General features: G+C 27.7%; 4 protein-coding genes across 5 annotated transcripts in view; 2 read left to right on the top strand and 2 right to left on the bottom strand.

The window, feature by feature from the left end:
* Positions 1-850, top strand: part of LOC129971595 (transmembrane emp24 domain-containing protein eca-like) — a 12,339-nt gene extending 11,489 nt beyond the window's left edge. The window contains exon 4 of the mRNA XM_056085509.1: positions 598-850. Coding sequence (XP_055941484.1) covers positions 598-747 — 150 coding nt within the window. The 3' untranslated portion in view covers positions 748-850. The remainder of the gene's footprint in view (positions 1-597) is intronic.
* A 12,650-nt stretch (positions 851-13,500) lies between these two features.
* Positions 13,501-35,685, top strand: LOC129972495 (splicing factor 1-like). The gene is made up of 11 exons (XM_056086640.1): positions 13,501-13,849; positions 14,835-15,050; positions 20,312-20,387; positions 21,993-22,145; positions 22,591-22,711; positions 23,923-24,075; positions 24,715-25,011; positions 25,542-25,712; positions 26,065-26,298; positions 26,936-27,047; positions 34,241-35,685. Exons 1-11 carry the CDS (start codon positions 13,693-13,695, stop codon positions 34,582-34,584), a joined length of 2,034 nt encoding a protein of 677 aa, XP_055942615.1. The 5' UTR covers positions 13,501-13,692; the 3' UTR covers positions 34,585-35,685.
* Positions 35,686-35,751: 66 nt separating this feature from the next.
* LOC129972494 (microsomal triglyceride transfer protein large subunit-like) lies at positions 35,752-93,587 on the bottom strand. Of its 2 annotated transcripts, XM_056086638.1 has the most exons (20): positions 93,246-93,587; positions 73,904-73,930; positions 65,612-65,811; positions 63,373-63,597; positions 62,740-62,856; positions 60,732-60,877; positions 58,540-58,628; positions 58,382-58,455; positions 56,539-56,696; positions 55,127-55,292; positions 54,758-54,871; positions 54,314-54,523; positions 52,358-52,572; positions 49,927-50,024; positions 45,976-46,097; positions 44,381-44,572; positions 40,322-40,476; positions 38,467-38,637; positions 37,204-37,365; positions 35,752-36,347 (listed from the first exon to the last, which is right to left on the bottom strand). In XM_056086638.1, the coding sequence occupies exons 1-20, from the start codon at positions 93,280-93,282 to the stop codon at positions 36,344-36,346; spliced, it is 2,682 nt and encodes an 893-aa protein (XP_055942613.1). In that variant the 5' UTR covers positions 93,283-93,587; the 3' UTR covers positions 35,752-36,343. The 2 variants fall into 2 exon arrangements, with proteins under 2 accessions (XP_055942613.1, XP_055942614.1); XM_056086639.1 differs by lacking the exon at positions 73,904-73,930.
* LOC129972496 (transmembrane protein 179-like) lies at positions 66,869-69,185 on the bottom strand. Its single transcript, XM_056086641.1, has one exon. The coding sequence runs from the start codon at positions 68,930-68,932 to the stop codon at positions 68,264-68,266; it is 669 nt and encodes a 222-aa protein (XP_055942616.1). The 5' UTR covers positions 68,933-69,185; the 3' UTR covers positions 66,869-68,263.
* Positions 93,588-127,164: the final 33,577 nt, after the last annotated feature.

Raw genomic sequence — 127,164 nt, forward strand, 5'->3', positions numbered from 1 at the left:
GAAAAACCCATGCATGGATTCAAGTCCCAATGGCATTGCTCATCATGGAGCTCAACAAGAGGCAGCAATGCGTTGGCTCTGGGAAATCCCAGCCTTGGCATCCACCTTAGTGCTAGCTGAGGTCTGTACACTAAGAGCCACTTCCCAGTCCCAGAAGTTGATGACTTTTATGTGATCTCCTTAAGCAGATGAACCAAGTGGCTAGGACATGACCGATTGCTACATCAGACTACACCTCCTTTCCAAAAGGTCACCACTCATAACCAACACAGGGGGGTATTTGCCGTCCATGAGGAGCAAGAGTCAAACAGAACAGTGACAGCTTCTCTTGGAGAGCTTCATCAGCTACCCTCGAGGAAAAGAAATAACAAAAGCCTAAAGCATAAGACAGGGAGGTTAAACAGAAAGGAGGCCAGATATATAGGGTACCTTGGGGTTGTATAGTCCATAACTTGTACGTGCCTTTTATTTAAAAAATTTGCCATTATGGGTGTACATTTTTCTGCTAATGAATAAATATCAGTGAAATGAAAGCAACAAAAAATATGTAATTTTGTAATGTACCAAATAGAATATAATCATTGTTATTCATTTCAGTATCGTGAGGAGCGTTTCAGACAAACCAGTGAAAGTACCAACCAACGAGTACTTTGGTGGTCCATTTCTCAAACAGCTATTCTTCTTCTCATGGGATTCTGGCAGATGAGACATTTGAAGAGTTTCTTCCAAGCCAAAAAATTAGTGTAAAGGACAGAATATTTTTAATTATTATATTAACATCAAACATTTTTGTATCATGATTGAGTGAGACAGTTTCATCATCATGTTCAGTAAAAAACAAAAAGTCCTAGATCTTTGTTTGTTTACTTAATTGGTTGTTGCAAAGTTTTATTGAGCATATTTTGCTTTTATTAAATAAAATACTCTTTTTACACATACAAAAAAAAAACTATTTTTTAAGAAAGTATTATTGATTCATTTTGTAACAATTGTTGATTAAGTGTAGCTTTCTCTAATAAATTTGGCTTTTTTGTTACAAATTTTTTCTGTATTAATTCATTATTTTGGACTTAAATTGCATTTAGGATAAGCTTATTAATATAACTTATAATTGGTTAACAAAAATTTATTTCTATTCTTATTATTTAAATGCAATAATATTTGTAATCATATTCACTATTCTTTTTCAATGAAATAACTATGTTCTTTAACGTTAGAAATTCACATGCTGATTAATGTTGTTAAATTATAATAAATATTAAAAAATATTCTTATGAGTTACAATTTGCTTTTTCAAAAATGTGCAAATATAAATAATTAATACTTAAATAAAATCTTCTTTCATACATTAGGTATATTGAGGTTGAACTTCTGTTTTCATTTAATTGGAGATACATTCTTTTGCATTCAAAATTTTGATTCAACTTAACTGTAACACTTCTATTCTATTTATTTTTTAACTGTGACACTTTTATTTTATTTTTGAGTATTTTGTGTCCATAAATTATTAAGGAATTGCATAATATTGTGATTGTTTTTAATTTTAAAAGAGTGTTACTGTTTTTGTTAAATTTTTTTGTTTATTTAATTTGAAAGACAGTTTAATTAAAAATATCTTTTGATAAGGACCAGTTTATAACTTTTTAAACTTGCTGTGAATACATCAATGAATTAGCAAATGTTACCTCATTGTTGTATTAAACAGATTTATTTTATAGGTCGTAGTAATTATCTAACTAATTAAAATATTAGAATGGAGCTGGCTGACATGAAATTAAAAAAATTTTATGTAAATATTTCGAATAATTTCAGTTTGTATTGTACATTTAAGCTGTAATTAATAAATTATTAATCTTTATATATAATTCCAATTTTACATTTCTAAAAGTAGTTACCAATCACTTAAACTCTGTGTTCACTTTAAGTTATACCGACTATTATTTTCCCACAGAACCAAAACACTATCTTTGCAAATTCCTTTCTGAAACTATAATCTGAAAATGTTTTCTTGCTCTCTGTATTTCTATTGGCTTCATTATGTGCATTATGACTGTAATGTAGAAATTTTAACAAAAGATAAAAAAATACATGCCCCTTCAAGGAATGTTTTACAAACATATATTTTGTTTTTCTAAAATGATATTCTCCTAAAAAAACTCATAATTTATATAAAAAAAAATTGTATTAATAAATTAATTTTTTTACCAAGCACAGAAATGAAATTTTTGTATGCTAAAGTTATATTTGTAAATAGAATTTCTAATGTGTGTAGTTAAATTGCATTTCTGATTAAGTGCAAGCCACTGAATGATAATACAGATGCAGTGATTCTGTTTACCTGCTAATGCCAAATTTATTTTAAGGCTTAAATTTTTCTCAAATTATTTTAATATAAATTAAAAACACCAAGATTCAAATAACTATGAAGTTAAATTAAGTGACAAAAAATAAAATGGTAAAGAATCATTTTGGAAAGCTTTTCCTCTAATTTTTAAAAGAATTTTGATGTGTATTAAAATAGCATAAAAAAATTAATTACCTCAAAAACAAATCAAAATTTTTAAAAAATCAATATGCTATTTGTTTTTTAAGATATGTTAAATGGATATTTATGCCAGTTGAAAATTGTCATAAATAAAATGTATCCATCCTGTAAATCGAACTTTAAACATCAATAGGTTAAGTAGAATGTGGTAGATGTATTATATTATTATTAAGTGGAATGTTTTTATCAAAAATAATAGAGAATGTATCTTAGATAAAAGTTCAATATGAATTTAAAATGTACTCCATTAACTCTGTAAATGATTTGATCAAACTACCCAGATTAGAAATCATCTTTCATAGTATGTTCAGATATTCTAAAAGCATCTTCAAAGAAATGCATGTTTTACATGTAAATGTAAACCAAATTTTACAGATTAGTTCTTAACACTATACCATCCGGTGACACTAAGTTGGTTACCCGCGAAAACCTTTGGACAAATGCCAGCAACACTTTATTGGTATCCCGCAAAACTATTTAAAACTATCTGCAGGCTAAATGATGTGAACTAGTCCTCCTGACACCAAGCAAAATTCCTTATGCTTCCAGACGCCATTATGTTAAAATTCAATTGAATGTTTCTCTTTTAGTAATGTATGAATCCATTACCCTGGAAATCTGAATAATTATTTACCTCAGTATTCAGATTTCTAACATATATGACACTGCAACTTTTTTCAAAAATAATTTTGCTTGAAATATTTTCACAGATTTGATTAAAAATTGAGTTTTAGAACAACTACTTTTTAGGAAGAATTGCTATAAAAATATGATCTTCCTTCATTACTTTTGTGCATTATCTTTCAGTAAGAATTGTAACAAAATTTTCTATTCAAATGCTGTTTGTACTTTTCAGTCTTAGTAAAAAAAAAAAAAAAACTAAGTTTGATGACAGTAAAACATATCCTCTCCCCCAACCAAAGTACCAGAAACTACTATTTATGTTTGAATTTGTTTTGTTTTAATCAAGGTCGTTTTCCCCTCTTATTGTTTAATTTCAGAAATGGGGGAGAAGGAGATGGTTAATGAACGTTTTAGATTTGTACATTTTTATTCAGAATGTTCTAAAAATAAATACTGGGTGGTTATAATTAAGTACAAGTGTTTGAAAGACTTTAAAAGAAAAACTATTTAGAGTATGTTGAGGAAACTTGGTATTTGCTATATTTAGAGCCGGGGGAAATTACACAATGAAAAAAGTTTCAATTCTTTTGGTAAGTGGCGTTGTGGGTTATTATTTTTCTTTCTTTACTTTGTCAGAATGCCTGTCACTTTAATTAAAAAAAATTTTGCTGATAAAAGTAATGTCTTTAAAATATAGCCATGATTTTGTCGAAGGTGGAATATGGTCTGTTAGTAAAATGGTAGCACCTATACTGCTGCTTTGAAAGAATATCGTCGTCTTAAAGATTTGAAAAAATCACGAGTGTCTGTGAAGGGCCTGAAGAAAATAATTAGTAAATTTGAAGCAGATTTTGGAGTGCTCCTTGGAACTTAAGGACGATGCCCTGTGAATCAGGAAATCGTCAAAGAAATTAGGAAAATATTAATTCAGGTTTAGTGGATCAGCGACATGTAAGCGCTAGAAGTGTAGCAAATACTTTATCAGTACCATTACTGACTGTGCAAAAAGTTGGGCTACATTTTCAGCACTTACAACTTAGAAATTCACAACAAGGAATTGGTTTTGTCAACTTCGTTCTTTCCAAAATCGAGCGTGGATTCGAAAGATTTTGTGGATTGTTAAGCACTTTCATTTTATCAGGACAAATCAGCACTTAGAATTGTAGGATGTAGGACTCATCCACCCCGCATGCTGTTTTTTGGATAACCCTTGCATTCAACGTTTGTTACAGTTTCGTATGCTTTATGTGCCTGCTGACTTTATTATTGGTACTTTTTTTTTTCTTTTGAAAATATTACATGAGCAGAACTCGTTTGCTGTATTGTAACGGGCATTAATTACAGTAACATTCTAGAAAATAATATAATCCGTTTGGCTAGGAAGAAACTGCCTGAATTCAGCAATATGTATGCAAGATGGGGCCTCACCTCATATTGCTCATTATCTTAAACAACTGATTCACCTTTTATGAGGATCGTGTAATTATCAGCTGTTTCCGAAATGCTTGTTCATCTGATTGAAATCTTTGCGAGTTTTAGCTGTGGAGATATTTAAAAGAAGCGTTTATAGGTTCAAACTTAACTCTTGTTGATTTAAAAAGCAGCATTACTTGATATGTCCTAGGAATTCATCAGGAAACATTAAGTGCTACTGTGAATCACGCTTTCTTGTGTCTGCAGCATTTAATTGGACTAGAAGGCTCAAATATTGTAAAAATTCATTCCATAGCTCGCAAGAAAAAAAGTAAATATTTCAATGTATGAAGTAATTTCCATAAGAAGCGCCACCAATCGACAAATGTTCTTTTTTTTTTTATCGTGTAATTCATTTTCCTATGCTATAAATATGATAAATACTAAATTTCGTTAACATACTCCAGATAGTATTTCTTCTACAGTCTTAAACGCATACACTTTTACTATAATAGCCCTATACATGTTTTCAGGAACTAAAAAAAAAAAAAATCTTTTTATTTATAATGTGTGCCAGAAGTGTATACTATATTTTTGTTCATACAAAGTATTCAACATTTTTATGCTCTAGAATTTATTACTTGTTTTGATAGATTAAAAAAAAAGCAACTGTTTTAAATTTATTTTTTTAGTTCAGTTATAAAAGCATTTATCAATAATATATATCAGTTTTATCAAAAAACTTCCAATATGTTTTATCCATTTTCTGGCAGATTCCAGCCTTCCAAGGGCTTATTTTCTTTAGATGAGTATGGGTCTCTCAATCCTGAGGCTCCCAGGATTATCTTCTTCTAAGTTATCTTCTACTAAGACTACTGCCTTATGCTTTCACTTCCTTACCTCGAAGGCTAGCTAGTGACTCACTATTAAAAGCATTAGATTGGTGGTGCCTTGTGTATCAATTCAGCAGATAGCTAGCTTAGTGATTAGTCTGCTAAGGATCAATTGAATGGGCACTTCTTATACTTACAGTTAAAGGTGTGATCACTGCTCCGGGTGTGTGATTTTGAGCGTATAGGTTCTGTCTAGAAATACATATTCCTCGTTTTTTTTAATAACAAATATTTTTGCTGTTATTTTCGAATATTTGTTCCAAATAATTGTTATTTTAATCACATTTTTAAAAAATTATTAATTAATATGAATAATAAAATTTATTAATTATAATTAATATTTAATTTATTAATTTAAGTAATGAGGAATTGACTTAATTTATATACATGAGCTAAAGTTTTAATTTTGATTTTTTTCAAAACCATTTATTTATTGAAGTAAAGTATTTTCTTAAAAAATTGAAATAAAAAAGTGTCATTTCTCAAAAATTTTCACTTTATTTTTACATTCTACTAATAGAACGCGCCTACAGAAGGAATGCCAATAGAAGGTCACGTCGCAGGCAAATAGAAATTATCTTCATGACATACTGGTATTTTCAAGTGCGAAGTCACTGAAATCAAGACATCACTGATATCACTAAGCAAGCAACGACTTTATACTTACAAATACTTCCTGTGAATGGCCCAATTACAGTGATATGTGGTTTCGAATAATTCAGTGATTCTGTAATTCTAAGAATAACTGGTCGTTCACTTTTCAACCCATTCACCGATCTCTTTCCTCCTTAAGGGGATAGGAGATTGGCTATTCTGAGGCTGAAAGTTTTCACCTTTTCTATTCTCCCACGGAGGGTACCCTTTCTTTTTCTTTTTTACTCCCCTTCTTTAGGAGGTGTCGATTGAGGCGGTTTCGGACATTTAATGCGTGCTCGGTAGATGTTCGCTGTGCGAATCTGAAATCCCTGACAGTGGCTGATACGTGTTTTCGTCAACTAATTCTTTGGGAACTCAGAAGGATTGAACTTTTGTTAGGAAAAAAAAAAAAATGCCGTTCAATAACACAATATTTTAGTGCGTCTTATTAAATTTGACGTCAGTTTGAGTGCGAAAGAAATTTGGTTTATGTATAATGAAATAAGCAGCTTATTGCTTCTAGCAATATCATTATCAGAACGGTCTCAGGAGAACTTCGGTCTAAAGATCAGAGGCGGCGGCAGAGATTTACCGACTGGGGGGAGGGGAGAAAGATATCCGACAGGGGGCAAACACAATATCTCTAATTAGGCTTCAAAATAACCCATAATAATTAATTTTACATTTAATTAAAGAAAATCAAGTATTCTTTAGCTTCTTTTCCATTCAAATGCTGATCCTTTCTTTCACTGTTAAAACTTTATAAAGGTATTTGTAAAAAGATGTTCTCGGTTACTTTTACTGACCATCAAAAAATTGTCAATATTTGTGTCTTTTTCTTTATTGAGTCTATTTCTTCAGATTTAATTTTTCCAAGATATAATTTTAGAAAAAATATAGTCACATTCCATTCTAGATGGTAGTATATATTGATAGAAACACAGATTGCACCAGAATGCGATATATTATTCACTTATCAGATATATTGCCAATTTAACATAAAATTTCTCCTACTTTCCTCTCCCCTTCTTCAAAGTGTTCTAGATGTATATAAAGGAGAACAGAAATCATTAGACTTGGGAGTATAATCTAATAAATTTGCAAAAAAGTCATTTCAAGAAAATATCAGTAATGTTTATTGTATCTCAATCAATTTAAACTAAAGATTTTTAAAAAAATCGAATAGAAATTTCTGAAAGTAAATAAAAAAATGCTGAAAAACAGTTGCAACTAGCCTTTTGATTGTCAGTCACGTTTATTCTAGATTGTATTGTCTACACATTATTTTTATTAATATTGCATTTTATTTTTGCAGATAAAGTTTTTATAAAAGAAACACACGCACACTATATTAAAAAAATCATAAAATTCCATTAAGAGTGGAAAAATCTAGCTGAACGTATAAGATACTCTTATATGCTTCGCATAGCACATAAAATGACACTAATTTAATATATAAATTAAATAAGTATTTCCCAGATTTGGTTCTTATCGAATATTAAGAAAACTTGAAAAAAAATCCAATGAATTAAATATGTTGATATTGTTTATATTTATTGTTCCTATGCAGATTATTAAAAACTGAAAGCTATTCAAACAAAAATAATAAATTAGTCAATAATTTAATTTAACAACAGAAAAAGAATATCATCTGAAGTATTGTTACTCCTTAAATATCCGATTTAGTCAGTGTCAATAAATGTTGAATAAAAAAAATTTAATAGGAAAAAAAAATTTTTTTTTTCGGTTTCGGGTTTTTTTTAATTAAAAAAAAGCTAAACAAATTTTATATCTTAAGCACAAAATAAATTAAATCATTCCTGATGGCTATCATAAAAAGCATAAATATCGAATTATTTATTTATTTATTACTGGCAAATGTTTTATCTGATTGGCTGGATGTTTTTCAACGAGTTCAATCGTGACCGTTCAATCCTTCTGAGTTCCTATAGAATTAGTTGACGAAACGACATGCCAATGATTGATAATTAATCACATTCAAAAGACTTGGGATCTCAAAGAGAACATCTGTTAAAAACCTGAAATCGCCTCAGACCAATCATATATGTAAAGGCGTTGTTGTTGCAATAAAATTTATGTGTTCTATTATTTTTGGTTCCGTATATAAGTTAAAACAGAGATGAATTTTTAAGCATAAGAATTATTTCTATTACTTCGTAATGTTCATAAAGAAAACCAAAATGAATCTGAAATGAAGAAAAGAATTGAATTTCTTTTATACAACAATGCACGGAAAAAAGATCGCATTACGTTTTGCATGCTAATTAATAAAAAATTTGAAAGTTTAAAAACAAAACAATGGCTTTAAAATTCTTTTATGATAAGATAGATTCATAAAATATTTGAAAATTACTTTGTGCAAATGGAATGCCTTGAAATGTTATATTCTAAACTTATAGCTGATAAAAATGTCTTAAAAATATTTCATAATGAAAATAAAATGTATAATGTGATGATTTAAAATGAGAAAATTGCTTACCGATTCTTTACGAATCTTTCTGATATTTGCAGTTTTATTTTGTTTTCGGCTTCTTGCATCTTTTCAAGTTTTTGTATTAAATAAAATTTTTTTATCAGAATAATTTTATTTTATTGTTCCCCAAATTTTAAATTGATAATTATTTAAGAATCTCTTTCGAAAACTGTAGGCGAATATATTTGATTCACTAATCTTAATTGTGATTATAGTAGATTTAAATTTAAAATGTTTTAAAATATAATTTAGCTGAACTTAATGTACAAAAATAAGGATAAAACGCAAGATCGCTGGAGATTATACGATTTTATGCAAAAAAGAAAGTTAATAAAGCATTCTTAAAAAATGTATTTAAATGACAATTGGATGGATAACTAGGGATTTTTCATTTGCTTGAAAACTTCATTCCAAGTAGCGATATAAATAATATTATTAAATTTGTTGCTTATTACATAATACCATTTGTTATAATTTGAATTTTAATGTAGTTGTACATCGTATAAGATTCTTACTTAATTATTATTTTGTTGTAAAATCAAATTAGTCTCTTCTTTATTTTTATGTACACAAAAGAATAGATACATTCATTTAATGGCAATGCAGCAGTAAATTTAACCCATAGAAAAATGGTGAAAAAAGTTCAAATGCTAAGTCCTTCTATGATAAACTTACAGAATAGTGTAGTAGAATAAGACTATTAGTGAAAAAAATTAAAAGTTTTAATACGGTAAAAATCTTATTTTTATGGAGAAGCAAATATAGTATTCGCAACCTTTTAGTGAATACTATAAAGAAATGTTGTATAATAAAAATGCAGAGTAAATAAGTAAGATTTTAATTCATTAATGGTAGAAAATATTCAAACAATACTATTTTTTGAAAACTATGAAATCAAACCAATTCTACTTATTCTGAAAAATGCACACACATAAACACACAGATACAAATATTTTAATAGCGGAATAAGAAATAAATTCACTCCGTATAAAAAATATACAAATATCGATATTTTTTTTGTTTAAGAATTAAATCTTTCTCACTAATTTCGAGAAATATTTTTACAATTCAATATAATAAAAATGTTTTCATAATTTTAAACATTTTTTTAAAAAATTCAAAGGATTAGACACATTTAATTTATAACAACTAGACCCTTATCAAGGCAAAAATTATAAACATTTATTTTTTACGTAAGTTTTATGCAGTATTATATGAAAAAACGGAAAAGAGATTAACAATTCTCACACAGATTTGTTGCGTTTTAAAACTACAAGACAATTTCAATTTTTCTCAGAAATCGGGGGGAAAAAAAGACCTATTCTCGCAAAGCGAAAATTCGACGCGATAAGCAACCGGTGTCCCAACACTGCTTTAGACCGTGACCTCCTACAGACATTTTTCGGAGGTCACGTTTCGAGTGGCTAGGAATTAATTAGCATTCCTACTGGGCAGGAAATCTGCAGAAGGGGAAAACAATATCTTTGCGAATTTGTAACACTTAAAAGTAGTGAACAATGTAAGAAATGGAGAAATTCAGTCGCATTTCAGAACAATGAATAAATATATTATGTCATCCAACCTCAAAAATTAATTTAAAACATACATTTTAGATTTAAAAAAAACTATATTTTTTTGGAATGCAAAAAATCTATAAAGGGAATATAAAATTAGTAATGCTTAAAATAATCTATTCATCTAATCATTCTTTCTAACTGTATAGAAGAAATGAATGGATTCTTTTACAACGATCTATGAAACCGCATCTATAAAAGTATGAGAAATATTTACACAATAACATTTTTTAACTTATTTTCAAAATATATTTAACAAAAAAAGAATATAAGACCTCTTTGGTATATAATAAGAGGAAAAGTATCAACTTAATTTTTTTTTCTTTTCGCTTTATTAATTTAAAATTGAGCATTCTCAGATTAATGTTCCATGAAACTTCATGATAAACACTAAACAATGATCCGTTATCAAAAACAGCAGAAATAAGATAGAAATATCAAAAACTGCAACTTCAAGCAAAATGAATTCTTAGTTTCCTCACTATTGATATTTTTACTTTGGGCACTGAAAAATAAAAAATATATTTTATTCATGATGCTTAAAATTTAATATACGATCGATCATTCTTAGGTAAATGTACTAAAAAGACATCGAAAGAATCATTCGATTTCAATTTTATATGCCATAAAATCTTAAAGCCTGTAATAGGCAAATATGTCGTAAGTAGAAACGGAATAAAAAGAGTCGTGGACTTCCTTCAAGCTAAAACCGCAAAGGAACAACTCTCCGTATTGATATTACGCGGCATCAGCCGACACCTCTGAAAGAAAAGAAGGGGTCTCGACTGATCCCCGCCCTCCCGGGGAAGGAGAAGAAACGCCAGAAACACAAAACATTCTTCACTTGTGTCCTCAGGGAATGCCGCATCCCCTTAACTAAAATCATAAAGAGAAAAGCAGAAATTTGCATGTGGGTTGAAAAGTGAAAGAACCGGTTATTCTTAGAATTATCGTATTATTGAATGGCATATCACTGAAAGTGGAGCTATTACAGGAAAGTGTCCATAATTGTGAAGTCACCGCTCCGCTTAATGATAATCGTTCCACTTGACTTTCCGATATTCGCATTTGACAATACTTTGCCTCATGAAGATCATTTCTAATTGCGTGTGACATGATTCTCTAATTGAATACATTCTGTTTACTCTTCAGGTGCCATCTATCGGCAGAATATAGAACTAAAACAAACATTTTAAAGAAATTGTTTTTCTAAATTAAACTTTTTAGAAAATGGTTTATTCTAATAAATAAATTAAATTAATAGTTTTGAAAAAAAATTTAAATTAAAAAGTAAACTGAAATAGATAAATTAATTCAATCACGCGCTACTTAAAATAGTAAATTAAGTATTAATTAAAATTAATAAATTTTATACTTAATAATAATTAATATTTTTTAATTAATTACATGATTGAAATAACAGATATTTGGAAAGAATATTTAAAAATAACAACAGCAAAATTATTCGCAAAAGCTTATGATTCGGTTTGTATTGACGGATTGACATATAAATGCTTGGAATTCTGTGGGAAGATATGCGCTAGGTTGCATCAATTCCTTAGTCACCGTACTTTCCAAGTGCGATGAAGACAAACATTCTCCGACATAAGAATTACAAACAAAGGATTAGCACAAGGAAGTGTCTTCTCGCCAATCTTATTTGCAATTTTTATATCGGATTTTCTTGAAACTCTTGAAAATGAAGTTGATTGTTTGATCTTTGCGGACGACATCTTTATTTTTTGCTCGCACCAGTCTATTGAACTTATTACTAAGAAATTGCAAAAAACAATGGAAAACATACATCAATGGGGTACGCATTGGAAACTTTCAGTTAATGCAGGGAAAAGTTACATAGCCGATCTTTCAAATAAAATTAATTTTACCCATCCAAATATCTCATTAGCACGAACATCCAACGGAAAAACCCAATTACATTCCTCGGAATTTCTTTTACAGAAAGAAATCAAAACGTATTGATCTTCAATAAAATTAAAAATAAAGCTTTAAAAAAATTCAATGCATTAAAGGGTTTCGCATATAAACATTTTGACTCAAGAACAAAAGATTTAATCACAATTTACAGACAATAAATAGCATTTGCAGCTTATTTTTTTACACCAGTCAAATTATCAACAAATTTCCAGAAACTCACATGAAAGCATGAAATATTATTCAGACCAAAGCACTTCGCATTGCACTTGGTGTTCCACAGTGGCCAACAAATAAAGCTCTCCTTTACATCTCCAATCAGGAAATTCTCAATGAAAAAATAAAACGTTTATCCTTACAATTTCTCATTAAGCAGATTTCTATCAGTTCCTTATCCGCCATCTACAAATTAAAATTTTTTCTGATCTAAACATTAATTGGAATCGCATTATTTCTGATCAACATTTTTTTGCAACTTCCAAGGGAAAAATGTAAAGTTATTACTATACCCTTTTTCAAAACAAATCTCTCCCACACTCAGCTATTAATGGCAGTTTTCAAGAAACGCTACAAAACCACTTCAAACAATGTTTCATAATCGCAACTGATGCATCGAAATCACAAAACTTGACTTCAATCGCCGGCATTTCGGATCTGTCTCAATTTGCTTTTCGAACTCACAACATCAACTCAATTTTCACAGCTGAAGCTCTTGCAATTTGCCAATCTCTGGACTATCTTTCGCTTCCTGAGAAATCTTTACTTCTTCTTACAGATCTTACAGCACTTCAAAATTTTTTATATAAATCTCCATCTATCATTCATAAAATTGTGGAAAAATCTCAGATTAACCAACATATTACTTTTCTATGGATCTCAGGGCATTCGACAATATTACGGAATGAAAAAGCGGACTTGATCGTAAAATCAATAACAGAAATCAGTCCATGCATTGAATGGATCGCATCGGAAGACATCATCTCACGCATCAAACAAATCTCAAAAAGAAAAACTATAGACAGAGAAAATATTATGAAATTCTTGGAGAAATTCTAGACATAAAAAATATTGCTAAATGGACAAGAAATAGAAGACATCACTTGCGCTAGAATTTCTACCAAAACACTAATTACACCTGCCCTTCTACATCGATTTAACCTGTCGAATCAACCAAATTGTGAAACATGCCACTCTTTGAATAATTTGGATCATATCTTACTGCACTGCCGAAAATACTCAAGCATCAGACTTTGCCTCTGGTCGAAGTTGGGCCTTAACTCTCTTTCAACCTGTAATTTTAAACAACTAACGAGTCACATGGCTGTGACGACACATCATTTTTCACTAATAATTTTCTCTATTTTGGCAACGGCATAAAGATTTGTTGATTTGATTGGTCTGTTCAGTGGCGAAAGTGTTCATTGTACGCCATTTCTTTTAATATTTGAGTTAAAAATTTTGTTGTTCCTGCTTATTATTAATCATTGGTTGTTGTTCAGACTAGTAGCATTAGCACATTACTTTTTAAAAGTATCATTAAGAAAGTTTTTTTATAGCTGTTGTATTGTCACTTGTTATGATATGTCTGGAAGAACATCTGGCGCTAATACTACACCACTTGGGCGTCCTAATCCCTCAATGTTAGGATCTTCTAATAAGACATCTAGCATGTTAAAACCTAGTTACATGACTTCTTCTGAAAATAATAAAAGAAGTCGGGAAGACGATTATGATTATCGTAAGTATTTTGTGGTTAATTGCATATTGATTGGTTTCATGTTAAATTAAAAATTTTACAAATGTGTTTCTATTTGTTTTTACATGAGATTTAGGAGCTTTTATATTTTATTTTTCACTTATGTAATGGATTTATATCTTCCAAATTTCTAGACCTAATGAAATCGATTTAAGGGGAAAAAAAAATCAAGAATTTTATTTTTATTTTTTATAATTCATGAACTTTCCCATTGTTTTATGGATGGCCATTAAAAATTTTCTTATAATATACTCTTTTAAATCATTTAAAACTAATAGCAAAATTTCATTTGGATAAAAAGTAGTGGACATTTTTAAAATTAAAAGGACCTATTATTCAGATATTTCAGTATATGTTCATTAGAATAATAATTATAACTATTTAGATATTTTTGATGTTCATTGCACAATATTAAGATTGTTAAATATGAATGGTGATTAGATTTTTTCACCACAGCAACTTTAATATTATTACTTTTTCTTCCTTTTCTAATATCAGTTTCTTAATCAGACCAACTTTTCTCTAAGATAGATATTTAACTTAATTAGGTTTTTAAATGACATATTTTGTGAATGTAAAAAAATAATTTTTATTTTATCTGTAAAACAAACAAACAAAAACGCTCTGCAGAGTTTAACTAAATAAGTATAATAAAATGTTTTCTGAATTAAATTATGAATACAAATTTTCATTTTATTGAAAATGCATTTGGGTATGAAAAATCTAATTGGAATGCTGATGGATAATCACTAAAATTTGTATCAACAGATCCGCACATACTTTTCTATCTATTCAAATTTGTGTATTAAAACTAATCCTAACCTAAAACTGTTGTTTAGTGTCTTACATTTATTTGGTTTAATTTATATTTTGGTGCATGGTACATTTTTTATACAATCTAATTTTTGTCTATTATTTTTATATAATCTTATAATAATGAGTTCTAAATATCATAATTTTTCATTAGAGTCAACAAAGTGGCCTCCAGAGGAAAACTCATGGATGTCATCAAATAATCGTAATAATAATAATAATGATAAAAGTGAATCTGAACGCGAAAAAGAACGCAAAAGAAAAAGGAGATCTCGTTGGGGTGGTGATGAAAAAGAGAAAGTTTTCATTCCGGGTTTGCCAACAGTTTTGCCCAACAACTTGAACCCTCAACAAGAACGTGCATATTTGTGTAAGTTTTCTGTTATTTTTATTTCATATTTATATATAATTTTTTAAATGAAATTTTAAATATTGTATCATTATATTATATAAATCATTCAGAAAATCGGTAATACTAAAAATATTTGTATAAAAATAGAATTGGAGACTTTCAGTGTGTGCTAGCTTAGTAACGTACTTTTTCATATAATTAGTATAATTTTTTTCATTCAAAGTTAAGATTTTTAATTCATGCAAGAAAATGTAGTAATTATTAATAATTATTATAAATAATTGACTTTTCCTGAAAAATTTGTAAAAATACTTTTTTTTTATTGTAATGTATAGTTGAGCTTGAATGCTATGAATAACCTGTAAAAAATTGTCTTGTTTTAATTTTAATTAATTTTTTTAAAGTTGCAATTTGTTGATTTCCAAAGTAATAAAAATATTTTTTTTTTCTAAAAAAGATTTTATTTTTTTGTGTGCATTTATTTTTAATTTCTTGCATTATGACTTCTGCATTGATGAAAATTAAAAGTCCTTTTTATGCATTTTATTAATTTCTTTTCTAAAACAAAGAAAAAACCCCTTATGGTTTATTTGGTCAAGGAGATTGATTAAATTTTATATAATATAATTCAGTAAGAAGATTGATAGAACTAAATAACTGAGAACATTTTTTAAAGCATATTTACCATTTAAAAAATTATAATTATAATGGTATTTAATTAATATGAATTTTTTACTACTCGTCATTCTAAGTTTAGTTTCATTTAATGTTCTGTTTAGTCATTTTTATTTAAATACATTTTTGGAGGTTTGATTGCAAGCAAACCTACTATTACATTTATCGAGTTGCATTATACTAAAAGTCTCCTGTGATTAACCCATCACCACTTATTCTATAGTTTAAAGAAACTTGTTATAAATACATTCACTTCATTATGTCTTATTTTTTTTATAATAATACAGGAATTTAGAAAAATATAGATGATTATGAGGAAAGAAAATTACAAACTTTTAAAACCATATATCATTTTTATAATTTTACTACATTTTTTTTTTTACTTTTATAATATTATAAAGCCCAATTCTTAGAATATGATTAATAAATTTTAATAATATTTTTTTTATTGAAATTTCTTGGACAAGTGAAAAAGAACTTTAATATAAAAAATAAAACATGTTAATATTTTGGCTTGATATTTTATACCCAAGTTCAGTTAAAGTTGTATAGCTTCTGTCATCTACAAAAATTACACTTATATAATCTCCTACAGATATTCAAAATATTATTTCATATATAAATACTGTTGTTAATATAAATAACAATAGTGGTATGATGAATTGTAATATTATTGAGCACATGAGCCTTAACATTGATCTTATTAAGTTGATAAAAAATTAAATTTAGAATTAAAAAAAATCAATGAATTTTTAAATCGTTTTGTGCTGATGGGTTAAATATAATTTTATTTCTATATATGTTTATGAAAGGTAAGTGAGATTATTTTCCATACTTTATTCATTTTGAATGTATATATAAATGCATTTTTTTTTCTTTATTTATACCTTACTTTAGTCCAGCAAGCAGCACACCTAGTAATTTTTTAAAATTTAAAATATATATTGAAATGAAATGTTTATAAATACAAGTAAACACTATGCTGTTTCCAAGTATTGTATTTTTGTGTTTCTTTATTAAATACAGCTTGATGTCTTTTATTTTTTTCCGTGTAGTTTGAAATTGTTATATTTATTGAAGTTTTTATTTTACTGTGTGTATATATATATATATATATATATATATACTGTGCATTTTCAATATAAAATATTTTTAAAGTCTTTTATAATATATTATATGTTATTCTGATTACCATTTTTAGTTGATATATTTTTAATTTAATGATTGAATTTCAATTTATGTTGTACTCTTTTATATAACCTTCTTAATGAAATTTCAGGTTTATAATTCAGTTTCAAATAATGATTGTTATTCCTAGTTTAGTTTTATTATGCTTTTAAATGATCATTATAATTTTTATTCTAAAATGTTTTATATTATGTGTTTATTTACTATTCTGTTTTATTTATCAATGAACAAGATTTGCTATAGTGGAAAAGATATTAAAATTTTAAATTAATATTTTATGTAGAAAAGGCCTCCATTGTTTTTTAAAATTTATTTCTGCAATTTAAATTATATGCAATTTTTTTCGCCTTGAAAGCTAATCTAGTTCCTCCTAAAAAAATTTTTTGGTATAATCTGTTGTCAATTGCTTCTTCATTAGTTATCATTTTATAATATATTCTTTAAGATATTTTTGTGTTTTGAATTATTAAAGATTTGATTACTGTATATACATATTTGCTGTAATGTTTGCTATTGACAGTTTTTTTTTTTAATGTTTTTCAAAAGAAAAGTATATTTTTAATATATAGTTGCAACAGAAAGAAAGTAAAGTATAGATATTCGTTAAAACAAAAAATGTAGTTGGTTGCCATGGATTTATACATTATTACAAATGCTTCTTTTAAATTGATTTTCAGAAATATGTTTTAAATCTACATTCAATTATTTATTTTCATATTCCATAGTTTAAAAAAATGGAAAATTTATTCTAGTTTTTTTAAATAAAGAAATTTTTCCCTCATTAAAACTGACAATTCAGTCCTGCCTGTCATTGAGTTATAAATATTTTACGTCAAATTTTTTCCAGGTTATTTTCATGATGTATACATTTTTTTCAGTTAATAAGCATGACTGATTATTAATAAACTTCTTAAGTATACTAAATTCTGAGAGTTTCAGTTAGTAGTAATCAGTTGAACATCTTGTATGGATTTTTATTGATTTATTAACTTTTTATTTCTAAATGACATTTGGTAAGATGTATTTTGTATAAATATAATTCATGATTTTTTTTTATAATGAATTAGGTCCTGAATATAATGAATTTAGAGATAAAATAACCATTCATTGTTTCATCTTTTTGCTTGGAAGTGAAAAGAGCACATAATAAATGAAAATGTAGACATTAATATTGTTTACATTTAAATTATTACTGCTTTAACATCTAAGATTTTAGTGATCTAAGAGAGTGCAGTGTTTATTTAATGTAATGTTTTCAGCATCATTTTCTCATTGCAGATAAATGAAAAATAGAAAAATCTACTTTGAAAACTTGTTTTTTTTTTTTAAATTTTAAACCAATAATGATAATTTTTACATCATATTTTATTTTATAATTTACTTTTTAAACAGAAGGGGAGGGGAATTAGTTGCTATTTAGAAATATATTAAATAGAACTCTTCTTGTGTAGAATTTGAGAATTCAATATTTAATTTTTAGAAACTGAAATTTTGATTTGTAATTATAATGTGCATTTTAATCTATAGCATTCCATGTGTAACAAGGTGTATCAATTTAGTTATTTAATCTCTATAATTTTCAGTAGAAGTTGTAATTATTATTACTTTATCTCATCTATGTTTATTAGCCTGATTCCAGTATTCTTCCTGATGGTGTACCTTTTTGAGATGTTCTGCAGCATTAAATATTAAGATAACTTAATTGGATGCAGTTTTAGATTATAATAAAAAAAAATGAAAGTTATTTTACCTTTGTTTCTGTAAATTAATCTTAATTGTTTTATGCTTTGTCTTAAAATTCTTGAATAAATGCATCTTAACTTTTTAAGTGTCTAAATTCTGGGGGAAAGGCTAACATAATTTTTTTCCCCTTATTTCCATGTTTATTTCGAATATTGCTATTCAATTTTATGCATATATATTTTTAAACGTACAATAAAATATTTTTAGGATTCAAAAGGTTTAATTCAATACAAAAGTAAATGCTTTATTTACTTTAAGATTATTTATCAGACCTTAAAACTGTTGAATGAAAATAAGTCATTTAGAGACTTAATATTGTTTGAAAAAAAATTGATTATGGAGTCAAAGATATAGTTATAATTTACTGAGCAAGTATTATCTGAAAGTCTTTTTTTCTTCTTTGTTTTGTTTTCTGCTATTAACACATTTGTGAACAACCTATTAGTTACAATATTCATTGTATTTTGGGTTTATTAAAGGTTAGTTTGTTAGAAACAAGTATTTATTTTAGATTACATGTCTTTAAAATATTTACCTGTTCATTACTTAATTTTCTTGAGTGTCCTTTTTTATTTATATTTAAAAAAATTGAAAGTTATTGTTTGGTTATTTGTATTAATTTTAAATCTGTTGCAATTATTAAACTATCCAAGTACAAATATACACAGTTAATAACTTTTGATCTAAATGTTTCAGCAACAAAGTATAAAAATCTTAGTTTGAAATCTGGACTCTTTGTAAATAAATATAAAAAAAAAAAAAAAAAATTATAATTTTTTGGTATATTTTTGAAACTAAATATTGAATTATTGTTTATATATAATTGAAATCTGAATGATTTTAAATTACTTAATGAGTTTACTGTTTTAAACAAAATAAGTTTTTAATCATTTGTTGTTTGGTATTAAATACTTTAATCTTCTTCAATTACTTTTGTTTTAGTTTATTACATGTTGCATTAAAAGTGGTTATAACTCTACAATCTTATAATTTTTTGCCTAAACTTATTCTATGTTTGATTTTCAAATTATAGGTATTAATTCTATTTTCACATGATTACAGTATGTCTATATTTTGTTATTATTTTTGATATTTAATTAAATAATTTATTATTATAAATGATGCATTGATTACTGTATGTCTATATTTTGTTAATATTTTTGATATTTAATTAAATAATTTATCATTATAAATGATGCATTAATAATTTCCTTCTGCTATTATTGACTGTTTCTTTTTCCTCAAAAGAAGAGATGCCTAGTTTTGAAGTAAAATATACTGTAAACTGAGTGAAATCTGTTATTAATTTCTTATGAGATGCGTGGATTTTGCATTTTGTCTGGTAGGTGTTGCTAAAGCTGCTGGAAATGTCTTTTATATTATATCTACATTTTTTCATCTTTTTAAAATATGAAATTTCTTAATATGCTGTTTCAAAAATGATTTTTTTTTCCTTCTTCTGGATTTTAAATTTTATTCTGACATTTTCTCTTTCATTAGTTTTCTTTTATGAATTTGGAAATATTTTTCTTTTTGCTTAAAAAATTTTATATGTCAATTTATGAAACAGGTGAGATTAAAGAGATTTTGAAACTTAGTGAATTTTTCTGAATATTTTTTCTACATTTTGTTAATTAGGGGCTATTGCCCTTTTCTAACCCCCTCTCTTACAGTGCAGCTGCAGATTGAGGAAATTAGTAGACGTCTTCGTACTGGTGACCTGGGAATTCCCCCTAATCCTGAAGAAAGGTTTGGCTGCTAATAATAGTAAAATTTAAAACTAATATATTTAGGATGTCCTGTGACTGATTAATATCTTATATATTTAATTTCCTTTATTTAGAATATTATAGTGTTAGTTATATATCAGTTTAAACAGGATTTTTTCCATAAATATGTTTTTATTAGTATTTTATATTATAAAAATTATACGTTTTCTTAATCAAATATTTTTATTTTGTTTTTCTAAAAAAATTATATAATCAAAAATCGGTACATTTAAATTAAAACTCATATATTTATTCATAAGCATTTTTGTGATCCTTTGAAATATTTTAAATTTATCAATGTCACTATTGTGTTATAAAAAAACATTAAAAATATTTAATCATATTAAATTCTCAAACAATGTTTCCCTTTTTAATGAATTTATTTCTCTTTTCTCTTTCTTTCGTTTTTTACATTTTAAAATTTTATTATTTACATTATTAATTTTTAAAAAATCTATGGGAAAAAGCCTAAACATTTTAAATATTAAGAAATTTTTAAACACTAAGTTTTGCAACTGCTTAATGTTGTTTTGTATATCTTATTTATAATTATTTAGATATAATTTTTCTTTATATTTACTATCTTTAAAAATATAAAGAATTTTGATTTGATTATATGCTATTTTTTTCTTTTGATACAATTTATTTTTAACTGGCTTAAATTTCTGGATGATTATACACTTGATGAGAGTATAAAACTCTTCTTTTAATATTAGGGAACAGATTTGATTTAACAGGTTTAGAAAAAATGTGCTTTATTTCATCAATTACTTATTACCCCCAAATGGAATTATCTTCCATAACTCATCTATTTCATGCATTTCTCAGTTTTTTTAATGCAAATGATTTTATTTTTAAATCATTATGATCACCATCGTTTTTATTGTTTATCTAGTAAAAAGGAAGAGAAAAGCACTCCATTTCAGTGTTAGCATTTTCTGTATGGTATCATATGAGTGCCTAAATAATATTCAGAACACTTTCTTAACCATTTTCTGAAAGTAACTGTAAATGAGCCAAAATGCAGATATTGATATGCATGCTTTTTATAATATTTTATGTTAAGGATATATTTAGGTTTGAAAGTTTAAATGAAAATATATCTTACTATTAATTTTTTTTACATTCCACTACAGAGAATTCTTTTTCTTTGGCTTATTTGATTCATTAATCCATGTACTGTTTTTATATTTTCGCAGAGTATGTCTTATAACTGTTGATGAGAACATCCAACTCGCATTTTAGGAAATCTGATACTTCTCATCTCTGGTAGCATGAAGATTTTTTTTTGCAGCACAGTAATCCGTTTTATTGAATTTTCCTGCTAATCAATTAATGTTTCAGGTCTTTTTCTTGTTTTCTAGGTTAAATTTTTATCTCTTTGATCACCATGATTTTTATCTTTTATAATCCAGCAGGTTTCTCTCCATTATTTGGTACATATTGCGAGATTTAAGCAGTGTAGCATTATAAGGCAAATATACTTTTTGAGTCATTTTAATCGAGGAAAATTTATAAGGTTAAAATTCATCAAACTAGGATTCATGTAATAAAACTCTTGTTATAGTGATGGAAATTTTTTCAGATCTCCTTCTCCAGAACCAATATATAACAGTGAAGGTAAGCGTTTAAATACCAGAGAGTATCGAACTCGAAAGAAGTTGGAAGATGATCGTCATAATTTAATTCAAGAGATGTATCAGTGTAATCCTGAATACAAGCCCCCACCTGACTACAAGTAATGCTTCTAATCAACTTAAAATCTTTATTTAGTATAATAGTATAGGAATATAATAATGTGCAAATTTTATTTTAATTAATTTAAACATTCTTTTTAAATTAACGTAATTCTTAATCATTGGCAAAAGGCGCATTAAAGGTTTTTTTCTATTGCATTTTTTCCCCTTTGAGGGCTGATTTTTTTTAAATAGGCTATTCCAGTAAAGATGATTTTTTTTAAGAATATTTCTTAATGTGCTAATAAAATTTTTAAAAATTGAATTTTCTATTTAAAATGAAAAATAGTTTTCTTAAGAGTACTTTATTTTGAATTTTTTTTATACTAAAAAAATGTACTCTGAAAGCTTGAAAATGTATGTACCATTCATTAGAATTTTTAAAAAATCTATTTTATAGTCATTTTTTTTATGAAATATGATAAAATCTTTTGTATTCTTTTCTAGACCTCCTCTAGTCAAAGTGTGTGAAAAGGTTATGATTCCACAGGAAGAACATCCTGATATTAATTTTGTTGGCTTGCTTATTGGGCCTCGAGGTAATACCTTAAAATCGATGGAAAAAGAGGTAAGTTTTTAATTTAAAAAAAAATTATAACAATGATGCTAATTTTCATATTGTAATTATTTCAAATGTTTTTAAAACTTTCTTTAAAATCTCAAAATTTAAGTAAAAGTTTTAGAATTTGTCTGTCAAGTAACCTCAAATCTAAGCGATGGAAATTAGGGTCCATGTGGTCTTTCTCTTGTTTTAGGCATTTATGTATATGTATCATTTGCTTTTTATTATGTCAGTTTTTTTAAATCCATTAACTATAAAAGTAAGTTATTGAATACCTTGAAATATACTATTAATAAAATTATATATAATGCCTGATATACCTTCATTTTCCTTGATTCTAATATTCTGTTTTAAAGATCATAATATTTTTTTAAAACTTTAAATATAAGAGTCAGTTACTCTCCTAGTAGCAGATATTTAATTTTGGCATTAACTCTATAATTTATCCAGTTCTTTATATTACAGTTTTGTCTTCATATTGTCAAGTGATATTTTGTGTTGCAGGAAAATTTTCTGATATAATTGAAAATGAATTGTGAATCATCTAAAATTTATAAAAAATTTTAACATTTTATGGAGCAAGTCTGATAAAATGCAGCATTAGTTGTGTTAAAATAAAGAGAAAAAAAGAAATCCAAACTGATGAATTACATATTTTTTTAATGTTAATAACTATTTCATGATACCTTGTATATATATGACAAAACTTATTGGAATATGTTTCTCATTTTGTTGTTGTTGTTGATTTAACCATTTAAATTTATTATTCCAAATGCAATGCTATGATTATTCTTAATTTAAAGGTGATGCCTCATATAAATGCATCATTTATGTTATTCCTTCTGAAAGTTCAAATTCTTAGCATTTCATTGACTTTTTTAGGTTGCTAATCAAATGAATGTATTTTACCATGATATATCCATGAACTACTTATATTAACAGATATCACATATACTCACAGCAATTTGAACATTCTCAAGTGTTATATGATTTGTCCTATTAAATATACTGTTTATATTTACAAGATTTGAAAAAAAAAAAAAAATTGCTGATTTAAGTTTTTAGCAATGAATAAGATTTATTAAAATTAGAAAAGAATATCTCCATAGTTGTAATTATATATGTATAAGTGCACAGTTTAGTATTGTATGTATTGTATATCAGTGTTTCTTTTTGTTTAGTCTTGCCAAAAGTTTAAAATGTTATTTTTCATTCAGACAGGAGCTAAGATTATAATTCGAGGTAAAGGCTCAGTAAAGGAAGGCAAAGTAGGTCGCAAGGATGGACAACCTCTTCCTGGGGAAGATGAACCCTTACATGCCTTTGTAACAGGAAATAGTCATGAAAGTGTCAAAAAAGCTGTTAATAAGGTTATTCACATTACATTTTTTCACTAAGCCCATTGCATGTAATAAAATGTAGCATTATTAAATCAAATATGATTATGTAAATATACTGAAATTGAAATGTTTCGGCATTTACTGCATTTTGTTTAATTACTACATCAGATTCTGAGGAGATTAAATAAGTAGAAAAATATTTTAGTTAAATTAGCGTTTTAAATCATTTGAGAAATATTGAATATTTAAATTCATGATTCATTAATAAAACCTGTTGTTGCCTGTTTGTATTTTACTATATTGGGAAATGTAATTTATAAGTTACAAAGAAGTATTATTTGGAAAAGTTTTTGATTATATTATTGCAGTTATCTTGTTTATTACTGAAGTACTCTGCTTTTGATGTGAAGGAATTGGGAGGGGGGAAGAGGAGTTTTTCAATTTTCTTTTTTAAAAACTTTCAAAACTTTATTTGCACATCTACATTAATATGAAATGTTTGAGTAATGCAGTTATTTTGATCTAAATATATAATAGATGGTAAGCATGGTATAAATGTTGGAAGACAATTATGGAAATATTTCTGGTTAATATAGTTTTGTAATTATTGTTATTATTCTAATCTGTACTCACATTTCTTTATTTTTATTTATTATTTATTTTTTGAAGATCAAAGATATTATTCGCCAAGGAGTTGAAGTACCTGAAGGACAAAATGATTTGCGGCGCATGCAATTGCGGGAATTAGCCCTTTTAAATGGAACATTACGTGAAAATGATGGACCACGTTGTACTAATTGTGGAGGTACAACTCATAGAAGTTGGCAGTGTCCTGACAAGCCTAATGTTACTAATAATGTCATTTGCTCAAATTGTGGTTCTGCTGGTCATATCTCTAAAGATTGTCGAGAGCAAAAAGCTCCTGGTGCATTAGGAGCACCTGATAAGGCAAAGATAGATGAAGAGGTACAATTTGATGTTAATTTCCGTATTTAGAAATGTGTTGAGTATATAAAATTTGTGATTTTAGATAGTTAATTTTGTTTAATAACTTTTTGGAGAATATATTACCAAAAGTAAAAATTTTTTTGATGGAACATTACGTGCATTCTGAATGTTGCAATAAATGTTCTTGCTGATAGTTGGTTGATGTGTTAAGTTTTTATATTAAATTAGGAAGCTATAGATTTGGATTGTTTTAAAAAAAACTAATGCATTGCTATTTATTTTTGCACTTATTGCATCTGTCTTAATGTTAATCAGTTTTTTTAATATCTCTTCAATAAAAATCCTTTGTATTTAAGTAGATAAAAATTAAAGTCATTGAAATATATTACATATGTTGATAGTACTACTTTACAAAATTAAATATAATATTTATCAAATAATTAAAGTTGCATAAAAAAAACGAATTGTTTATTTGCCAGTTTTTAAATATTGTATGCATTTTTTTCGTGTGGTTTTCAATGACTGATACCAAAATATTAATTTTCTAGTATATGTCATTGATGGCTGAACTGGGTGAAGGACCACCACCTCCTAATAAAGGAAATTCTGTTGGTTCTAGTAGCCAGTCATCTGTAACTCCTTTGCAAGCCCCACCTGGACCTCCAAGGGCTATAATGGCTCCACCACCTTCCATATCAACGTCTCAATTTCAGGCCACAGTAGGTGTTTTGTATTAATTGTGATGTAATGATTTTCAACAAAATTTTGAAAATCATGAACTGACTATTTAATGTTTTTTGCATAAATATTTTAAATCAAAATTGAAGGATTCTAAATTTAGTGAAGAATTGACATAAATATTTAAACTATATTTTTATTTAAAATTTTTTATTTGTGTTTGTATTAGTTATGTGCATTTAAATATCAGATTTAAAGTACTGAATTATCTCAAAATCATCAAGTTTTGTTTTTAAAAAAAACTTCCGCTTTAACAGGAAAACTTAATGCTTATGTTTTTAATGTCTGTTAGAAATGGATATATTTTGCACGTATTTTCTGTCATTTTTTTAGAGCTCTCAGCCAACATTCAACAATGCCCAGAATAAATCTGCAATTCAAAGTGTTCCCCCTCCAACCACTGGCATGCAAAACACAATGTTCATGCCTCCTCCAATTATGTCTCAGATGCCCCCTCCCCCAATGCCTCCTTCTTCCACTGTTTCTCCAATGGGTATGCCACCCTGGACCCAACCTCCATTCCAAGCACCTCCTGGAACTGTACAACAACCAGTAATGCCCAATCAGGTAAATTAAATTTAATTTTAGTTTCAAATAGGATAATTAAGGAATTAATAAAAAGTTTCTAATTTTATTTTTTAATTAGTAATACACAACTACATATAATACATAACACAAATAATTGTACTTAATATATAAACTTGCAAACATTTATCGCACCTAGTAAAAAAAAAAATTGACTAGCAATAAAAATCAATTACAATTGGTATATAAATTCACAATTGCAAAAGTTGTATAACTGTATGAAGATTATATATGTTTTAACGTTTTTTTTTTTTTTCTTCTTTTTCCCCCTTTCACACCTTATTTGTTTTGCATTTTCCTGTTCCAATGATATGTCTCTGTGAATATATCTGTGGACCTTAATTATTTTATGATATAACTATTACCCAATTGTAAATATTGAATTTCATTAAAATTTGCTCAGTTATTCTGAATATAAATAAAATGCAAACTCCTTGATTTAATATCTGTGTATCTAAATATAACATTGTGTTTCCATTACTATAGATATAAAATTCCATCCTGATGAAAGTTTTAATAATTTTTGAAACTTTTTTTTAAAGATACTAAATTATCATAGTATAGTTTTTTTGGTACTTAAAAATGGCTCATTAGTTTTTTAAAAATTATTATTTAATAGGCTGCAACTGCTCCGGCAGTAGGAATGCTTGCTCCTCCTCCACCACCACCCAGTCTCACAGTTGGATCTCAGCCACAAGCTAATTGGATGACACCACCAACTGTCACTCAATGTAATTTTTTTTTTCTTTTAATCTCTTTACTAAGATTTGCTAAGTTTCTGGAATGTTCCCTTTAAAGTGGATGTGGACTAGCAATCATTTAAACTTTTAGCTAATATTTTGATTTATATAAATATCTAGCAATTCGATTAATATTTATAACCCCAAAAGATGTTTTTAATTAGAATATAATTTAACTTTGCCAATTTTTTACAATAATGAATTAATTGAGCAATTGACCTGTTTTAAATTTTGTGCCTCAATGCAATTCTTACTGCAAAATCATTTGAAATTATTGCTGGAAGCCTTTATAAATGATTGTTTATCAAAAAACTAGAATGTTTCAATGGTATAAAATCAATATATATATATAAAACATTATCGTACACTCACTCTTAACTTATTATGAAATGGCAGTAATGAAATGTAAACATATTGATGTTCGAAAGTTTCAGCAGACTGCTTTATTCAATGTTTTTACAGCTGCACTTAATTCAATACTTCGCTAATTAAATAAAATTATTATATTATAAGTAAGTACTTTTTTCAGTGTCATATCAAACACATCTTTCAGTCAGAAGATGTAAAAGAAATTAAGAAATAAACTTTAATCAGAAAGTTTAATATTCAAGAATGGAAATTGGCTTGCCCGTCACTATGGTAATTTTCTATGACTTACCTATTGGAAATATGACTTCTAAAACTATTATTTTCCCAAAAAGGTTTTTGCATTATCTGAAACTCAAATAAATAAATAAAATCCTTTAATGATATCAATATCATTTCTGTACAATTTGTTTTTACTTTTAATTTACAATTCTTCAAGTTTAATTTACGATGCTTTTAATGTTGGTTTGGTTTAGTTTGATATGAAAATAGTTTAAGAGTGATGCTCACTTTAGTTGCTGTTTTTAATGTTATGAAATTTAAACTCATCTGTCAAAATATTATTATTATTTTTTTTTTGCTAATGTTAAAATTAGTATAAAAATTACTTTTTTTATTATTAATTACAAAATAGGATATTCACTTCTGTTTGTATTTCATAATATATACATTTTAATTTGTGCCCACATTCATTTTTTGCAAAATGATTCAGTTCAAGTCCTATTTTTAAGTTGTATCAAATAAATTGAAATAAAAAAAATTTATTCCATATTTAAATGTTTTATAACATAACAAATCAGCAATCTTGACAAGCAAGCTGGTCGCTAAAAGCTGCTAATATTTAAAGAAAGTTGATGTTGAAAGTTGTCCATCATAGATTATTCTCTCCCACCTTGATAAGATCATCCACTTTGCATTATACAAGCCACCTCACATTTTGGTACCTGGAAATTTTTTTTACTGATTTTGTTTTGATATGTTGTGTGTGTGTATAATATGATTTTGATTTTTGCTCATCAGCTCTTGTTTGTAAAATATGGCAACATTGATATTAACACATTAAATTATGCTTAAGGTATGAGCATAAAATTAAAAATTATTTTCTTTAATTGTAAAACAATTTGATTGGGGTAAAATACTTATTGTTAATCTGCAATTGCTCTGCTAAAAATTAAAAAAATCATGTTAGAATTGAAAAGTTAGTTTGTTCCATTTTTGAAAGGTTCATTTGTATTGGAATTCTTTATTTAACACTTGCAGGATCCAACTGTAATCTGAAATCAGATGTGTATCCCTTATATTCTTATTAAACATCTGTTCACTTTTATTCTAGTAGTGTAGCAAAGATTTTCCAGTGATTAATCTTAATGACTGTACTTAGGTTATGTCATTAAATAAATTAACAAACAAACAAATCTCTTAATTAAAGAGAAGCATTAAATAAAGATAAAAGGAAGAGCCCCCCCCCCCTTTTTTTTATGTTCACAAGTGAAATTTCTTTCTGTAAATTTCAATGTCTCTTTATGAGTATCCCATTCATCGTGGTATTGACCCTCCATTCTACTTAATAATTTCTTTTTATTATGTAATCATTTGACTATTACCACTGATGTTTTCAGAAAAATTACAAATGAACAATAGATATGTTCAAATTGCAGTGTTAAATAAATCAAATTTTACAGCTATGTAGCTGTCCTGAAAGCTCTTTTTAGCAAGGACAAATGAGGCTCATATATATATAATATCATTTCTTATTAATGGAATCCATGAAATATGTTTCATTTAAGCATAGTCTTATTTGGTAATCATTAAAAAAAAAAATTGGTTTAAAATTTTTCTCCTTAAACTATTTGTTCTGTTTGTCCTATGTTTGTAAAGCAAAAACTGTCTTCATCAAAAGTTTTCATGAAATTGTTTCATTAACCTTATTTTTATATACAACAAAATCTATTTCATCAACAAAAGATTAATAAATATAATTTCTTTTTTCTTCAATCATGCTATAACTAATAGAACGTTCCTTTCTTACATAATGAATTTTAAAATTCTCCTTTTATACGTAGGGAGGGAGGGCCTTAAGCAAAAGAAGCAAGAATATTTTATGTAATCGTCCTGATGATCTAGAATATAATAAATTACTTTTAAATCGATATAAATTATCCACTAATGTTCATAAACTTCCATCCTTTTCATGACCAATGTCTTGTTTTGTTATTGTCATAGGAATTATGTGCAAATATTAATATTCTTTTTTTCTTTTCATATGATTCTTTTTTTCCATGAATAATTTGAACATTTTAATAATTTAACTATCAGTTTAGTATTTTTATTAATTATTAATTGAAAATTTTCAAAATTGCAACTGTTGGAGAAAATTATTTTCGTATTTGAGATCAGCATACTTAAAATAGCACTTTTTTATAAATTTAAACATTTTATTGATCAATTAATCCTACCTATTTTACTTTTTTGGTGTTTATGCTTAGCAGATTTCATTATTTTAAGAACTTCAATTTTTTGTTTGCTTGTTTCCAACCTGTGACATGCCTGAGTTAAATAATAATTTTAAAAAAAAATTATAAATACATGGTTAACATTTCTGTGATGTTACATTTAATTATGAATGTTTTAGCATGAAATTTTAGTAAATGCATATTTCATAATTGCTAAATTAACTCCTCATGCAAAATTATAATAAAGAAATTTATTACTCTATATTTAGTAATAAATCTAATTTCTGTTAGGCTTTTAAGTCTAATAACTGACTTAAAAAAATTTTTTTAATGGTATTATTTCATTTTTTGTGAATAAAGTAATATAAAAATAATATTCTTGACTTCAATTTTAAGAATAAATTTCAGTTCTATATTCAAAATTAGCATTTGTAATTCTCCTGGAAATGTATAAGTTTTTTTTACCTCTACAAATTTAAATTTTGTGCTGTATGTATTTGTAGAACTCTGCCCATGTTTCATTGAATTAGTGTAATGCAGAAATTTTAAGTATTAAATTCTAATTTGTCTTTCTATCTGCTATTCAGATATGTTATTCGAATTGTTCTGGATTTCCTTAAACTTGGGAATTATTATGACCCAAATTAAAAATCATATGAAAATTTTCATTTCTTTTCTTTTTTCTATTACATATTTGAGTGGGGGAAAATATAATTCAAAAAATTATTTTAATATAAAATAAATTTAAATTTTGCTAAACTTTTTAATTGAATTTCTTTTAAATAATTTTCGATTAACCTATTTATTTTACAAGTTAGGAATTAGCATGACTTTTTCTTTAGTACATTTTTTGCGCCTTCCTCCCTTTGAGTGACTTTTGATGTGTAGCAATTAATTAAATTATAACTGTACAAGAAGGTGGAAATTTATAAATTTGAAATGCATGGAATAACTTTTTATATTTAATATTTTAGATTTTGTAACATGCTAAGAATCAATTTTTACACCCCAAAAAATCTCAGAAAAAATGCTTATAAATTTTTTTTTAATATAACTTTTTTATGGAAAAAAAATTTGATTCTGTAAATTTGGTAAACATAATCACAATTGCACATTTTAAAACAATGGAACTAAAAAAATCATTTGAAATAAAATTTAAATTAAGTACTAATTTGAAGTTTTTTTTAGCATATGATACTAAATAAAGGTGATGGCACATATATTTCTCTGAATAAATTTAGATTTTTTAATTTCTTTCCCTTTTTTTTTTCTCTGCAGAATTACGATTTGGCATTAAAATAATTCAACTTATAACATTGGTAAAAATTGTAAATTGTTTCTATGTAAATTTATGGCCAGTTCTTTAATTATTTGAAATTATTAAAACAATTGATTTGCACACTAGATGATGCAGATAAATTTTATGATTAAAACATTTATTTTTAGCCATATAGATGCAGCTTTTGACAAATAATTAGTATATATTATTAAACATGAGAGGATTCTAAATCTCCCTCATATTGCATCAACCATAGAATCTGTAGTAAAAAAGAAAAAAAGACATAATTATCAGAATGCAATCTTTAATAATGAATGTTCAGTAATAGTTATACTGGGTGCATAGTGTCATCATGAAAAGTGCTTTTTTCTCGAAAAGTGCAAATAAAACTTTTTGAGTGGTGCCAGTCCATATTTAGATAAAGCTTAATATTTTTTTTTTTTTTCTATTCACACTTTCTTTGTCAATGTGTATTGTTGTTTATTGAAATACTAGAAAGGTTATTCCCAAGGGGCAACATAAATACATACTATGCCATACTTGTTGTGACTTCGAAAAATGTTCGAACTTCAGTACAATTCAAAGATGGTGAAGTATTTGTTTTGGTTAAGTCGGATAAATGTATGTTTAACTTTTTTATGCATTGTTTAAAAAAAAAAATACGCAGATCGATCCAATGAATGGTAAATAAGAATATAGCAACATGAATTTGGTGTCTCAAGGAGATATATTGAATATGGGAGAAGCTACTCGTAAAGCGCATATAGTGAAGTATTAGTTCATTACACATTTGATCATTGTTCTCGTTAATATTTCTTTTTGGAGCTATGTCCTGCACAACCTATTAAAGGGATTTACTATACTATTTATGTTGAATTCTTACTCATTGCGGTATATATAATTATGTTAATCAACTGCATAAAATTCGAGTATGATGAAATTTTAATGTGGAGCCATAGGTTTTCAATAATCGTGATTTATTTAATGGTTTTTTGTTTTAAATATCCCCATTCATTTGAAAATTGTTATTTGTCAGACCAATCTTGGAAAATTTTAGTTTTTAATACATGTAAAAAAAACTGCTAGATTTTTTTTTTTTTTGAAGAAAAAAGATTTTTAAAACTTAATTTTTTTAGGGTTCAGATTCTGTTATTTTTAACAATTTTTGCTTTTTCTCCTTTTGTAACTCTATTTACAAAACTTCTCTGGGGGCTTTTTATTAGACACTAAGAATGGATTTTTCAAAATTTTAATTAGAAGTTTAAGTAAAAAATAAAAACATGATTTAAACATATTTTCACATAACATCAAAACATATTCTTCAATAAATATTATTTTTACACTGTAGGTTTTATTAATTTTTGGAAAGTTAGTCTTGAATTCAGTTTCTAAAAATTATTTTTCTTAAAATAAATTTCAAATTCTATATAATTTCTTCATTAAATTGTTGAGTTACTTTAAATGTCATAATGTTTTTGATTAAAAAAAATGCTTTTGCTTTACTCTCAAATTCAAAATTTTTAAGCAATTTATTGAATCAGACTCTTAACTTGATAAGTTTTGTTAAATTTTAAGGCAATGCGATATATTGTCTCGCTAGCTTCAAAAATTACTATTTAAAAAAATACATTAACATTTTTTATTTTAATTTTGCTTGTAATTACAGAGCTGCTGTCTTTTATCTTCATGAATTTGTTTGTTTTTTGTGAAATCATTTTCATTTCTTCATAAATATATAATCACATTTTTCTGTCTTTTTTTTTTTGTTAAAGCTAAAACAAGAAAATTTTATTCATTCTTGCATATAGGATAAAAAGCAGGTTTTTATTAAATTTTCGAATTGTTGTGAAACATTAAAAAATGTCCTATTCTAAACATCAAAAGTAAGAAGCAATAAGATAATTTCTTTTTAGTTTAACTATTTCTAAACGCTGCTATTCTTTTCTATTAAAAAAATTGGATCTAAAAAATTCAATTAGAACATTGCATTCTTTTATCTTCAATTTTTGGCAGTTTTACCAATCTTAATGATGGTAGTCTTCCTGGAGTGCTTTAGCTCTTAGCTTTATAAGGTTGCAAATAAAATGTTCTAAACTATTAAATATGGTGAGTTAGAGCAGGAGGAAATTTCGAAGCCATGTTGAATTTCATTTGTTGCCACATATATAAAAATCAATCTAAAAAATTAAAATTAAAAAAAATTTTGGTCATGATATGTGCTTGTATCAATGTTAATGTATTTTCAGAAATCATATATCCATCAAAAATAACTAGTAATTTTTTAATTTTAAGAAATGTTGAGAAAGAAGCCATATTTTTATTATTAGTCTTATAAGAGTTAACAATTTTTTAGTAATGAGTTTTTTTTTTTTTATTTCTATGATTATTTTTATGTTTTTGTCAAAATCAAATATGTTTTAAAATAAAAGACACAATGCAACACTTCTGCAGAATTGCAGAAATAAGTAATAAAGTTGTTATGTATTTGCAGGATTAACTATTAAAATTCAAAAATATACATTTAAAATTAAATATTACAAAAATTTCAATAAAAACAATACATTATGAAATAGAAAATATTCTATGCTTGTAAAATACACAGGTACACATAGGCATAAATATAAAAAGTGCTTAATTTTTGCAGCAAACTAACTACGCACCCTGTTATAGAATAAAAAAGGGGCTACTTAAGTAGAAAGAAGAGGGGATCAGTGTTGATGTCTTGACTAAGACAGTATTAAATCATTGATGAATTTTAAGTTTCCTATTATTCATAATGATTCAAGTGTTTGAAAGCCATCATATCTTAATCATCTTCAAGATTAATTATTTTCTTATTTTCAGATATTTTGGCAAAATTCTTATCCTTATTTCTGCTGATAATTGATACTTTATTTGTACTTTATTAATAAAAAAATAAATTTCTAATTAATATTATAAGCAAGAGAACATGGATAATTTTATTTAATTGGTAGATTCATTTCTTGAAAGTGAATGATAGAATTTGCAATTAATAATTTATTCTTGAAACAATATGTGATAAAATTTTAATTGTAACATAAATTTGTTTATATTTTTTTTTCCAGCTATGGCACCATGGCAAATGCCTCCTCAAGTGTCTGGGCCGATGCCAGTCCCTCCACCTCCTGGCATTGCACCAATTCCTCCACCTGCTGCAATGGCTACAATGTATCCATGGGGTGGGTTTATGGGAGTTCCACCCCCACCTCCTATGCAAACAGTTTCTGCTGCTACTGCTGCTTCCCTCCAGACCTTAGCAGCACAGCCTCCACCACCTCCACCTCCTGCAACCACTTCTATACAAACAACTAGTGCTACTTCATCAACACAAAATGTTTCACTAGCCACTTTATCTCTACCATCTCTGCTGTCTGCACCTCCACCTCCTCCACCACCACCTCCCAGTTAAACTGAGAGGAATTTGAGACCATCTTTTATGTCTCCATCTCAAAAAAGTGGATCATAGTACTTCATTTATTCAATTGCATTGTTGTGAATAATTTCTTGTGTCTGCATTTTAAATCATTCTTATATTTAGTAGAACAATGCATTCAAGGAAATAGAGTAATAGACTTTGAGCCCTCAGAAGCCATGTACAACTGATTATAAAAAATTTGATAAATATTCATGTATGAATATTTATCCAATTATTTATTATGGTTGTTAAATTACAAGTACTGATTCAAGAAAATGTGAGAAATTTTTCTTGGTATTTATAGAGGACTTTGGTAACTTACAATTTCTGTCTAAAAAATACTATTTTTACTGAATCGTGCAAAGTAAATGTCTTCTTTTTGATGTGCTTTCATAAAGAAATATTTTTACCAAGATTTTAGGCTTTTCCCAAACTTCACCTAGTAAGTATGTACAAAATTATCTAATATTGCTTATTATCTATTTATCTTCTAAACATATTTAGATTAATTCAGTCAAAAATTTAAATTATTATCTTTTTGAAAGATGTGATATTTATGTTGACTTACATTTATATCTTCCTATTATATTCATTTTATCTATTAATGAATGTCAGATCTCTGCATATTTGAAGGGTGAGCAAAGATTTTTTTCTTTTTCTTGTTTTTGGATATTATTATATGAATTTCATATAAATAATTTTTGCTATTGTTTTTCTATGTTAAGTTTATCAGCATTATATTCCTTAATTTAAGGTTAAATATGAACTGTAAAAATTTGCATTTTGACCTCCAGCATCTTCGATAATTTTTTTATATTATCAGGAGCTTCGGCTTGAAATAAAATAATTTTTTAAAAATAGTTAACATTTTAAATCTATGAATTATAATAACAGCTGGACTAGTGTCATATTTATTTTCCCAATTTATCTTACAAATAAGTGTTTTTTGCTGACAAAGAATGAATATTATATGTTGTAATCTTTAAAAAAATAACAAATATTGGTTGTTTTGAATCATTGATTTTTAACTTTGTAACTATAGAATTAAATATTTTCCTTGGCTGTTTTTCTGAAATGATGTATTAAAAAGAATATCTCAATTTAATGTTTGAAATGAATGAATTTCGTGTTTGAAAAAAACATACTGCAAAAGCATGGAAATATTATTTACTTCATTTATTGTATTGACATAAATCAATAAAGCCATTTTATTTCACAGTTTTGTGGTTATTTGAGTCTTTGGTCTTGCAACAAAAGACAGTCTGAATGCACATATTGACAATAGAAACCATGAATCCTTCTTTACATACAGGTTTTGACAAAATAAATTAACATTCATGGATGAAAAATGAATCATTATAAGTTAAACAGACAATCATATTTGTTAAAAAAATAAATAAACATCACAAAGCTCATATCTACAAAGCAGCTAATGATTAGAAAAAAAGTTGCTTCTGTAGTCAAATCAGTCAATACATGTAATCTTTGGCACAATATTATATTGTTGCTACTATGTTAACTTTTTTTTTTAATTGCTAAGGAATTAAATGCACTAATTTCTTACAAAACCAGAGTTAACATATCCATTTTAATTGAAAAAACATTCTTTTGTGCGCAACTATAGAATGTACATTTTTGAAAGTTTAATTATTTTATACAAAAAATACAGTTATAGTTCATCCTGTAGTCACAGATAAATTTGGTCTGCTGCAAATCAGTTAATCGAAAGGTTTAGCTATAAAATCTCTTTTTGTTACCTAAAATTAAGAAAGAAAAATGAACATGTTAAAGAATATTTATCAATCATTTGAAAAAATCTAGCTCCACAAATTAACTAATATATTATATAATAATTTTACATTCTAATTTTAAAGATTCCACTCGCTTGTGTAGTTATGTTTAAAGAAATCATTCAGAGTAATAAAAACTTCATTCCTTATAATTGTGCCATTTTTTTACAATGATTTTCCAGAAATAACCTTGGTAATGGCTCTGAAATATATTTCAGTTATGGATTTAAACTTTAATGCTGCATTGCATCCTGAATCTAACTGGAGAAAATCATTTGAAATTGTTCAGAAAAGATAATCATAATATTATCCAAGTTGTAGAAAAATGTTTCGTTATGGCAAAACTGCATTCTTTAGAATTTTATAATTAACATGCAAATTATTGTTTTTATATCCAAAGAATTTTCAACCATAACTGGATTTTTTTTTAAAAATCTGAACATTCTTAACAATGTCTATTTTGAAATGTAAAATAAAGTTCTGTGATAAAAATCGCCTATTATTATTTTTTTTGAAGTGAAATATTATTTACCATTATTTTTAAAGTATAATTAACAACTGAACTGAATTTACCTTTTGGTTGTTTATTTTATTATGAACAAATAGATATAAATCATGTATATTATAATATATTAATGAAACTCTTAAAAAAAATAGGCATATGTAAAACATCCAAGCCAATAAGCTGCAAGTCGGCACTTTTGAAATATCTTATAAATTAAATATACTATCGCAGTGCTTTCTTAATTTTCTTTTCATTTTAAGTTATTTTTATGAAACGTTTTACAATATTAATACTGGTATTTGAATGAACATTGCTTACCAGAATGATTTGTGTTTCTTTGGTTGCAACATTGCTCTACAGGAATCTGAATTACTCTTGACTAAATTAAAGGATTTTCCAGGGAAATACATAGTTCTTCTCTTTAAAGTTTTAATCAAAAGTTTGCTTCCTGGTATTGTTTCAGTTTTTCGAACATTGTGTCTGAAAAGTAAAGAAAAAGTTTCATTAATAAACTTTATGAATGGATTTTTATTGGATAGAAATTTTTTTTTTTAAATCGGCAGATTTCGGGCTAGCAATGTTATGTATTATTAAACATCTAAATAAATAAAATATTTACAGTTTATATTATTTTTACCAATTTGAAATGCAATATTTATCCAATAAGGACAGTGCTAATATATGATGCATTAAACAAAATGCTAATGAAGTGTTGAAAGATCATTTTAAGACCTCTGAAAAAAAATAACTTATGAAATGAGATATCAGATGACACATAGCTTTTGCCAATCTAGTGCAGGAAAGGCAACCAGTCATCATGCTTGGGGCTAAAAGCTCAAAATGCTGAAAATTTTTTTGGTAAAATATTTGAGTGAGCTGGGAAGCTTTTCATCTTGTTCTTAGGTAGACATTTCAAATAGGATATCTTCGATTTCTTCCTAATATACATATACACTTTAAACCTTGTGATTTCACCATATTTTATATACAGAGGAAAGCTTTGTGAATTCAATTTTAACTAGAAACAAATGAAGGTTTTAGTTTGAAAATGTACTAAAAATTTTGTGGCTGATTAATATAATAGTAATATAAGTGTATAAAAAAATATTATTTATTGTAGGATAAAATAAATCTTTTCTAGATTTTTTTAAAATTGAATACATCTTTTAACTCTGCACTTGAGAGGTGACCCATGGTCAAGACAGTGCATCATTTTTATGTTTTATTTATTTTTTTTTCGATTTTGATAGTTAAAATACCTATAGAATGGTAAAAAGATGTAAATTAATTTTTCAGGGAAATTCAACTTGAAACAATTATATATATATTTATTTTTCAGAATAATAAACAAGCTCTTGTATTAAGTGAATAATTGTCCATCAAATTACTTTTCCGAGTGCAAAGGGTTAATTATCATGAAACTCAAAATAAATAATAATAATAATAAAAAAAAATAAGAAGAAGCTTAAAAAATATAGGTAAAAATAGGTTCAATTTTTTATTTTTGTTCTCTGCAAAGTAAAAAGTTGCATATTATTTCCATAGAGAAAATATTTAAATCATGTATTGATTGTAAATTACCTGAAGGAATAAGATGGTTGTTCCATTTGCAAACAAATTGCCATAGGCTTTTGAGCAAAGTCAAGGTCAACGACCATATCCAGCACAGAATTTCCGCCCATAGCAAAATCAACATGACTTTCAACAAATGATGTATCTACACGACAAAATCCATTTACCAGTAAGGCACCCCTAAAAAAAGGTCAAATATAAAATTAAAACAAATATTAATATTTAAAGAATGGAAATTGGTTTCTAATTAAAATTACTCTTTAAAGCTAAATACTAATTGCCAAATTATTTGCAAATTTTAAAAAACTCACCAATTTTTATAGATTTTGATTTAATAAATGTTAATTGATGCTCTTGGTTACGTCTGTTGATCTTACATTATAAAAACTCAAATATATATTTTCGTCTCCTTAATCTTTTAAGTAATTAAAGGTACAACTGCACTAATCTTGTTAAATGTTCACTTCTCTCTCTTTTAATTCATATGCTTGTTACTTTTGGTTTTTGTTTGATTTGCATGCATGGCACAAGGGCAAGATAAATTTGGATTTTCGTTACTGTCTGCCTTCCTTTTTACCATATCTGGCTTTAAAAACCAAATTTATTTTCTAGGGTTTTAATAATCAACACAACATCATTGCATTCATGAATCTTTTTTTTTTATTTTATTTTTTTAAACTTATGATATTTATGAATCACAAGCCACCATATAAGCATATGTGACCGGTCATATAGCAACTGATAATAATAATTGATATTTTTTTAAAAAAAGTTATTGTATTCGATCGATTATACAAGAGCATGTAAATAGTAATTTCAGTGCAAATTTCAAATAGATTCTTTCCATTCAGAAATATATGTATATACATTTAAAACTTCAACTGTAAAATTTGATTTAGCTATGATTTAGAAATTAATTGATTGATTTAAAAAACTATCACTAATGTGTCTGATAAAAATGTTTTGTAATCTATATAGAAGTTGATCTACATATATATATATTTAAATTTTGCAGTAGTAAACATTTAAGTTTAAAATAATGGTCTTTGAAGTAAACTACATAGGTAACTGTAAAACACAGCAATGTGGCTAAAAGAAATATGCTACTTGATCAGATGAATTTAATTATGGACAAGTATTTGTTTATGTGTCCCATTCAGTTTTGTTAATTGAGGATATACAGAATCGAAATTCTTGCTGCCATAAATTTCAAAAGAATAACAATTATTTTCTACAAAAAAACTGCATTTAGGCCATATAAATTATTAAGTTTGAATTTATCTGCATTAATAGAAAAAAGTTGAGGTAATCTAACAATTTGCACTTTCTATATTTTTGTACAGTTTTAGAAACAAGCATATTTGAAAGTAAATTAAAATATTTATTTTAATAAATATGATTTAATAAATAATGATTAAATATTTATGACATATATACGATAGACATAAGTTATTTCTAATCACATAAAGTTGCACAAATGTTTATCAAGATCCTAAAAATCTTTGTCATATTTTGCATAAATCAAAATAAATTTAGAAAAAAAAAATTCCTTCCTTAATAGTAATTTTAAACAATGGCTTAGTTTTAAAGTTTGAAATCACAAAAGGAAAATGATTCTGTTTTTTAATTCACTATTAATTAGACTATTCAAATTTATTAAGAGCTCTATAGCCATATTTCTCACAAGAACTAATTTTTTTTAGATACAATGCATATAATTTTTGGCTAACTATGTATAATAGGGAAAATGTGCAATAGTTTGTCAGTTACCTAAAAGTATGGCTCTATGGTATATTTGGATGCTTTTATAACTCATTTATTGGAAAATTATAAAAATAGAAAGTTTAGAAATACCATAACATACTTATTTTTCACAACTGCATGAGCATTCTTGTTCCACATGGATACTTCCACACTTCCTGATACATCAGTTGACAAAGCACCTTTCAGATTCAAGTCTACATTTATGCCATTCTGTAGAACAACTGAATGGGTTTGATCAATGATCAGGAAATTTCCCTAAATAAATAAACAATAATAATAATTGAAAATGTAAAAATAAAAGAAAAAAAAAGCACTAAAATAAATAAATTTACTTATTATCTGTGTATATGAATGAAATAAAATTAATGATGGATTAATATATTTCAGTAAATGAAATTGAGTAATTAAATGAATATCAATACTGCCATAGAATGAATTAAAACGCTGTTAGAACATGATCGCACACTAAGTTACTTTTTATTTTCTCTAAATGAGAAAATACTGAAATCGTCAAAAAATTCGATCTCGAGATTTTGATGAATCTTTACATTTTAACTTCCCTTCACAGCTCGAAAAACAGTTTTTTTTTTTTTTTTTTTTTTTTTGGAAATGTATCTAAATGCGAATACAATTCAAAAATGTTTTGAGCTAATTGGATGAAATTCCGTGTGAGATCTTTATATCAAACCTGGAGATTTTTATCAAGTTCTGAATAAAATCCATTCCCGGGAAATCTGCTTTCCGAATACAAGTGAATATAATAAAAATGTTGAAAGCTATGCAAATAAATTAAATAATTTAACACACAGATTTAGCACCTAAACTATATATCAGTATGATTCAAAATGTATTTTTAATTATCTTTATTGTATTACGAAGTACAATATTTTCATGTACAGGATTTTGAAATTAGAAGTATGATCACACGTCATCTTAGATTGCTATATCCTCTCCATAATTTTATGCGTGGGGGAAGAAAATAATTCCTTTATTTGAAAATACGTGAGAAAATTTCGTGGAGAATATTCCTGCTGTTTACTAGTATTATTTGTTATATTAACTTGCTTGGTTTTCTATCTGCAGTGTGATACCATCTCATGAAAAGCACCACAACAGTTTTTCAGTTTATTTTTCAATGCATTTAGTCTATCCTTTATGGAAATGATTATAAAATAAGCACAAAACATACTTCATTTAAAATAATCACAGAAATAACTCTGAATCATTTTGACATTTGGAAAATTTCTTTCTTCTTTCTGTCTCCACATGCACGTGGAATGACAAATCAACAACGTGGCGAAACAGAAGATTAAATTTATATTTTTACTTTCAAATTTTTTTTAGTTAGTTTAACTATATTAACGTCCCTTTTTAAAGCAACACTTGAGATATTTCAGGAAAAACCTCATTATGTTGAACCTGGTCAGATGACGATGGTATCAATTTGAAGAGTTGACATCCACCCTCTACAAATCTCCGCACCACAGTAGTGGGAGGATCTTTGACCTCGACGAATAAATTCAGGAAGATTCACTCAAATTTGGTTAAAAAGGGTCTCTAATCTCGGACCCTCTAGTCTATGACGTGATCTCACTACCAGGCCACCGCGGTCTTGTCAGAATCATAGATTTGTATCAAATTAGAAATAGATTTATCAAAGTTGACAATCTATTGATTTATCAATTCATGGATATCTGAATACTTTTAACACAAAAATAGTATGAATTAGATAAAGGCAACTTTGTCACGGTCAATGGCGGGTTTAGAAATTTTGTGGCCATTGTGGGCACATTCAAAGGTCATTCTTTTAACAAAATGATCAATTTATACTAACATTACATTACATTTCTAACATGCCAAATATTTATTTTAATTTTATTAATTTTAAGGACATTCATAAGTTTTATTTATTTATTATGATCCCAAACTGCCCGGTATCTCTACTTGTACATAATATTATTGAAGCAGATGTTACTTTTATAAATATTCTAATAAATAAGAGGACTTTGTTGTTGTTACTTATGGCATTTGCCATATACCAACCCGCTGATGAAGTCAGGGATTTTAAGCCGAGTCAGTAGCTTCTGAGGGTAAAGACCTCTGAGCACCCGAGGACAGAAGTCTGACTTGTAGTTCAAACGAAGATGGCACACACTCGCTTGCACAACCCCTTTTTACAGGGAGGCTCTTTCACACACTTCACAGATAGAATACAGCGTAAAGAACAACCATGCCCGAACCAGGATTCGAACTCGGGACGCCCAGATTATGGGGAAGACGTGCTACCCCTAGGTCAAGACGCCGACATAAGAGAACGTAATAAAATGTAGGAACCTAACAAATTATACTTGATAAAATATTAGATTATCCTAATGTTTTTCCTTTTATATAATTTGTATTTTTTTACCATCTTAGGAAAATAACGTTCTTTAACCTACCTGTTTTAAATAGGCAATTGCTTAGTCTACTTAATTAAAAATCCGGCATATGTCACAACAGGAATAATTTCAGGCCTAACATTATATAAGGAGTAAAAATTATAAAAATAATCATTATATATGGCATATGTCACAACAGGAATAATTTCAGGCCTAACATTATATAAGGAGTAAAAATTATAAAAATAATCATTATAAACCAAAGGGGTTTCCCTCCTTGTATTTTCAATACATTTAAACAACAAAGTATCCTCTTTTCTGCACTTCTAACTCTCTCTGTCTTTACTGAACGTATAGTGAAGATGCGACACTGTAGAGAGACAACCAATCCTCTAAGTTCATGTCAATCCCTAACTTTCGCGTGCTGCATGGAACGTTTTGTACTTCGTAATAAGACGAGGGAAGCTGAAAATGCACATTGGGTGCCTTACTTTTCACCGATTGGATCCAAAATTTGACATAGATTCATAACTTTGCCCATACGATCATACACTAAATTTCATTTATCAAGCGTTTTAGTGTTATCGTATTCAAACATATTACCGATATATGATTCTTCTACACATTCGCGAAAATGTAGGAAAATAAATGGTCACCCTTCGACGGATTTGGTGTAAAATTTTATTCACATATATGATTATCAAGATAAATATGTATTCCAAATTTCATCCGTATACATCACTGCATTTTCGAATTCTTACGTTTCAACGCATACATGTACCAACGGATACAGACTTTCCTTCGGCGGGTTTCGTGTATATTTTGATAGATTTGAAATTTGGTCTTTACATACCAAATTTCATTATTCTAGCTCAATTTTTTTTTTTTGAATTAACGCTTTTATTGACAGACATAATTTCAAAATGGAGGGTTTTTTTTTATTTATTTATTTTGATTTAGGGAATTCTGAAACGTGGATAGCGTAAAAATCTCGAGTTCGAATTTTTTGATAATTCTTCAATTACTTTTTACAAAATACTTTCTTTCAGGACTGTCTAATTTACGAACTTGAAATAAATTTCATGCAACGAAAGAAATAGTATTTTATAGCATTTTGCAATTTATTATATTTCAAAAATTGGCGTAATAAGGACTTTTCAACCCAGTAACAAAATTTTGATACAGATCAAACAAATTACTTAAAAAAAATGTGTAAGATTGTGATCTTGGAAAGCAAATTCGGTGATGATATTTTATTTTATTAAATAAATAAATGCAATCAATATAATTTTACAGTCACATCTAAGTCTGCAACATTTGAGAAAACCATCTTCAGTCAGTTTGTTATAATTATCCTACTTATATTTGTAAAACAAAGAATCTGATATCTGACGTTTGAAATAAATTGAGAATCTTTTTTTTTTTTGGAAATAAATAATATACTTTCGATTAAACTATGTGTTTATCATTATGTATTTGCAAACGAATTGAGATACAAAACAACCACACTTGCACTGAATATGAAATGCCTGCAAAAATCCATACATATCCGGGGAAAAAACAAAAACAAAATAATAAGGATGCATTTTTATTTTGCAAAGTTGGTCAGTGGTGTAGGGTTGTTAAAAACGTGGGACCTTGTGTATTTGCCTCGTCCGGCACTTCTTGGGATTGGCACTACTCCCTTTTTGCATACTTCGTGTATGAGAATGCTTATATTTTGTTCCTCTCGCGATAATGAAAACAAGTTAAATACAGATAGAAAAAATTATACTAATTACCTGGACTGCAGGCGTTGGATTGTTTCCAGCTCCAGACCAAATAAGGCTCATAAGTTCTCCGGTGCCAGTGAAAAATATATATGGTCTTAAATGGACACCCAAAACTGACAACTGCATACCAGCTGAATGCTCTTGAGGATTTTCTTTTAACTCTTCATCAGTCAAACCGAAGCCTTCGACAAACAGAGACATCTGGAATGGACATTTTTGGATCAAATAAGAGATTAAAACACATGTGGAGATATTCATCTTCTCATACATAATATATTTGCAAGATTTTTGCAAGATTTTTCTGAAGGAATTTAACATAAATTCTATTCTAACACTTATTAAATAAAACTATCATTTAATGGACACATACCAGATTTCCTTTGGTGAGCATAGAAAACATTAAAAAGTATAAATTAATAAAGTTAATATATAACTAAACATAACAATAATAATTAATCTATAATTAAGTTTTTTCTTCCCTGGTTCCTTGAATTGTTAAAAAATCATTTGTAATTCGAATTTAGTTGATTCAAAATCAAAATGACAAATTTCAAAAAGGAAATGTTTTTAGTTATTAAATTGTCTGTACTTTATACAGAAAAATAATTTTTGTCATCTTTATAAGCAAAGACATTTTTTCCGCAAGAAATTAAAAAAAAAAATATACACTCTATTGAAAATGCCTAATTATGTCTTCAGCATTTATATTTATTGGAACTTGGTAGAATTAATATTTTTAAATATAAATGAATATTATTTTAAACATAAGTAATATTTATTAAGGATTTTACTGCTGTACAAAGTATTCAAACAAGAACGCCATTAAAAACTACTCAGTTAAAAGAATGAATACATTAATTAAGAATGAATTGCACTATTTATTTTAAAGTTCTTTTTTGTACAATTGTTGTATTCATAAAATAATGTACTTACTTATTAAAATTATTAATAATAAAATTTTTATTTAATATTGTTTATTTATAAGTTAAATATTATTTATTAAAACTGTCAAATATTAAAAAAACTTTTTTCTTCACTTTTAGTATACAAATTGCCATTTTCTTTAATACTATTTATTTTTATACTCACTTTTTCTTAATTCGAATTTTTGGATAAATCAAATTGTTATCATGATTTCATTATCTTTGAATTAACAAAGTTCACTCATAAAAGAGTTTCAACCTAATCTTCAATATATACTACACATAAGAGTGTAATATAATTAATTTTCTTACATCTTACCATCATCATCTAATTGACATCTCACTTTTATTAAATCAATTTCTTACAAAAAGTTTTTAGAAAAGAAATCATATTTCCCTTCTAAATTATGCTTTGGATTAGGAATACTAAATTAAGAATAAAGAGTCCTAAATTAAATAACGATGCATCTTCATTTTTAATATGTAAAAGAAATACTTATTTCGAAATTAAAAATTTAGAAATGCATATATGTTTATAGCATACATAACGTTTTTTAAAATAGAAATAATCATTTTAATATAAAGCTAAATAAATTAAAATTAAAAGAACTTTAAAAATGCCAGCAATCTTTATTTTAATACAGCATTAAATTTATATATAAAAAAACTGAATTCACGTACCGACATTAAATGGGTATTTTCACCATTTCCTAACAAATTTAAGTCAAAACTTGTTCTTTTAAGCATGCCTGTCTGTCGCATCTCCACATTTATTCCATACGTAATATTCGCATCATGTGTGGCTAAAGATATTTAAATATTATGCATTCATCAACGAAAGTAAAGCACATTAAAAACATTCAATTCACTAAAATAAAAATAAGAACAGTATAGTTCATACATGGTAGCAAATGACAATACAATTTTATATTCCCCTCTTCAATGTTTTCCTGCAATTTGGAAGACTTTTTAGCCGCCTCTTCAGAATAATGAAAATAGTAGTTAATGCAAATGGTTTCCAGTGGTTTACACTGTTATTCAACCAGTCCCTTGAAAATTGTAAAAACGAAATAATATTTTATAGGCTTTCATATATACATTTTAAAGAAAATTAAAGATAAGCTCTATGAGAATACATCCAGTAAAAACAAAGCAATAGACCAAGAGAGCTTTACATTATTTTTTTTTAATAATTTTTACAAGTGTTTTAAATAGTAATTACACACGCAAGAGCAGGCAAGGAGAATTTTCAACTGTGTTTTGAAAATAATTAATAAAATGAAAGAAGTAAATCCCCAGGAAATCTAACCATTGATCTGATTTCGTCAATTCTTATTGCATATGAAAGCTCCTGACTCAAACTATTTCTCAATCCCCCTCCTCTCCCATTTTTGGGAGAAATCTTAAAAACACTACTGCATTGTACATTTTCTTTCGGGAGAAAAAACCCCTCCATGATCAAGTATTAAGGCTCCAGCCATGGCACCGATTTCACTACATTTTATTTTTCCGAGATCGTGGGAATTAGATAAGCCATCAGTGATAGCCCGCCTCCCTCCATTCTTCATTTTCGAGAGATATACTTGCTGTAGTTTACAGTCTCAAGGAGTGTACTATGCATACGCCACTTTGTTTACATACTCAATCAATCAGAATGCACCATGTTCATTGTGCAAGTATAAATAAATATAATTCTTTCATTTGTGTGATACGATTTAGTTCATCAAAGTTGGTTGATATTATAAGTTTAATACTATAAATACCCGTTGAAGGGGCTTGTTTTTATTTTATGACGGACAGTTTCAAAATCCTGATTCCTAAAATCCTGCTTCAATTAGGTTTTTGAAACTATATCTGAGTTATTTTCCAATGGATCAAGTGTTTTTTGGGCTATGTTTATGGGCTCGATGAGGACGGTACCAGGAGGCGGCATCACTTCTCCCAACTTTCACACCATATCAGATGGAGTATATATGACAGACGGACTGAGTGTATTCCAGGGTCGCGTACAGACCAGGATCGGTAACGCTTTGGTGTCGATCGAAACTTGAATTGTCCATCGAACTAAATCTGATTAGAAGGTATGTGTATAACCTAACCATTTTATTAATGTTAGTCTTTTCTAAAATACAGAATACCAAAAAACATTTTTATCGCATGGTTTGATAGAAAAGAATCATTAGGTTATCATTCTGGGATAAAGTGGGAAAACATGTGAGAGTAAAATTGTCAGCTTATATAGGTACTTTTTTGCTATGCTATTTTTTAAGAATAAGACGTTTATAATTTACAAACTTATTTATAAAGACACTATTTCCTGATAACCAACGGCAATATTCACACTTTGACTTACTCATATATTTCCATAACATGATGCATTTTGTGAACTTAGTTATATAGTGCTGAGAAACAATTCATCAGTCAGAATCGTAGTGACCAGGGATGATCAGGGACGAAATAATTATATTATGCCCTGGGCGACCTTTAACTTCACCACACCACTGACTTTAGATCTCTTTGCTATGATAGATGGCTCCAAAATTTAATACAAATTCGGTAAAACCAATTAAATTAATTAAAAAAATACTTACATTTTGATAAGTACAAAAACGTATATTAATCGCCATATAGTGATCTAGTATACATTTTAGATCTCTTTGCTTCATACAAATTTTGCTTTGATACAAATTCAATACAAATTGTTAAATCAAATTCGGCAAATACATAAATTTTGCTAGTCCCTAAAAGTTTGAGTTATTAATAATGCTGCATTTGGTTTTAGTATTTCATTTTGCTGGGAATGATATCAACTAAGGACAATGAGTCTACCAAGCAGTTCAGAATCAGCCGTTGGGTGGATATTTCAGCGTTCACTTCGGTGGGATGGAGAAAATATAGAAATCGAAGGTTCTAGTTGTATCTTTTAAAAATTTTTTTTACCTGCCTTATACAATTAGTATCCAGAAACTGCGTTTTCAATTTTTGCAACGAAAGCACCGTGTTCCTGATTTCGCACATGCATGTCCACTAGCATGTCATTCAAACGTTACAAAAAAAAAAAAAAAAAAATTAGGTATTCTACTACATGCGAGTTATGTTCTGTCATCCGCTTTCTTATGTTAAAACAGTAAATGATTTGAAATTACCAGATTTATTTGTGAAGTTTAGGATGAAACGTAATGAGTGATTCTATGATAACGAAGAACGTAAAAATATTAACATTGAGGAAATGATGCAGTGGTATCTGATTGATGATTTGCTTACAGCAGATGAAGAAACAATAAAGGAGAACTGATGATTCACTATTTCAACATTGTAAATGCATTTTTTTCAGATTTTCCTTTTTCTTTTTAATCATCGTAGAGAAAAATCTATGACAAGATTATACAAAAGCTAGTGATAAACAAAACTAGTGCTCCAACAATGAAGGGAATTGACTTAAGCATTGTACTTCATAATGTAATAAGAATGTTTTTGTAATAATTGTTTCTTTTTTTTAATTGCTTCATAAAACTAATTTTCTGAGTACTTATATATATATATATATATATATATATATATATATATATATATATATATATATATATATATATACGCTGTAATGTATCATATTGTAAAATCTAATTTACATTCTAATTAATTTCCAATTTTTTTATCTTAATTTAGTCCATATTAACTTAATTCTAAAATGTTCTCTTATTTACTGAATCAATTCCCATTTTTCCATTTAAGTAATTTTTCACGCGCTCTGTAAAATTGCTGAATTTAGCAGGTTCTCACGCTCCGAGTGAAGGAATAAAAATCCTTACTTCTTTCAACATTTTTTAAAAAATATCTCAATTTTCCTCCTAAGACTACACATATCAATGAAATCCCAATCAGAATCTCATAGTAAAAATCGCTGAAGGAAAAGTTTAGGTCTCTTTTGCTCTCTTCTGCTCTTGTGTCGCAATGTAAACGGACGTACATTTATCATCGCTTCTTCTTTGTTCATAGCATGTCCCCCGTTGTGAAATAAAGCGAGATTTTTCTATTCGGCCACGTTATTTCTAAAATATGTTTTTACACACACACACACACACTGTAAAAATTTGATTTCTGACGAAGCATCCTTCAATGTATTTGAAATTATATAATTTTTTATTTGTCCCTCCCTAGACTCGGCACCCTTCTGGTAATGTTGCTTAAAGCGACCATGTGCTTACCTATCACTTAAAATCCAATTATTGCCTGCTCTAAAAGCAGATAACTATAGAGTGAAAATAAGTAGCCTTTATAAGTTTTTTAATTCTAATTTTTAAAAAAAATATGTTAGGGAATTACTTTTTCAATTCTTATTATTAAACAATTTTTCCCCCCATTTCTTTAAACAAGAAATTTAAAAAAAAAATGCTTTCATGTATTACCTTCTATTAGTATTAATATATTCAGATGGTGAACTCAGATGCACTGAACATTTTCAGTTTTAAATAAAAACATAAATTACATAAAAATTTGAAAATAAACTAAATCCCGGTTAACAACGCATTCACCAATAATTATACAGTTAAAAACATTTGTAACACTACCTCACTGAAAATTACAAAGTATACTGTAGTTTATATCTCATTGTAATGGATGCCAAAAAATTACCTTGCAATTCATTAATTACACTTGAAGAAGATCCATTATGAGCCAAATTGTAATAATTGCCAAAAGTAGAATTTTTCAGTAAATCCATCACACAAGATCTAAAAAATAAATAAATAAAATAGAAACATATAAATGACCAATATTTCACTCTATTTAAAAGTGACTAGCACAAAATTTTTATTATTTTAAAACATATTAGCAGGTATTTCTATAAATATAATTCTCTATAAAAATTCATTGAATGTGATGAAATATATTTGACAATTAACACTCTTCTCATATTCTTACGTTTCTCCTTTATCAGAATTTTCAACTTTAGAACATAATTATATATGTTCTGAAGTTGAGAATGTTCTAAAGTTTCAAGAATTTTATTTATTTACATGTGAATAAATGCTACTATATGAATTTTATTTCAATGCATATGAATGAATTTTATTTTATTTATCAGCTTGTGAATGAATACTAATATGAAATTTTTATTTACTTATGTAAAAATGGGCCTCATTTCCTTACTTACGAATGTTTTTTATTTACATACTAATCTTATTATATATTATTACATTTCTATTTTAAGCCCTCCAAATTTCACAAACAAAAAACTTTTTCCGAAATAATAATAATAATAATATAATAATAATAATAATAATAATAATAATAATATATATATATATATATATATATATATATATATATATATATATATATATATATATATATATATATATATATATATATATATGTAATGAATTTCAAATCCTGTCGACTAAATAATATGTCACATATTTTTGTTTGAAGCAGAGTGCAGGTTGAAGACGTAGACGGTAATGTTGTTTAATTTCGTTTTATTATCTCTCGGGAGGCAAACATGATTATTTACAAGGCGCAGCGCGGCACAAAAGCAGAAGGCAAAAAGGGACGAACAAATGTTCACTAGTCTTATATAACATAAGATTTCTGGCCAGGCGCCAATACACGTGGTAACCTTTGACACCTTTTCAAGGGCAACGAAAAGTATCATTCTCATTTGATATGTAGTAATAATGGCGCATTAGTTTTACAAAGGGATTAATTAAACCGAAAGTGGAATTTGATCACGAATTAAGAGAATATTTTAGAATAAAATTACTATGGGCTAAATTAAGATAAAATCTTGAAAATTAATTAAATTGAAATTAGAATTTAAATATCATTGCATATATATAGATACATTTTGCATATTAGTTTCAGAAACATTTAGCGATAACATTTTTCATATATATTATGCCATGTAAATTCGCATAAGCTTCGATAATCAGAAGACATGTAGAATTTTTTTAAAAAAAAAAAGCCATGTTTTAATTCTATATTAAACATTAATAGCAAAGCAGCATACATTATCCCACATCATTAGTAAGAGACCATTATTCATTTAAATCAACTCATGGCTGGTAAGAGCAAGTTAATGATACAGCTTATCTTTTTGCACTTATAAATCCATTGAAAGGCCTTATTATATGGCTTACTTTTCTGGAAACCATTAACCACTATCAGAATACGGAAATTGTAAACGTTTTGAAATAAAATATTGGGATCGCAAATGCTCCATGGCATGGTGTGATGTTGTTAACGATTTAAAAATTAACCCTACATTTGAACCATTCAAAAATAGTGGGCAATTTTTTTCTAAACAAATTAAATTCTCAACGAAATTTTCTAAGACCCCTCAGTTTAGAATCTTGCTGCCAAAAGCATGCTCGTGCAATTATTTCATTTTAGCTGCTCTTTCAATCATTATCCAAAAATTCATAGGAGGCAGTGGACTTTTAACTGCCCTGCAAATTTGAATCATTATGTAAATTATCTTAAATTATATCTTAATATTCCCAAAACATATATTGTGCGTGTCGGGATTATTTGCATGACACCATTTATTTTCAACTCAATGAACATTTATTTTTTGACATTGCGGTTCTATTCATTTTTTATAAACCATAGCAATTTTCTCTTTATTTTTGCACTCATTGACCAGTTAGAAAGATTTAAGATTAGTATCTGATTTCTCGCCACGCATGCCAAACCTTGTTAACCGTCAAAATATTCTCCAAAAGATCTGCATAGTGTTCACAAGCAATGGTAACAAATGGTTTTTACGACTGTTATAAAAATTGCTCAAATTACCACATTTTGCGAGCAATTTTGAAGATCAGGCAATATTTTAAAGCCAAACAGTGCACCCCCAGGGATTCTATTATATTTCTTTTTATGAGAAAATGTGTCTCACAGCAAAAATTAAACTTCTTATGTTCTTTTTCCTTTGTAAAAATAAACATATTTAAACCGTAATTATTTTTGATTTGGAGGCGCTAGATTCTGATTGAATCAGTGAAACTCCGAAAAATTCTACCCCATTATCTATTGTTAAGAATTCAACAAAATATTAGCATTTTACCTAACTGCAGCGCTCTCTTGCATTGAAGTATACAATTTCTTGACAACCAATGTAACGATTTCTGATTGATCATCGTTAGGTAACGATGCAATTATTTCTCCAATGGTTTCTGCAGTTGGGCTACTTTTCATCAAAAGTTCTGCGGCAAGTACTCGGGCTGCAGATTCTTGATGAGGCCAAAATTGGTTATATACCCTAAACAGCACTTGATTTATCTATTTCAATAAAAAGAACAGGAATTAGGCAATAAATATTACATGCTACAATGCAAAATATTTCATTACAAATACAATTATTTATCTTAATTTTTGAACTATTAAGTACATATTACTTTGAAGCTAAAATACTAGAAATTTTCGTTCCTTATATGTTATCAGACTTTTTAAAATTTGTTTTTTACAGACAAATTTATTACTTGAACAGTGACAGCTTTTATCTTCTCATATATGGTTTACCATAACAATCAATTAATAAATTGAAAGCATTTCTCTCTACATTTAGATCAATCTTTAGAATATTTATTAGAATTTAGATCAATCTTTTAATCTCTCTACATTTGGATCAATCTTTTAGAATAAGTTTTTATATAAGTTCAGCTATTCCAACCAGGAGACAGCAAACTACAAAATGTGAACCACAAATGTCTTTTTATTATGTAGACTAGATTCCAATTCAGTACAGTACTAACTTGAGTTAATAAATAAGAACTCAAACCGATAAGATAAAGAAAACTATAAAGGCAAAATAATTTTGAATATCTTCATTAGAAAAGTAGAGTTTTCTAATTAAAAACATTTTGTCCAAATACAATAGTTGTAATTTAATACATATAAAAATAATTAACAAATAACATAGAAAATCAATGCATTCTAATGATAATTTACTTCTTGCATAAGCATAAGTTCAATTAAGTGAACCAAGAGGTGTAAATGGCTTGCATCTGTCTTGGGGCGGGGGTCAAATTATTTCTACACTCATTAAGTAAAAATAAACAAATATAAAGAGGAAGAGTAAAAGAAAAAAAATTCTAATCCCCAATTGTTATTTAGTCAAACTATGCTAATTGCTATATTTGTACAGCAAACCAGCAGAATTAAACTTATATCATTTAAAGTAATATATAGTCAATCAGAATGGCAAATTAGATTTATGCCAAAAACGCCAAATCTTAGTATGATCATTAAATAATTGATATTTATTCCATTAATTTACATTTCCTTTTTTATGCTTTATAATAGCTAAATGGAATTAAAGTTTTTCAAATTGTGGCATTTTTCAAATATATATATAGTATTTAAAAAAGAAAATATTTTGATGTATATCATAAATATTAAAACAGAAATATGGATAAAACACAGTCATTGATATTAATTATTTACTAAAATTATTCTTTCCAATTTAATTTAAATTTCTAATCCAATAAAATTTCCAAAATCTAAAAATTTAAAGCATTCTTTTATTTTAATGAATGGGAATTTTATGTTAAAAATTTCCAATGAAAATTAGATTTAAATTCACAAATATGAAATAGGAGTGTTCTTTTAAAATTTTATCCCTTCATATTTGTTGACACAAACCCGAGTTATCCAGCTTACATTTTAATTTTCCCATCTCAACGTAAAAATCTGATGTACCTTCAAAAAATTTGAATGCAATACACATACTTACATGAACATTTTAATAACATGCCTAGATTTTTCAATAATTTCAAGAAAGACAGATAAGAAATTTGATAACTTCATTTAAAATATAATCTATAAAGTTTACATTTTCATAATACCCTAAACTTATATTTATTATAAGGCAAAATACAAAATAAATACTGAATTTACTATCTATCTCAAGTCTAGAAATTCCAGCTCTAAAATAGTAAAAAAAAAAAAAAAAATATTGAAGATAAATATAGAACACAATCTCCCCTGTATATTAAAGTGAAATGCATCTAAAGATACTTACCTCTTGAGTGAAGTGTTGCTCCCCAATATCTTTCATAGCTTCTAAAGCCATTAATCCTAGAATTCCGCCTTTCTTAACAAACTCAACAAGTAGAGGTAAATTTTGAGGTAATGCAATATTTCTTAAGGCTAAAAGGTGATTAATAATGCAAGCAGCATCTTGGCATCCTTGAAGTCCTCTTACAAGAATTTGATTAACATTTTGTACAATCTAAAAAAGGCCCACAAAATATTTATTAAAAATGTTATTTCCTAAAAATGTTTTTAAGATATTATTTTTAAATATTTTATAAAATTATCATATTCCTTATTTTAAAATTAATTTTGCAATATTTTTAAAAACATTATTTAGAGTACAAAATAGAAATTTAAACAAATTTAATTAAAAACATATATTCTCAGAAGAGATTCTTACAATATTCAGATAAATAAAATAATAACATACCAATGCGTTGACATTAGTAGCATTACTTGTACAGTATGTTCGTACTAAAGATGACAATGTGATCATAAGAGAAGCTTTTAATTTCACATTTTTAAAGTTCTTATTCAACAGTTTCTGAAAAAGAAAGTTATAATTAATCAATTTTAATAAGTTTTAACATAATTGCTTAGTTCAAAAAATATGAATGAAATAAAAGAAAATGGCTAACAAAAACATTCTTTGGGTATTAAGATACAAAATGAAAAATAAATCATATTTTAATTAAATGCAAAGTTTAGCTTTACATGACTACAGATATTGGTATACTGTAAGTTAAATATACAAAAAAAAAGTAAGAATATTCGTGAACATAAACAATCACATATGTACCATTGTTTTTGCTATTGTAGTCTCACTTGGATTGGGAGTTGTTGCAAGACATAACAGAAATCGTTCAGCTATTCCAATATCTTTGCTTTCAAAATCAATCAGCTCAAAAGCTACATCCAAAGCATCATTAGACTGAGCAGCAGCCAGTACATCCAATATTTGGGTTCTATCAATGACATTTTTAACAATAAAATGGAATGAGATAACAGAATAATAAATTTGGCTTTTAAAAACTAATACTACTTTTTATGAAAATATTTTATTGGTAGTTATGAGGCAAATTAATTACAGTATAGTTTAATAAACTATAAATTATTTGTTTTATTAATAGTAGTAAGTAAGTAAGGGAAAATATAACAATTCTTATGATGTTTTAATTTTTTCTTCTTTTTAAAACATAACATGAAAAATATTATAATCTAAGAAAATAAACTCATCACCTTCTCTTTCTGCAAAAATTTTCATTAAGGATAATCCAAAGTGAATATTTAAATATTCGTTAAATTAACTGCAATTTTGGTTCCATGTAAGTCACTATCATCATAAATAAATACACTATTATTTACACAGAGGACAATCGTGGAGTCTACAAACATAAGTTACATACAAAAATTGATCTAACTTAGTAAAGTGAGAAAAAAAAAAAAGGTAATTGTTTTAAAACAATTCCAAATTGAACTTAGGTATTCATTAATAGGGAAGATGACTTCCCAGTGCTCACATACTGTGATTCCTCCCTATCTATTTTTTATATTTTTGATTATTATTACCTCAAAGATTACATTAGATCCACATAACTTCAGTTACTCTCTTGACATTGTATGGTAAATTCCTGCAGAAGTTACTTTCTCCATTTTTAAATTCCTAATTAAATATGATTCTTCTTTAATTACATTTAGTTTTTAATTATAGTTATTTACTTATTTTATTTTATTCTTTAATTTAATTGCACTTTAGCTATATTTTCTGACTAACTGATCTTTATTACTTGGTCATTTTATCATATCTTTTACTTTTTTTTTAACATCTTGGCAAATTGTATTTGAGACAAGTGCAATTTTCATTAAATATATATAAAGATTTTTGCTTCAGTAAAGAATAAAAAAATCAAATCACACAATCTTTAATTATATTTATCCATAATTTTCTGAATAAATTTTCTTCCAAATAGCACATTTCTATGAAATTTAAGAAAAGCTGCCTATCAGTAAAATTTTAGAATAATATGAATAAATAACCATCTTAACTGTTAAAATATTCATTACAACCTATTTCATCAATAAGAAATTCACAGCAAAGAAACTGAAAATCTTATTTATCAACTCAGTAATTAAATTTTTAAATTTAATTCACAACCATTATGAAAAGTTATGCAATAAAATAATTCGTGAGAAGGGAAGAATTGTTATTACAAGATAGGCCCATTTGAATCTTTGAACATCATTAGGATCTCTTTCTTTGATGCCCTTCGGACGCTCTCAAGAAATTTCAAGAATCCACCAGCTGATTTTAATTCACCCAAATAATCTGGAAGCAGATTGGATCCAAACTCCGTAGTCAGTTGACTTACCTAGAAAACAACAAATATACATACATAAATAAAATTCACAGAAAAATTGCAGAAAAAGATAAAAATAATTGCAGAAGATAATTGATAAAGATAATAATATTTCTGCTAATTAAACCAAAATTGCAGCTGAATACACTCATGGCTCAAAAAACACTTTAAATTTATTTTGATTCTAAGCAAAATTTTTGGAAGAAATAATAAATAAAAACTAGAACAAATACAGATTTTTAAAAAATTTTTTTTTACATAACCTCCATTTTGCTATGTCAAATAGTTAAAAATGATTAAAGGTGCATGTGAAGCAAGAGAACAAAAAAATGCTTACAAAAACCCATCTTTTTTTTCTTTCTAAATGGCAAGTATTTGCAATGTATTTTAATTATATAAGACAATAAGTCTATTTTGAAGATTAACTGGTTCTTCAAGAATATTGGTTGTGATCATTTTCAATTAAATAAATTCTTAAAAAAATTAAATAATCAATCAATTAAACAAATTAAAAGAAAAAATTGAACATGATTCTCTCAACAAAAGTATTTTTAAACATCAAATTGTGACAGCAATTAAAGCCATGTTATTTTAATAGTTTTAAACCTCTTCAGTTTATTATGCACATGAACAACCCTAATGGAGTTGAATTCCACGACTTTCTAATTTCATTTAAAACTAAACTATCTGGGTAATTTATCTTCAAACTAAACATATCTTCTATGGTAAAAAATTCAACTTTCCACATATAAATTCCCATCTCAAAAAATTATAAATAAAATCATTTCTTTCTTGCTTTTAATAATGTAAGACAATCACCAATTAACTCTTTGATGAAAGAATGCAAATGGGTTTAGTTTCACTGTAACAATGAAATTTACTGTCGAAAATTATACAAAAAGAATAATTTAAAAAATATGTTGAAATTCAAGGGTGGAAAAAAAAATGGCTTGATGGTACAACTGGTATTATTATAAAGAATTTTTTGACATAAATCTTAAAATGATGTAAAAATTATTTTTTTAAAAAGTTTTACTATTTTTATTATTTAAAAAAATATATTTTAAAGTTTTCATAAAAAGGATAAAAAAATAAAAGTTTAAAAAGTTTAATAATAAATTAATTTTAAATTAAAAAAAACTGTAATTAAAATTATAATTAAATAAAAATTGCTCTAAGGCATACATTCTTATTTTTGAAAGTTAATTTGTGCTTAATTTGATAGGTCTAGATCAAATGGTTTGGTTTATAGAGTGTTGGAACAGAGGCACATTTAATTTTTTAGAAATATTAACAAAGTAATTCAGCATGATTGTCCTTATTACAAACAGTTATGACTTTTACTGGTAGGTAGACAAAATTGCTATCATGTAAAGCACTGACACAGAGAATGCTTCCCATTATAGTGAAATGGACTTCTGCTCGAACAGTGCCTATATGGGAAATAATAATTTCATAAAGGAAAACAATTGCTAAACAATCAAAACTTTTAAGTTTCTTTCAAAATTGTTCTTCTTCTTATTATAGTTTACAAAGAATTTGTGACCATTTGTAAACTGGCATTTTGAATTACATATCATTTGATAATGATAAAATTTTCATAATTTTTTTTCTTTCTGAATCCAGTAAATTTTTTCTTATTAAAAAAGTTGACTCAAATTTAGGAGAAAGCAAAACTGCTTAGAAATTATACTAACAGGCATGCAGTTAGGACAGAAATCACCATTCAAAGAAGCTTCCAGGGTTTCTCCTTTCAATTTGGATCCCATTTCTGAAATAAATTTTTTTCAAATGGGTCAATATTTTCAAAAATTATTAAAAATTATTGATGAAAAAAAAAACAAAAAACCTTTACCTTCAGCTATGAAGTTTAACACAACACCAACATTTTTACCCTTCAGTATTGCATGTTTGCCATAGTGTTCAACAAAATTCAGATGAATTCTGCAATTACATAACATTTTTTTTATAAATTTCCAATTATGTAAAAATTTTAATATATTTAAATCAAATTTTTAAAGAATTCTTTTTATTTTAAATTTATTGAGATGCAACCTCTTAGTTAAACAATCTCCTAGTTAAGTTATAACCTCTTAATTATAAACATACATAAAAACAAAATTAAAAAAAAAAACTTTCCTGTAAAAAATTAACAAATTTTACAGTATACATAATACAATTTTATAATAAACATGTACTGATTGGGGGGGAAAAGGTTTAATGTGCTGTAAGTAACATGTACTCATTGGGGGAGAAAAAAGTTTAATGTGCTGTAAGTAATGTAATGAAAGGACCAAAAGAAAGGATATTAAGTATTAAATAAATGAAATAACAAGGATTAAAGATATTTGAATCTATTTGTTGCTACACAAGACACATAGAGAATACAAAGATAGCAATGTTTGTATATAAGGTGTCCGACCTTAGAGTAGTCTAATAGCTAATTTATAAATTATTACACATAAACATATAGTTCCACTTGGAAAAATGCTTTAAAGGGCAGAAGAATTATGTTTTATGTTGTTTGAGTCAATAAAATATTTCTTTACAAAATTACGAAATCTAACATTTTTTACAGTCTGGATGTCCATCAATCATATTTAGTAAAGTATTCTTGACACTAATATATTTTAAACAATAACAAAAAATATCTTTCATTCTTATTCGACTAAAACTATCAATATATGAAATTCCGAAAATCACTATTTTAGATATTTTTCAAACCTCAATTCGCGGCCTTGAGAAAACTCTCAAGGAATCGTATAATAATATAAAGCATATATCAAATAATATAAAGCTGTGTTACTTTTCCCTTCTTTAAAATAAATTTTTTAAACAATCCCCTAGTTAAGTTAATATTAATTTGATTAATTTCAGTTATAAAACAATGAGAATCTTTTTTATCATATGTTTCAGAGTGTCGACATTTTTTAATTTTTTATTTTACAAAATATGAATAATAAGTTCGAGAGAACATATAAAAAGTCACAATTCATGGATTCTTCAGAAATATCTTACGATATTAAACGATCAATTCTTGTATATATATAAAAATTTATTTCGTGTATCTCAGGCTCTAACAATATGGATCAAATTTTATAATTTGATAAGGTTCTGCTTTTTAAATTTATCAGTATAGATGTCTTTCCTGGCAAAAATGCAATTTTACACATTTTTTTTATAACTAACTATTAGAGCCTTTTTCTATCTGCCCTCATGCTAACAATGTCATATATCGCCATCTTGTAAATTTTTGTGGTACTTCCATTGTGCGAGGACCCGATTTCACCATGGTAAAACCTAATGCAAGTTCAAAAATACAAGTAATGATAGATAAACTGTAAAATGAATACTGTAATATAGCAGATTGTTTCAAATAACATGTTAGAGTGAGTGTGTTCATGAATTTTTTTTATTTAAATAACCAGTTCATATGTTGAAAAATATTCATATATAATCAGTATATGATTTGTATCTTAATTTTTTCTCTGAAAAAAACTCAAAGATTTTACCAAAAAAAAATGCCAAGCAGAACTTAGTTTTTCAAGTAATATTTATTGACTGACTGATACACACGCACGCACGCACACACACACACACACACACACACACACACACACACACACACACACACACACACACACACACACAGACACTTTCTACCAACAAGGACAACAGTTTTTCAACTGGAACCATATGTCTCTCTCTAATGGTTTATAAATAATTTAAAAAAAACAAGTAATAAGTTAAACTCAAAAATAAATAATAAGTTTACAAAACTGAAAAATAAATATCTCCATTAGTTTATCTCATAAAAGCCATTTTTATTAGAAATAAGTAACAATAAAAATGAAAAGAACTTTTGCTAACTTTGATGAAAGAAAACAGATCCCTATTAGCACAAAATGATGCTGCAATTTCTTCAAGATATTTTATGGTATTCAAAATATCTAACAATACAGTGGCAATATCACACCGTATCTTGTGCTAATAGGGATACAGCAATTTTCACTAATTGTTTTCAATAAAAAGTGAATAATTCATTACTTTGATTTAACGTAAACTGCTGCTTGTTTCCATAGATTCAAAGTCATGCGCACTTCTTCTCTACCCTTTATAGATTGGATAACACTCTCTTGAGGATTTAACTCTATAATCATATCCGAGGAAGCAGTTAAAGTAGGCCTCAGGAGCTATTAAAAGAAACATATATAATCAGATCAAAATAATGTATATAATGTAATTAGTAGGACAGAAACAAAAACGTAGAATTTTATTATCGAATCATTAAGACTTATATCAAATATACAGAATGTTACAAAATTCTATGAATAAACTAAGAGGAGGAATACAGAACATCGTTAGGAATTGTAATAATGCAACCAAGAATCGGAAATGTTACCTCCAAATGATAAAGAGACATAAGATCTAATACAGGGCGCCGTGTAAAGCGGTTTATTAGCAAAATAAGAAAAGGGAAAAAGAATAGTTACAGGAATCACAGGAACACTTCAAAATTTCGCCTATTGGCATTAATGCATAGAATACTGGATATTTTCAAAAATATCTGATATTTCGTGAACAGTAGTAACAGCGAGGACTATTCATGCCACCAAGAACATACCAAAATGTATTTAAATGTCGGTTTTTAAGACAAAAGTAAAAATCACCAGGATCTAAGTCAGGTAATCAGAGTGGAGAACATGAGGCGGGAAAACCACATGTGTCCAAAAATACACGTGTAGCATTTGCGTAATGTAAAGGAGCCGCATCGTTATTACGAACTATCCTGCATTAGCACCGTGAAGGCATCATGTTCAAACAGATTCTGATGTTTATCAGCAAACATTTGGTAATTAGATATTTCTCCTGATAAAATCGTATAATAGCACATTTATTTTTGCTTTCTAGGATATACACAACGTGAACATTGCCAACTCAGAATTCATAGACTAATTCATAGTAATTCACTAATTCAATCGATGCCTATAATGAGAAATCTAAACATGCTGCTTTTGAGAGATCGTGTACAGCATAACCTGTTTGATTCTGACCTTTTCCCTACATGTTTATGATTTCTATCAATGTCATCAGTGTCCTTTCCAAGTGTACTCTGTATATTATCAGATAAATAAAACAAAATAAAGGCATAAGATTCTATAATAAGTCACTAATTTTAAGAATTGAGCAATAATGGTAAATAACTTGATTAACATACAAAACAGAAAAATAAAACCGTGTTTTAAAATTGGGATTTTGATAATAAAATAAAACAGCAAAATCAAATCTTATTACGACACCCAAAATTATGTATAAAAATTATGAGCAATTTTTCTATGTACAAACTTTAGGAGTACTTAAATGAAACACATCAATCATTTATTGAATTTAATGTCTTTTAAATTTTTCAGCACACCAATATCATAAAAATGCCTCAATAAATTTATGAAATTCATTATCATTTAAAGAAAGCAGGAAAATGAGGTAAATATTTTGATCTTATATAGTTTCAAAATGGAATTTACTGATACAGTTTTTTGGTGTGACATATGTTAATACCAGTATAGGAAAATAAGAGCTTGTGCAATTCAGAAGTTTGAGTGAAATCAGAGTTTGGATTATTAGAATATAATTATTTTTATAAAGTATATAAATTAAAATTATTGCATGTATATATTTGTATCATTAAGAATGAGAAGACCAAAAGACAATTGTCGGGATCTGGGTGTATATCAAGCAGATACCGATGCCCTAGCATTAGTTTTAAAGCAAAAGTGGAGAAGCCAAATATTAGTACCTTTAACATCCAATTTACAGCCAAATATGGTAAGAGGGGTAAGAAGTAATGTTTTGTCTCAAGAGCTATTTAGTCATAGTCTAAAGTGACTAAACAGATCTTGTAGTTATTAGGAAAATAAGCAGGCTAAAATAAATTTTACAGAATGTTTCTAAATTCAATCATATTTATATGTTATTGAATTCTTAAATAAATAATTTTTTATGGATATGTAACAAATATAAATTAGAATTTTATATAGAATAATGGAAAATAAACCTGTTTAGCTCCCAAGTTGTTTTGATGAAAGTAATTCCTTTCACAGTTGGTTTTACGTTTTTTTATGGTAGTGCCATGAACTTTGTAACGGACATCACATAATCCAGCAACATCTGCCTAAGAAATAAGAATAAAAATTAAATATATATTTTTTATTTTAGAATTTTCAGTGGTACATTTGGATATTGTATAATTTCTTATTAATATAATACTACACTAGATAAGGCATATTTCTAAAAGTTGTTACATAAATTTTTTTATTTATCTGTCAAACAAACTATAATACAAGAAACATTTTATAATTGTTTCAAAACTCTTGAATTAATTTACAAGAGAATTAATGACAAGTTATGTAGAAAAAAATTTTTTTGATAGCAAAAAGTGGATTTTATTTTTAAAAAAGTAACAGAAATCCTACATAATCCAAATCTTAATTTTGTATAATCAAAATAATTCAGTGAGAACTGTATAAGATCTTTTCGCAGATGATAAATAGCGAAATAAAATTCATAGCTTTAAATTTGCAATGATAATCAATAGACATCTATTATAATAAAAAATACATAGTTGTTAATGTCTATATGAAAGTGCCAATTAGAAGAAAAGCTATAAAGATAATCATTCATTTCTAACCTCTTTTACTTGAGCATCAGACATTCGAAGCTGTAACAAACTAGCAATGCCTTTTTTGATATTTATCATATCTTGAGAATCTGGTAACACATAAACTTTCTTCACATTTCCATCATTCCAATGGATATAGATTGGGGGGTATGACAGGTTATCTAGCTTTGACCAATGAGGATCTCCTTCAGTAGACTGCATATTGGATGATACAAGTAGTGTAGGTTTCAGAAGCTGTAAGGGGCAAATATGTAAAACAAAATATATAAAACTTAATATTAATAAAAAAATGGAAAATCATAGCCAATTGATAAATTTAATATCAAACAGCATTTCTTCTTTTAGCTCAGCTTTAGATATTAGTAAAATCAAGAATTACTGCACAGATTTTTATGAAATCTTCAGTATTACAAACACAATACTTTAATAGAAGTTTATAGCTTTAAAAGGCAATATAAGAGAAAATTGGTCTGAAGAATTGATATAATCCTAAATTTTTGGGGAGAAGTATGATTGGATTTGATTTGTTAAGATTTTGGCTACTTTGAAGTTGTATCAAGGCAATTTTAAAATGACAGCGAGAACCACATCAGTTTCTCCAAATGTAATGATATACATCCCATTACAGACTCAGCATGTACTAAGCATTAATTAAGATTTTTCCTGAAATTGAATCTAACATTTACATGCTCTAACTCTGAAACAGAAATTCTATCACCAAATCTGAAGATTTTCTTTAAAGGATTTTTCTTTACTTGGTTATCAATACATCATTCAAAAATTATTTCCACAAGTATGAAAAGCTAAAAATGATAATAGACGTTGTTTAATTTGAATAAAATCTGGAATCCCTTATCATCCATTAAATATATATGAAAGACATTCATATGGTGGAAACACTATCAATGCTGTTTCTTTGAATGAAACATTCTGTGCCTTTCAATGCTATTCGACCACTATTCAAATCTATATATCGATATTCTTGATGTTTATGAATTTCTTTAAGTCAGTATAATAAAAATAATTTTATCCAACTAGATAATGTTAGGCCATACAAAGCTCGAAATAAAGCAATCAGCATCAACAAAAGCAACTCATATGCAAGTATCAGCAAAATAATAATAAAAATAATCCGACAACTCATACAGTGGATTGCTCTGTCTCCAGACCTGAATTCAATATATTATCAGTATGTCATACATTATTAACAATGCTCTAAGATAGTACCATAGTATATGTTGGAACTCTTGAGTGGCATGTCATTGTTCTTATTCTTCTAAATCTCTAAGCATGTTTAGTGCAATTTGACAACAGTAAAATCTCTTTCTACTAATCTTATAGGCTATACTATGATTGATCGTAAAACAAATAACTATATTGCACCACAAGGAGATCATACTTAATATTTAACAGAATTTAAGTATATCAAACTGACATGTGTAATTTGTCAATGTCATGCATGTAGATTCCAAAAGCCACATTACCTGGTAATTTGATTTGATATTAGTTTACACCTAATTATGATTTAATTTTATGACAATCAATATATAAATTTTTAATTATTTGTATAATTTTTCCTTATTTCATGAATATTAAAATAGTTAAGTTTAAAGTACTAATCTCACTTTATATCCTTACAACTTATGTCACATTTATAGAAATATTTTAAATAATATATTTATCAAAACTGATCTATTTATCTGCTAATCAATAAAGAAATCCAAAAAATATACCTATGATCTCAGTTACAAATTATTTAAAACAGAAAATATTTTATGATTGTAATTGTATTCTGATATTTTCTTCAAACAAAAAGGTATTTGGGTACAAAAAAAAAAAAAAAAAGGAAGGAAAAAAAAAAGAATTTTTTTTTTAATGCAAATGATTACATCAGATTGAAGCCAGGGAAAAAATAACACTGTGCTACTTAATTTTTTTTAATTCTATATTATTTATATCACAGCATTTTTTTTAAATTAAAATTTCTGAAGTGGAAATTCAATCATCCTATTTGTCACTCATAATTAATAAATTTTTCTGCAAAAAAAAAAAAAAAAAATGCAACTTTGAAATGAAATTTTATGTTAGTGAATGAAATAAATTAGATCCCTTTTCTGTTGTGCAAAAATATATTAAGTAGGAGCAAACCAAAAATTGATTGATTCATATTTCCAAAATAGCGCTCTTAAATAAACATTATATACACGAACAGAATTTTTTATTCAGCATATAATAAATGATTACCAACCTCTAGTTTAATCAATTTTTCATTGGAATTTTCTGGACTTTCCCAAATGGATGAAAGCAGGAATTCTGATGATACCTGATAACCAACATTCCTTCCAATTGAAGCAGCACGACTGGTTAAATTAGAATCTTCATTAAGTAGTACAGTAAACTGGTAGGAATATTTGTAAGTAATACCAGTTTCATAATGAAGTGAGGGAACTGAAAATAATATATTTGATAAATGATAAAAAATAAAAAGCAAACTAAAACAATGCTAAATCCTCCAGTACAACATTTTTATTTTGTAAAAGCATAAAGTTTTTCAACAGCTGAAGAAAAATGCTAATAAGATCTATTTGTGAAATTAAATTTTATAATGTTAGCAATTACGACACTATACACAATTCTAATACTGAATTAACAGAATTCCTAAAAGGTGTTCTGCTTATTACATTTTGATGCAAGTCTCAATCCTTACTTGTTTAAAATTATGCAATAAAGTTACAACAGGCAAATTGCATTTTACTCAAAATTCTACTTTATTATTTGATTGCATCGCATTTTTAGGATTCAAAAAATCACACCAATTCTGAAAACACAATCTTACTTTAACGAACCAAAACATGAATTGCTTTAAGTCATTAAAATTAATTTTTGTTAACATTTTAAATAAGGCTAATTTTGTGAGAATCTGATGATGCATTATCTTAAATTCATTGAAGAAATAAATATAATGCACGAATAAGTTTTTTACAGTAGAAAATTTAAAATAAACTAAGTCAATAAAGTATTTTTCAAGTTTTTAATTAATATATGCATTTAATAAAAAGTTGTAAGCAATGGAAAAGAAATGTACTTTTAATATTTCACCCCTACAAAAACGCGTATAAGATTAAAATTTTGTAGAACAGTTTCATATCTTATAATTAAGAAAGAATAAACAAGACTTAATAAAACACTAAGTTTTTATTTTTTAAATATTTTAATATACAACAAGGAATATGTAATACAGAAATATACAGAGATGAATTTTTAAATAAAAGCACAAAAAACAATTACTACAATTGTTTAAAGACTTTAAAATGTAGAAAGATATATCAAACTTCCTATATTAATATAGAACACTTTCTACAAAGCCTATGCAGAAAATATATTTTGAAAAGAATAACATTAAAAAGTACTTTGAAACAACATTTCAGCAAGAAATATACAAAATTAACCTGAGATATCAATTAATTTACAATATATTATTATTATAAAATAAATGAACAGAAAGACTCTAATCTGAAAAAAGCAGCACTAAATATTAAACATCAATATTTTACATTAAATATTTTGCTAATTATAATAAATTTTATAGAATTACGTGAATTTTTGTTGATTTAACTTGCTTATAAAATTTCCTACATTAAATATTATTGCAGAAAATTAAGTCCTTTAAAATAATTGATAATTAAAAACTGATTTATAGTTAACCTATTAAATGTAGCTACATTTTTAAAAATTTATATTTAAAAATATTTTTGTTCCAAACAGCGCAGCTTTATACAATGTTTATGCTCAATAACAATAGATATAAAATGACAATAATTTAAATATAAATTTTAGGAAGTAAATAATACTATCACCAGAACTAAATACAACTTTTTAATATTTTACTGATGTGAATTAATTTTAACAAATAGATTATTTAAAATGCAAAACTACTTTATGACAAATAGAGTAGAATTATGATCTTTTTCTTTCTCACTAATATATCTATAAAACTACTATATATTAAAAATATAACTTTCTACAGGAATATAGTACAAAGAGTAGATTACAATGTTAGTTAGACAAATCATTACAATATTGAAAACATAAGATTGCCTTATTGTGCATTGAAACAATTTTCTGCACTAAGACTTCAATCTTATAAATAGATATTGTTACAAAAACAATCAAATTACAATTTTCCATATTTGGTCATACTTATTCATTCTATTTTGTAAGTATAGACATCTCTAATATAAAATAAGATAATAGAATAACATAAAAACTATTTAAAATTCTAACAAAACTAATTAAATTTTTAAACAATTTCATAGTTCATAGTAGTTTATAATAAGCATTTGATGATGAAATGATTCAATTTAAGCAATCTTGCTTCTCAGTAAAATTAAGAGTCATCATCATAAAGTCAATGACAACATTAATTCCATTTTATGACATGAAAAAAACCAAGATCAGTATAAATTTCAACTTTTCACATACACAATTTAAATTCTTTCTCTTTTGTTTGACAAGCACAAAGTTTTGGTATAAAATATCACATTTCAAATAGTATAACATTAGAAAAGGACAGTAAAAGAGCAGAATTTCATTTTTCTGTAAGGCTAGAAATAAATCACATTTTCATTGCATTGACTGTATTCAAGGAATATTGCATAGATTTTGGCAGTTATCGGAATATGGAAACATTGCATAGATTTAGGCAGTTGTTGAAATACGGGAACATTGCATAGATTTTGGTAGTTGTCGAAATATGGAAACATTGCATAGATTTAGGCAGTTGTTGAAATATGGGAACATTGCATAGATTTTGGTAGTTGATGAAATGTGAGAACTTTGCATAGATTTTGCAAAAGGAAAAGTTCCATATTTTATGTTCTTCGTGCAAGGATTTTGATATTCATTCATTCGAAGTCAAACATGATGAGTCTGAATCCATCTGATTGATTATTTTTTGTCTTTGGCGAGCCATACTAACTCTTATTACTTCCCTTTCATGATAACGGCAAACTTTAAAAGTAGACAACACTGCTAACAGAACCCAGCAAACCCAAGAACTCCAAATGCCAAATTGCACTGTGCCAATCTGGATGAAGAAGCCTTTAGTTTGAACATTATCAGCTTTACTAATTTCCATAATAGAAGCCTCATCACAAGAGCGGAATCTTTGCGTTACAGCATGACACCAAGTATCGAAACCTAGTGTGACCAGGTTAGCTGCAACAAAGACCATCACTGCGAAAACCATAGTCGAGATGCAGTCCAAAAATGCTGACAAAAAAGAACTATCGGTTTCTTTTCGTAGCATTGTAAACATACGAATTGCCTGCACAAATGACACTAAAACTAGTAGTGAGCTTATGAACATTACATATCCACAGTAAGCTTTCGAAGCCCATTCGGCATTAAAATTACCATCATCGCCGAAACTTCCAGTTGTAAAAAGTAAACAATGGCCTTTGAAACACTCCAAATTTAAAGCAAGAGGTACAACAACACATAAAGATAGTATGAGAGCAACTATATATCCAGTTCCTTGGAATAGCAACAACACATTATTAACAGCCATGTCGATTTTAATTATATGAACACCACCAAACAGCTAGAATTTAACTAAATTGGTCAGTGAAAATTCTGTTTTTAGTAATCACATCGAAGAATAAAGGTATAATTTAACACAGTCCATCAATATACATTTGATCTGTTTCAAAGACAATATTCAAAACGACATATCAACGCAATACAACACTAAATATACAGGTCTAAGACGTACAGCACAGAACAAGATGCAAAACACAGATGGCGAAATCAAAACAAAACGAAATCGATTATATCACGCGAATTCATCTATCGTCTTAAAAAAATGTATGAATTATGAATCGTCATCGAAACTTTGACCCAGAGCGCCATCTACACTCAGTTGCCTAACATCACGAATCAGTTTTTCTCTCTTTTTTCTTTCAGTTTTTCTCCTTATCTTTTCCTTTCTTTTTCTTTTCTTTTCGCGTTCGCATTTTAGAATACTTATTAAGTTAACATAAACGATAAAAAAATCATTTATATGCTCTTGCGCAAGCCACTTTTAATTATTTAATGCAAGAAGATTTAACCTTGATAAAATATCTATTCGATGGCAAAGATTTTTTCATCAAAATTAAAGAGTCGAATAAAATTCGTGTTATGAAATTAATAATTTGCTCTAAAATTTACCAGTGCAGTTTTCACTACTGCAAAAAAAAATATTAATTGTCGTTCATTTCTTAAATCTTGATAATGGTGAAAGTTGAAACATTGTACTATATTTTAATAGTATGTGTATTTTTTAAAAAAAATTGTATCGATGATATAATTTTTTTGAAAAGCAACATTACATTGTCTGCATTTTTGAATAGATCCTTAAATAGAGCTATAGCAAAAACCAACAGAGGAATATTTTTTTAATCAATATAAAATAAATTAAAAACAAACAATAAATTTATATATAAAAAAGAAAGGCTTTATTTTATAAACTTTTGAAAATTAAAGATCATTATTTCACAACGTTCATTTACTTATTATCTTAATGAAAATTTTCCTCTCATCAGGGAGACACATAAACGTGTTGGAAACTTCTGTAGAAGTGGATTTGGGAGTTGTAATTTTTAATTCTGTACGATGTAGTAATGCATATTTGAAATGATTGACTTTTTTCTTTTTTAGCAAAATAACCTTGAATGGTTTAATAGTTAGTTTAATCTATTAATTAAATCAATAAAAAATTAACAAATTCATTTTAATCTGAATGATTTTCGTATAATATTTTAACTTAAAATTAAATAGTTAAATTCTCACAATTAGTTTAAATTCAATATTTAAATTCGGAGTTAAATTTTAAAATTATTTTTTTATATTTCTTTTCTATATTTATAAAAATTTCTGCATTTTAACTTGAAGAATAATGAAGATATACGAGATTAAAATAAATGCATATGAGAAGAAATAATATTCTCATTTAAAAAATATATTACTTTAAGAAGAAAAATTTTATGAACAGAAATAAAAATATCCAAATCATCTTTAATAGTCTCATTTAAAAAAAATTAAAATTAAAATTCTTGTTTTTTATTTCGGCGAAGATCAAAATGTTCTATTTTGACATTGGAGAGAGAGTTAAGAGGCGTCGTTGATCCGAGAGCGCCTAGTATACTGATTTTGTTTTCTTTTGCCAAAAAAATTTAATTAATTTTAAACATGTTAAAAATAAAAATATGAGTATGCATAACAAGACGACGATTGAGTTTGTAACATTAAGTATCCGTTCAAAAAATATTTATTTCATATATTAATTTAAATAATATTCTTTTAACCATGAACGTTCGAATTTTCTAAGACAGTCTTTTTTATAGAGAGTCTCAGAAATTATTAAATTTTGTTAGTGTTTAAAAGCATAGTTGAGGCTCTGATGTTGTCAATAGGAATTTTGATCGTAATTATTTTATTTATTATCTTAAATCTATCTACAGGAGATTGTGACATTTCACAATCTAAACATAATTATCGGTTTAATTAATTAAGAAATTGCATTCCTCATAGTACCTCACGTTTTATTCTAAAATGAGTTCCTTAAACTATGAAATGACCAAACGAGATCTTCCAGATGAGTACTTAAATAGTGGACATTCTGGACTTAAAAAAAATAATCAAGATTTGTAAGTAAAAACTGTGGACAGAATGATCTGAAATTATACATAAAAATTGTTCCAATTTAATGATAGTGTATATTAATTTTTTATTTACTTTTATTGCTTATAGTCTTCTTATCTTACATTTTGGGTTACAAGAGGCCACTTATGCTTTCTAGGCCATTGTTAAAAAAAATTTTTTTTTTCCTGAAAAAGAATAGAGAATTAAAAAAAATTGTGACTTTGCCTTGTTTAAAACTGTGGATAAAAAAAATTATTCTGAAAACAGTGCTTCTATCCAGTTTTGTATCGTAACTGTAAAATTATGGTTATGCTAATTATATATATAAGCAGTATTAGAAAAAGTGGTTCCGTTGGTAGGAAAAGAAAGACAGTTCGAAAAAAACGAAATCGTGTTCCATTTTTTTCGAAAAAATTTAAACTTGATAAAAAAAAAATAGCATATTTCGTCAAGTTGCAATCGATAAACATTTTTTCTCCATCTTTTAATATAATTTTTAATGTATAATTAAAGATATTTTGTTGTTAATGTTATTCTGAAACAACAAATCCTTTTTTTATTTCATCATATATAAAGAGAAAGTATTGGGGTCGTTAAGGAATTTGAATACAAGTTTAGAAAAACATCTGTATACATTAGAACTTCTGACTCTAAAATATACATTTTTGACTTTTCTACTGATATAGATGCTAGTGAATACGATGACGAGTATATCGATGATATTTGGCATATGATCTTATTATCAAATTTCAAATCAAATCCACTAACGGATTGATTGCCATTCAATCCCTTCTGTTCGTGCATATTTGAAAGCGATAACTCAAAATCACAACAAATTTAATGGGAGAACTTTAGTACACGATCTTCTTATCAAAAGTTGGAGACTTTTTTTAAAAATTAAATTCATCAATGGATAGACTTTTTGTGCTTTTGTGCGACCGTATGTGAATGCAATAATACAAAAACACAGCAGGGCAGCCAAATGAAATTTGGTATATAATCTTAACATCAAAATTATCGATCTGTTTTAAACTCCAAACAAAATTAGTAACAGAAAAGGGATTAAGAATCGATACTCGTTTCGCTTCAATGTATTTCAAATGTAAAACGCACTGTATTATAATAATATAACAAAAAGTCAGCAAGTAAATATCCCCTCTGCATATTACAAATTTATTTATTCATTAAATTTTTTTTCAAGTGATAGTTTAATTTCAGTAAAGATATTTATTTTCATCAAAAATTTGACAATTTCAAAATATGTTGACAAACTTTCTTATTTCAAATCTTTTTGAGCCTGAAAAACGCATGTTTAGAATTATTTCTGTATGTGGACATGTTAACGCATAAACTTTTTGATCTAGACGGTTGAAATTTGGTATAGATTTTAAGCAATATTTGTAATTTCTGTCAAATTTTTAACGCAATGCATTCAGAGGAAGTTTGTCTGTCCGGTGTCCGAATACAATTTAACATCGATAATTTCAAAACATAAATAATTAGGCAAATTTAGCATCTAAAATACAGATTCTTTTCGAATGCTGAACAAAATACGTCGAAGGGTTGATCTTATGTTAGTCTGTATATTCGCATGAATGTAAACGCAATAACTCACAAATGCAATATCTGAAAAAGATTAAATTTGATACGTGTTATTATGATTAAGATTGCAGTTCCATGTTGAATTTTGCTTTCAGTTAAAAAGGATGCTCAGAATACAAATTCGATTTTCGTGTACATGTTTTTTAACCTCATACCAGGGATTAATTGCTATTTTTTTTTTTATCCCTGTTTGCATGCTAGAGATAAAAGTGGAAATTTAATATAAATTTCCAATCTTGTGTATGTTGTATTTCCAATTTTGAGTACTAAATTTCATTCGTATGGCTTATTTTTTCACCCATTGCACTCACATACAGAGAAATGGACAAACCTAGAGAAAGTGGCATTTTGGCGGATTTGCTTTAAAATTTAATGAATATTTAAAAATTTTAGCCCTAAAACTATTTACCATATTTCATTTTCTTGCTGTTAAAAAGAGAAATGTGTTCATAGTTAGACAACATTCTATTTTGATTATTCAAATCAGCTTAAAACTAGGAAATTTATTAAATTTCCGAGACTGAGTTCTTTGACGATTATAATACCTCCTTTTAGTATATCTCGTTTATCAAGCAAATTACCAATGCTATATTTTTTCTTGTAACATTTTAAAGACGCACTTTCTTGTAACATTTTAAAGATGTAATTTCTTGTAATGTTTTAAAGACGCGCTTTCTTGTAACATTTTAAAGATGTAATTTCTTGTAATGTTTTAAAGACGCACTTTCTTGTAACATTTTAAAGATGTAATTTCTTGTAATGTTTTAAAGACGCACTTTCTTGTAACATTTTAAAGATGTAATTTCTTGTAATGTTTTAAAGACGCACTTTCTTGTAACATTTTAAAGATGTAATTTATTGTAATGTTTTAAAGACGCACTTTCTTGTAACATTTTAAAGATGTAATTTCTTGTAATGTTTTAAAGACGCACTTTCTTGTAACATTTTAAAGATGTAATTTCTTGTAATGTTTTAAAGACGCACTTTCTTGTAACATTTTAAAGATGTAATTTCTTGTAATGTTTTAAAGCTATGTGTCTCAAAACATGTATTGCGGCAATGATTGTCGATATAATAACTATTTCGAATCATAATTTAATTCAAACCATACCGATCGAACAACATGATAAAATCTCAACTTAAATAAAAGCTGAAATAGAGTAAAAGTGCAATTAGAAGAAGATATGTTTAAGTGTGCATGCATTAAATCCTATTAAAATTTCAATTAATATAACTAAAGAAACATAGTGCATACCTGGTGCAGGAAGGGATTGGGAGTAACCTACGTGAAAAAGAAAATAAATGCAATTAGGTAAAAAAAAGAGTAGCAATTAGGAAATCATCACCAAAGAAATTTTAACAGCAAATTGCAAAAACTAGAAAAGCGTGCACATTAAAAAAAAGTTAATAACATATTAGAAATAAAAGAAGACTAAAGATTTAAAAACCGAACTATTAAATATTCATTGTATTCATCAAAAAACAACTACATTGTTAATAGTTTTTGAATGTTATTTCTTATTATTATATATGTTAAATTCACATATTAATTGAATTAAAATGCAACTACAGTAAAGTACACATACATATTTTTCATTTATACATCAATTCATTATAGCCCAAAACACATTTATGATCAACGTAATACGGTACTCATTTTTTATAACGTAAATAATGAGAAATTTTGATTATAGGTCGTTTCCCTGTTTCTAAAATTCGTAAATTTTCATCCGAAATCATTATTTTCCTATTTTTTAGGAGAACTATTATATCGATGTCAGGATTTCGGAATTATTCACAATCGATTAATCAATAGAAAACAAATTGCCTAATGCTGATTTAAGCATTTAAGAAGAACGTAAAAATAATCATTCCACCTTTATTTAAAGATGCAATAAGCTTCCCCAATCTTATTTTATTTCACAAAATCTGTTCAAAGGAATATATAGTGAAATTCATTCGATTCATAGCATCATACTCAATATTTATAAAAAATATGTTCATTGTATAACAATTAAATGTTTTTTTTTTTCAAATAAAACTCTCCGAATAAACATAAATTGTATAAGAAATACATCATTAGTACTCAAGATATACAACAAAGTTATGAATTTTCGCATTTTAATCTTTAATTTTAAAATTTAATTACTGTTTTCAATAAAATATAATAATATCTACTATTACCAAAAAACTTTAAAATTATTACTTTTAAATGAGAAAATATAAATGGTGCTCTACTATACATTCTTATGCAATTAAAGTAGTAATATTCGTATATTTCAAGAAATGCATACTTGTAATATAGACTTTTAATTCATCATTTCATAGTAAGCCACAGTGCAGAAATAATAGTTTCTGCACTGCACTTTCAAGAATGCTGAATTTACATACTAATTGTGTTAAAATTAAAATAATTAATACATATATTTTTATAAAATCATTGAGCAAACTTAGGCTTGATTGAGCTTCCATTTATGTATTATTATATAATCAAAGCAGAAATAAGTGTATCTTCAAAGGAGAGCATTATTTTAATGTAGGCAATAAGATTTAAAAAAAAAGCTTTCTTTCAGATAAATATTCAGAATCAATAATTGTTTTGGAAACTTAAAAAAAAAATCGTATTAAATTAAGTGAAGAAAATGCGAAATGAAAACATTATCGAAACGATTTATGAGATCCATAATAACTAAAACAGAAAATCAGATCACATAAAATGGAATGACCGAGATTTTAATCAAACATTTTAAATAAACTTCGAATCTCGTTTTTATTAAATTTCATGATGAAAAACATTTATATCACAACTTATATAGTTCTAATTCGTGGTAAGATAAAAAGGCCTTTCACAAAAATGTTTAATAAACAAAATAGAAATTAGAAATGACCCGGTTTATTATCGGAGTTAAATCTGACTTTATCGTGTTTGCAAATCTAATTAAATTGCCACGTATTTCAACAACTTATAATAAATGTAATCAATCGAAATAAGCTGATACGGTTTAGATATCATTCGATAAAATAATAATCTTAACTAAATAAGCCTTATAAATGAAATCAATATAACTGTTAATAGAGAAAACTGTAGTAATAATACCTACAAAAGAATTTTTTTTTTTTTGTAAACTAAATAAAGTAATTGTTGCAGATTTCTTTTGTTAAAAACATTTATTTTTTCTGTCCAAAAATATGGTATGATTTTCGAAATAATTTTTATTCAAATTCATGTTATACATTTACAAATAATTGGAATATTTGTTGAATCTGCAGAGTTTAAGTGGTATTGATGGTATAAACAAATGCAATTTAAAACATGAACTAATTAACCGCCTTTAGTGATTAGTTATCCTTTCACCATATTTATAACATCGATTTAGTCAATGTTATTAATATAATGAATGTTATTAACATGGATTTGATGACCTACATCCTATCCTGAGAAAAGAAGGGAAACGCTTGTTAAACATAGAGCATTCTGAATGGTTAATTAATGCGCTAATTGGCGAAGAATTGAATGTCCGTCTGTTTCTTTGAACTTTATACATTTGCATATGCATTGCCCACTTGCCCACTAACAAATTAGAACGAAATATGAAAATTAAATTTTCAATTCTGAGATTTATAAATGTATCAGAAGAATTCTTCTTCCTTAGCTTTCTATAATGGAAGAAAATTGCACGATTAGATTAAATATTTAATGAAACAAAGAAAACAGTTTGAATTGGTTTAGAAAAATTGTGCTACAACGAAATTGATGTTAATAGGAAAAAAATATATATAGGGTGTTCATTAATTATTGTCGGGGTTTCCGTACCTCATAACTTTCGAATAAAAAATATTACGCAAAAACCGATTACGTATTCGTAAATTACAACTCAAAGAATTTTATTAATGATATTAAAGTGTAAAGCTTGCACAATTTGCACTTTGTAGGTATTCAGCTGAAGGCGATTATGTATTCGTAAATTCTCTGAACAAATTTTGACTCGAATTGAGGCTGATGAAAATTACCTTGGGAAATGGTTCTTCAGTGACGAATCCACTTTTTATGTGTCAGAAAAAGTGAATAAACATAACTGTAGAATATGGGGCTCGGAGAACCCGCACGATTATCAAAAGTCAAAATTTGTTCAGCGAATTTACGAATACATCAGGCCTTCAGCTGAATGCCTACAAAGTGCAAATTGTGCAAGCTTTACACTTTAATATCATTAATAAAATTCTTTGAGTTGTAATTTACGAATACGTAATCGGTTTTTGCGTAATATTTTTTATTCGAAAGTTATGAGGTACGGAAACCCCGACAATAATTAATGAACACCATATATATTTCATTTGAAATATAATATTATTTTCATGCAATAATATTTATTGTATTATTATATTTACAATAGTATATTTTGTGTAATATTATTTCTAAAATTTCCGAAAGCCATTAAAGTAACAGATAACGTAACCTATTAAAGTAAGATAACAGATAAAGTAAGAATTTCGCTTAATAATTAACTAAAAATTCAAAAAAATTTCCACATTTATAAGTACATCTGTTCAAAATTTAGAATCTGTAGGTAAAATGACACGCACGCACACACACACACACACACACACACACACACACACACACACACACACACACACACACACACACACACACACACACACACACACACACACACACACACACACACACACACACACACAAACACACACTATTTTTTGTCATTAGCAAAGATTTGTCGCAAAATTTAAAACACATTATTTTTCTATTATTTGTAAAAGAATATTAAAAAAAAGAAAGAATCGCTATACCAAGTGAATAATAAAGTCATTCGCTTTGTCTCTTGACCATATCTAACTCAACTTTCCTTTCATTCGCTAATGATCAATTTTCTAATAAATTGCAACAATGAATACATTTTAATAAAGGAGTGGAAACCTTTTGAGTCCATTATTAATAACGTTTTGAATGAACTTCCGAAAAAAATATCAGGAACATTTGGAATTTATAATTTCAATTCGTTATTTATAAAGTAAATAAATAAAAGTTTCATAAAAATTATATAGAATCAACTACTGGGATAGCAAAAGTCAATAATTTTGTAAAAAAAAAAAAAAAAAAAAAAAAAAACTTTTTATAAAAATAATGTACAACATTTAATGAAGATAATGATAGTTCTTTCAAAAATTATCAGTATCTTCATTATACATTAATTTGCTCTCAATCATTTATGAAATCTTAAAAATAAAAATATTTATTATTTGCATTCGATAAAGTATTTTTTTTAAGAATAAATAAAAAAATTTCTCAAAACATTTTAACATTTTAAAAAATAATTGGAAATCTGCTACATGCTATGGATTTCTATAAAAAGTGAACATTTAAAAAAAAGAATAAGAAAAAAGTATCATATCTAATAACTGTAAAAATAATGACGTTATTCGTTCAAAAATATTTTGAGAAAAATAACAGTAGAACAGCCTTTATTAATTTAAATATGGCAAACTCTAATAACACAGTTTTTATCTTTCATTAATTCACCACAGGAATTCACTACAGGATATTACTGAGTGGGGCAAGTTCATCCGCGATTTCTGCTGTTCTGTATCAGGAAGTTATAAAATGCAATGAAAATATCTTTTATAGAAAAAAGGACTAGAATCAGTCATTTATTCAGATGACGATTTGGAATAAACTCGTCATTCATCAGATTTTCCGAGAGATCCTACAAACAAATCATCGAAACAAGTTACTGAAAGCTATTGAATTCAAGAAATTAGTGAAAAAATATGGAATTCAAGGAAATCGATTAGGAATTACAGAAAATTATTTTTTTAAGAAACACAAAATGTAATTTTTTATCCAGCATTCATATGTAAAAATTTCAAAATAAATTTCTTTCGCTATATTAATTTGGTAATAAGTTAAATTTCAGCATTATACCGAAAATGCCCGAGTTAATTTTAATGAGAGAGGTTAAATAATTAATTATAAATTCAGATGCAAAGCATTTTGAGCATAAATGTAAACAACGCAAAAATACATTATATGCTAATATCTGCTTTCGAACATTTTTATCGATAAAAATCTCAGAATACGTCGTCTGATAAACCTCTCAATGTTTTATAAGGAATATTAACAAACGTCCTCCCGCTGGTGTGGTGTGGTGTGGAGAGGGGGATGCCAGCTCAGATGTCGTCCTCGTCATCTAAAAGCGGTTCAAAATTACAAGGTCCGTCCCAAAATAGCCCTAGTGTTGCTTTACAACAGGACGTTAATATAACTAAACTAAACTAAACTAAGGAATATTACCAAACCAAAAAAATGTGGAGATTTATAATCAAAAGGCGCAAAGGTGCAATTTCATGTAAATATCTATCTCTAATCAGTATATTACTCAATCGGTTCTATGAATATTTAACAGTTAGCCTCCTTTGTGCACCAGATGGTTGGTCAGGAATATTGGCAGTGTTTAATTTCAATTAAATCTCTTATGAATAATTTGACATTCTTGGTTCTCTAAAAAGGCATTTTCAAATATCAGTAATAGACATTAAGACCATATTGTTTTAGTAGCTCTTTAATGTTTTATTTATTGTGTAAATTGATTTTACAAATGGAACCAAGTTCCATGATATCTGAATACAATTAAAAGCACAACTATCCAAATAATCTATCTCGTAATAATACGTTTCCTTTCGTAATATTATAACTGCTCGTTCTATTCTTCATATAAATCCAACAGATAATAATATTTTCTAGATGTCAACAATGGTAAAAAAAAAAAGTACGCAATTAAGTATTTGATGGAACAATAACAAAAAGTCGAATTTCATTATAACAATGAAATATATTTTTGAAAATTGTGTAAAAAGTACTTTTAACCAGAGGAAGTTGTCTCCCTGAAACTTTCTGGCATACTCTTCAATAAATGTCTTATCCCCTCTCGTCCGCATGAATCTTGAACTAAGGTGAGAACGCCTTGCATGGCACTGGCGAAAGATAGTTATGAAATATAGATCTTTGGCGTGAATCCAGCATTTTTACTGAATCTATATAATTTTTTACTGAAAATATATATTTTTGGCATATTCCTGCCGGCCGATTAACACCAAAATTTGATTAAAAATAACTTCAACTTTAGCCACAAGATCCCATAAAGAATTTTATTGATTTAAATCATTGCTCTTATGGGTTATTGGGTTTGCATACATACAAATGTAAAGAATGAAATATCTGGAACTTTTCACAGATAAGAATCTGCATTTTAAATATCAAAACATGTGTAACAAATTTTATATATCAAGCACTTTGTATTTATATCAAGTTTAGTTGTATCTGAAAAACTGAAGACAGACTTCCTGTGAATGGACATTGTTCGAAATTTGACAGAAAATTGCAAATATGGTAGCAATTTTACAAGCTAAGTTTCAGCAGTCTATTCAGATGCTATTAGAAAAAAAATGCTAAAATCTCATTCAAATTTGATGAATTAAAATATCGAAAAAATCGCTACGAGGTGCTCTTTGTCAAACTATAAAGAATATTTTCACCGAATTTGGTAGCTCGAAGTCAAAGATTCTACGTTATAGAATTCCATAACAAGCACTTATAGACATAACTAAAAACTGGTTTCATCGGATATGTAGACATTTTATAAGACTTATCTATACAGGAATGAATAGAAAACATTTTAAACGAGATTTATAAATTCTGCGTACACAGTAATATTTTTTTGAAAATTGCAATATTTGCACAGAGTGGCTCCTTTACATAAATACAATCTCCATTTACAAATGGAATTTGATTCTTTAAATTAAATTCTTAAATTACATTCTTATTCTTAAATGTGATCCACTGACAGTTTCATTTTGGGAATTATCTAAAAATAATCTCAGTCAGTACTTTTGTATTCTCATAAAATGTGAATCTTCCGTTTTTTATTTAAATTTATACGTCATCTTATTGGTAGAAGGGGTACATATTATTCAAAGAACGTTTTAATTTATTGGGATTTTATAAAAATTTGAATTCCTTATTAATTAAGAAATTTATTTTCAGCAACTTCTAAAAGATATTTTAAAATTCTATTTTATTTTCTAATTTTAAGGAAATTTTTTATAACATGGATGTGTAGCAAAGATGACTCATAAAATAGTAAATAAGACTGATAAAACTTATCCTAAATTTCGCAGTGATTCTTTCAGAATAATTTAAAGTTTTAATGTGCGGGGATTTTATAAAAATTTAAATTTTATATTTCTAAAAAAACCTATTTTCTGCAATTTTTAATAGATTTTATAAAATTCTTCTTTTATTTTAAACAAATTTGTATTCTAACATATATGTGTAGCAAAGATGCCTCGTACAATAGCTTTAATCTGATAAAACTTATTCTAAATTACACACTGATTCTTTCAAGATAGGATAAATTTAAATTTAAAAAAATTTAATTTAAATAAATTGATTATTAGTCAATAAATTTAACATTTGATTAATTAATTAATTAATAATTAATAATCGAATAAAATGATGAATTAATAGTTTAATTATTTTATTCGATGTAAATGAATTTTAACAAAGAATTACTAATTTTTAATTAATTTTTATTAAAAAAAAAATTTCAAAATAAATGCGTTCGACTATTTTAATCATAGTTTTTAGTTTCATTTATAACATATGCATAGTCGTGGCTGAACAATGAAAAAAAAATCATGAAACTGTTGACTTAAAATAAAAATACATATCGGGATATTATTTCATGATTTATCTATGAAAAAACATAAGCGGAAAATATTTTTAATTATTTTTTTATCGCAAATTATTTTTCATTTTTTTTATATGCATTCAAATTTTTAGCTTGTTTACAAATTTTCTGATGTTAAAACTCCATATCTGCCTTTTCTAGAAGGAGAAGAACTGTTACATTAAGAATAGTTTCTCCTCCTTTTGTAAACTAGGCAGAGAAACGATTGCACTTTGTAACTGAGCATGCGTAGCGGCAGAAATTCGTACTATTCTTTCGACAGTATTTTTAATCAAATCGGGCAGTTTTTCGATGCGTTTTCCCTGAATACTAAAAGCTTTAAAAGAAATGCTTTTGTATAATTGATGAATTTAAGTCTTAAGTTCCTTAATGTCTTTGCACAAGCCACTTATGATATCTAAGATCAATATGTAAAGAACCGAAGCCGAGGTCAATGTTTTCTTTGCAGCGTACATGAAACACTCAAAATTCTCGGACAACAACATTAATTTCATTTACTATTTCTGATCATTTATATAAAAAATGGCGAAGAATTCTTTAGATAAGGCCAACTATTACTTTTAGCGGATTGACCCCAATGACCTTATCGGAGCAACATACTTTATCGCTGTCTTTTACTTTCTAGCAATGACCTCTAATCTGATTCTCACATTTTTCTCACAATTTCTCTCAACCGTTTTGGAACAGTGTGGACAGAAATGAAGAATTTTATCATTGTATTCTATCGATAACTGATATGGTTACTACTAAAAGTAACTGAGTACCCCTTACTAAAAGTAATACCTGTTTTTGAATTTTTGTGTAATGCATGCGGAATTTTAAGAAATTTTAATAAGTTTAATCTGTAATAAATTGTAAAAAGTTATAAAGATGGAAATATTTTTTTGTATGCAATTGGTTGAAAGTTTTTGATTATGAAATGTGGCTAAAAGTAAATTTCTGCATAGTTTTAGGAATTTTACAAAAAAAAAAAAAAATGAATATGCTACCATATTAAGCAAATGTAATCTCAAACCTCTATATTGTAGTTTTTACATTCTAGTATACAAATTATAAGTTGGAAATACTGAGACCATCAAACAATTCAAAGGGGAGATTTGATGAACATCCTTATTTCAGAAATCCTTGAGTTAGAAAAAGCTATTTTTTTTCTTTGGGATTATTCTACAGTAGACTCCCGATTATCCGCGGGCGGGTTATCCGCGCCTGCCACACAAAGTTTTTTTTTTTTTTTGACTGATTTTTTCAAAAAGGTGCAGTTTTACAGTTATGCTTTTGTAATTACATAATACATTACAGTATTAAAACAGTACATATGTATTAATTTTTCTGTGTATCCTTGACGCCTCTCGTAAGTACAAAGCACTTTTCTGCCTTCATTAACAAAATGCATTTTAGGTTAGTTTTGAGTGATATACTAAAATATTAAGCGTTAGTGAAACATTTCCTGCTGTTTATTTTACGTTTTATTGTACATAAAACGATTTTTCAAAGTTGGAATGTCTGTTTTCTTTTTTGCTATACCCGTTTTTAGATTTTTCGGATTATCCGCGATTTTTGTTATCCGCGGCGGACGCGCCACCCAATTCCGCGGATAATCGGGAGTGTACTGTATTTGTATGCTACTAGAAGATTAAAAAACGTAATAAGATAGCCGTATGGAATTTGGCATGCGATTTTGTCACTAGATTTCTAGACATTCTTAACATTTTGAATCAAATTCGTCAAAAGATTGACTGCAAAGTTGTGAATGCAATAACTCAACTCAAAGAACTCAAGATGTCTGAATTTTGGCATGCGATCTTTGCGAAAAAAAGTTGATAATATTTGTCTAATTTTGGAATAAATCCGTTGAAGATTTGGTTCACTGTCTGTTTGACTGTACATGAGTACTTAAACACAATGATTAAAAAAATACAGAGATGATATCTAACATGAGGTCTTAATAGCAAAATTACAGATTTATATAAAGTTGGGGACACACTTGCCAAGATGAGGTGACAGAAAACACGATACATTGTGCAAATATAAGAGACAAATAATTTTAGAACAATTCCACTCGTTTAAATATAGTAAAATAAAAACACTTAGTGGCATTCGTTTTAGTGCAATAGATTATAATGTTTTTTCCAAGCTTAGATCTGGTTAATATTGAAAGATTTACAGCACTTGGACATATTATGAGTATAATTCTCTTCGGCATTTTTTTTTTATTTTTTATGTAAGTATTTCAAGAAAATCAAATTCTTGGCTCGCAAGATGAATTTTTGTAGTTTCGAAGGTGAAAAAATAAATGTCCCGACAAAATTACTAATAAATTAAAAGATTATTATAAAACTACTAATCATTATTAATTATCTAGTTTGATTAATATAAGAAAAATTGTTAATTAAATAAGATATCGAAGCTGTAATCTTCTTTGAGTGAATTAGAAAGTGAATAATCAAGTTTTTTTCTGCTATACCGAGAAATAAAGGAAAATCAGATTAAAAACTATTAAATAGTTTAGTTAATAAAAGATATGAACTAGTGTATCTGATTTTAGTAAGAGCTATTGTGATTTAATGACCATCTGAATTGCCGAGGATATTGGTTATATTTAGTTTCTGTTAAATTCTTTAGATACAATTTCATGTCCATGATTTTCGTCAATTTGTCAGATATTGAAACTGTGTTATTTAATATTTTTTTCAGATATATTTTTCATTATATGTATGAACCTTTCTAATGGAGATCAATTCTGTGGCATCACAGTGACATTGAAAACATAATCATAGATGACATTATGTTTATCTCTTAAATTTCAAGGCATTCTATCCTCCTCTTTCTCCTTCTCTCTCATCTCATCTCCTAAATTTCGTGGCATAACTTCAGTGTAACTTCATTTTTTTATTTGGCTTGTAAACTACTCAGATGAAAAGAAGAATCCTTCTTCTTTAGATTTCAACATTGGAAGAAAAGCAAGCGAAATATTTGATGAAACAATGAAGACGGTTTGAATTTTAGATAGTTCTAATTTATTGTTGGAAATTAGCCAAAAATATTTATTTTTAAAAATTGCCAAAATTCTAGAAAACTTTTCACGACTCTTATATTGGTATCATTGTTAAAACAAATTTTAAACTTTGACGAACATTTATTTTTGTGTAATTATATTTTCTAAAGTTATCGGAGAAAATCGCAAAATGTAGCTTACTTTAGAATTAATTTAAATTGTAGTTAAAATTTCAAAAAAAAAAATCGCACTTAGATGCACATTCTCACCTTCCAAAAGTTACATATTTGCCAACTTTGAAAGTTCTAGGTCAAATGGTCTATATGTAGAGTGTGAACACAGACAGAAAAATGCAGGTGCACACACAAATTCTTTTGCATAATAAGTAGAGATTTGTCAGATAGATGCGAAACAGTTTTAGAAAGCCACAATTTTCTTGCTAGAATGCTGTTATTCTGAAAGAATCAGACTTGCTAAAATTTACTTGGCGGCAGTTTTGAAAGTCATCAGTGCGAAAAATATTTTTCTCCAGAAATATGAAAGATGGTCACAGAGTAAAGACAGGGAACATGTTAATTTCAGAGAAAACATTAATAGAGAAGCTCCTGTAATAACTGCCAGGTATTTTTTCATTTATATAATTAAATTTTCTCCTACATTTCTCGTCCATTACGTGTTTACTATATTAACATTATTGTAATGCATTAAAGCAAAATATTGATAAGAAAATTGAATCAGAGGGAGAAAGTCATGGTCTCTATCTTAGCTGTTGTGCTTTTAACCAACATTATTCGAAAACAGTTAGACCGCCATATTCTTTAGTAGTGAGCTATTTGCAGTAATTGAACTGGTTGTTGTTTTCTCTCCTTCTTCTTTCTCCCAACATTACGCAATAGATGCTTTTAGGTTGTTTATACCAACAGAAGTACCCAACAATTTCTTTTTATCAAGAATTCTTGGTTCACGAAATTTTCTAGATTAATGCAAGATGGATTATGTGGCATTAATGATAAGGTACAGGATGTGCAGGTTATAGAATGATCAAATTTATAATCATCAGTGTTTATCTGAAAGCTTATTTTGTTTTGTATTCGGTAATTTGTTTCAAAATAACTACTTCTGAAAAGTAATACGTTATATTCTATAACATTCAATAAAACCATTATCATATTAATTTGTCTTTCGAAGGCTTTTGATCTTTTCCGTGTACCATATCAAGTAAGGAGAAGCCACATGATTTAAAATCTAATGAGAATCAGGTCTTAAACGACCGGTACTGGTAACAAATGTACTGGTTATATGTACTGGCCGAGGAATTACATATACTGATTGAGCAATAAATTCGAACTTTAAGTATTTTACGCAACAACATTTATGACGCCGAAACAATAAGAACAATCAACTTACAGAAACAATTAAAGAAAAGATTAACGATAAATACAAATTATTTGATAACTCAAATTAGGAATAACAAGATACAGTTAATCAATATAAAAAGATACGATAAAAATTATTCTTCAATATGGAAATTTCCACAGATTTTATTATTTTTTTCCTGCTTATTTCGCATATGATAAACTGAATGCTAATTTGTAGACATTCATATGCCATATTCGATTTAATGGATCTTGTTTGGTGACAATTCAATGTGCTGTATGATAACACTGATAACTTTATTTTATTTATCTTGAACTATTTTTGGTAAACACAGTACAGGAATATTCTTTAACATCAAATATAATTAAAGGACCGAATTTCTAAGCTCTGAGGATATAGATTCGTGTTCACATTTCGAAATATACAGTTGAGTTTCTATGAAGTTTATTAACCCTGGACTGGAAATAATGACTCTTCAATGGTATCACGGAGACAATTTCACCTTTTCTCTTAATCTATTTTTGAAGTATTGACATTTTTGTAAATATATGAAGTTAGTATTTACTTATTAAAATACTTTTTATATTAATTTTAATTTTAGTAGAAAATTGTTCTAATAAATAATTTATGATCTGTAAATTGCATTTCAGAGAACGTCAGTAAACAATTTCTTCACCAACTGATATTTGCAGAAATTTTTTTCGTTATGTCAACTGTTAATACAACTTCTACGGATGATCCTTGGGAAGCTTACCTTTTTTTCTATGGTTAAATTTGAGCTATATGTAGAGTTAATTTGCCTCGCATGTTTGAAAAACTAGGTGCTGAACTTTTAGATCTTATATATCATATAACGCCTAGTTATATGATATATAAGACACTTGACACATGGGTTCATTTCCAGAACTAAAGGTCATCCAGCATTCAATTTTTTGACAAGGGAATAATAAGGAGTTTTAGCACTTTTTTAATTTTTTGCAAACTACTTGTATCTGGAAATTTCAAACAGCTAAAAAAATTCTAAATCACTAAGAAGTTAAATATATAGTGGAACAATGTTATTAAACAAAAAGATTTTCTTTTAAATAAATCAAAGAAAATTTAACTAAAAAAAAACGAGGTAAAAATTAAGCAAAAGAAATTTTAAGGGAAAAAAAAAATGGAGAGTATAGTTTAAAAATAAAGGACGAAAGGCTTCTATAGTAGAATTTTGCTCCACTTTCAGTATGGTTAATATATAAATATTTTTGTCACAATGTGCTGGTGAAAGTTATGAACTATTTTGTCTTTTATATTTAATTTTGTATTTATTTTTCTTTAATAATTTATTTTTCCAAATTAATACTTTATTTTTACAAATAAATGAATTGTTTCATTAAAAGAGAAATAAAATTTGAATGTGAAAAAAAAATCAATCAAATAATCAACTTTTTTGAAAAATAAATCATTGTTCTAAGTCTTAAAATGTTTCATATCCAATCATTTAAAAGAAAATACTTAATTCTGAATTCAGCCCCAGCAAATTCTGAAACTTAAATATTAAGTTACCTGTAAATTTTTTTGAAATATATTAATATATATTTTTAAAGATAAATGTTGATTTTTTTTTTTTTTTTTTTTTTTGGAAAGGGAAGAGAGAAAAAAGTAATAATTGTGAAAAGCCATCAGATACAGCAAGATTTCAGCAATATGGCATTGCACCAATTCGGTCTCTTTTATAGACCGGCGCTTTCAGTAGGGTGAAAGGGTGAAGTGAAAGTCACTGCATGCTGCGATCGTGACTTGGTGCCCCATAAACAAAACGATGTTTACTTGTAATGTTACATACAGTTTCATTTTCCATATAATTTTATACATTTTATAATACTTTGTACACTAAGCACATGTTTTCCTATTAAAATGCGATTTTTAAATGAATTTATATTAATCGTTTCCAATTAGCCGGTCGAATTTTCTTCTGCTACGTTACTGGGTGTTTAGTACATACTAATTCTTTTGTGAAAATATAAAAATGGAAATTAAATGCGAGAAATTTTCAGTTTTTTATAAACATGAGAAAAATATTAATGAATGGATCAATATTCTCTTTATAGTTAAAAATGTCATTATTTATATTTATTTAGATGAAAATTTTTGATTATAAATTCGAACTTAATAAACTCAGAAGCTTGAACAACTGCTTCCTGTAGCGAATATTTTTTGTATATGTGTATTAAACTCTTTATGTAAATAAACTAATTTATTTGTAGAAATAAAGAAATAGTGTAGTAAATGCGAAGAACTATCATTTTTCCTCCATTTCAGTATTTTTTTAAAATTTCCATTTAAATAACAAAATTTTAAAAATTGAAAAAATGTTTTCTTTACTGTTGAATATAATATTGTTTGCATGTATTTAAATGAAGTTATGTTATTGATTCTTAAATTCGGCCCGAAAAATCCCAGATCTGATCCTTCGGTTTGAAAGCTAAAAGTTTGAAGTTTCTAACTGTACAAAGCACAAGACGATAAAAAATTGCAGGTTCAGTTGACCGTGAATGACCAGTTACTTTTTCTTAAAACTAAAGAATTGCCGAAGGGATTATTTTTAAACAACCAATAAAGAAAACACTGTGCTGCTAATAATGAATGCGATTCAAATTTAGAATACATGTCACGCAAATATGCTCTCCGATAACCGGAATCCTACGGTTTTATCTCAAGCCACAAAAACGGTATTTATTTATTTAAAAGAATGGGAGAACTTTATGACTTCCGTATTTCTCGGATGCAAACGCTAAATAAATATACCAAATAAAAATCGATATACGTTGAACTTAGCATAAAAAAAGATAAAACCGAAACTAAAAATGAATAAACAGCATTGGCAATTTTTAAACTAAAAGGGACAGTTATGATTCATTATCAATATTTAATACTTCTAGTGAATAACACATTTCTACTAATTAAGGAAAATGTGTGCGTATTGGTTTTCAACAGTCCAGACTTTTCGGCCTAGAACTAGAAAATTTAATTAGGAAGGTGGAGATGTGAACGTCAACTTGAAATTAAAATATTAATTAATTATAAATTGATAAAAATTCTAGACTTTCCAAGATGACTTCCGATAATATAATTGAATAAAAATAATTCTTTCAAATCTTTCAAAAAATATAAATATCTTTTCAATAATACTGATTTATTTATTACGTAATTTTTTAAAATTTTGATTAAAAAAATTATTTTTTTTGCATAATTTTTAATAATATATTTTATTGTTATAATAAAATTCAAATCGTTTTCATTGTTTCATCAAATGCTTAATCTTTTGATTTTCATCTATTATTTAAGTTAAAGAAGAAATATTCTATTTATTACTTATGAAGTTTGTATAAGAGATCAGAAAGTGAAGTTACAATACCGCAAAAGACTACGTACAGTTAGAAGATAGATTGCCTAGAAAGTTACATTTTTCATGGCACTGTATTTTCATGGAACTTTACTCTATTAGGAAGGTTTATTTAACAGAATAAACAAAACAGGTATAATGGTAATAAAATAACATAACTTTTATAAATATATTGAAATAACAAAATTAATATAAAAGAAATTAAAATAGCATGACAGGTATAAAGATATTAACATCACAATTTGATGACCAAAACCTATTATAGGTGAAATCATAAATTATACATAAGAGATTGAACTGAAATTAATTCAATATTTCCAGCAAACCAAGTCATAGGCAAAGGCTGCTGGTATTTAATAAATAAAGAGTAAATATTAATATTAAATAAAATATTTTTTATTTTTTTAATAATTTAGAATAAATTAATTTCAATAAATAAATAATTTTAGCAAAGGAACAATATTTACATTTTAATTCATTATTTGTACAACAACATAAGTAATAGAAATTAAATTCAACATTTAAAAGTTAATCTTAAAAAGTGAGAAATATTTATTGTTTATTTGATTGAATATATTGTACGGCAATGAAATCTTCGAATTCATTTTGGGAGACCTTAAAATATTAAACGTTAAGGATGTAATAAACTAAAACATTACAAAAATCAAAATTTATAAATATAATTTTTAGTTTTGATTTCAAATTAAACAAAATAAATAATAATAATAATAATATTTTAGCATTATACGAATAAAAAATATTCGAAGAGCGAGACAAAAGAATTTAATTATCTTTAAATTAAATTTTAAAAAAGTTCGAAGAAGTCAAGTTCCGGGATCTTATACATTATATTGGTTCTTTTAAAGCTGTGATTCCTCTATTAGATGATCCAGCATGTCATCTAACTGAATCGCAACTTAGATATTTCAAATGACTTTTATTTGAATTTTTATAATAAATCTTTTTTTAGGAAATGAAGTCATTTATGTATTTATTTCACAGAACATGACGTCTTGAACTTTTCTTAGTTAATGACGAAAATGAATACTGTTTAAGCTGTGACAGATGAATCATTTGGCAGCCTTCATCAGTGCACACTATGAGGCAGCACCTTTATTTAACTGGTTAATTTAATTTCATATTTCAACACATTTGTATCATAACATCATGTTGATGACATATTTTTAAGTCAATTTTTTCGAAACTTTATAGTAACATTGTCAAAATGCAAATTTTCTTATTTATTGATTAAGTTACAAGATTGTGCGGAACTCTATTTATACTTACTATTAAGGGTTAAACAGATGATTGATGTTTATATATATTGAGGTAACTAGGCGAATATAATGAAGGGAATAATTATATTTGACAAAATGATATTATTATAATTCGTAGAATTTGAAGGTATCATAAATTTATTTATTTGGCAATCACGCTCATAACTTTTTAAAATCAATTTGTCTGCCGCCCCTTAATCCACATTTTTTAGACAGCTGTTTAATCTACCTAATCGGAAATTAACCACTTTGAAATAATGAATTTCAAAACTTCGATGCTCAGTAAAGAAGCTTCATAAAATAATAATTTAAAGTCTCTCTCTCTCTCTCTCTTTCTCTTATATTTCTAAAAGAATTTTCTGTAGACGGTTGAAATCCTATTTATACCTTTTTACCAGCTCACATAAGCATTTTTCATTCTTTACTTTTACATAAGCGTGACACTTGGATCAGTATTCGAGGTTAAGCAGGTGATTATTTAAAGCGTTAATATTGTTTTGATCCCTTCTTCCAGAATTTTCTTGAAACTGAAGAACTTTTTCATTGACAGAAAAATTATTTGACGGACACTTAGCTATTGACGTACTGCAACCAAGTGACGAGAGATTCGATGATGAACACGCGAAATAATTCGAAGGTTTTTACTTAAGAAAACATCATATTTGTTTTAAGGATACAGCCAAATTTTTAAAAGGAGATGATCGATACTGATAAGATAGTTAATCAGAAGCAAATATTATTCGGCTGTAAGTAGAAGTTCAGTTTTAAAAATTCCTTTACATTATATACCAAACTATAAAATGCATGCAGGGTAAATTAAAGAAACATCGCATAAATTTAGTTTATTAAAATTTAATTAAAAAATTACTTATCAAAATGTTTATTTTCATTTTATTAAGTTTTCATTAAACCCATATAACATTTTTAAAATGAGGTTTCGGGTATTGAGTAGGGTGGACTAAAATTTCGTTTTAATATACAAAGGAGCAAACATTTAAATATTTAATTTCTATACCTAAATTTTAAAATGCCGGAGGCTTCCGAAATTTGTAAAAACCCACAAAAATTTTAAAAGATAATTCGATAATTTCACTTGAGGTAACCATGACAACAACGTTGAAGAACATTTATAAATAATTATTATCTATCAACTGATTCAAGTGGGATTTAAGGAAAGAAGCTATATTAATTTAACTATCCAAAAATTTTATCTCAAATTAATCGAAATTTAAATTGATGTAAAAACAAAGAACGGAAGTTCTTAAAAAAATGAAAAAAGTAACTTCTAAATTAGCTGTTTGAAATTTAATATTAAAAGAATGCAATTAATGATGGAAAGCATTTTGTGATATTTATCTTTATCAAATTAAATGGTTTTGAAAAACAATATATTAATGTATTAATTGTGAAAATAATTTACAACAAGAGTTAAATTGTATTATTTGCAAATAGCTTTTGTCAGCCAGCTGGCTCAACAGGAGTATTGGTTGTGCTTAATTTAAATTAAATTTCTTTCGTATACTTGATGTCCACTATTCTAGGAGTTTGTTTAGTGAAGTCGAGTCATATGACATCATTATGTCATTAAAATTGAATAATCTTTTTCAAATTGTATGTTGCCATTTCAAAGTAATGCCATTTCACTTTCTGATATCTCTTATAAATTGCTCAGATAATTAACAGAATCTGAGCAGTTTACATGAAATCGCGGTAATGAGCAACTAATGAAACTATGAAAACAGTATGAATTCCATTGCAATAATGAATTTAATTAAAAAATAAAAAAATAAAAATTTAAAATATTAATCAATAAATAAATGAATAAATGAAAAATAAAAATTTAAAATAAAATAAAATTAAAATTAAAAATTCAAAATATTAATCAATAAATAAATAAATAAATGAAAAATAAAAATTTAAAATAAAATAAAATTAAAATTAAAAATTCAAAATATTAATCAATAAATAAATGAATAAATGAAAAATAAAAATTTAAAATAAAATAAAATTAAAATTAAAAATTAAATTAACGTTTTTAAATTAAATTAAATTAAAATTTTTAAATTAAATTAAATTAAAAATTTAAAAAATAAAATTTTAAAATAAAATAAAAGTGAAAAAAATAAAAATTTTAAATTAAAAAAAATATTAAAGTTAGGAATAAAAATCAACATGATTAAAAATTTTTTTTTTAAATTTTAAAATGTTGGAAAAATTGAATTTGTACTATGATACTTCTGCAAGTTATCGTAGAAATCATTTGATTTTGGCAACCTTTTTAATTAATTCAAATTCATATATTTTTTTTTTAAAAAAAAGGGCTTTAGAATGCACATTCTCACCCTTTAAATTACATTTATTCCGAATTTGATCATTCTAGATCTAATAATTTGTTCTAATGAGAGCCGAAGCAACTCATAAATATTTCATTTTTTACGTATAGATTGAAATTTGAAATTAGACTGATCAAATAATTCGAGAAAAAAAAAGAATTTTATTTTTCAGTTATGAATTGTTATTATATATTGGCAGCGAAATAGTATTTCCTTTGGAAAGCTATTTTGTTCGTTTTTAACCACAAAATGCAAAATGGACAATTAAAAGCCTTAAGTTTATAATCTGTATTTCTATTTACAATAGTATCCCCATTTGAAAACACCGTCTGTCTAAAAACCACCAAATTATCATACCACCACATCATCAACCAGAATCATTCGATTTAAAATACTGACACATTCATCAATCAAAATCTACGATTATTAATCAAACATTCAATGAATAAACAAACTACTTACCAATAATTGAGGCTATCAACAAGAGAGTAATCCACATCTTTAGATTTATTATCCAAAGTGAAGCTTAGAATCAAAGTTCCGGTGGACGAATTGTTGATGAATTCAAATTCTGTGTTGTCAGGAAAAAACACGTGTTCCAGGGCCCGCAGCAGACGGGCGAAGAATTCTCTAAACTCCGTGTCCTGCAGATATTAAAAAAAGCTACTGCACTCTGAACTTTGACCTCGTGTGTCCAAGCAGGCCCCGAACTTTAAACTGAGTATCTTGTTTAAACCCAAAAACTGATAGTCGCAGCAATGTGTGCATGAGAAGATGATGATAACGCGCGACTGACAAGAGAAGTTTCTCTGAGTCGCCTCGCTAACTCGATTGCAGGGTTGCCGGAAGAACAGGAACAGGAAACGTGGATGTTACAATGGGAAGATTTTCGTTTCATGCTTCGATGTAGACAGTTGATTTTTAGAGCAACCTGAAAATGAGGTTGAGGTGGGTTGTATTGACTGTGTGCTCTGCAATTCAGTCTCACTTTTTTGTTTTTCCCTAGGTGCGGTTTGACTTTGCAACTACCACTCTTACTCTTTTCTTGATGAGATTCAAGGGTTTCCAACTTCACGTTCAGGAGGCTCTTATGCATTGATGCAACTAAGTCAAAAACATGGGTCAAATAAACAAGTTCTAAGATTAAGTAGGCGGCATTTTTTTTACAGAATTATAAGTGGATTTCCATTACATCGCCAGTATAAAAAAATTACCAATAATGTCAATTGGTATGTGTTACTTACTGAAATTTTATTTGAGAGATAGTTGAAACCTTGTTATAGGGGTACGATTACACAAAGCTAATATATTGCATACCATTGCCAGAGAAGCATCATGGATGACATGAGTCACAACAGTTTGAAATGTGACAAACAGGACTCACGAGCAAGGGCATTTCTATGTACTGGATACCAGCCTTTGACGGGACCATGAACACGAAATATTACTTTTTTAATTTTAATACTAAAACTCAAACATATTTTTGAAAGTTAAGAAAAAAAAAAAAAAAAAAGGAAAGAAATCTTTCGGCAAGCCGGATGGTGAGATTTAGATTCCTTTTGTACAGAGAAATATAAGGAAAAGGAATTTTACTGCCATTATAAATTTTCCTCTTTTTATTTCATAAGGGTTGAGATTATGAAAATGAAAGATGGCAGAAGAGAATATCATTAATGAGTTCTTAATGAGGTGTCAGAAGTAAAGGTTAAAATACCGGCGAAAATAAAGGTTCAAATTCATTATTTAAACCATAATTTCTAAATAGTTGCAGTTTCAAAGCAAAAGTTGTTCTTTGTAATGAGGTGATAAATAGCCAAATTTATATTTTTCATTTTCTTATCATAGGAAGTAATGGGAAAATAGAACTACGCCCCCTACCCTCATTATCATATCCATTGAATTGGATACCTATCTACGAGCTCGGCCAAGATTCTCACCTTCCTTACAATATATCCCTCGCTTGAACGCTACTTACCCTTGATATGCCTCTATAAAGAGAGAATAGAATCATAATGGAATTGCTTTCACAAAATAATTTAGTTGAATCGCCTTAATACTAAAAACATGCATGCTTTTCTTAAATATAATTGGTTTCTTCCACATGACACGGAAAAAATATGGTGCGAGAATTTTTGGACTGCTAAATTCGCTTTCAACTCCCTTCAGGGCATATTTAATGGAAATTTTAAATTTCACCTTTCGATCATTTTACACCAAGATTTTCCTTGCACAAGATGAATATTGTATTTTTTATTTAATGATTTATGCATTATGAGTTAACACATACAATATATATTCTGCAATATCGTTTATAGACCTTAAGAGTAGGCTAGGCACTCGCAAACAAGCCATTTTTATAAGAGAACACGTAGCCAGAGAAGGACAAAGGGGGGGGGGGCTCTATAAGGATCTCTCTGTCAATGAGTTAAATAAAAGAACACTCGATAAAACTGTACAGCGCATATTTAGTAGAATACATATACGCAGCAACCCAATAATACAATCGGACCTTAAAGTCCTTTGAGCATTTATTTTAAGTACTCCGAAGATTTGTTTTTAATATTACCTCCTACATGCCACTGCATTGTATTTATCATGCTCCATACAGCATGTAACGTTCTTATTCATGCAATTGGGTTGTTATACAATTGTAAATTTGTATTGTTATAAATCTAAGTTGTGCATTATATTAAGGCATCCTTTTGTTTTACTTAAATTCACCCAAAAGAGCTTGCTGTGGGTTTTTCCTGCCCATCCAGTCCACCTTACGTATCCAAGCATGTGTTCCATGGCAAAAAACAACTTTTTACTGAGTGCCTGGCTTACTCCTAAAATTCGCAAGCTGTCTTCTAGAACACACTGTAATTTATGGGTGAGTCTGACTTGCTTGGTGGTTTAGTAGCAGAGTTTCTCAGAGGATGCATAAGTTGACCTCAACAATCTGAAACCGGCCGGGATCTAGGTAGGGGTGTTATTCTAGCAAAATATTTAAACAGGCAGACAAATTTCAAAACTGCGCTCCTGAATCGTTCCAAAGTATTCTCAAAATTAGTACGGTTTTATTTAAGCAAACTTTTATGATGTTATTCGATTTTAAAATCTGATAATGTTTAAGATTTGATTAGTCTCCATCAATATTATTTTTTAAAATTCACTTTTAATTATATAAGAACAATAACATACACATAAAAATATATTTAATATCTTTATATGTGTATGCCTAAACACAGTTATTAAAATAATGAAAAGTATTCTTATAAGGTATGAAATATTTTTTAAAATATTAAAAAAAATTGTCAAAAGTCTAGAGCAAATTGAATGGAGATAAATATTTTAACACAGAAATGTTAACTTTTTGAATTTTAAAAAATGGTTTGCCTGCTATGATTGATCCGAAATCACTGACAAAAGAAGATAAAAAAAATTGGATTGATTTTTAATTAAAAATCTAACTGCAATGAAAAAAAGCACTCTTTTAAATATGTTTCCATTTCTCAAGAAATAATTAAATGATAAATTTGGTAGTCTTAGATTCAGTGGTCTGCTCTGTTGAAAAATTTTTGCATCATGTATCCTGAATGTCACATTTTACAAACAGTATACCAGTTTTTGACCATTATCTTGCTAAAATTAATGAACAGCGAGCGCCATTTATGGAATTTATTTGCATATGCACTGAAATTATTGAAATGACCAGACATATATATTATATCGTTTCTATAACCCTCTTTTAGAGTATGCAATAAAATAATGTAATTCAATTCAATTCCATAAGCTGTAAAATTTTTGTAGACCACTGATCACAGCCTATCACTTGGAAGAGAAATATACTTTCAAAACAATAATATGGATAATCCTGAATGGATGTAGGATCCATTTAATGTCACTGCTTCATCCATATTTATTAACCTGATTGATAATCTGATTGAGTAATTCTGATAGTAAGGTAATCTGAGATACTGAGAGAAAATAGGTAATCTGATTGAGTTCATTCACTTCTATTCATTTAAATAAATCTGATGATATAGAATTATCTGAGGTTTGATTGCCGAAAAAAATGATTATCCACTCAGAACATCCTGAGAATTTTAATCCGTTTGCTATTTTTTTTTTATTATAGCGAAGAAAAATTTCAGGCCATGGTGAGTATTTGAGTCCAGTTTAAAACCACGATTGGAGTGTTGAGATCAGTAGCAGATTTATCTATTCCACTAATTATTCTCACTGGGAGCACCTCAAAAATGAGGATAAGAAGCTTCTGGTACGTTGGTTGGTTCTCGCTGCCCTGGTGGGTATAGAAATGGTGAGGGTTTCGGCTACCTTCTTCCGATGACGGGACGTGCTTCCCGATGGAAGGGGTCTGCCGTGGCCGGTGATGGCCCTTAGAACTCATTTACAATTCCCGACAGTGTTGCTGTCGCAGTGGTCCGATCATTCAGCTTTATCCGTGTGCCTACGGGCGGATCAGAGTAGTCAATTAGTGATTCCACTATTTATTTAATTCACTAGTCACTTTAGGCGACTTGTAGGATCGCTGGGAATATTGATTATATTTGATTTCAGATAAATGGTTTATATATAATTTCATGTCCATGATTATGAGAAATTGTCTGGCATTAAAACCATGTTATTTTAATTGTTTATACCAATCCCACTGCATCATAGTGCTATTAAAAATGTAAAATGTCCCGTTCATCTATCTTCTAACCTTCAAGATATTGTAACTACATTTTTTTTATTCGCTTTGTAAACAACATAGATAATAAACAGAATATTTCTTCTATGGTGTTCTTCAATGAAAGAAACTCAGACAATAAAATGTTTGAAGAAATACTAAAAAATGCTTGAATTTCAAAGCAAAGATCTAATCTATCGTTAGAGAAAAAAAAAATTTGAAAAATTACCAAAACTTAGGAAAAATGTGCACGACAATTATATTTTTTAACGTTAAAAAGAAATTAAAACATTTTTTTGAAAAGGTGAACTTTTTTTATTTGTGCCATACTATATTTGGAAATTATCACAGAAATATTTCAAAATTCAGTTTAATTTTGTTAATAAATTAAAATCCTAGTTACAATCTAAGAAAAAGATGCACTATTCATATTCCTACCCTCCAAGGTAGTAGCTGTAAGTCAAACGATCTGGCCTGCAGAGTGTCAACACACACACGTACATGCTCGTACACGACACGCGAATGCGCGCGCACATGCACACACTCACACACACACACCTTTGTTATTAGTAAAGATTAAAATTTGCTCAACAAATCTTTGTACACTCTTTAGTGTCCTTTATTTATTTTTGTCTACGCTAAAAAATGATTGATTTTTTTTAGAATAAAAAAATACTTATTGAGATTTTACAAGGGTATCTTGGAAGGTATCTGAATTTACTAATGGATAAAATTAATAATAATAAAAAATTTGGAAGTCACTAGATTAAAAAAACAGAAAGTTAGACGGGTTTACCATCTCTTTTTATGTATAGAGTTATCGTGCAGTAGTAAGTTCATTTAATGACTTAAAAAAAAAAAGAAACGGAAAAGAAAGAAAGAAAGAAAAATTTGTCAAATCAGGAATTCTTCTGAATCGGTCGAAGTTTCAAAAGGCCGCCAAAATGGAAAGCTTTCTTTTAAAAACCGTTACGCATAAGTAGGAACTGGTCTACCATAAGGTTTTAAAAACTGCTTGAAGAACGGGACAGACGTTTCATTCCAGTCATCCATTTTTTTCTTTCTCTCTTTTTGTTTTCGTGACTGAAAGTAGTCGATCAGCACATGAAAACAAACGATTTATTTTCATTAAAATCCAATTAACTTTTTTCCACCGGTAACAAACGATGAACTTTCTCAATGCTTGACTGTATGAATGGGCTAGTGAATTCAGTCAGAATAATGGAGTCCATTCACGTGATGCCACAATCACATGATAAACACAAATAATCATGTACTCTAATAGCTCACTGCATACAGTTTTTCAGTATATTACAAATTTACGTTTTTTTTTTCTTCTTCAAAATATGGCAAAAAAAATTCAAAATTTAAATTTCATCGGGGTATTTGATGTGCACCATATGTGCTTGAATTGAAGCCATTTTTTAATAATGTAGTAATTCAAATTCTTTAAACATAAGGATATGACTGATTTTCAACGGCATTTCCAAAAGAACCCTCATAAAATTCTGATAGTTTAATTGCATTTTTTTATTTTGTAACTATATGATGTACCTTTCTAAATTGAGATATCCTGTTAGTAATATCTCGGATACTATTGTTACAGATTAATTAATGAAAAAAAACTCTCATAAACCTTGGCAGTGCGTTAAAGGAAAAAAATTTATTATTTGCAATGTGCTTTAGATGTAAATATATAGCTACATCATTTTTTTTCTTTTCAGTAGGATTTTCTCTATCCACATTATTCTTACTTAAATACTTAATCAAAACTATTAAATTAGTACACTTAAATCAAAACTATTTAGTAAAATCAGTTTAAAACAAATAAACACTAACAGAAAAAAAATGCAATGTCAAATACAAAGTAAAAAAATGCCGAAAGAAAATATTAACAATAACCTCCAAATGAAGGGAAAGCAGAATCCCTCTGAATTAGCAGATCAGATTAACCGTTGCTACAATTCAATGTAGAAAATGTAAATAAAATGAAAAGTTAGTGATCTCATAACTAATTTCTATATTCTTGGCTTTGCCCCATTATTCATTTATATTATCAAGTATTTAATAAATATTTGTGTAAATTATTCATTTATAAAGATAACTTTAAACAGGTCACCTAAAATAAATTATAATTCTAAAATAATAAATAATTAATAATTTATTATTCCAAAATGAATTTCAGGATGAGTTAATTTTATTATAAATTTTCGAGAAAAATAATATTAATAAAATTGTATTTCAAATATGTTATTATTTTAAATAAAATTGAAGTTGCAAATGAATTATGCATCTTTATATTCTACCCATTCTTCTGCTTTTTTTTTGCGCAAAATTCTGAAATAAGATATAATAGTTGAAGATACCTGAATTCGCAGCAAACGATTTGTTTCAAATAGATAGTTTTTTTTCTTTTATATAAATGTGACCTTGTTCAGAAGAATCTTTTTAAAGAAAGGTCATTTATCTTTTAAGGACACGAAATTGTATGCGCTGATTAGCACGAAGTTTCGGCTCCTGTCCATCAAATAAAGCTATGAAATTTCTCTGCAATTTTATAATACAACAGGATATGGTTCAGCTCGACACATTCTTCAAATGGTTAATGATTTATGTGGTAAGAAGCGGAACGATTTTTAAGAAGAAATAATAATAGTCAAAGGTTCTTTTTTTTAAGATCTCCATTAAGACCGTAATAATGAAAAAAAAAAAAGAGATTTAGAAAAATGCCTTATTTAATTTCAAAATTGAATATATTAAGCAGATCATAAATGCTCATAAAATTTTAAATAATTCTTAGGATCATCTGAATATATATTTAATTAGGATAATTACTTAATTAGTTATTCACATTCACTTAGCTTTTATGCAAACTCATTTCATTAATAGTAATTATCCTATTAATTAACATTTTTTTGCTATTTGAATAATATAATTAATGAGTCACTAATCAGAAGATACATATGTGATCCTACTCAGTACCTGAAACTTCATTTTAAAAATGTTATAAGGGTTTAATGAAAACTTCATAAAATGAAAATAAATATTTTGATAAGTAATTTTTAAATTAAATTTTAATGAACCAAATTTATGCGATGTTTCTTTAATTTACCCTGCATGCATTTTATCGTTTGGTATATAATGTAAAGGAATTTTTAAAACTAAACTTCTACTTATAGGATGTCTCAAACGAATATTTCAGGATCTAAATGAAATATTCAAAAATTTCTTATTCTGTATTTAAATTATTTAAATACGAAGCTCTCATTAGATTATTAATACAGAGACATTATGTTATTAATACATTATAATTATTATATAGGAACATTGTATTATTAATACATTATAGTTATTATATAGAAACATTATATTAAACATAAACTATATTATATTATTAATTATAATATTAACTACAGAAACTCTCATTAAAATATTTTATTATATCTTTCTTAGAATATTTTTGTCGAAATAATTATAGGAGTAGAGCTATAAGTTTAAAGTTAATAATTATTGGAATTGAATAATTGCAAACTAGCGTAAGTAGATTCCGTGACATAACAGTAATCTCTCCTCTCCCCTGCATAAGCATTGTCGAAGACCGTGAGCGCCAATAGTCCTTAAATTTCCTACACATGAATGTTTTGTGCTACGTAGTAAAACAGAGAAAACTGAGTATGTCCTTCGAACAACTTTCTTCAACTGATTATAAGTAAAATTGAACACAGAGCCACTATTTTAATGAAAAGAGCATATACCGAATGTATATTTAAGTTATATTGTTTTTGGGTTATACGTAAATGTACATATCAACAGGTGGTCAAGCCATTGACGGATATATTCTGAAATTCGATGCAGATATACGGTTTAAATGCCAAAAACTAAGGACCAATTTCATCTATCTAGATCTTTGCATTTTGTAGCTATCATATTTATTAGAATTCGGATAGGCAGACTGATAAACAAGTTTCCTGTATATGGACCTAGTTCAAAATTAGATCAAATTTGATGTAAAAATGACGTACTAAGTTTGATTTGTCTATTTCTATACGTTTCGGAGTAATAGCTCTCATAGACAATTATAATTTTGGGGGGGGGGAGCACATAAAGGTTTAACATTTAGAGATTTGTGAAAAATCTACATTTTTGGACAATACAATACTTAAATTTTGGGGCAAAACAATAATTTACTTTAGCATATGAAAAAGTATAAAGGCTTTGATCATTTAGGGAATTGAGATGTGCGAGGATAAAACCTGGGACCATGTGGTTCGCAGTCCAGCAACATAACCAGGATACAAAAACATCGGCTCTTGTAGCGTAGTTGTTAACTGGCTTATATGCTATTTACCACACTCATTTTAAAAGGTATTGTTGAATTTTATGAAATACTCAATGAAAGATTTATTTATCACTTTACTCCAAACAATATATGACACCCCTTTGACAGCGGTGAGAAGCTAGTTAACACTTCTAAACACTGATCCCTGTCGAGAAAATCTTAAATAGTCTGCTTAGGCTGTATTGACTGGCTGCTCGTTATAGTAAAAGCAGATGGGGAAGTCAGAGTTTTATCTAAAATCACCTAGAAAATTCTGAATTCCACAGACCTGATTCAGATTTTCATTTCAGCTAGTGGTCAAAAATTCGAATGTCTTTTTAAAAGTTTTCGACTCTAAATTTATTATTAAAACGCTTGTCCTCTTAAATGATTCTTTTTATTTCTAATATGTACTACGATCACAATCTTATTTATATATAATTCCTAATTCTACATTTTTAGATGATTCCACCTCGTCTGGATGTATTCTTACACCATACTACGGAGACAGCTTGAATATTCACAATATTAATTTACTTGAATTCACAAATAATTAAAAGTTAATGATGAAACGTTGCACAAAATGCTACTCCTGAGTAATTCACATTTTATTATCAAACTTAACAACCGACGGATAATAATTTCACCAATTCTATAATCACATTAGATAATAAGGAAGGTTTACTTTCAGGTTTCCTTCTTAAATGATTTCGTAAAAAGAATGCACATGATAAATTATAAGTCTAAAATATTTTTTGATATCCATATTTAGAATATATAAGCTTAAACAGAAACTAAAAATAGACGGAACTTGATTAAGGCGAGCATTTTAATATGAATTTGTTAGTAATTCGAACTTATTTCCTGGCCTCTTGAATTTCCTTTCAACATAATATTAAGATATCTTTTATAAGTCAGATTTATTTTGAGTAATTTGAAATCTAAACTACAGGGTAACTGTTAAATATTGTTAAAAATCACTTTGTTATTGTACTTTATAGATAGAAAATCATAAATTCGTCAATATGACGGTGAATGATAAATATTTATTTTGAAATAATTTTATTTGAATAAAATATCATTATTATCGATATCTAGACATAATCTTCTACTGCATTATTCAATGGTGGCATGAATCATTTTAAGAGATAATCTTTCCCATTACTCAATATACAGTGGCTCGAAAAATTGAGAGTACACCTTACTTTTACTTTATAAATCCGACTTTCAATATAAATTACATATTACCGAGAAGTGCAAACATGTCGTTATTTTTACACATAACAAATGGTTTAATTTAGAGTAAAAATAAAGAAAACTCAACAAAAAACTTCTAAAGTGAAAAATTTCAGAAGCATTTTAAATAAACATACACAGAATTTTGCCTCAAAAAATTGAGAATACACCAATGAAGTTTTTGCAATATCACGCATAGAAACAAAGTGTCAGTATTAAGTTGCATGTCTTTTGGTTCTTATAATGGCCTCTAAACGTCATGGTACCGATTCGACCCATTTTTGGTGGTACCTGAAGAAATTTTACCCCTTTCTTCTTGTAACACTTGTTTTAAATTTGTTTTGTTTCTAATTTTATGTTTTTGAACCACTTTTTCGAGTATGGCCCACGAATATTCAATGGTATTGATGTCGGGGTACTGTGGTGGTGTGTGTAACTGCTGTTTACAATGAAAAAGACACCATATTTTGACGTTGCGTGTATTCTGTTTGGGGTCGTTGTCCTACTGGAAAATGAAATTTCCCTCTAAACCCAAATTTTTAGCACTTTCCTTTAGATTGCTGAGAAGTATATCCAAGTAAATCATATCGTTTATAATGTCATCTATAAAAATTAAAGTTCTTACGCCGGATGAAGCCATGCAACCTCAAATCATGACGGAGTCACCATCATGTTTAACTGTAGGACGTAAATTTTTTGGATCAAAATCAGTATTAGGTTTTCTCCAAACAATACGATGGCTGCCACTGCCAAAAATGTTGAGTTTTCTTTCATTACTAAATATAGCTTTCTTCCAAAGATTATTGGTCTTCAACTGATGAGTTTTTGCAAACTTCAAATACTTTTTCTGAATTTGCAAGCTGATGAACGATTTCTCTCTAACAATGGTTTTTATCCATTGCTTACAATGGCTTTTATATCCAGCTTGTCTAATGGCATTTCGCACTGTTTCAGCACTTACACTTCTGCCTATGATTTGAAAAGTTTCTGCAAAAAGTTGGATGAACCATATGGTCGCAGCAATCTAAAGGAAAGTGTTACAAATTCCATTTTCCAGTAGGACAACGACCCCAAACAGAATACACGTAACGTCAAAATATGGTGTCTTTTTCATTGTAAACAGCAGTTACACACACCACCACAGTTCCCCGACATCAATACCATTAAATATTCGTGGGCCATACTCGAAAAAGTGGTTCAAAAACATAAAATTAGAAACAAAACAAATTTAAAACAAGTTTTACAAGAAGAAAGGGGTAAAATTTCTTCAGGTACCACCAAAAATGGGTCGAATCGGTACCATGACGTTTAGAGGCCATTATAAGAACCAAAAGACATGCAACTTAATACTGACACTTTGTTTCTATGCGTGATATTGCAAAAACTTCATTGGTGTATTCTCAATTTTTTTGAGGCAAAATTCTCTGTATGTTTATTTAAAATGCTTCTGAAATTTTTCAGTTTAGTAGTTTTTCGTTGAGTTTTCTTTATTTTTACTCTAAATTAAACCATTTGTTATGTGTAAAAATAACGACATATTTGCAATTCCCGGTAATGTGTTATTTATATTGAAAGTTGGATTTATAAAGTAAAAGTCAGGTTACTCTCAATTGTTTGAGCCACTGTAGATGCTTTTAGAAACTGTAAAAGAATGCAGTTAAGCATTTGCTCTTTTTTATGAAGATTTGCTAGGTGAATCTTCATAACTATCAGTATTCAAAAATAGATTTACAGTTTTATAAATAGATGTCCTGTTAAACTAAAGCTCTTTATTTACAGATATACCATGATCAAAAAACATTTTTTTAACTATAATCTTTTTATCCTTTTTCTCAAAATTAATTTTAAAGTTCTATTTCACACACGCATTAAAAAAAATCGTTTGCAGTATCAGAAGGTTGCCCATCGCAGAAATACAGGGATAAATTTTTTGGCCAGCGATTAAAATTAATTTTTATTTTCTCGAATAATAGTTGCCAACCTGTAAAAATGTAAATAATTGTTTTTATTTCTGAATTCTTTTTGCTAGTTAAATATGAGACTTATGATTTTAGTGATCACAAATTAGTATTTTTATAAATTTCTGAATTTTTCATGACTTTAGTATCACTGCTTTCAAATTTAATTGCTACAGTATATTCAATTAAAAAGCAATAAACATTATCACTTTTTAAAATAAATTTGATAATTCGCGATACGATAAATAAATTATTCTGTTTATTTTAAAATGTTATTGAATGTTTTCTGCTTTCATACTGTATCCCATTTTTTTTTATTAAAATGATTTATGATTTATTGACATTATTATTTTGAATGTAGCAAGATTTCTATTATAATTATTATGACTTCATTTTATAATATTATTTACTGTTTATTAAATAATTATGGATTATTTATTGAAATAATTAAATATTAAAAGTAAATCCTTACAATCATTTTTAATTAAAAAAAAATTCTCTTGCACTACTCATCTTGTAGAGTCAGCTTTTCATAATTCAAATTTTTAGACGAATCTTTTTTTTTCTTTATCGTCTTGCCAACTTCGAGTTATTCAAGTTCCAATCAATTAACTATTTTATTAAATAATTATAAGTATGAAAGAGATATCAGTGTATAATATGTTGAAGAAAAAGAATCGAACGTTTTTACCATAGATAAACTAAACATATATTAGTAAATTTAAGTTGAAAAAAGTTCAAACAATTGATATCACCTTTAATTGCAAATTAAAATTAATGCAATTATAAATTGCAAACCACCATGGTTTACTTAAAAATGTTTATTTTCTTATATTTTTAAAATAAAGTTTGAAGAATAGTTAAATAACAATATTTTGTTTCTAGAAGGTCAACTGCTTTGCATGAATGATGCCATAAAATATTTACAATCTCCTTACAACTGAATTCCATTTAATGATGCTAGAACGTGATGAATTGTTTAAATAATGATTCTATTTTCACATCTCGCGTTTGAAATCAAAAAATATAAAATGCAATAGGAACAGTCTTTGGGCATTTATCAAACTCAAATAGATTGTGCCGTGTTTGACATCAATTTATTTTCCTTGCCTACGGAGTTCCTCATAATATTTTTTATTATTATCTGCTTCCTAATGGCAACCTTAATGAAAGCAGACGATCGGAAACTGCTGCTTTAGGTGACGCATTTCACCTATCATTTCGTGCAAGTCGAATAGAACTGGTATGGAATTCCCGCCGTTGCTCAGAGGAGGTCAATGTTCTAAGATTACCTTTTTCTTCCGAGTTGCGGAGCAGGTGACCTTGACCGTCGAAGGTATCCTACTTCTTCCCCCCGCAGACTGGTTACGCTTGTCGTTACAGGTGAGGAAGACACTCCCAATCGGGGGGAAAAGAAGTTCTGTTTCAGTTTCTTTTTTCGGACGTCTCATTGATATTCATAACTGTGAGGCGGTGTGATTTTGTGTTCAAGGTAAAATATGCATGGCTCGTTTATAAGGATATTCAAAGAAAGTTCAGCTGATTTCTGGAGATAAATGCTTGAGGCATGGGTTCTGCAAATAGTCGGTACAGCAAATGTATTGACATTTTGATACCATGACAGCTTAATTATCATTTACAAGTCAAATAAATCATTCTTTTTGATTAGGGTTTATAATGATGTGTAGTTTAAAAGCATTGAAGTGAGGTACACTCCCGAGTGTCCGACATAATGTGGCGGAAGGGCAGGCCGGATAAGCCGAAATTTTATGAATTCATTTCTTTGCCCACCAATACTAGAAGACAAAGTTTTTATTCCAAAACTCACTATAATAATACGTATTTTCTCACTTCTAAATGGGTACTAAGCCCTCTTTTTATCTCAATATGAACGCAGCCACGGCCCAGTGAATCATAGAAGCAGTTGCCGGTAACGTGTCGAGTTAAAATAGAAGGCTCTGTACTAGTAGCTTATATATTGCACTGCAAGTTTCAAGAATTTATTAGAGAAAAAGTAAGTTAAAGGATATAAACTGCTCACATTTTAACATAAATTCTGTAATACCCAACTTAAATGCAGGTAACATAAACAAAGCATTAACGTAGATCGTAGGCCTAATTCTTAAGAAAATTGACTCGAATTTTTATTTTTCACTGATAAATTATTAAACAAATACGAGAAGGATAAGAGTCGAAACTTAGAGGTTTAAGGTTTTGAAAAAGTCCTTATTTGATGACTTAATAGACGCTTTGTCTTCCTCATTTAATTACGATAAAAGAAAACTAGAACGGATAGGGCGGAAGCGAGGTAGTCGCCAACCGGATACTCGGGAGTGTACTGTAATTATTATTATACTAGTACAGGGGTAGTTAGACTTTTTCAGGGACGGGCTACTTCTAGTTTTTTCAAGGTGTTGAATTCCACCCAATAGCGTAGGTGTGATGACCTAAAAAAAGTCTGCAATATTTATTATAACTTAATAATAAATACGGAAAATGAAGTTACTTGCATAACTACAAGCATAACAATAATAGTCATAAAAATAATAATATCAAATTATGCATTTAATATCAAAGAATTCAAAATGCATTAAAAATTAAAATATTTTCATTTAAAGTTAGTTCTCGTAGGTATAGTTAGTAGAAGACTTAGTCTACATGCTGTACGCCAATCATGAATATCTCGGTATATAATTACTGATTGCTACTCTTGCACTGGATAGTAAGTTGTTGTCTAAGACAGGAATGATATGCTATCTTACGTATATTCATCATTGAAAATGCAGATTCACACAGGTACGTAGAACCAAAGAACGATGTTAAATGGTATGCAATTTTTTTGCACATGCGTTCGTCTACACATTCATCGAAACATTTGTTAAGGTAAACAAAGTCGCATGATTGTGAAAAGCCGATTCCCAGTCAAGTTGTCGTCGGTGTTTCGTAAATATGTTTCTTTTCAGCATGCGCATCTTAGTAAAGGTGGTCACCCCAAAATGCCTTGATGGTCCCCCGGTCGATCGCGATCGATTTAATGCCCACCTCTATACTGGTAGGAACACCGAAGCTTTGATTTTTTTGGACATAAATATTTTAAACAAATTTTAACAGCTTCAACCACTGTTAAAAGTAATGCTTAAAGGAAAAAGACTAGAACCTGCATGTTAAAAAGTATGTATCATATTAATTCCGGAGGAGCATTTCATTTCTGTTTTTAAGCAGAAACAAAAATCCTACTTCGGTATTTGTATCTAATGAAAGCAATTAAAAAAATGAAATTTAACATTAGCAAAAGCTTAAGACGGAACGAATGATTTTATGAAACAATGAAATTGGTTATTAAAAACATTCTTAAGAATTGAATATAAAATTAAAATTTAAATAATATTAAAATTAATGGAAGATGTTGAAGGGAAATAAAATTAATATCAAATGGATAACTTTTTTAGACTTTTATGATGGAGCAATTATTTTTGTGAGATAATTTCGTTGGAGAATATCGCGAATAAAATTCAAACCTTACTTAATTTTTAATTAACTCAAATTTTAATTAACTCTTAGATTTTCAAAAGTTGTCTGCCGATTTCCTCTCATTTTCAAGTATACATGTACCAAATTTCAGTGACGTTAGGCACAAATTGAAGATTTGTACAAGAAATGCATGCACACATTTGCCCTCGCACACACACAGGATCATTGAAAACTCGAAGATTGCTTGCAATCTGCTACATATAATGTTATATCAATTATGTATAAAATTATATATTGTGTATAATTGTTATATATTATGATTATTTATTAATGGTTAATAATTTACTATATTTAAAAGCTGTTATGTATTATAGTGGGGTGTAAATTTCTAGTTTGTACAATAGCCCGTTACTTTTTTAAAAGCAGTCTTTATTCTTTTCAGTCAATCGTATTTTAATAGAATTCATTATTATTTTTAACCTGCTGCTCACAAACCATATCAATTTTACGAGAAAAAAAATTATCTGTTTTATAGTCGTTTCTTATCAGGTCATTTCACTTGGTTTTGAAAAAAAAAATTGTATCTGCTCTGAAATACAGTGTAAATCACTTTACCTTTATATTACACCTTTCGAAGCCGTATTTTTTTCCCAGTGTTCTTGTAGGATACGGGCATTCGAAGGTCCATTTTCAAATAGAACAACGATTGTGATTGTTATTTAGTCTTTACATGTTGGCTGATAATATAAGACATACCATCTTTATTTTGCATTTATTGCTCACATCATTTGATATAAATTCAGTAACCCTCCGACCAATCACTGGGGGGGGGGAGAGGAGACCACAATTAAAATGCTTTATTTCTCTATCCAAATATAAATAAGTAAAAAAAAAATTCAAAATTCTATTAAATATAAAACATTGGAATAATGTTAATATTTTATCAACTATAAATGGTCATATTCCTGCCCGTTTCTTTAAGTTCACTTAGTTATAAGAATATTTACGAAGTCGAACATCTATTTCAATAATATTCAATAATTCAATACAAACGTGTGTGTTGTTTGGAGTCGTAATAAACAAACGAACACACACACACACACACACACACACACGCACGCACACACACACACACACACACACACACACACACACACACACACACGCACACACACACACACACACACACACACCACCCCATTATTATAAAGTATTATTTTTTATTTAAAGTTATATTTTCTGGTATAAATGTAGTGGAGAAGTTACAAGCTATTGCGTCATCCGTTCTGACGAAATCGTCTGCAACGATTGGATCATCCCTGTAGTTTATTATAAAATCGCTCCGACTGAGAAGGATTGCATTTCGTTTGTTTGCTGTCAAAGTGCATTCACTGTGCATTGCTTTTCTACTTAAACTGTTAATTTCTTTTTAAAATGTATGAATTAACTGGCTAACTGAGCATCAGGCTGTTATTTCAATGCATCAAGATGATATTTCAAATGTTAGGATTGCCCATCGGTGCGACTGCAGTGAGTTGACTTTTTCACGCCTCATAAAGAGATTGAAAACCGAAGGAACCGTAGATAAAAAGCCTAGAAATGGTCGTTGGAGGTTATCTTCTAAACATGTTGATGCTACGTTGACACGATTATGTCATAAATAGTTTTGCAAGCTCTGCTACGTTTGCAAGAGGATAGAATGAGTCCATGTCTTTCATTTTCAATCCCAGAACAGTTCGCAGCAGGCTCTGTGAAGGCACAAGTACTACACAAGGCACAAATACTAAGGGAAAAAAAACCCAGTATTGTTGAAAGAAATGCGGAAAAAACGATTGGAGTGGGCCAAGGTGCACAAAAATTGGAGTGTTTCGGAATGAAGACAAGTTATATTCAGCGACCAAAGTCGCTTCTTTTTAATGCCTGACAAGCTTGGCCACAAAGCAAAGGAGAGCTTGAGACCAGAATGTCTGGTTCGTACATCAAAACACTCAGAAAGCGTAATGGTGTGGGGTGCATGTCATATCAGTCAAATGGTCGAATTCATTTTGTGCAGGGAGCCATGAATGGTGGCAAGTATGTTGGTGTGCTCAGCTGCTTCGTAGTGCTCGTGACGTGCTCCCAAGGCAGAAATGGATATTTCAGCAAGATCTAGCACCCTGACATACATAGAAGAAGTTAAGACAAACTTTACAATTAATTTTAAATTTCATTTCATTTCAGCTCTGACCTTTAATCGAAACATTCGTTATTTTCGGTTATGGTTGCATTTGTAAAACATGGTATTAATGTTCTCGCATAGCCAGGAAACTTGCCAAATTTAAATACCATTGAGAATTTATGGAGTATGATGGGAAAGAAAATACCTGAGAATCATCCCAGAACAAAAATAGAACTTCAGGAAACAATAGTTAAAGTTTATCGGCATGAAAAACTAAAAGAAGTGTTGCAAAACCTTGTGGATTCCATGCCTAACAGAGTGGCTGCTGTGATCGAAGCAGAGGCAGCCCAACCAAATATTAAATGATTTTCAGTTAACTTGAACTCTTTTATTATCTTTTCTGATCAAAAGAACTTGAAATTTTTTTTTAATTCATTTTATTCCGGGAAACCAAAATGAATTCCGATACTGATAACCTGTATATTTTACTTGCATTTTATTCTTTTTGAAATTAAATAATTTTTTTGTTCAATAACTTAATTATATCTTGCCTTTAGGCTAATTTAACATGTTGACATAGAAAACTAGTACATTAAAGGAAAGAATATTACTTTTTAGGGGCTTATTCTTGAAAAAACGTGAAATTTCTCAAACTTGCAATATTTTTACTCTTACAATATATATATATATATATATATATATATATATATATATATATATATATATATATATATATATATATATATATATATATATATATATATATATATATATATATATATATTTATATATATATATATATATGCACAGAGTTATATTAAAGTTAAAACATTAACCTGAAATAAATCATTAGCATGTTAAAAATGCGCTAAAATATAAAACTAAATTGACAAGAGGAGCCTCATAATGTGTACTGACTAGGGCAGCAAAGTATCTAAATCCGCCACTATATAATTGTTTAATATTATTGCTGCATTTAATAATTGCTTTCATTTGTTTATTAATCGTATTTGGAGAACAGTTGACTCATTGGGAACATTGTTTATGTTGGTTTTCAATTAAATTTCTTATACGTAGTTTGTTTATGTTATAAATAAAATATTGTAAAATATTTAAGGCCCTGTTATTTTAATAACATTGCACATATTCTGTTCAATGCGCACATGAACCTTTCCGATGTAATCAAATCCTGTAATATCATAATGGGATTAAAAATACAATTTTCTGTGAAATCCACTGCAAATTTCATGCTGGTATTTGAGGAATATAATTTCACTTTCTAATTCCTTATATAAACTGAAGAAATAATTAACGGAATCTTTCTGTCTTAGCTTTCACTAATAGAAAATAATTTAAAGGAAGACGATTAAATATTTGATTAAACAATGAAAATCATTTAAATTTCATTAAAGCAATGGAAAAAATTGTTGAAAATTATGCAAATTTTTTTTTCCAAATGATTGTCAAAAATTCAGGAAGCAGTTGCAAACTACTAAATATGTATTCGTGAAAAGACAATTTTTTTTTGAATTTTAAATTGGTGTAAAGTTTATTTTTTGTTCAATAATTCCGAATGCCATTGCGTAAAAACACCACAATCTTTCATATTTTAAAATAATTGAAATTCTGACTAAGATTTAAAAAATTGCTCTGAAATGCCCATTCCCTCTCTTAAAAGTATGTTGATGACTGATTTGATTGTTCAAGGCCAAATGGTTTGATCTATAGAGCTAGACGCAGTTAAAAACTAGCCACAGACGTACATTCTAGTATGTTAATTTGGATATCTCATAATTTTTAAATAAAGCTGTATGCTAAAACTCATTAAATTTCATAATGAAAATCTTGCCCAATTTTCAAATTATGTACAAATAAAAAGCGCCTATAGAAATATTAGACCATAAGATGCCTGACTGTATTACAAATATTCTTTTATAAAGCATTAATAAAAACCTTATTAGCTGGATTCATTATTTACAATGTAAAATTTTAAAAAATATGTATTCTTGCTTTTTTTTTTACTTTTTTTAAATAAAATAATTTTAAAAAAATACTAGGAATTATTATTTTTTTATAATTTCTAGAAAACTAAAATTTAAATTATTTTTACAATTTATAAGACACCTTTAACAACTTATTTTGTTTATTTTTTAGGCCTTCTCAGAATCTATCCCAATTACTATCTTCAGAATTCATTTGCACAGCTATAAACTCTACTATAAAATCCATCCCAATTTTTTTTTCTTTTTCCCATTTTCAATTTAGTTTCTCTGCTGTATATTTTATCAGAATTCTTTATAGAGAAATAAATCCTTCGTTAAGAACTATTCTAGACAATTGATTGACCTTAGCAGTAGTCCTGAAATTGCTTCGTTGCGGACAGTCTTATGGGAAGCCAAAATTTATTGATATCCTATATCAAATCAGTTTTATTGTTTGTTTTGGGCCCTCGTGGCTTAATGTCATCTCATTTTTCCAATAGTGATCTTTACTTAGAAGACCTGTCTTGAACGAAATAGTGCTCCTATCTGCTTCTCTTTCACTGGCTGTACTTTTTTTTTTTTTTTTTTTTTTTTTTACAGAAGTTGAGGGATTAGTTGAAAAATCCATGGAAGACTAATCGATTGAAGGTGGCATCGCATTTAAGTCCGTAATCAGAAAAATAAGTTGCTAGATTTTTCCCAGCATTTCTATTTCTATTGGTAGAAAAATACTTTGATGATGACTTTCTTTTTGATGAAGGATTTAGCCACTTTTATATTGATGTAGAAGGTTTTTTCGCTAAATCTTGGTGGACATCAGTAATTTTTCTCTTGCAGTTTACTTAAACATAAGATACCGGAATGGATGAGGTATCATTTAAGTGAAAAAAAAATTCAAACATTATAACAGTTTGAGTGAACATGAAATCGAATAATTGATCTCAGAAAATAGAAAGAGTAAAAATAAATGATTTTGCTCCATAAACATAATAATGTTTTCTGGCTTTCTTATTTTTTTATGAATTTCTGAACAAACAAACAGTAATTTTGTTTGATATATAAAATATAGTTAACCATTTCAACCTGTATATTCATGGCAAACTATTAGAACGACTAAATTTTACGCATAGTTGCCATTTGGAACGAAGATGTTTACCATATTCAAGAAAAAAGAGTTAAAACTTTTTAATTAAGTTTATAATTTAAAATTAATCGATATATGAATAATTTTTTTCTCAAAAAATTCGAAGTATATTATCACACAAAAACCATTTTAAATTTCTTGGAAAAAAAATTCTCTTTCCAGTGGTGCTAATTTTATTTTCATGAAGCTTTTCTTTAATCTTAATAACTTTTTTAAAACTCATTTTAACCATATTTTATAACGACCCTTTTTATAGTTTTAATGAAAATCGAACTAATTTATTGTTTCAACAAATTTTTCATCCAAGTGCTTTCACAAATATTAAAGTTATGTTAAAAGATTGTTATCTTTGCATATTAATACCAAAGCAGTATTTTATGCCCATTTTTTTATATGATCATATATATATAGGCTAGTATTTTTTCTGCAAATTGCATGGTGTAAAAATCGTTATGCAATGCATAAATGCAATGGCTGATGCAATCAAAGACAAGATACACTAACCAAACCTAAAGCATTAAAATGTCTTGATGTTTTGGACAAGAGGCTCAATTCTTTTAAATTTTTTTTTTCAAATGAGTGTTTCGTTGAATATCAATTGTATTTGAAAGTAATATTAAATAAATGTTATTAAGGTTATCTAACATCAAGGAGAAAGGGAAAGGGACTACGTTATGTATATTATCGATGTTTAATATATTATGTATTATTGTTTAAATTGTTTATGTATATTATTGATTAAATTGCAAAGTTAATTGAAATTTTTAGTACGTAGGTAGAAATTGTACGATATTCATTTCGTTGTGTCACAAAAAGTGCCGTTGAGAACAATAAATTCATCACTCAAAACCGTTGTATATTTTATTGATCGAAATTTAAATTTTTTCTTATCGATATTCGGAAATTACATTCCTTCTTATTATATAGCAATTTCTCGTGCCCTTTTAATTTTCAAAAAATTACCTTTTCAATGATGGCAATTAGTTACTGAAAAAATCTTTAGACTATATTTAATTACAATTTAAATATATTTTAAGTATATTTCACAATAATATTTTCTTTGTTGTGAATGAAACCAATTATTGCTTTCTTTGTTTCATCAAATATTTAACTGAGTGATTTTCCTCATTTGTCGGGAGCTACAGAAGGAATCTATGTTGTTTAATATCTATGTAGTTTATAAGACAAATAAAAATAATGAAGTTACGATGCAGCTAAATAAGTTTAGAGATGTACAAGACGTAATAGCGCTATGATGTCACGGAACTGGCATCCATTAGAAAAACTTGTTTGCACAATGAACAGAACATATGCACGATTGTTTAAATAACATAGTTTTAATATCTAACAGTTTTATGGAATCAATGGACATGAAGTTTTATCTCAACGATTTAACTTAAATTAAACATAACCAATATTTAAATCGATTCAGCTGGTAATCAAAGGCGACTAGACTGAAATAAACATCATTTTTGATATTATGAAACGACTTTAAAAAGTATTATTTTTGTCAGATTAGAAAAAAAACTCCAAGTCCTGGAATTAAATATCGTTCGAGAATATCAACGAATAGACTAACAGCAACAAAACATTGCTGATTTCAGACTTTCTTGGTGGACAGTCAGCAGTAAAAACATTATCTGATTTAACTCGCTGAATTTCCATTTTTTCTTCTTTTTTTACGAAGAATGCATAGTGTACTTGGTACTGATGCTTCAAAAGCATTTTAAAATGTAAAGAATAAACTAAACCGAAAGGTCTGTTATTCTTTTTATTAAACATATGCATATAATATTTGGAGAACAAGCCTGTTACATTTCGCTTGAACTGTCTTCTTTATTTTTAGACATTTTCACAAAGAGGTGCTTAATTGTTGCACGCAAGCAAATGTCATTTCTAGAATTTTCGTTGCGAAATATTGAAAGTAAAGTAAAATTTATATATCAATAGCTTTTATTAAAATACTGATACCACTATTTGGCTTAAAACCATTTTGTGTTTATATTAATTGTCATTTATGTGATACACCTTCCATACATTCATTCTAATATTAGTTATAACATAAAGGTTTTTACAAAAAAAAAAAAAAAAAGTGAAATGGAGAGCACACATATTTATTCTTGTTTAAAAGGTGTATTTTAATCTTGGTAATAATTCTATTTCAGCACAAATCAATTAAATGAATACGAAATCTTAATTTGCTCAAAAAAAGTAATAACTCTGATAAACAAAGTTTAGTAAGCGATCTTATGGACAATATTGAAGATCTGTTCCAAAATTTTGAAAACAGTTAATAAAAAGGAGGCATGCATAACGTATACTTGGTTGGGTTTTTTTTTTTTTTTTTCATTATATTACGAAGCACAAATCGCTCTGTACTTAGTATGGGATTGATTGATTGGATTTTAATGGCACAAAAGTCAGACATGGCTATACTTAGTAGGGAAGGAAAAGCATTAAAGCTTGCGGATTGGTGGTAAGTTTGCGGGTTTGCCGCCTTTCTCAATATATATTTCCATCCTTCATTACGCGTTCAGAGGATACAGTGAAAAATAGAAGAAGAATTTAAAAAAAAAAAAATCCTCTCGTGAAGCTAGAAAGCAAAGGCCTATACAACTAAGTTATTATCTGGCAAGTTAAATTGTTGATGTTAGAAACAGTCAAAAGTAGGGCTTGAAAATCACTTTTCAGCCTCTAACTTCTAAGATATTGCAGTTTCGAAAAACTTTAAACACAAAAGTTGTTGGTCTTCATGAGGCCCTAATTTGGGTAATTAGATTTATTTTTCTCTCTTCAATATTAAGAAAGTTATAACGAAATGAAAATTTCCATCCCCTACTATATATATGTAAGCATTATTTTACGTGAAGCAGAATGCAGGTGTGACAAGCAGTGAAGAGAATTTGTATTTTTAAGTTTGTTTTATTCTCTCTCGGGAGGCAGGCATGATTTATTTACAAGAGGGCGCGGACAAGGCACGCCCGCCACAGTGCGGCACAATGGCAGAAGTCGAAAAGAAGCGAAATAAATTATCCCTCGTCTTGTATAACATGAGATATGGATAGAAAAAATATTTTTTTTTACAGTGCTAATATATTATTAAGATTCTGATAGGGATTTCTGACGCATGTCAATCAAAATTAAGGAAAACACAGGAATCTTTAAAAAAGAATGTGCTTATTGACATTTTTCTAACCCTTCACGCGGAGCGTGAGAATGTGTCGGCGTTTAGCCGATTCAGAAATTTTACAAAGCTTCTCTTGAATTAATTAAGTAGAGAAAGTGGAATTGAATCACGAAATAAGAGAATGAACTTACTATGGGCTAAATTAAGATAAAACTTTGTAAATTACTTAAATTGAAAGCAGAGCCCGAAGGATGGTTTCGGGTTCTAGGGACCATAATCTATAAAGAACTGAAGAAATTTTCCCGAAATTCTGTCATGAGAACTATGGTAATAAGTAGTCATCCTATAGGAATCTATCTAAAAGATGGTAGAATTGTCTAAATATATAAGAACTCTACCCGATCTCCCCCCCCCCCCAACAATTAAAAATGATCCAAATTATCAACATATAGATAAAAAGGATAGAGTCAAAATAAAAAGAAAAATGACAAAATGTGTTCTTTTTCTTTTAAAATATCATTTCTGTAGCAGAAAAAGATCAATGTATCATCAATATACAACATATAGTACACTTATATAGATTAATAGATGTGTGCAATTTTTCTGCTCTAGGGAGGGCATTTTAAAATAACAAAAATATATGTAATAAATTTTTTTCCTTTAGACTTGGTTACTTTTAATTGTATACCAATATAATATTGCATGTTTTTACCAAAAATCAAACGGTTATTCACCCTGAAACGCAAATTTAACTCAAATGTTTTATTAAAAAATATATATATACATTCACTTTAGAGATTTTTCTTTGTACTTAGAGGTACTTCATTTTAGATAATATTGTCTACGCACTAACTTCCTACAAAGGAGGTTTGAACTAACAAAACACTAAATCTGTTATTCACTCATTTTTTAAAGACCACCAACAAACTGTATTCTATCTTAATGGTTTTCGCGCGAACCTATTTGCTATTCGCCGATATAAGATACGAGCACTCTCTTACAAATTGGCCCCTAATAATTCAACACGATAGCAGTCGGGCCACTTTGTTCAACTCAAAAGACACCGTTTTTGAACAGATGGTGTGTGGGATTTGCACTTTTTTTTTTTTTTTTGTCTCGTTCATTCCGCTATTTCTTGCGCAGAATCTCTTATTTTTCATGGAGCGCCATCTATGAATAGAAAGGTTAAATATAAATAACTTTCGTAATATTTCATCATAAAGCTTATTTATGCGCCGGAAAAGGAACGTTTCCTAACAATTTACTTATTAACTTAAAAGATAGGGGGTTGGGATGAAAGTGCATTTAAATTATTTCTACTAAAAATAATACGCAATAAAGGGGAATTTATTAAAAAATGTTTTTATAATGATAAGAAATAATTACCTTGAAAATAGATTTGAATAAAACATTTGTTTATAACTGTTAAATATTAATAAAATTCTAGATACAATATAATTCCAACTATCTGGATTAATTAGGACAAAATACATTATGGTAATTTCATATTTGACTTAAAAAAGCAATTTTTTTAAGAACTAAAATTATAAATAGCATTAACTGATTATTAAAATGATATTTATATTTTATATACTACATATCAATCAAAGCCAATTGTTTAACATTCTTGTTTTGTTTATACTCCAGAGGATTTTGTTCAAGGATTCCGATTTTTTTTCATCCTGAAAACGTTCCTGATGACTTGAGCTCCCATAATTGAAATTCTATTGCAAAAACAAATTTTCAATAAATTAATTATTTTAATTTATTTTATTAATTTAGCAAATTTACAAATCCATATCCTTTCAAAATCCTAAGATATTTCGAAGACATTTAAATACAGTAAATTTTCATTTAATTACAGTTTTGCTAAGGACACATTATATTAATTTTTGTTGCTAATTAATTTATAATTAATTGTGTTTATTGGGATAAACTAACAAGACAGAAAATGAGGATACATTCTGGGTTGTAGTTTTTTTAAATAATAAAATTCCTATATCTTAAAATAATGGTTCTTGATAAAGAAAAAAAATAATATTGTGACAATATATACTTTAAGCAAATTACTGAGATATTGGACCTTTAGAAACTTTAACATGATGGTAAAATTCCTTGTAAGTATTTGCAGTTGGTAAGTTGTAATATTAAGTGATTGGAGAGTTAATAATTTTTTTCTGATTTTTAAAATTGGAAATGTTTTTATTTTAAATAGAAAATCATAGAATGTTATATCTTAAAGACTTTACTCTCCAAATTGGACATTATAGTATGTCAGAGATATACTTTGGAAGAAAGGAATGCACATTTCGGGCAGCATCTTTTGAAATTTTATTCAGAATTTTATTTTATTAAAGTTTAATAGAGATTATGGTGTTTTACTCTCATATCGTCCGAACATAATTATGGCACAAAAGTAATTTTTACTTCATTTTACATTTCAAAAGGCTACCATTCAATAATTTCTGTTTGATTTTCATACAATTTATTTTTGATTTTTCTGTTAAATTTAGAATTAGATTCAATTATAATTGTAGCAAAATTTTCATATTGTAATGAAATTCAAAATCAATTACAAGATTCCTTTGCAAACATGAAACAAATTCAGTTAAATAAAAGTATTTAAAAGTGAATTAAAACATTAAATAGATATTATTTAAAATTTTAAATTTGGTTTAGAATTTAAGCAGATAATATTTTCCACAATTATTGGTGGAAAATATAAAAGTTACGCAACAAGAAATATCAGTATACATGTGTGCAACTTATAACCTTAAATGCTGGAATTCAAAATTTTCTTTTTTTTTTTAAATAATAAACAAAAACAAAAATAAAAAGTTTCAAAGTCGAAGCTATCAATCTCATCCTTATATATATATATATTTCTTTATAACATAGTTTTTTTTTTAATTGAGCAGCTCCCAAAGTGAGAATGCCGCCATATAGTCTCTCACTGTAAAAGTTATAGCCTGACTCTGACGAATCGGTTGTGTGACATCAGAACTGCGTAATGTCAGACAAGTCTATTTGATAAGTTAGGGGAAGGCCGTGAATCAATGTTTACCAAACCTGGCTTTGCATCGCTAATTCTTAATATCAAATTCGCAAACAATGTTTCGCAATGAGAGGTAAAGGGGTGACCTTTCAAAATATAACTGGGCCAAATTGGGAAGCTTTTTGGTCAAATAGTCTCGCTTGTTGACAGCCAACAAACACACTCATCTTCTTTATTACAACTCTATTATTTTATATTTCCTCTCTCTCAGCAAGTGTAATCACTCCTTTGAAGTCGGAATCATGTTCTTTCAGGAATATGTAAATACGTTAATTCAAAAACGCAATGATTTAAATATATCAAATTTCATATGGAATTTTGTGACTACAAGTGTATTTTTTTGTTGCAAACAATGGGTAAAAAAGCTTCTAAAATTCAAATTCGAATTTTGAATACGATTAACAGCATGCTAGAGATTAACCGAAGAAAAACTCCCTTAGGATGAAATGATAGATTCAGTAAAAATTGTAAATTCACACCAAAGTTTAATATTTTGTACTTTTTGTGCGCCAATACCATGCATGGCGTTCTCTATAATAACCCCTTTATTAGACAATAAAACTCGAAGATTGCTTGCAATCTGCTACATATAATGTTATATCAATTATGTATAAAATTTATATATTGTGTATAATTGTTATATATTATGATTATTTATTAATGGTTAATAATTTACTATATTTAAAAGCTGTTATGTATTATAGTGGGGTATAATTTTCTAGTTTGTACAATAGCCCGTTACTTTTTTAAAAGCAGTCTTTATTCTTTTCAGTCAATCGTATTTTAATAGAATTCATTATTATTTTTAACCTGCCGCTCACAAGCAATATCAATTTTACGAGAAAAAAAATTATCTGTTTTATAGTCGTTTCTTATCAGGTCATTTCACTTGGTTTTGAAAAAAAAAATGTATCTGCTCTGAAATACAGTGTAAATCACTTTACCTTTATATTACACCTTTCGAAGCCGTATTTTTCCCCCAGTGTTCTTGTAGGATACGGGCATTCGAAGGTCCATTTTCAAATAGAACAACGATTGTGATTGTTATTTAGTCTTTACATGTTGGATGATAATATAAGACATACCATCTTTATTTTGCATTTATTGCTCACATCATTTGATATAAATTCAGTAACCCTCCAACCAACCACTGAGGGGGAGGGAGAGGAGACCACAATTAAAATGCTTTATTTCTCTATCCAAATATAAATAAGTAAAAAAAATTCAAAATTCTATTAAATATAAAACATTGGAATAATGTTAATATTTCATCAACTATAAATGATCATATTCCTGCCCGTTTCTTTAAGTTCACTTAATTATAAGAATATTTACGAAGTCGAACATCTATTTCAATAATTCAATACAAACGTGTGTGTTGTTTGGAGTCGTAACACACACACACACACACACACACACACACACACACACACACACACACACACACACACACACACACACACACACACACACACACACACACACACACACACACACACACACACACACACACACACACACACACACACACACACACACACACACACACACACACACACACACACACACACACACACACACACACACACACACACACACACACACACACACACACACACACACACACACACACACACACACACACACACACACACACACACACACACACCATTATTATAAAGTATTATTTTTTTATTTAAAGTTATATTTTTTAGTATAAATGTGGTAGAGAAGTTACAAGCTATTGCGTCATCCGTTGTGAACAAATCGTCTGCAACGATTGGATCATCTCTGTAGTTTATTATAAAATCGCTCCGATTGAGAAGGATTTCATTTCGTTTGTTCGCTGTCAAAGTGCATTCACTGTGCATTGCTTTCCTACTTAAACTGTTAATTTCTTTTTAAAATGTATGAATTAACTCTTGAGAAGCATCAGGCTGTTATTTCAATGCATCAAGAAGATATTTCAAATGTTAGGATTGCCCATCGGTGCGACTGCAGTGAGTTGACTGTTTCACGCCTCATAAAGAGATTGAAAACCGAAGGAACCGTAGATAAAAAGCCTAGAAATGGTCGTTGGAGGTTATCTTCTAAACATGCGATTAAATTTTGAGGAGATTACTACTGTCTGTATTTTATATATAAATGAGAGCTTGTTCATAAGTCGCATAATGTGTGTAAGATGTGTATTACGTAATAAGTACAAACGTTTTAGACCATCCCTGAGTTCGAAAAACACACTTTTGGAAAATGCTCACCTGTCTATATGTGACAAAGATAACTCAAAAACGCTTTGAGCTAGATAGACGAAATTTGGTATACGGTCTTTACATCAAATTTGTAGATTTCTATCAAATTTTGTGCAAAATCCGTTTAGGGGAAGTCTGTCTATCTGGCTGTTAGAATACAGGTTAACACGATAATTATAAAACAAAGAGAGCTAGCGAAGTAAAATTTGGTACACAGATTTAACATCTGTAGTTAGACATCTATCAAAATTTGAGCCAAATCTAACGAAGGGTTGACAACCTGTTGGAAACATGCAAATGCGATAAGTCAAAAAAGGAATGATATAAATATGTTGTTACATTTTGATAACTACAAAGGCAGTTTTGTGTCAAATTTTGGTTTCAGCCGGTTGGGAAAAATGTGTCTAAAACACAAATTCGATTTTTGGATACTATTAATCGCATGCCAGGGATTAATTACCAAGAAAACTCGCCAAGGATTATGTGATCACGATTCAGTAAAAATGCTGAATTCTTGCCAAAGATTAATATTTCGTAATTATTTTACGCCATTTAGTAATTATAGTTTTACACAGACAGGCAAGAAACATTGTGTCCTTATAAGATAAGCGTAAAGGAAATAAATAAATAAAAAATAAATAAACTTTCACTTATAGACAATTTTTACTTATGGGGGGTTGTATAAAAATTCAATTTTTGTAACTTTTTATCATCTTATAAAAGAAGCTAAAATATTTTCATACATTTAAGACCGTATTTGATGGAACTTCGCAAATGGAAGTATATGTCTATTGCAATATTTAAATAAATAAATAAAAAAAAACGCTTGTTCCAATTTTTTGGAACGCTTTATATGCTATATCGCTGTGTGCGTGTGTTGTATACACGTCGAAAAAATTTATGTCTGTATATAAGTGAACAACACAGCTAAAAAAAAAACAATCAACTAAATTGATGAAATTTGGTATGTATCCTTACGTAAAAACTACATAAGCGTAGCAAATTTTTGGAAAATTCTGTTATATATCTAAAATTTTTAGTTCATCGCTTTTTCATTAGATTATGATTTTAAATAAGAAGTATAAATTTCCAAAGACAATTTTGATTTACTGGCAGCCTTTGACGATGAATTAAAGTATTGTTTAGATATAAATTTTTTTTATTTGCAAACTGTCACTCATGTCCATAAAAAAATAGTATGCAATTTTTATTTCTTCCTTTTATTTATTTATATAACACTTCATCCTTTTGAAAATATTAAAAGTGTTTATTTATTTCACATTACCGTGACTAGAACCAAAAATAAATTTTAAAAAACTATTAAAAATCGTATTAAAAAAAGACAAAAATCAAAATTGAATCATTGAATAGGTGCAGATCGATAAGATATTAAAATGATAAGAAAAAATAGTTTATAAAAAAATTCAAAATATTACCGGAAATATCAATCAGTCAATCAAATAAACAACAGATTTCTGATAATGACTAAGAGCTTTGGTGAACAAAATTCATTTTTATCTATACATTACGAAATACATTTTTATGCAGAAGTTTACGAGAAAATCAAGTTGGGGGGGAAAAAAAGCTTCCAGTTTGTTAAAAATAATCTTTTGCAAATATGAAAATACGATTAGATTTTTCATATTTAAGATTTTTCATATTTCATATTTTTCATATTTAATCAAACATTTATAATTAAATAACACTCTATCTAAGGGATGAATAAATATAAGTTTTATTTCTACATGCAAATATTAAAACTAAGAATTTCAATATCAGAGCCAAATAAGGGGAAATTTCCGCCATTAAAAAGTTTTCATGCATAGTTCTTTTATTTATCTTTTTTTCCCCTTCTTCTTTTATATAAGCTTATTTTGAAACAAAAACCTGTTCTATTAGCCAAATTCCATTTAGAGGTGTTTTTTAATCAAGGCATTCTTTTTTAACGATATCCATTTGCTAAGAAAACAGTTCAGGAGAAATGACCGATTGCTTAATTGCATTCTGTCAGATATCAAGGTTTCGCTTATGAAACGAAGAATTTTTCAAAGATGTTTTGATATGTTTTAGTGAGTAATTATAAGAAATGACGTAACAGAGAAAATGGAAGAAAAAGAATATTGTAATTTTTTTATATGTGTTTAAGGAGGGTTTGAGCCTATAAAAATATCACTAGGCAAAATTTCTTTTTTAAGGCATTTTCTTGTATTGCATTGTACAATAAATAGTTCAATTTAAGCTGAAAGAAAAAAATAATCTCGTAATGGAATCTAAATCAGTAGTTAAGGGCTTTTAGCTGTCTTGTACATTTAAATAAATTTTGCTTTTGGGAAAAAATGTCTTTTATGATTTATATAATATAGAATATATGCTATAATGAAAAGTACAAGGTGTCTCAAAAACCTTGACCACGGCTTTTATTCCTTAAATATTGATCATAGATATATATTGTAAATTACAAAGTTGCATAAAAAAAGGTGCAGAATGTTATGAAATCGATTAAAATTTTCAGGGGATTAAACTTCAAAAAATACAAAATATAAATTTTTATACGGACCCCATACAAAAAAAATTCCCATGAGTAAAATGTGCCCCATCCTCTAATAAGGTCATGTACAAAATTTCAGAAATTTATAACAAAAAGTCTAAGATATGAAACTACATAAATGCTGATTTAAATCGCTTTTCGATGCCTGGATATGAGTTCGCAAAGAGAGAAAATCATGTCGGATGTTCGTGTTTTAGGGGTCTTACACAAATTAACAAATAAAGTAATAATTGAATAAATGAATAATAATTTTGCTATTTATTGGTTCAAAAGTATTAAAATTTTGTAGAAATAATAACTTAAAGGAAAGATTACATAAGTTTTTTTACAAGTTCATTGACTGTGCTATTTTTAAGTTATATTCTGTAATTCATGATATAAAATTTTAAAGTATTTTTCAGGAAGCATAGATTTTAAAATTTGTATTTAAAACTAAAGATATGAAGTACATTTTATTTCCTTATGATGTATTTCTGCTTCGCGTCATCTGCACTGAAGCTGTAAACATTCGCATTTTAATTTGTGATTGATCCTTCACCAACTTTGTTTTAACAAAAAAACTTATTAAAGTATGGAGCACATTTTACTCGTTGGGATTTTTTTTGTACCGAGTCCGTATAAAAATTTAAATTTTGTATTTTTTAAAGTTTAATCCAATGAAAATTTTAATCGGTTTCATAACATTTTGTACCTTTTTTTACACAACTTTGTAATTTACAGTATATGTCTGTGATCAATATTTAAGGAATAAGAGCCGCCGTCAAGGTTTTTGAGACACCCTGTAAAATTATGTGCATAATAATGTAAATTATGTGCATTAAGTTATATTAAATATTTATGATAGTAATAGTTTGCCAATCGTATAATACCCATGCAATTACCCCGAAGAATAAAATGAGAAATTGAACAATCAGTAAGAAAGATTATTTTGGAAGTTCTTGTACGGATAAATAGAATTAAATATATATATATATATATATATATATATATATATATATATATATATATATATATATATATATATATATATATATATATATATATATATATATATATATATAACGCTTACGTGGACGCAAAATCAGGCCGAATTTGTTAATCGCCGTTTGGCAACACTTCGACTTCGCCCGGAAACATCAACACGCGGTTTGATAAGATTTCAAGCGAATGTTATTCTTGCATCGGTTTAACACCACTATAACGAAATGAGCTTGGCAACGGACTCTTTCCGATATAAGGGGCTGCGGTTGCCTGGTGGTAAGGTCTCGGCTTCGGAACCGGAGGGTTTCAGGTTCAGGACCCGATTTCACTGAAAAACCGACGTGTAAGGGGATTTGTTGCATGTTAAATCCGTCATGACCAAACGTCCTCCCGCTGATGTGGTGTGGAGAGGGGAGTGCCAGCTCAACTGTCATCCTCGTCATCTGACCACGGTTCAAAATTACGAGATCCGTCCCCAAATAGCCCTAGTGTTGCTTTAAAACGGGACGTTAATATAACTAAACCAAACCAATACTTTCCAGGGATAGTTTTCATTTTAATACCTAGGTTTCTATTCACGCTGTTACCTACATTGTCTTTTTGCACATTATCGTTGCTATACCATGAACAATAAATTCTATTCTGCGGAAGTGGTGCCCCCAAAACTTTCTTGCATACTTCCAATAAAAGCCTTATTTTCCTTCTTTCTCATAAAATTGGGTACCTTGAGTAATGTCTCGAATGCCTCACATGGATTGGTGAACGACAGGAATGAAATATAGAACTTTAGAGTGAATCTAGCATTTTTACTGAATTTATTGCGGGAGTCGAACATACAGCCTTTTTGTTGGCCGATTGACACCAAAATTTGAAACAAAACTACAGTTTAATCACAAGATAACATATCAAATTTCATTGATTTAAATCATTGTGCTTATTGAGTCATTGCGCTTATATGCATCGAAAGTACAGACGGTCAACCATTTAACGAATTTGGTTTAAAATTCGATAAATATTTATATTTTAGATATTAAAATCAGTGTACCAAATTTTATCTATCTAACTTTTTGCGTATTGTGGTTATCGAGTTCACCTGTACTCTCACTTCTACTCTCGATTTTCTACTATATTAGCAAGATATGGAATCCTTTTTTTTGCTGAGCCTCGTCATAAGAATATAACGTATGTATTTTGAATCACTTTCAATTCAAAGGTAGGTTAAAAATTCTGATACAGATCTATTATTTTGATATCCAGACCATATATACCAAATCCCATTTATTTGATTCTCTGGCTTTTTTGAATTACTATGTTCAGACACACACAAATAGATAATACACCCAATGATAAATTTGCCCCAAAGTCTGACACCCAGTTACGATTTTGTGATAAATCTGTATGTCAAATTTCATCTGGCATTTTTAATTTTTCGTATTTCTAGATAAACACACAGACCGATGCGATTTTCGAATCTTGTAG

Source organism: Argiope bruennichi, chromosome 6 (assembly GCF_947563725.1).
Source record: "Argiope bruennichi chromosome 6, qqArgBrue1.1, whole genome shotgun sequence".
Classification (NCBI taxonomy): domain Eukaryota; kingdom Metazoa; phylum Arthropoda; class Arachnida; order Araneae; family Araneidae; genus Argiope; species Argiope bruennichi.

Excerpts from the sequence above, each read along its gene's own strand:
- LOC129972495 (XM_056086640.1), top strand. The coding sequence starts at position 13,693 with ATGTCTGGAAGAACATCTGGCGCTAATACTACACCACTTGGGCGTCCT. Across the intron at positions 22,712-23,922 it reads TAAAATCGATGGAAAAAGAG|ACAGGAGCTAAGATTATAAT; the intron begins GTAAGTTTTTAA and ends TTTTTCATTCAG. Across the intron at positions 24,076-24,714 it reads TCAAAAAAGCTGTTAATAAG|ATCAAAGATATTATTCGCCA; the intron begins GTTATTCACATT and ends TATTTTTTGAAG.
- LOC129972496 (XM_056086641.1), bottom strand. The coding sequence starts at position 68,932 with ATGGCTGTTAATAATGTGTTGTTGCTATTCCAAGGAACTGGATATATA.
- LOC129972494 (XM_056086638.1), bottom strand. The coding sequence starts at position 93,282 with ATGTGGATTACTCTCTTGTTGATAGCCTCAATTATTG. Across the intron at positions 56,697-58,381 it reads TCTGTCCTAACTGCATGCCT|GTAAGTCAACTGACTACGGA; the intron begins GTTAGTATAATT and ends GTTGTTTTCTAG. Across the intron at positions 54,872-55,126 it reads CTACAATAGCAAAAACAATG|AAACTGTTGAATAAGAACTT; the intron begins GTACATATGTGA and ends TTTCTTTTTCAG.